Raw genomic sequence first — 111,156 nt, 5'->3', positions numbered from 1 at the left:
TCTCGATTAACCGTTACTCCGGATCGGGACCAATTCCGTCTCCATTACCAATATTGACCGGGATTAATTGTTGTAGAAACAAATTCCATCTCCGTCTCGATTAATCGTTAATCCTTCTCGCTTTATCGTTAACCGTTACTCCGGATCGGGACCAATTCCGTCTCCATTACTGATATTGACCGGGATTAATTGTTGTAGAAACAAATTCCATCTCCGTCTCGATTAATCGTTAATCCGTCTCGCTTTATCGTTAACCGTTACTCCGGATCGGGACCAATTCCGTCTCCATTACTGATATTGACCGGGATTAATTGTTGTAGAAACAAATTCCATCTCCGTCTCGATTAATCGTTAATCCATCTCGCTTTATCGTTAATCGTGGTTAATCATTGTACAGACGGTCTGGTGGTGATTGATTACATCATGTTGTAAATCCGCACGGATGTGTTTTAATAATCACTAGACTCTTTCCTGTGACCAAGCCAACCCGGACTTGTTTTTGGATTTCTTCCCAAAGGCCTATTTGATTGATTATATCCAAGACATGTCTTCTTTATTTTCCAAGATATGGGACTTGGGTTGAAATTCACTCTGCATGACTACCACAATATCTTCTTTGTTGAATTGGACATTCACTCTACATGACCATAGCAATATCTTCTTTGTCTTTAAGATGTGGGATTTGGGTTGACATTCATTCTACATGACTACAACAATATCTTTTTTATCTTCAAGATGCGAGACTTGGGTTTGCATTCATTTTACATGACCACTGCAAAGTTTATCGATGCCCTGAAGATCTTTTAAAAAGAGCTCCATTTGGAGGCTTTGAGAGCATCACAGTTCAGGCTGAAATTATGTCATACTGGTATTCCACACTTACTCTTCACAAGACGCCATAACAAGCTTATGTTCCTGCCTAGAGATCCTTCGTCGTGATATTTGGAGTTTCTTCAGGTATAGTATGACTTGAATACAGTGTAAATTATTATCTGCAGCCTTCCTTTCCTCAATCCTTTTTTCCCCTTCTCATTTTACTTCTGTACATTGGGTTCGAATGTAGGCCCATAAATGGTATGGCCTGCTATTTTAGTATTCCAACAAATTTAGTAAGATAAACTCTTACTAAATTCTGCACAAGATGTAAATTCTTATTGCTATGCTCATGAAAGCTCGTGGTTGTCCTACTATCACTTTTAACTTATGCTTGTTGACGACCTCCGTTTATCAAGTTTTCATGTATGTACTATTCTAAAGGACCCCTAGACCAAATGCACATTCCATATTAGGAATACTTCTGTGTTATGCGCATGTGTGATGAATTAATCCACTCGTAACATTTCTGTGTATAAATTAATTGTTGTTTCCTAAATCCTTTCTTGACCACCTTTTGGCAGGTTGGAGAATGAGCATGTAAACAATGTTGGCAAATATCGTGCATTTAAGTTGGTTCCACTCCCCTTCTATTACTATGATGATGAAAAGGATGATTAGGTAATTGTGTTTCTGAATCCATAACCAGGTGGAGAATTGGCTCTGATTTATTTTCCCTCTGCAAGTATTGTCATCAAGTGTCATTAATGCACCAAGCAATAACTCTTGAAAGGTTGCAACTAAGGAAGACAATGATAGAAATGATTGCAAAGAGACTAAGACTGAAATATGTTATGCAGAAAATTCAGTCCCGCTACTGGAGCCATCTAATGAAATCACGTTATAAGGTTAAAAAAAGATTTTGAGTGTCATGCCGAGATTCTTGGAATGCACATTGTATTCATCCATGTCAATTGTAGCAGACGACATGATGTGCAAGTCAACAGAATGTCATTACAGTCTGAAAGATATATATGATCTGTTGGTGAAACACTGAAACCTGTATGTTTACATGTCTTTTTAAGGCACCGTATTATTGAATGTTTTACCATTTTTTCATAATTGTCAATAGCACTTCAAAATATTAGCTGTTTCTGGTGAAAGTTCTGTTGCAGGAATTGGCTGATGATTTTAATTTTTTATTTTTTGTTAGGGAGGATTTTAATCTAATTTGGAAGTGCTAGTCCAAGGTATTTTCTTTTTTGGATAGTTGGGTCAATTTCATGTTCCTCTCCATAACTATCTTGTATTCCAGCTATGCTTGTGAGATGTTTCTTTAAACTTTTGGTCCCTGTGAAGTGTGAATTATACATATATAAGTTTGTTGGATGTATGAATTAATATGTCAAATATGTCATTTTTTTAATGCATCTCCATACATAAATTATTTCTTAATCAGATATTGATAGAATATATTTTTATATATATTCTATATGATTTTATTCTCATATTTAATTATATTTTGCACTGATTTGGATATTAATTTAATGGATTTTATTGCTTTATTGTAGGGAACAGAGAATTCCAAGTTGAGAAGGATTTGGAGATAAATTAGCTATTTTGGAGCTAATTTCTATTAAAATTCGAATTTATTGGGTTCTACCCAATTTCTACACTGTTTGGCCCATATCTTGAGTTCCGGATGTCGGATTTGGACGATCTTACAGCCCACGCGAAGCCCCTGACATTTCCTTTAATTCAGAAGTGGTCCAAGATGCAAAGTCCAACAGGAAAAGCCCGAAAACTGGACAGAACAGAAAGCTGCGAATTTTAAGACAAAATCCTACTTGGTTTTGGATTTCTATTTTTATATAAGTTTTAAATATTAAAATACTTTATTATTAGAGAGAGGATTAGTTTTTATCATTGTACACTTTTAGATTAGAATTAGGGTTAGAGAGAAGAGAGGGAGGCCATGACTTTTATTGATGTGACACTTTGAAGGTTAAGGGTTCTCTTCTTTATTCTTATTAGTTTTATTATGTCTTTTGATTGTCTTAGTTATTTTACTTGTTTAATTATTATCGAGTAGTGTGTTCTAGGGCTTAAGGGGAAGCCACGTTTGCATTATGATGTTGGCATGATTTTATAGTGATATGATTGATTGGTTAATTCTGATTGATATGTATTAATATTAATTTGTGTAATCGGCCGATATCATGAATTGATTCTATGCGAATAGGAGTATAATCGAGAGATATACTACTAGAGGCACACATACAATTAGCAGAATTGAATTTGAGTGCGAGAGCATCATTGGATTTCTGAAAGCGTTAATACTCGAGAGAGATTAACCTTGCTTTAATTACCTGATTAATCGAATTACTAAAAGTGATTATTTGTGTAAGCATGTTTCGAGAGTGTTGATACTTGAGAGAGATTAACAAACTCTAGTTGCATGACCATTTTAATTGCTTTAGCTTAGAGCCAGTCATTGTGTAAGCATGGTGGACCTGATTGCCCTAGACTTTTAACATATTATTTTAGTGTCTTTTTAGTTAGTGTAATTTAATTGTTTTAGTTAGTTAGTTAAAATATCTTTGATAATCGTTTTGATCCGGAAACAATTGAGTATAACTGAATAGAATTGATAGCATCTGTCTCCTTGAGGATACGACCCGCATTTGCCAATCTGCATTACAACAGACACCGTGCGCTTGCGGTTAGTTATAATTTAACACATCAAGTTTTTGGCGCCGCTGCCGGGGAGACGGCTAGTTTTATTGGTCTTGTTTAGTTATTTAGATTGTTTCCTTTGCCTCTTTGGAACTTTTGTTCCAATTGAGGCGGATTTTACTTTGTTTTCTTGGCTTTGTTGTGTTTGTGCAGGTTCACAATGGAGGGAGCTGATAATTTTGCACTCCTATCTTCCCGAGTTGAGGCATATACTCGTGAAAATGCCTCATTAAAGGCTATTGAGCCTGCTATGCGTCCACTGAGTATCAACGAGATGTCACAAGCTGCCCCGAAGACTTACAACTTCTGTCAAGTTTGTGGTGTTCAGGGTCACTATGGTTACGAATGCAAGTACAATGTCTTTAATTCTCCAAATGCTCAGTTGGGACAAGTGAATGATTGTCAAGAAAGATATGAGTACAATCACTATTCTAATTCTTGTGATCAACAATGGATGGATCAACCAGATTTCTCTTACATGGGCAATGAATTTCAGAGTTTCTCATATCATGATCAACAACAATTTCAGCAACATCGTTATGAAGAACCACCACTACAGCAATATGATCAGTTTGAGCAGGAATATCATCAACCTCAATATGAGCAACCTCAGTTTCAACAGTATCACTATTCTCCACTTCAACAAGAGCTACTGGTTCCTTTAACCAATGTAGATGTGCCATCGTATCAGACGAATGAGGTATGTGATATGTTGATATATATGACCAAGAGTTTTGAGGATGGTATCATGAACTTCCGGAAATGCATTGAAGAGAGTACCATGATGATTAAAGAATTAAAATCTGAACAACTGATGATGGAAGGTCAAATTGCACAATTGTCTAGTTCTTCTTCTACATGGCAAACTGAATCCTCTCTACCTCCATGTCTTCAAGTTAAAGATGACATAAATACTATCATTCTTGCAAGTGATGAAGACTGTGATAGTTTTTCGATCTGTGATAATGATGCGCCTATTGATAAAGAGGAGGATCATTTCATTGCCAATGAAATTAATGATGTTGTTGCTGTTGGAGACCATATGCGTGATGATGGGGTTAGCGAGGAAAGTAATGCAAAATTGGTTCCTGTGTCTCTTCCAACATATGTGCCTGAAATACTATTGCCTACTTGGATGGATGACATGACTAAAGTGGGTCAATGGTTTGATAATGATAAATTTACTTTTACTCCAACCTCTATTCCTATTCTTGAGAACACATGTTTTGAAGTTGACGTGATGATTGTCCAAGATGAGATTCCTCAAAATTTGTCCTATGATCCGTTTCAAAAGGCTCTTACACTTCAATTTTTGGAAGAAGGTGATAGCAAAATTGACTCACTATTCATTGACTTGGGAAGCCAAGAAATTCGACTGACTCCTGTGAAAGTGAGGAGTTCTGAAAAACCACCACCTGAGCCTCCGCCTCGTGTGAATATCAAGGGAGTTCAATCTTTTCATGGATGTGAATTCTATCGTTGTTTTATCACCAAGTCCTCCAGAACAACAAAATTTTTTGATCAATTGTTACTTCTTGATGTGACAATTAAGTTTACTAATAATTGTTTGGAGATATTTTGCAGGATTAAAACAACTACTAGTCCTCTTGAATATATTCAAGGTGGCGAGATTTTGTTCGAGAAGGTCAAGCTAATGACTCTAAAAGAGCGCTTTTTGGGAGTCAATCTGATATTTTTATAAACTTATAAATTATATAATATATTTTTGCATTTTTTTTTTAGGAGTTTAGAAATTTTATTTTCCATTTTTTTTTACTCCCATAAGATGTCTTGATGAAATTTTATGAAGTGTTTCAGGTAATTTTGAAGCTGCAAGAATTTTGGAGCTGCGTGAAATTATTTACTTAAAACACTTTTTTGTGTTTTATGTAAATTTTAGGAGCTGGGTTTCTGAAGAAAAGAAAAAAAAATTATAAAAGGAGTGCAATTCGACTGTTGATCCCAGGAAGTTTTGCACCGCAGCTCTTTCTCAGCTAGCCACGGCTCCAAACCTTCTGGTGGAGGACGTACATATGCGCGCTTCACTTACTAGCAGGTGCTGTTCCAAAGCAAGCCAACAGGCCAAAGCCCACTGCAAGTTCAGGAAGCCCAGTCCATGCTCCATTTCAAGTCCAGCCCATTATCACTCAGGCCCAATTCAAGCCCAACACATGCATGTGCTTCAAGTTTCAACTTTCCTCTTTTCTCACGTACCATTTCAAGCAGGCAATTTTTAGGCCTCCAGCCCATTTTCAAAGTAGCCCAGTCCAAAGCCCAATCAAGCCCAAATTGGGTGCATGCTTGGAAGTTGGACAGACGAGCCAGAATCCAATTGCTGTGTTATTTAAAAACAAAATTAAAAACAAAAAATGAAGCTTCAAGGATTTGATCCTTGCACCTGGGTGAGAGAGATTTTAGAAGCCACACTACAACCACTGTGACAGCCAACTCACTTGTCAAAAGGGTGCATCCACTTCAATAAAAATCTGAGAGCCCAGAGCCTATTCATAATTGCCCGGCATTTTAGGGGAGTTTTCTTTCTAACTAATTATATAATTATATTAATATATTTATATATATTTCTGTGTCATATTTGTTCATTGAGGACAATGAACCACTTTAGTGTGGGGATGGTTTCTCAATGATTAAAAAAATCAAAAAAAAATTATATATTAGAAAAATTCAAAAAAAAAAAAATAGAAAAAAATTGTATATTGCCATGTCTTAAATTTAGGAAATTCATGTTAGTTGCATTTAAATTAGAGCATATAGTTACTTAACTTTGTATGCATTTTTTCTTAGTAGTTTTTTTTTTTAAATTTCATTTAGCTTGCATATTTCATGAAGGTAAATAATACCAAGTTAATTTTCTCGTGATGATTTTATTTGCATAATTCTTGGCTAGTAGTCTTGATCATATGTGATGTCTTGCATGCTTAGAAATTGTTTGTGCGGAAATTTTAAATACATTATAAAATGCTCTAGAGACAAGACTTGGATTAACTTAATTCTTGAGTTTTATCTATGAGTCGAGTGTAGAATTTTGACTATTCCCTTTTAAGCTTAGAGTATGTAAATCTTAAGTTTAAGGCAGCTTTAGGATGTATATGCCTTTCTTAAAAAAATGAAAAAAAAAATAGAATATTACAAATAAAGTATCGAGTACTCCTTTGAGATCAACGGGTGGTAAAATTTGAAAGGGACGATCCAGGTACTTGTGCTGGTATTAAATGCAATTGTACTAGAAATAAAATTTCTTGGTGACCTTTCACAACTCTTGGTTACTGGAGAATTACTTGACTTAAAAAAAAAAAATGAGCTAGCAAAGTCTTATGGTGGTCGTAACTCACTTACCCTGAGAAGCGTCCCGACCTTAGACCGAGCATGAAAAAAAAAAGAAAAAAAATATAGAAAAAAATAAGAGAGGCGTAGAAGTTCTTTTGCGACCCTGAGCTGTAGTTGACTCTAATGTAACGAAGTGTTTAAGCATTATTCTGATAAACGACTCATGGTTAAGACTCTGTTGAAGTTTGTTGGTCTCTGTTTTGTTTCATTAGAGAGCATGTTAAGCACACATGATACACTCCGTACTTGCAGTGGAAGAGTTGTTTGACTAATGTGTGAGATAGATGAATGCCTTGATTGTTGTAAATTCTGAGGATTATATATTGACGAGGTTGATGCTTTCATGATTGTATTATATGCATATTCATTTAGTTTGCATTCATATTAGTTGCATGTTTAAGACTTGGTAGAAAATAATGGATTTTGTGGGTAGATTCACTATAAACCCTCACGAGACAAAACTCGTCCTACTAGGGCTGCCTAGGGGTTTAACGGCTTGTTGCATACGCTCAATGCAATCGTGTCATCTACGAAAATGGTGTTAGTTAGTTAGGACTTAGATTTGATTTCGCTTATTTGCCCGAGGACGTGCAAAAGCTTAGTGTGGGGATGTTTGATAGAATATATTTTTATATATATTCTATATGATTTTATTCTCATATTTAATTATATTTTGCACTGATTTGGATATTAATTTAATGGATTTTATTGCTTTATTGTAGGGAATAGAGAATTCCAAGTTGAGAAGGATTTGGAGATAAATTAGCTATTTTGGAGCTAATTTCTATTAAAATTCGAATTTATTGGGTTCTACCCAATTTCTACACTGTTTGGCCCATATCTTGAGTTCCGGATGTCGGATTTGGACGATCTTACAGCCCACGCGAAGCCCCTGACATTTCCTTTAATTCAGAAGTGGTCCAAGATGCAAAGTCCAACAGGAAAAGCCCGAAAACTGGACAGAACAGAAAGCTGCGAATTTTAAGACAAAATCCTACTTGGTTTTGGATTTCTATTTTTATATAAGTTTTAAATATTAAAATACTTTATTATTAGAGAGAGGATTAGTTTTTATCATTGTACACTTTTAGATTAGAATTAGGGTTAGAGAGAAGAGAGGGAGGCCATGACTTTTATTGATGTGACACTTTGAAGGTTAAGGGTTCTCTTCTTTATTCTTATTAGTTTTATTATGTCTTTTGATTGTCTTAGTTATTTTACTTGTTTAATTATTATCGAGTAGTGTGTTCTAGGGCTTAAGGGGAAGCCACGTTTGCATTATGATGTTGGCATGATTTTATAGTGATATGATTGATTGGTTAATTCTGATTGATATGTATTAATATTAATTTGTGTAATCGGCCGATATCATGAATTGATTCTATGCGAATAGGAGTATAATCGAGAGATATACTACTAGAGGCACACATACAATTAGCAGAATTGAATTTGAGTGCGAGAGCATCATTGGATTTCTGAAAGCGTTAATACTCGAGAGAGATTAACCTTGCTTTAATTACCTGATTAATCGAATTACTAAAAGTGATTATTTGTGTAAGCATGTTTCGAGAGTGTTGATACTTGAGAGAGATTAACAAACTCTAGTTGCATGACCATTTTAATTGCTTTAGCTTAGAGCCAGTCATTGTGTAAGCATGGTGGACCTGATTGCCCTAGACTTTTAACATATTATTTTAGTGTCTTTTTAGTTAGTGTAATTTAATTGTTTTAGTTAGTTAGTTAAAATATCTTTGATAATCGTTTTGATCCGGAAACAATTGAGTATAACTGAATAGAATTGATAGCATCTGTCTCCTTGAGGATACGACCCGCATTTGCCAATCTGCATTACAACAGACACCGTGCGCTTGCGGTTAGTTATAATTTAACACATCAAGTTTCTTCAGATATGACACAGGAACTAATTTATCTTGAAAAAGGAAAATAGTTCAATAATGAAAAGTCATATAGCATGTACGGATATGGTCAAAATTTTTTAGATACGATCGAAATCGAAATTGAATAAACACATAATCATATCGTTGTTGAATCCTTCCTTCTTTTACAGACAACCAAGCGATTTTTTTAAAGAGATATATACATGTTGTATTGTTCTGAGCAATCGAGCATAAATTAATGCGTTGTCATACAAACATTTATCACTCAATCAACACCATGAAAATCTTGCACATCTGTAATCCCATACATGATAAACAATGAAAAAATCTAAACAAAGATCAAACTTTCACAAAAAAAGACCAAACAAACCCAAAAAAATAATAGAAAAGAAGACAAGATGGGGCTTTGAAGAAATCCCCTCAGTGGCTACTTTCCACTGAAAGCCGATGGCTTCTCCTGGATGTACACCCACATAAATAGAACAATTTCTTTACAAGTGTGAGTTTCCAAGGTTTGGCGGTTCTGATGGAAGAACGGCTTTGCATGCTGTAGTTTTACATGGTACATGCCTACCTCCCTTGATTCCCCTTAACTTTCTTCTAATGCATATTTCAGTTTAGGGTTTGTTGTTATTCCAAGCTCCTTCTGTACAAAAAACTGTGCTGCTAATTTATTTTTTCCCAAAAAAAAGTGGAGAAAAATGTTCTCTAACCATGGGTATGTTTTGTTTTCCAGGCACTGGATTCTTGAATATGGTACTAATTTTTCTTAGTTGTCCGTTGATCTTGCAAGCATCAGCTGTTTCAATCCAGTGTAAGTTCTATCTTTATAAAATTGGCTATGTGATAAAATGAATTAGTGATATAATCCCATGAAGTCAAGCCTGATATCAGGGCTACTTAACAATTAACAATGACTGATATACAAAACCAAGGAGTGTTAATTACATTATAGTCTTAATCATGTGAAAGAACGTGTATTCACTCCTGATCACGTGAAAGAGTTATTGCAGATCATCGTAATTATTTTTTTTAGTCAGGATGATCTAGTTCTCCGCACAAACCTTTTTAGAATAAAATTTTAAAATATATATATATATAAATGACATCAAAATATAATATACAGTATATAAAATGAAAGTTGGAAAATGAAAAAAAATACATATATAGGGACCGTTTGGGTTAGCTTAAATGAAGTGACTTCTGACTTATAGTAAAGAAGTGGAGTATAAGTGAGAAGTTAATAAGTTAATAAAATGTTTGGAAAATAAGCAGAAGCTGTGAGAAAGGAGCTAGCATTCCCAACTTCTTAAAAATGCTTCTACTTTTTTACACAAACGGGTCAAGAAAAACAGAAGTCTAGAAGCCAGATTTGATTCTCGGAAACAAACACCACCATAAACTCACTGATAAATTAGAAACGGAGATAGTTATTTGGAATGGAGTGTATATTTTAATTGTGCCAATGAAATTTTATCTTGAACTTTACTTTAACTACCACGGATCTCGTTGAGTGTGATTTATATATATAATAAGTAGTTCAAATTATTATATTATGATTAATTTGTTAATCAAGATCAGATCAGGCTACTTGTTAACAATTAACAATGACCAATATACAAAACCGCGCGAGGGGTGTTTACTCTGAAGTCTTAATCATGTGAAAGAACGTATATCACTCTTGATCACGTGAAAGAGTTGTTTCTATGAAAGAGTTTGAAATCCAGTTAAAAAATATACATACTAATTCAACACTACACTGCTCTATTTATATAAGTTTAAAAAATACTAAATACCATTTTAAGATATATATAGTCAATCAATATGTACCCTGGAAACAAAATGTGGCAAAAATTCAAAAAAATTTATATAATGTGATCAAATTTAGCAACCATTATAGTCTAACCATGAAAAATCGTTAGCAAGGTACTAAAAATAAATCAAACTCCAACCATACTCTAGTAATTTTAGCGAAGCTCCCATGGACGACCACAACTACACATCTATAATACATACCACTATCAACTATCATATTAAACCAATATATTTTATTTATAAATAATAAGAATATGCTATATTTAAAGTAGTTAATACTGTGGAAAAAAATGTAGGTTCAACAAATTTTACTCTTACATGTCCATTTTAGCGATCATTATAGCAATCATGCTTTAATGATTCATCCATAAAATTGATTACAAAATCTTTCAAACATGTGTTAACTTCTGATTGAAATGGGTGTTTAGTTGTGTTATAATATAATGAACTAATGAGGTGATCCCATGAACTCATGGCTGATGTCAGGCTACTTCCTATCCAATTAACAATAAGAATGACTTGTATATATATACAAAACTAGGAGAAAATTTACATATTATTACCTTGGAATATACTCTTCTTCTTGTTGGTCATCAACTCTGTCAAGTTACATAAAACATCTATAGTCTATAGACCACTCTTCGCCTTATCATCATGGTGTCTTGTTTTAGAACTGTTTGTATACTAATACTGGCGCCTCCAATGGGTATAATCGCATGCTCCGCTGCACTTCCAGGTGCCCTGATCGTATACTTGGGTTTACTTGTACTATATATCCTTAAGCGCGTAGTTGAGTATATCAATATAGACTACAATTCGATCAGACGTACCTCTAAGCAGCAGCAGGAGTATGCCTCTGTACTCAATAAATTTGTACGCCCAAGAAATCACATGAATGCTGCATTGCATGATGCTGTTTGTAAGGATAACATTGATGTCCTCAAGCAGATGGAGGCAAGTCTTAGCGTCCGTCGTCAACGGACTCCTACAAAGAACACGGTACTTCATCTTGCATGCCAATATGGGAGTATAAATTGTGTAAAACACCTTCTGAGTGTCCATGGTTCACTAATTGGAAAGGTTAACTTAAGAGGTGATCTCGCGCTTCACCTAGCAGCAAGACAAGGACACTACGACGTGGTTGTAGCACTCATTGATGCAGCCAAGTCTTCCAATCAACAAGAATCTACCAGCAAAGCGTCTATAACTCTGATACAATCTCAGGTTCGAACACAAAATTTGGAGCTTGAAACTCCCTTGCACGATGCAGTACGGAACAATCACAACAGCGTGGTTCAGCTTCTAGTAAATGAAGATCCACATGACTACCATTGTCAGAATAAGCGAAAGGAAACTCCACTCTACCTGGCTTCTACTAGGTGTTATGTTGACATAATTACAACAATTCTTCGCACTTGTGGTTGGTCGGTGATTGACCATGGTCCTGCTGGAAGGACAGCTTTACATGCTGTAGTTTTAGACGATGGCAAACACGGTGCGTGCATACATTTCTACAATCTTTCAATTTCTTCAAAAAAAATTCCAAAGCCTTAATTCTTTCCTCAATCTTATGATTTATCTTGCAGATATTTTACGCAAATCCGAATGTGTGAAACTTCTAACGGATAAACATAAAGGTCTCATAAATAGACGAGATGATAACGGGTGGACAGTATTGCATTATGTGGCATGCAATGATCTTTATACCATAGTCGAAAATCTAGTCGGTGGACACAACTCTGTGGGGTACCTGCGGGATAAGAAGTATAAGAGAACAGCTCTTCATGTCGCAGCACATAAAGGAAACGTCCGTGTGATGGAGAAACTTGTGCAATATTTTCCAGATTGTTGGGATATGGTGGATAAAAATTGTCAAAATATAATGCACATCGCCGTGGAGCAAGACAGGAAAGAGGTGATTAGATATATTCTGTCGCAAGGTTGTAAAGCATATCGTAACCTACTAATGCAGAGGGACAAAGATGGTAATACGCCCCTCCACCTGATTACCAAGTCGGGTTGTTATGTCCAGGAACTGATGGATGAAAGAATGATTGATTGGGAAGTACTGAATGGAGAAAACCACACTCCCCTGGATCACCTAATACAGTGGGGAAAAGAGACTGCTCCTCTCACCGATCAGGTATGTATGTGAGGTAGCTTATATTAGCTTCTGCATTCCACCAGATACTCGTAATGAAAGTTTTTCTTACCTGTTATTCTTCTCCCACCAAATATCTCTCCCCTACTAGAATAGGTTAATGGCTTAATTCTGAATGTGGTGATGATTTGGATAATTGTATATTATACTATGTTTACATTCGTAACAGATCTTAATTTAGATCATTTAAGTATGTCCTTTTTCTCTACTAGTCGATTCATGGAAATCAACCAAAAGCGATTCTCTTTTAATACCTAAACTAACCATAAATGAGTGAGATTAATTATTTTGCAGGCCATGCTTAGAAGAACACTTGTTAACGCCAATGTTAAAAAGCACTGGCAGTTTTTGCAAACACTTGAAGAGGGATATATACAAAATGAGGAGGATACTAAAGAAGTTGAACTGTATAAAAGATGGATCAGCACTCATATGGTAGTGGCTGCCCTCATCACCACTGTAGCCTTGACAGCGGGTTTTGCCATGCCAGGCGGCTTTGATGGGAATCAAGGACAGTCCCAAGGATCCGCGGTCCTTTTAATAAGGAAGAAAAGTTTTGAGGGGTTTATAGTAACAGATACAATAGCTCTGATTTGCTCAATGTCTTCATTATTCCTCTACTTCATGACAACAATGTATGAAGATGTTGGGAGAGTAAGAAAATTGTTCTTCATATCTGTGCTGCTCAACACTGCTTCGATCATCACAATAACAGTGGCTTTCATAACCGGGACATACTCTGTACTGGATCACTCATCAGCCCTTGCGATTAGTATTATTGTTATCGCTTGCTCATTCCTTGGCATTGCCTTTCTGGTATTCGTTAGCATGTCAATTACTGTAACTAAGATTCTTGCCGCAGACATTAGTGTTGGTACGATCATGAACTATCCAATTGTGACTTTATTGGATTTTTATAAAAATGTATCAGAATCTTGAGTTATTCAATTATAATTTTAAATTATGCTACAAAATCTGGTGGTATTTAATCAGGATTTTGAATTATGTTTAAAAATCCGATGGTATTCAATTAGGATTATTTAAAACCCATTAAAATCTGATGGTATTCAAATGCTAATATTTTTTTGAACTTCATAAAATGATGAATTTTGTGAGATTGTTCGGTGTATTTTAAGCTTTTTTAAATCCCACCAAAATTTGTGGAATTTTGAAAGATTATGCTTAAATCCTAAAGATTCTATATCAACTCTCCAACATTTTATCTAGAATCTGCATAAAATCAAAATCAGATATAATCCATTAATATTCATAGATTATATATAATCCATTAAAATCCCAGTTGAATACACCCCTTAATCTGTCTTTCTAAGAAACTTGAGAAGTAGCAGCCTGAAGAAGCAGATTCTGTACTGAGAACCTACTTCTTTACTCAACTCTTATTTACAGGATCTACTTCTATATATATAAATTATCATTGTACGCAAAAAATTTATATTCTTGACATAGTCAATCCTTTCAGCTTCATCAGTGTTGTAATCATCAAGCTTAGTTATGTTTAGTTCTCGAGGGACTTAAATTTTACACTGGAGTTCTGCTATACGAAGTTCAAACATACTGTTACATCACATGCCATCGGCGTAGATTATTTATGTGTCCAGACTCCATCAAAACAAAATCTTTGGATATCATTATACTATAAAGAGATGATGGATAAATACTGCAACATCGATACTGCTAAAAGCAAATTTCCAGGCCTTGCAGATAAAAGCTGTCCTGCTGGAAGGACAGCTTTACATGCTGTAGTTTTAGTCGATGGCAAACACGGTGTGTGCATACATTTCTACAATCTTTCAATTTCTTCCAATTTTTTGTCCAAAGCCTTAATTCTTTGCTCAATCTTATGATTTATCTTGCAGATATTTTACGCAAGTCCGAATGTGTGAAACTTCTCATGGATAAAGATAAATATTTTATATATGGCCAAGATGATAACGGGTGGACAGTATTTCATTATGTGGCGTGCAATAATCTTTATACAATAGTCGAAAATCTAGTAGGTGGAGACACGTCTGCGGGGTACCTGCGGGATAATAAGTATAAGAGAACAGCTCTTCATGTAGCAGCATATAAAGGAAACGTCCGTGTGATGGAGAAACTTTTGCAATATTATCCATCTTGTTGGGATATGGTGGATAAAAATGGTCAAAATATAATGCACATCGCGGTGGAGCAAAACAGGAAAGAGGGGTGATTAGATATATTTTGTCGCAAGGTTGTAAAGCATATCGTAACCTACTAATGCAGAGGGACAAAGATGGAAATACGCCGCTCCACCTGATCACCAAGTTGGGTTGTTATGTCCAGGAACTGATGGATGAAAGAACGATTGATTGGGAAGTACTGAATGGTGAAAATGGCACTCCCCTGGATCACCTAATGCATTGGGGAAAAGAGACTGCTCCTCTAACAGATCAGGTATGTATGCGAGGTAGCTTATATTACCTTCTGCATTCCACCAGATACTCTGTAATGAAAGCTTGAGGATCAAATTTAAAGTAATTAGCACTTTACACACCTTGTTTTTAGGCGCTTTTTTTTTATTTAGTTCCAAATTATGTGTATTATCATTTTACCCCTCTAGATTTTAAACTCGTTTTCTTTTGCACCCTTTTGACCGAATTCCGTTCAAATTGACTATTACCGTTAGTATGAGTTGGAGTAAAGTAACCGTAAATGAGTGAGATTATTTTGCAGGCCATGCTTAGAAGAACACTTGTTGACGCCAATGTTAAAAAGCACTGGCACTTCTTGCAAGCACTTGAAGAGGGATATATACAAAATGAGGAGGATACTAAAGAAGTCGAACTGTATAAAAGATGGATCAGCATTCATATGGTAGTGGCTGCACTCATCACCACTGTAGCCTTGACAGCCGGTTTTGCCATGCCAGGCGGCTTTGATGGGAATCAAGGGAAGGCCCAAGGATCCGCGGTCCTTTTAAGAAAGACAAGTTTCGAGGGGTTTATAGTAACAGATACAATAGCTCTGATATGTTCAATGTCTTCATTATTCCTCTACTTCATGACAACAATGTATGAAGATGTTGGGAGAGTAAGAAAATTGTTCTTCATATCTGTGCTGCTCAACACTGCTTCGATCATCACAATAACAGTGGCTTTCATAACCGGGACATACTCTGTACTGGATCACTCATCAGCCCTTGCGATTAGTATTATTGTTATCTCTTGCTCATTCCTAGGCATTGCCTTTCTGGTATTCGTTAGCATGTTAATTACTGTAATTAGGATTCTTGCCGCAGACATTAGTGTTTTTGCGGTCTTGAAGTATCTAAAGTAATCTGTCTTTCTAGGAAACTTGAGAAGTAGCAGCATGAAGCAGATTCTGTACTGAGAACCTACTTCTTTACTCAACTCTAATTTATTCTCATTGTATCTAAAACTTTTAAATTCTTGATATAATCAATTCTTTCAGCTTCATCAGTGTTGTAATCATCGAGCTTAGTTAGATCTCCGGGGACTTAAATTTTACACTGAAGTTCTGCTATTTAGGAAGTTCAAACATACTGTTACATCTCATGTCATCGACATAGGTTATTTATGTGTCCAGACTCTATCAAAACAAAATCTCTGGATATCATTTTACTATAAAGAGGTCTTGGACAAAAACTGCAACAGCCATACTGCTAAAAGCAAACAGCATGCCACCCAACACACCTTAACTCGGTTCATATTGCGCTACGCAGTTTGTTCTGGGCCGTTGTGTGCGGCCGCGCAACGCCCCTCACCAATGTTCTAAAAGTTCTCGACTGATCGGGATTAATTGCTATACAGACAGTGCGGCCACGCAACGCTCCTAACCAGTGTTCTAAAAGAACCCGCAATGCCCCTCATCAGTGTTCTAAAAGAACCTAATTGATGGGGATTAATCGGCGGATTCGATGCGGCGGTGATTGATCGGGATTAATCGTATCATTATATAGATGGGGCCGACGCACAACGCCCCTCTCCAGTGTTCTAAAAGAACCCAGATGGTGCAGCGCACAATGCCCCTCACCGGTGTTCTAAAAGAATCGGGATTAATCGCCCCTCTCCAGTGTTCTAAAAGAACCCAGATGGTGCGCCGCACAACGCCCCTCACTGGTGTTATAAAAAAATCGGGATTAATCGCTCACCAAAGTTCTAAAAAGAACCCGGCCGCGCAACGCCCCTCACAAGTTCAAAGGTGGCCGTGCAACGCTCCTCACCAAGTGTTCTAAAAGAATCAGGGTTAATCGCTCACCAGAGCGTGCGGCCCCGCAACACCGACCAAACAATGCCGCCCGCCGGCGGTGATTGATCGGGATTAATATTTGTACAGACGGATTCGATACGGCGGTGATTGATCGGGTTTAATCATTGTATGAAGGCTATTTAATCGCCGCAACACCGACCAGACAATGCGGCCCGCCGGCGGTGATTGACCGGGATTAATCATCGTATGGAGGCTAGTTAATCTTTGTATAGACAGATTCGATGCGGCGGTGATTGATCGGGATTAATCATTGTATAAGTTTATATTCAAGACATATTTTCTTTATTTTTAAGATGTGGGACTTGGGTTGATATTTACTCAAACGACCACCGCAATATCTTCTTTGTTGAGTTGACATTAAGATGTGGTATTTGGGTTAACATTCACTCTACATGACCACCGAAAAGTTTATTGAGGTCCTGAAGATCTCTTACGGAGCTCCTTCATTTGGAGGCTTTGAGAGCATCACAGATCACTGAGATCAGCCTGCAATTATGTCATACTGGTATTCCACACTTACTCTTCAGAAGATATTGATCATTATATTAGTCTCGTTTGCAACTGTTGTACATAGTTAAAAAAATCGGTACATAGATCAAGCACAAATGATCCAATTAAAACTGTACTATATGTGTGTTTGATCTTAACAGGGGTGAGGTCAGAAAGGGCGAAACTCGGTATAAAGGACAATGTGGTTCGTTTTAGTTTTAAGATTAAAGATTTTGGGACTCAGAAGGCTGATATTCTTCTGCCATCGGAGGCTATTAAGGTATTTTTGTAGGGACTGCGCAACATCCACTAACTTCACATTAGTAGTACTTGAACTCTATTTGGCTATCAGACTCCCCTTTGACTCAGACTCCACCTTGCCCAAATTGGAAGGTCCACCTGGACCATCCTTAAGCCCATCTACCTCTTCCTAGGCCCAAACTAGAAGGTTCACCTGCCTCATCCTTACGCTTATCCTGGGCTTTTGGTCGAGCCTGCACGGAGCCATAGCCGAGCCCGCACTAATTTGTTTTTAGACGCCTCCCAGACCTCCCACAACCAATGTGGGACAACTCCTAACAATTTTAGCCCCATATAAAACAAGTATCAGCTATCTGCAGTTGAGATATGCTCTGGTTCTTGCTTCATTCGACCATATTAGTTGCCTTGTTTAAGGGTTTAAGGATCTTATTAGTGAGTGGTGCTCTACTGATGATTTTCAATCTCATTTTCAGTTTTGAAGTAAACATATCTGCAGTATATGTGTATCTTTTATATTACACATATTTTATGTGGTTACTTGAGTAAATTTCGATGTTTCTGATGAAATTATTGATTATTGAAGGTCCGACTTGTCTGACATCTGATACCATGCAAAAAAAAAAGCAAAGAATCTAGAAAATTATGCTGCCCTTTTACAACAAAAACATATCGTGAAATTTAACAGGAATCATCCTTGCTTGTCTTCGTCTTCGTCATAGTGGAAAGGTAATGGTACTGATTTAAAATTAGCCCGGTATTTTCCAACATTATTCAGGTGTTCGTTCTCCAACCTAGAGAAATGAAAAAGAAAGAACAGTCATTGTCTGAATATATGTGCTCGCCTATTCATGTGATTCTACATCAGTTAGTACTAACTGTACCTGAAAAAGTTCCAGATGCCTCGACGAATAATCTCTAGGCTGGCCACAATAGTAATCAGAGTTCCTTTGTGTAGGAAAGAGACTCTGAAGTCCAGAACTGTTTGAAGCCACGCGAGCCTCAGCAACACATTCAGAACCTAAAGATAAAATGGAACTCTGTTAATTTGAAACGACGAGAACAAATTATTCTGCATAATCTTGATTAACAGAGATCTAACCATGGCTCCAAAATATACACTGTGGTGAGGTATTAGGAGTTTGTCTCTTAACCAACGGTTCTTAGAATTTCTTTGCAGAAGCCCCCAATCTAGAACAAGGTCCCAGTAAGTCCCAGAAGCCGCGGCCACCCCTGAAGCAACCCAGGCTATTTTGTACCACTCATCACTATGGCTGCGGCTGTAGGCTGTCCTGGTTGTCACAGCCACAATTGTTGCAAAATACTTTAATCCGTTTAGTCCTTGCATACCGTCTTTTTCTTCAACTAGTCGCCTTAAACACTTCAAGATACAAAAGATGGCCTTAGATAATCATTATGCTCGCCGTGAATTAACACTAACATTAAAAGTTCAGTCGGTCGATCGAATTTAGGGTGAGTCGGTTGGTATTCGATCCACGAACCTCCTTAACTTATAACATGTTATAATATATTTATTATTATCAAAATATTAAAAATTAGTTTTGTATGACGGATCGGTATTTGTGTTTACGTGTCTCTTTAAATTATAATATATTTTATAATATAGTATTAACTATTAATAACGAAATGTTATAAAGTTGTTTGGTTTATATGCGAGTTTATAGGTCTCCTTAAATTATAACATTTAAATTACAACATGTAAAAAAACATATTCTCACATTCTCATTAAAATATATATGTTTGACCTAATTTTTAATTAGTCATTTGACGGACTTAAATATTAAGAATTTATTCGGTATTTAAATAAAAAATTTATTTAACCACATTATTCTATCATAATATTATTTTTACAATAAAATTAGTTAAATTAAAATATATATGATAAAATAATAAATACTATAACCGCAAATGCACGGATTATAAACTAGTATTATACAATAACTTAATATTATAAATAATATGTTAAAGGGTTCGAAACAATCCCAAGATGTGCTTCAGAGGAGAGGAATGGCCCTGTATCTTACAGAATGGGAAAGAATATTAGGGAAAAAGGTTCCAAATATCACTCTAAAAGATTAGCTAGGTCATGTTTTTAATTTGATCCAAAATACCAGATCCTATTAGCCTATTGAGCTGAAAAGCCTGAAATCTAAGGTCTTTTGAGCTTGAAAGTGTGAGTTGCCAAGGTTTGGCGGTTCTGATGAAAGAATGGCTTTGCATGCTGTGGTTTTACAGGTATGTGCCTACCTCCCTCAATTTCCCTCACTACAGGAAAAAGCCTCCGGTCGAAAATAGCCGCTTTTCTGGTAGTGCCTTAAATTTCTTCTTCTTCTTCTTCTTTTTGGAAACTCCACTTAACTTTCTTCTAATGCATGTACTAATTTAGGGTGGTTGTTATTCCAAGCTTCTTCTGTAAAAAAAATTGTGCTGCTAATTATTTTTTTTAAAGTGATGGAGAAAAAGTGTTGTCTAACCATGGGTGTGTTTTGTTTTTCAGGCACTGGATTCTTGAATATGGTACTAATTTTTCTTAGTTGTCCGTTGATCTTGGAAGCATCAGCTGTTTCAATCCGGTGTAAGTTCTAATCTTATAAAGTTGGCTTACCTTATAAAATTGGCTATGTAATAAAATGAATCAGTGAAGTCAAGCCTGATGCCAAGGCTACTTGTAACAATTAACAATGACTAATATACAAAACCAAGGAGTGTTTACTCTAAAGTCTTCTTAATCACGTGAAAGAGTTGTTGCAGATTAATATCGTAATTATCTTTTTCAACTTGGTTGGCCTATAATACAAGTTCTCCCTAGAATCCCGTCGGTATGTGAGAGTTTTCACAGTTTTCTTGACAGCATAGCTTATATAAATTATTAGTCTGTCATTAAATTAATGGTCAAGATTAGACCTACTTGTTAACAATTAACAATGACTAATACACTTCTAAAAAAAATCAATGACTAATACACAAAACCAAGGGGCGTTTACTCGAAAGTCTTGATAATGTAAAAGAACCTGTATTTATTTTTGAATCTTGATCATGTGAAAGAGTTATTGCAGATCATCGCAATTACTCCATCTTTTTCAACTTGCTTTCACTGTGATAAAATTAGGATCTCGTTAGGGGTTGTTTCGTTGGCTAGCTAGTAGTACTATTTGGTTGGAACAAAATTTACTCTTACATGCCTAATTTAGCCAATTATTATAGAAAACCCTGTTTCTAATAAGGAAAAATGATTCATTAATAAAATTTGGTTACAAAATCTTTCAAACGTGTGTTAAGTTTTGATTGAAATGAGTTCTTAGTTGTGTAACAATATAATGAACTAATGATGTGATCCCATGAACTCATGCCTGATGTCAGGCTACTTCCTATCCAATTAACAATAAGAATGACTTGTATATATATATATATAACTAGGAGAAAATTTTACATATTATCTTCTTGGAATATACTCTTCTTCTTGTTGGTCATCGATCGACTCTGTCAAGTTACATAAAACATCTATGGAAGACATCTTGTGGTCTTGTTTTAGAAGTTGTTGTATAGGACTACTGTTGGGTCCATTGGCTTTAGTCGTATCCTTAGCTGCACTTGTAGGCACCCCTGTCGTATACTTGGGCGTAGTTGTAGTAAAAATCCTTAATGGCTTAGTTGAGTATATCAGTTTAGACTACAATTCCATCAGACGTACCTCTAAGCAGCCGGAGGATGTCTCTGTACTCGATGCATTTGCACTCCCACGAGATCTCATGAGTGATGCATTGTATGATGCTGTTACTAAGGATAACATTGATGTCCTCAAGCAGATGGAGGGAACTTTTTACGTCAGTCGTCAACGGGTCAGGCGTCAGCGGACTCCTACAAAGAACACGGTACTTCATCTTGCATGCCAATACGGGAGTATAAATTGTGTAAAACACCTTCTGACTGTCCATGGTTCACTAATCGGAAAGGTTAACTTAAGAGGTGATCTCGCGCTTCACCTGGCAGCAAGACAAGGACACTACGACGTGGTTGTAGCACTCATTGATGCAGCTAAGTCTTCCAGTCAAGAACCTGAATCTGCCTGCAAAAAGTCTATAACTCTGATAGAATCTCAGGTTCGAACACAAAATTTAGAGCTTGAAACTCCCTTGCACGATGCGGTACGGTACAATCACAACAACGTGGTTCAGCTTCTAGTAAATGAAGATCCAAATGACTGCTATTGTCAGAATAAGCGCAAGGAAACTCCACTCTACCTGGCTTCTACTAGGTGTTATGTTGACATAATTACAACAATTCTTGACACTTGTGGTTGGTCGGAGATTGACCATGGTCCTGCTGGAAGGACAGCTTTACATGCTGTAGTTTTAGACGATGGCAAACACGGTACGTGCATACATTTCTACAATCTTTCAATTTCTTCCAATTTTTTTCCAGAGCCTTAATTCTTTGCTCAATCTTATGATTTATCTTGCAGATATTTTACGAAAATCAGAATGTGTGAAACTTCTGATGGATAAACATAGAGATCTTATACATAGACGAGATGATAATGGGTGGACAGTATTTCATTATGTGGCATGCAATGATCTTTATACAATAGTCGAAAATCTAGTAGGTAAAGACAAGTCTGTGGGGTACCTGCGGGATAATAAGTATAAGAGAACAGCTCTTCATGTAGCAGCATATAAAGGAAACGTCCGTGTGATGGAGAAACTTTTGCAATATTATCCATCTTGTTGGGATATGGTGGATAAAAATGGTCAAAATATAATGCACATCGCGGTGGAGCAAAACAGGAAAGAGGTGATTAGATATATTTTGTCACAAGGTTGTAAAGCATATCGTAACCTACTAATGCAGAGGGACAAAGATGGAAATACGCCGCTCCACCTGATCACCAAGTTGGGTTGTTATGTCCAGGAACTGATGGATGAAAGAACGATTGATTGGGAAGTACTGAATGGTGAAAATGGCACTCCCCTGGATCACCTAATGCATTGGGGAAAAGAGACTGCTCCTCTAACAGATCAGGTATGTATGCGAGGTAGCTTATATTACCTTCTGCATTCCACCAGATACTCTGTAATGAAAGCTTGAGGATCAAATTTAAAGTAATTAGCACTTTACACACCTTATTTTTAGGCGCTTTTTTGATTTAGTTCCAAATTATGTGTATTTTCATTTTACCCCTCTAGATTTTAGACTCGTTTTATTTTGCACCCTTTTGACCGAATTCCGTTCAAATTGACTATTACCATTAGCATGAGTTGGAGTAAAGTAACCATAAATGAGTGAGATTATTTTGCAGGCCATGCTTAGAAGAACACTTGTTGACGCCAATGTTAAAAAGCACTGGCACTTTTTGCAAGCACTTGAAGAGGGATATATACAAAATGAGGAGGATACTAAAGAAGTCGAATTGTATAAAAGATGGATCAGCACGCATATGGTAGTGGCTGCACTTATCACCACTGTAGCCTTGACAGCGGGTTTTGCAATGCCAGGCGGCTTTGATGGGAATCAAGGGAAGGCCCATGGATCCGCGGTCCTTTTAAGAAAGACAAGTTTCGAGGGGTTTATAGTAACAGATACAATAGCTCTGATATGTTCAATGTCTTCATTATTCCTCTACTTCATGACAACAATGTATGAAGATGTTGGGAGAGTAAGAAAATTGTTCTTCATATCTGTGCTGCTCAACACTGCTTCGATCATCGCAATAACGGTGGCTTTCATAACCGGGACATACTCTGTACTGGATCACTCATCAGCCCTTGCGATTAGTATTATTGTTATCTCTTGCTCATTCCTAGGCATTGCCTTTCTGGTATTCGTTAGCATGTTAATTACTGTAATTAGGATTCTTGCCGCAGACATTAGTGTTTTTGCGGTCTTGAAGTATCTAAAGTAATCTGTCTTTCTAAGAAACTTGAGAAGTAGCAGCATGAAGCAGATTTTGTACTGAGAACCTACTTCTTTACTCAATTCTTACAGTTAAACCTTTTTAAAGTAATAACGTTGTGACCAACGAAAAAAATTACATTATTGAGACTAAAAATACACTATTTACATTATGTTGGGACTAGAAAAATTATTACTTTAGTGAGGATATTACTTTATCGATTATTACTTAATCGAGGTTCAACTGTATTTATTACCATTGTATCCAAAACTTTTAAATTTTTGATATGTCAATCCTTTCAGCTTCGTCAGTGTTGTAATCATCAAGTTTAGTTATGTTTAGATCTCTGGGGACTTCAATTTTACGCTGGAGTTCTGCTATATACGAAGTTCAAACATACTGTTACATCTCATGTCACCGACATAGATTATTTATGTGTCCAGACTCCATCAGAACAGAATCTCTGGATATTATGGACAAATACTGCCAAACAGCCATACTGCTAAAAGCAAATTTCCAGGCTGTTGCCTGTGGCCACCCAACACACCTTAACTCCGTATCATATTGTGCTACACAGTCTGCTCTGGGCCATTGTGTGCGGCCGTGCAATGTCCCTCACCAGTGTTCTAAAAGTTCCTGATTGATCAGGTTTAATCGTTGTATAGACGGTGCGTCCGCGCAATGCCCCTCATCAGTTTTCTAAAATTCCCCAATTGATCGCAAAACGCCCCTCACCAGTGTCCTAAAAGAACCCGATTGATCGGGATTAATCATTGTAGACGGAATCCATCTAATCGGGATTAATTGGTGTACAGACGGATTCGAGATAGAATCTGTCCCAATCGGGAAACGCCAATCACCACTCACCAGCGTTCTAAGAGAACCTGATTGATTAGGATCAATCGCTGTACAGACGGATTCGAGACAGAATCCGTCTGATCGGGATTAATTGTTGTACAGACGCCCGAGGAAACCTTTGCACGCCTCCGTTACCTTTTGTACCGACGGTGCGGCGGTGATTAATCGGGGTTAATTGTTAATCAGGTCCGTCTAGATTTCGTTAATCAAGATTACTTATTGTACAGTCAGTCCGATTATGATTTATCGGGATTAATTGTTAATCAGGTCAAAACCTTCGTGAATCAGGGTTAATCGATGTACAGATGGTGCATCGGTGATTGATGGGGATTAATTGTTAATCAGGTCAAAAACCCTTACATCATATTCTCTGGCTCGCGGTCAAAACCGCACGGATTTGTTTTAACAATCACCGCTCTTTCCCGTGACCAAACTCGCCCTTTACATCATATACTTTATGTCGCCCCGGATTTGATAATCATTTGACTCTTTCCCATGACCAAGCCCATCCCGGATTTGTTTTAATAATCACTAGACTCTTTCCCGTGGCCAAGCCCGCCCTGGATTAGACTCTTTCAACGTGACCAAGCCCGCCCCGGGGTTTGTTTTAATAATCACTAGACTCTTTCTTGTGATCAAGCCCGCACGAACAGCCTGCACGGAGTTGTTTTAAGACTTGTGTTCTTTATTTTTATTTTTTAAGATGTTGGACTTGGGTTGACATTTACTCCACTTGACCATCACAATATCTTCTTTGTTGAGTTGCCGTTTACTCTACATGAGCACAACAATATCTTCTTTGTCTTTAAGACATGGAATTCGGGTTGACATTTACTTTACAAGACCACCGCATTATCTTCTTTATCTTCAAGATGTGGGACTTGGGTTGACATTCACTCTACATGACCATTGCAAAGTTTATTGATGCCCAAAGAGCTCCTTCATCTGGAGGCTTTGAGAACATCACAGATCAGCCTGCAATAATGTCATACTGGTATTCCACACTTGCTCTTCAGAAGATATTGATCATTATATTAGTCTCATTTGCAACTGTTATATATAGTTAAAAAAATTGGTAAATAGATCAAGCACAAATAGTCCAATTAAAATTGTACTATGTATGTTTGCTCTTAACAGGGGTGAGGTCAGAAAGGTGAAACTCGTATAAAGGACAATCTGGTTCGTTTTAGTTTTGAGATGAAAGATTTTGGGACTCGAAGGCTGATATTCTTTTGCCATCGGAGGCTATTAAGGCATTTTTGTTAGGATTGCGCAACATACATTAACTTCACATTAGTAATACTAGAACTATGTTTCGCTATAAGACTCCCCCTGCCCCAAATTGGAAGGTCCACCTGGCTCATCCTTAAGCCCATCTTGGGATGGCCCATCTGCCTCTTCCTAGGTCCAAACTGGAAGGAAGATTCACCTGTCTCATCCTTATGCCTATCCTAGGCTTTTGGCCGAGCCTGCATGGAGCCGTGGCCCCATATAAAACAAGTGTCAGCCATCTGCTGTTGATATTAGTTGCCTTGTATAAGGATCTCGTTAGTGAGTGGTGCTCTATTGATGATCTTGTTAGTGTGTTTCTCTTATATTACACAGATTTCATGTGGCTACTCAAGTAAATTTCGATGTTTCTCGTGAAATGATTGATTATTGTAGGTCCAACTTTTCTGACATCTGATACCATGAAAAAAAGCAAAGAATCTAGAAACTTATGCTGCCCTTTTACAACACAAACATAACGCGAAATTTAACAGGAATCATCCTTGCTTGTCTTCGTCTTCGTCATAGTGGAAAGGTAATGGTACTGATTTAAAAGCCCGGTATTTTCCCACATTATTCAGGTGCTCATTCTCCAACCTAGAGATATGAAAAAGAAAGATCAGTCATTGTCTGAATATATGTGCTCGCCTATTCGTGTGATTCTATATCAGTTAGTACTAACTGTACCTGAAAAAGTTCCAGATGCCTCGACGAATAATCTCTAGGCTGGCCACAATAGTAATCAGAGTTTCTTTGTGTAGGAAAGAGACTCTGAAGTCCAGAACTGTTTGAAGCCACGCGAGCCTCAGCAACACATTCAGAACCTAAAGATAAAATAGAACTCTGTTAATTTGAAACGACGAGAACAAATTATTCTGCATAATCTTGAATCGACAGAGATCTATCTAACCATGGCTCCAAAATATACACTGTGGCGAGGTATTAGGAGTTTGTCTCTCAACCAACGGTTCTTAGAATTTCTTTGCAGAAGCCCCCAGTCCAGAACAAGGTCCCAGTAAGTCCCAGAGGCCGCGGCCACCCCTGAAGCAACCCAGGCTATTTTATACCACTCATCACTATGGCTGCGGCTGTAGGCTGTCCTGGTTGTCACAGCCACAATTGTTGCAAAATATTTCAATCCGTTTAGTCCTTGCATACCATCTTTTTCTTCAACTAGTCGCCTTAAACACTTCAAGATACAAAAAATGGCCTTAGATAATCATTATGCTCACCGTGAATTGATTAGTAACCATGATCCCTACCTGGAGAAGCCGCGACCAATATGGAATGATAGCCACAATGTAATGGAAAATGTTGTATATTTCACTTGAACTGCAACTGCTATCTCTGTGCGCGTAGTCACCTGAGCCATAGTAACAGATATAGAACTCGAGACTCCTGAGAGCTTGAACTTGGCTAGTAAGTTGGTCTGCCAAGAAAAAATCCGCAAGTGCAACCTTCAAGTAGAAAAAAAACAATTATACAATATGTATGTGTTTTTCACCCTTTGCTTAATTTGATGATTTTGTACCTTGTAAAGAGGGGCGCAGATGCAATGGAACACACAGGTTAGTATAAAGAAGCGGCTGGAACGATAAATGATGTTAAAGGGGCAGATTATGACAAAAAATGCAATCTGCAGAGGAGGATGTTGAACAGAGTTGTTAGTTACATAGACTTGGTAGCATAACAAGATGATAAGGGCTTTCATCAAATCTTACTAGGACTACTCCTAGAGGAAGAAGCTCGGTGAATCTTTTGTAATCGCCTGTTTTAGGGTCCATCTCCATGTCAAGATTTGCAAGAATGCTTGCTAATGCTAACACTGCAAAACCAAATGCAACTAAAAGAACCTCTCTGTAACCTAATGCAGACCCTTCCTTGAATCCAAATATGAAAGGATAATTGACCCGATAACGTCTCCAGAAGTATACATTTGCAGCATACATAAGCATGTGTAGAACGATGAAGGCAAAAAGGCTGCAAACAATTCATAGGCTACATATCAGATAAGAACCGGAAAAAAAGATCAGATCAGTATAGGGAAATTGGGCTGTAAATGACCTGTACAGAGGAAACATGGTTACCATATACTTTCTCTGGCCTTCCTTGTTCATGATATGGCGCGCATGAATAAGCAAAACGAGAGCAAAAATAAGTGTTATTGTGCACCCGGCAAAGAAGCCTAAAGAGAAAGTTACTCTATGTCTTTCCCTTTTAGCCTTTGGTCTTAGAATGCTAAGTCCTTTCTTTCTATTTGAATTCGAAAAATGCTTGATGAATGTTGCTTCAACCCTGTCCATCACCTTAGTTACCTGTAAATTTTGCATAGATAGATCAATTAAGATCGACTTTAGTTTTAGTTGTAAGCATCATACTGGTATGCTAATCTGAAGAGGAATGTCCTAAATACATTCATGGTCTGTCGGGAACCTGGATTTCATTTGAAATTCTGAATTTGAACAAATAACATGTTTGGGAATATGGATTTAGATTTCATTTGAAATCCAGGACATTCAAATATTAGTATAAACCTGGCAATTTGAAAAGAAAACTCAAATCCTGTTATTTAAAATTCATCATTTGAAATGAAATGCACATTCCCAAACGCCCTCTGAAGGTACTTTACCTCCTCGGAGCTTCCTAGATAAGAGCTCTCGACCATTTTCATGTAGGACTTTGAAGCATATCTGGAAGTGATCTGCATAATTGATCAGGAAACATAAATTGTAAGAAAAAAGAAACTCCAAAAACTTCAACCTCGAAATTATCAGTGCCAAATGTCGGCCTAATTATTACCTTATCGTACTTCTTCATGATTTTTGAGAATGCCATAATGTTCAAGAAGCTGTTACAATCATCATCCAGAACTATAAAATCTCCGAGGAAATAAGAACAACATTGAAAGAATTATGTACAGAGAGCAGCAGAACTGATAGTTCTGATCTATACCTGTAACTTTTAAGAAGTCGAAGCTTGTGGTCAAATTCAACAAATGCGCTTTTTAGTTGATCTTCAACTTTGCTAAGGTTTTCCTTGCTAAATTTCAACTCTGTCTGATTAGGAACATTGAGAATGCCTCTAATGGATGAACGGGGCGTCTCAAGTGTATTATTTATCGTCACACGGTTAAGTATTTCCAATGGAGCAGGTCTTTTCGTCCTCATATTACTCATTGGCTTGAGTTCTTGACCAGTACCTCTGTTTTCATTGAAAACTTCTTTCTGATCATCATAATCTTTCGAGTTCATTGCCTTGAGTCCTTGAACAAATTTGTTTCCTTGCTTTCCTTTCTCTTGATCGGCTGATGGTTCATCTGACTGTGCCTCGAGTGATCTGTCCTCTTCTATCATATCCATCACAGTCACTCTCCCTACACATTAAACACAAGTACTTATTATACTAGGGAAACTTGCAAAAATACCCATGTTTTCAAGCTTATTTTCAAATATACGGTCAAAATTGCATATGAGGTTGCAACGCTGGTTGAAAGCAGTTGATTTTCAGGTTACAACGTATTTTTGAAAACAAAACCTTGCAACTTAGGTATTTTTGAAAGAAGCCCTATCATATATATGGATGTTTATACTTTTACAAAGTATCTCTCTCGCTCTCTTCACAGGACGTCGAGGGTTCAAACCTTGTCAAAGGCAGGACGGTTCTTTAGTGTGTCTGTGTGTGTGTGATTATCAAAAACCAAATGTATAAAAAGGCTTACTGCTGGCTTTCATTCCAGGAGTAGAAGCTGCTAATGAAGCCGTTGAGGCAGCAACATCCGAAGCAAGACGAGTCATCTCTCTGGCACTATCCGGCCATTCATAGTGTGGATCATCCACTTTTATCCGAAAAGCTATCAGGGCATCCATTTGTTTGTTCAGCACTGCAGCCTCCTTCATCACCTCATCAACTTTACCTCTATAAAACTTAATTACCTTATTGAACTCATCATCAAGTCTTCTGAAGTACACAAGCTCATACTCACCACCTTCATCTCCTGTCATTAGAAACATGGTTTCTAATCCGAATTCCCCATCTGATTTCTTGACCGAATTCACTAGGATCGGTTGGCTCTCGATGTCATTAGTATTGGAGCTGATTCCAGGAGAAGTGATTCTTTGAGTTAGGCCACTGAAAGCTCGGTACAGAGTGAGCCTTCTTGTTAGTCCTTGTGCATTGGTGGTTGATTGTGGTGGTTTTGTTTTGAATTTGAAAAGATGGATTTCTTTTAGAAGGGTTTTGAGGTATGCATAGTCCATGTATGCTCCTTGCCATTCTGGCACCATTTGGGATATGAATTCTTTGCCAAACTTCATGTTGGCACTTGTGTAGAGATTCAAGAAATGCAAATTGAAAGGGCAATGTTGCTCAAATAGAGAGGAGCTTCATGTAATGCATGGAAAGATCATGCATAATATAGGAGAGAGGGAGAGAGAGAGGGGGGGGGAGAGGGAGGGAGGGAGGGAGGGAGGGAGGGAGAGAGAGAGAGAGAGAGAGAGAGAGAGAGAGAGAGAGAGAGAGAGAGAGAGAGAGAGAGAGAGAGAGAGAGAGAGAGAGAGAGAGAGAGAGAGAGAGAGAGAGAGAGAGAGAGAGAGAGAGAGAGAGAGAGAGAGAGAGAGAGAGAGAGAGAGAGAGAGAGAGAGAGAGATTGCAGGTTGTGGTAGTGATGTGATCAAAACCATGCATATATATAGTGACAGAAATAATCAAGTGTCATTTGCATGAAAAATTTATTCAGTCTAAATGTTACATCAAGCTGACAACCATTTCCACAGATGAACAGACAACAGAAGTATAATAATGTAAGAACGGCCGTTTTATCCTCTGAAACTTGACTATGCAAAGACTCAAATTATAATAATATTCAGTGTAATGCTAGCAAGTGCTGATTTTGGACTGCATAATTTCATATTTCTGTCTGTTCTATTGTCTAAAGTTGAATCACTCCCAAGTCTTGAAAGAAACGGTACAATCAATATTTGTCAGTCAATAGATAATTGAAAAAGAATATTAAAGATGTTTGAGTACCCTATTCGGATTTATTATCTAATATAGATATAGGTGTATTCGATTGGGATTTTAATAGATTGTTTTTAGTCTATAGATTTTAATGGATTATGAGATTTTGATTTTGTGCGGATTCTTGATAAAATGTCGCAGAGTTGATAGGATTTAGGTACAATGCTTCAAAATCCCATTGATTTTGGTGGGATTTCAAAAAACTTAAAATACACTGAAGAATGCCACAAAATCTATCATTTTATGAAATGAAAAAAAATCCATCAGCATTTGAATACCACCAGATTTTAATGGATTTTAAACAATCCCAATTGAATACCATCGGATTTTAAAGCATAATTTAAAATCTCAATTGAATACCATCAGATTTTGTAACATAATTTGAAATCCCAATTGAATATCTCAAGATTTTAATGGATTTCAAACAATCTCAATCGAATACCCCCGGATTTCATAAATACAAAAAAATGCTTTAAAATCCCAATCCAATACACCCTTCTAAATTTCTCCATGGTTCTGTCGTACATGATAAAAGTATGCTATTTCCATACATTTGAATTTTAAACAGAACCGTAACTTAAAAATTATGAAACATTATATATATCAAAAGAGTAGATAGTGTATGACGAATGAAATGGATCATTGTAATCGTCCATTGTCATTTGGATTCTTGGAAGTGGAATATTACTAGCTAGGGTTTGTTTAAAATATAAGAATTACCTACTCTATATATGTTTTAAAGAAAAAAATATATACCTGCTCTATTAGTGCTAGTTTGTTTATATGTAATGACAAATACAAACTTTTGGACGTGTATTATTTTTTGTTGGTTGACCATTCTTCATGCTCATGAATTATAAAATTAACTTTTTTTTTTTCAAAAATTGGTCGTTTACATATTTTAAATTCCCGGTTGCAGATATTTAACAGGTCTGAAAATAGAAATATAATTCAGGAAATTAAATTTGTTAAATTTCAAAAAAAAAGATTATTAAAAATGTAGAATGAGTGATGAATCTGTATTCTTTATTAATGATGTCATTTGTTAAATAATAATAGATTCTTTGTAGTCGTAACTCTATCATTACTAAAATTTATAATTTATAATTAAATCAGATTCATATTTGTGAATAACCAGTAACTGATATTTTTACTGTATATAAGGATAAGATATCAAATATCATTATAATATGATTAATTCTTACAAAATCGAATTATTGTGGGTTGTTTAATTGATTCATTCGCCCGTTAACAACTGGGCTCTAAGCCGATCCCAAAACTTTTATGGGCTTGCAAATGCTCTCCATCTAATTAGTCCATCAACCAAAATTTTGGATAATCTAGATTCTAGAATCAAACCGTCCTCCTCAACAACGTATACATAGTTTGATATATTTAAATAGGCAAGTGCTCAAATGAGAATCCCAACTAATGTGAGATATGAGATCTAATCTCAGCCCTCCAATTTATATAAAAGCTTTTAATTCAAGCCCCTTATTTCTTCTCATGTCTTCATCCCTGTCGGCTGCTCCATTTCATTTTTTCATCTCTCTTCAATCCACCAGCTCCCACACCATCCACCACTGCCTTCTCTCTCCCTCTTTCTCCCCACGGCTGTTGCGGCGTCGCCGCCACCTGGTCTGCAGCCGTCTCCCCAGATCTCCGCGGATGGGCGTCGTCACTTCGCTCTCCCTCGTGAGCACATCGCCGACCCAACTGCGACTCCATTCTTTCGCCGGAAACACGGCTGGCTCCATCGACGCATGCTTACACGACGCTTTTTGATCCGTCAGTGAGAGTCCTTTACGATCTGCCAGGCGTCGGCAAAGATGAGAGGCGATTTGAATACGCGGCGGCGTCGGCGAGTTATCGGAAAAGATATTGTAGGTCGGGGCGATGCGAAACAGATATGTTCTGTTATGTGACAGAAATCAATTAAATCAAGGTGTTTTTTGATTTTCTGATGGTGATTTTGTTTTGTAGTTGGTGGTTTTTCAGATATTGGGATGGTGGTGGTTGTTGGTAGATGGTGGTGGTGTGGTGATTTTTATTTTTACGGTGGTGCTTTTTAGTTTTACAGTGGTGATTTTTGTTTTCTGGTGCTGATTTTGCTTTGTAGTTGGTGATTTTTCATATTTGGGTGTCTGTAGATGGTGGTGGTGATCTGTAAATGGCGGTGATGTGGTGATTTTTTCATTTTCCGACAGTGGATTTCATTTTTCCAGCGGTGATTTTTAGTTTTCCAATGGTGATTTTTAGTTTGACGGTGGTGATTTTCTATTTGACGATGGTGATTTTCCGGTCGTGGCCAGAGGTGGCGGCGGCCGGAAATAGTGGTCGGTGGTGATTGGAGGTGGCAGGTGGTGGAATTAGAATGAAAATTGTGATAAAATATTTAAATATTAAAAATTAATGGGGTGTGAGAGATTGATATAAGATATAAAACATGTGGCTGAGATTAGATCTCATATCTCACAATGACATTGGTTCTCACTGGAGCATGACTCTATTTAAATATAAACAATAATTATGATGTTTATCTAATATATTAAAATGGTTTGATATTTTGAAAATTTCTCAATAAACCTCCGATTAATATTTAAAAAATATTTTACCGACTTATCAATTATACTTAATTAAAAATTCTTATTTTATCAAAAAAAATTCTCGATTTAATGAATAAATCAACTGATTAATTTTGATTCCCAATTTTTACGAATGACACTGATCCAAGCCACCCTATCCAAAATCCATAGCTATATAAACACACACACAGCTCACACATTTCATTACCACTTCACTTTAGTTGCACTTCTGCAACTAACCAAACCATACCATGTCAACTCTCTTCTATCTCAACCCATCATCCTCAATCCTAAACCACCCCCACTCTCACTTCAAGACACCCCCCAAAAGACCATCTTCTTACATCACCTCCGGGGGCCCACCTCAGCCTACCCCACCTCAACAACTCCAGACATTCTGGCAGTGGCTGTCTGAAGAAAAAGTGGTGACCCACAAGTCCCCAGCTAAGCCTGGAGTTGTGTCTGAAGGGCTAGGCCTGGTTGCTCAGAGAGATATCAGTAGAAATGAAGTTGTTTTGGAGGTACCCAAGAAGCTGTGGATTAATCCAGAGAGTGTGGCAGCTTCTGAGATTGGGAGTGTGTGTAGTGGATTGAAGCCTTGGGTTTGTGTGGCTTTGTTTTTGATCAGAGAGAAGATGAGAGGGGGGGAGTCTTGGTGGTGGAGATATATTGATGTGCTGCCAGAGTGTACTGATTCTACTATCTTTTGGTGGGTTAGTTGGCTTCTGGTTGATTTTTTGTTTCTTGGTATTGGGTTTTGGAGGGTTTTGGTGTGTGGTGTGTGTGATTTTCGGGTTTCAGGTCGTGTTCGTAAACGTGTCAATTTTGTGAATGTTTTAATAAAAATTGATGTACAAGGTCATCGGAATAAAATTTTAGGAATATATTATTGTCAATATAGTAATGTTGTGTTATTGATGTAGGAATATAAACGTGTCAATTTTGTGTAGTTATAATAAAATTTTATAAAAATTGATGTGTAAGGTCATCGGAATTAAATTTTAGGAAATGTATTGGTTTGGATCATATTGTGGTTAATATAGTATAGTTGTATTATTGTCTTTTTGTTGTGTGGTCTGTGCGAGTTTCGGGTTTTTGATTTCTGGTTGTGTTTATAAATGTGTCAATTTTGTGTCATTCTAATAAATTTGAAAATTGATGTATAAGGTCATTGGAATAAAATTTTAGGAGATGTATTGGATTGGATCATATAGTAATTAATATGGTATTGTTCTGTCATTTGGTGAGTGTGTGAGAGTTCTGAATTTTCGTTTTGTTCATAAATATGTCATTTAGTTTCATTCTTGCTAAAATTTGATAGAAATGAATGTACGAGATATAGGGAATAAAAATTTTAGTGAAGTATTAATTTGTATAATTGTATCATATTTGGGTTAGTTGAGGATTTTGTTTTGGTAAAGTAGAGTTGGATGTAGTGATATTGTTATTGTTTCTTTCGCACCTCCTTTTGGAGGGTTTTTTTGCGCAGTGTGTGAGAGTTTCGGCTCGTCGTGTTTGTAAACGTGTCAATTTTGTGTCGTTCTGATGGAATTTGATAAAAATTGAATGTATAAGGTTACTTGAATAAAATTTTGAAAAATGTATTGTTTGGGATCATACAGGGGGGTAATAGAGTAATGTTGTGTTATTTTTGGATTTTAATTGCTAAATTATAGTTGGGTTTTGAGTTGTGGCATTGCTACTCCTAATTGGTATTGTTTGGCACCTTCTTTTGCAGGTCAGAAGAGGAACTATATGAAATTCAAGGTCAGTTGATTTATACTTTCTTGTTAAATCTTTATTTTTCAGTTTCCATGAACAATGAGTGATTTCTTTAATTAAGCTGAGCTAGCATTGATCATTGCTATTAGTCTTGGTTATCTATTTAAGAGTAGCATGATTATGAAGCTGAATATCGAAACAGGTTACACCATTTCTGGTAAGTGTATTCATTGTGTGGAATTTTTGGTATCGAGATGGGATCATTTGGTATGTCACTAGCGGTTTGTGAACTCAATAGTTACTGCTTTTAAGGACCTCCACGTCTATAGTTCGTTGAAATGAGCTTATTGTTGAACGCTACTGGTTGCATTTATGTATACAAATTCTTCAAATAAGTTTATGTTTGCAGATTCTGATTTAATCAAAAAAAAAAAAAAAAATCTTGATACTCTTGGTTCTCAGCTGATATTACTTGCGTTAAGCTTTGTTAATTGCCTGATTCCATGTCTTGCATGGATGTAGCAGTTTAACCGAATAAATGACTGTTTAGGAACCCAACTATTGAGCACAACAGTAGGTTGCAAAGATTATGTGCAAAGTGAGTTCTTGCGAGTTGAAGAAGAAATCATACTTCCAAATCAGAAGCTTTTTCCATCTACTATAACAGTGGAGGACTTCTTGTGGGCATTTGGGATACTCAGGTCAAGGGCTTTTTCTCGTCTTCGTGGTCAAAATCTTGTTCTTATCCCCCTGGCAGACTTGGTAAGTCTTCTTCTCCTTATCCAAGTTTGGCTGCAGCAGCTGCTCAAAGTGAAATTCTCTTACTTAGCCTAGTTCCTGGCCTTGTCATTCTATATTATGTGGCGTATACTGGATTAATAAAGGGATTAATTACATGTTGATCATGTCAAAATGAAACTACAGTGTCGCAGTCATGTATGTTGCCTGGATTTGAAAACATGTGAAAGGTGTGGGGTACATTTGCATAGAGTATATCCTTGGCCTCGTCCCGTCTTAGTAGTTAAGATGATCGCCTGGCAAGCTACTGATAAAAAGTTGTACATAGTGCACATGGCTCCGGCATCAAGATACGGTGAATGGTCTTAGACTTGTAGAGGAACTACAATGCTAATATAATTTTAATGTTTAATCTCATGCAATTTTTCTAATGTTACTAGTAACTACTATCATGCAGCAGATAGAATGTCTACATCATAATTGTTTTGTTTCTCTTGTCAGATGTCATCTGCTTTTGTTGAAAATTAAGTTCTGCTGACTAATGTATGTTACAACATACAGATCAATCACAGTTCTAGCATAAAAACAGAAGATTATGCATATGAGATCAAGGGAGCTGGTCTTTTCTCGAGGGATCTTATATTTTCTTTGCGTAGCCCAGTAGCAGTCAAGGCTGGTGAGCAGGTAATATTCATTAGTATACCGTGTCTCCTTATTTGCCAGAAACCATCAACTTGTATTGAATGAGTCATGACTTAGACAGGTTCTGATCCAGTATGATTTAAACAAAAGTAATGCCGAGTTAGCTCTGGATTATGGATTCATAGAATCGGGATCAGACCGAGTTACATACACATTAAACCTAGACATAGCTGAATCAGATGAAAACTTTGGGGACAAGCTAGATATTGCTGAGACAAATGGGATGAATACAACTGCTTACTTTGATATCACACTGGACCAGCCTCTTCCAAAGGAAATGCTCCCGTATCTGAGGCTCGTAGCTCTTGGGGGAACCGATGCTTTTCTTCTAGAATCTATTTTCAGAAATGCAGTTTGGGACCATCTCCAGTTACCTGTTAGCCGTGCCAATGAAGAGGTTATATGCCAAGTTGTACGAAATGCCTGCAAATCTGCCCTTGCTGGTTACAACACCACACTCGAAGAGGTATCTCATTCCATATATGCATCACTGAGGCATGTCATTGCTTCTTGTCCCACATATATTCCTGCTTATATAGATCACGAGAAACACTGTTCTTACAGGATGAGAAGCTGAAGACAGATGGAAATCTCAGTCCACGTCTTCAAATAGCAGTTGGGATAAGAGCAGGGGAGAAGAAGGTATTGCACCACATTGATTCGATATTCAAGGAAAGGGAACAGGAGTTGGATGAGCTTGAATATTACCAAGAAAGGAGACTCAGGGATCTTGGATTGGTTGGAGAACAAGGCGACATCATTTTCTGGGAGCCCAAATAAACTTTGCCAATGATCATCAAAAGCTTCTGCGCACATTCTTGAGCTAAGATGTTCTTCACAGGGCATGGTTAAATGGCAGAACACTGTTATAGTGACACCTTATATGGAGTTCTCTGAGCAAGTGATAAATGAGAACAAACTAGCACCATTCCCCTTGTTCAGCAAGGTCAATATGATGGTTTCATTGCTGTTGTACCAATTTTTGCTGTTGCACCTGTCCCTCTGCCTTCTCCCTAGCTGAGCTAGTTCTTCTGTTACGTCGATTCAACGATTCCTCCATCATAGGTCATAGCTGGAACTGATTTTCCTATATTACTCAACAAGGTTTCAAGATTTAGGTTATATATACCCTGTAAACTCCTGTAAAGAGAAACATTGATGTTGCTATATATGAATAGAAGCTCTTTAGGTGAAATCTTTCTTGTATTAACTTATTAGACAGCAATCTTGCTTCCATCAGATGTAAAACCCGTTTGGCTGAGTTTAAAATTATGATTCATGACTTAACATGATAAGGTAGGAGCTTAAAGTCTCTGAGAAAAGTAACTGAAATTAACTTCTGACATTCAGTCTTTTTTTTTTTGACAGACTTCTGACATTTAGTCTGTTTCTGCTTATCTATGATTTTATGTCAGTTTCAGGCTTATTACACAAATATACATTTTTCAGCTTAAAGTCAGAAACAGCTTCAAGTCATCAGTTTAAAACCCACACAAAAAGGCTCGTAATCTCTCTGGGTAAAAGTATTATTGATATTGCATTCTTTAGATAACTGTAAAACTGTATGACACTGAGAAAACAAAAAAGGAAAGCAAACAACATATAAACAAAAAGAATGAACAAAACGGTATATAGATGCCCAGGAGGACAGTATTCTTCTAGCTGTTTTCAGCGAAGCTTGTCAGGTGCAAAAGTTGTCTATTCGGACTCCATTCTTAATTCTTCAGGCCCCTTTGGTTCCCGATGCTTCAAAGCTCTTTACCCGTGTGATTAGGCTAGGAAAAGATTCTCTAAGCAAAAAAAACCGTGGCATCTTACCTATAGTAAATATGCATGGTCCAGATATATAAACCGATGACCATGTCAGTAAGCTTTATCAACTTGATCGATCTGCCTCATTGTAAAACTTCAGTCCTATTTCCAGCAACTAATAAATCATCACAACTTGGTCTGTCACAGAAACACTCGTAGGGGTTTGCATAAAAATAATCTTCTTCTTTGGGCTTGTCTATGTCAACTTTACGAAAAGCGGGCTGTCCCATTCTTTTTTCATGTGTAGATCTCAGGGAAAAAGAAAATTGGTCCCATGAAAGCGATCCATTGTGATGTAAGTCAATCAATTCCACAAGTTTTCTGCGATCTAGTTGGACTGTCTTTCGGAAACCAAGATACCTGCATTAAAATCTTGTGAGAACTTGTTTCGAGATGCAGTGATCTACTGTGACTTTCATTACTCTTTGAAGAAAACAAAAAATATAGATACAAAGCTTTAGAGTATGCACCTGCGGTGACCTTCCACTAGCTTTGCCATGTTGCCATCATAAGTTGGAATAAAAACACTACTGGCAACTGAAACTATGAAGTCCAGCGCAGCCATTTGTGATGAATGATTTTGAAATTGCCGCAGATCATCAGGATCCAGCAGCTTTTCTTTCTTTACCTGATGTCAAATGTTAAAGAGTTTAATTCTGCAATCCCTCAAGATATCATATGAAACTAGGTTAGAACCAAGGAGCAAGCACATATGGAATTTTATAATCGACTCCACACTGAACAAACCAGGCCTATGTATCTACATTAGTTATTAGTAGACTCCCTAAAAAATCCCTTGATTGACCTTCCTTAGGGAAGGGGCAGCTATGCATATGATTTAGTTGAAGAATTTGTTGAGTTATTTACTAGTCAAAGCTCATCAGAGATGATGCATGACACATGCTAAGAAAACCATGTTGTAGCATTACCTCACCAAGAATTGAGGATGTTGACAAGGGAGCCAAAGTGTTGTATTAGTGGTAAGCATAATAACATTACTGATAACTGATATTATTATTGAACCCGATGTCTATTAAACCTAGGGATGGGCACGGGGCACTTCGGGGGCGGGGAGTGCTATCCCCGACCCCGATCCCCGAATTCAATACCCCTACCCGACCCCGCCCCGAACTCCGAACGGGGATTATTTTCCGCCCCGATCCCCGCCCCGAACGGGGAACGGGGATCCCCGCGGGGTTTCGGAGAATTTTATTTTTTAATAGAAACATAATAATTTTATAATATATAATATACTTTTTAATTTAAAAACAAACTACAAACTCCTAATATAATAATAAAATAATATTATCTTATATTTTCAACCTCAAATCATATTAAAATTGATTTATAATATAAATAAACAACAATTTAAAATTATAAAATATATTATATTACAATATATTTATAATCAATCAATAAAAATAAAGATTATTTTTTACTTTTAATTATATCATAAAGTTTATCTATTTTTAATAATATATTTAGTATAATATATATAAATATATTATTATATATATATATATATATATATATATATATATATAATCGGGGTCGGGGATCGCGGCGGGGAGACACCGATCCCTGAATTTTTTATAAACCTTTCCCCGATCCCCGCCCCGCCCCCGAAAAATTCTCCGAATCCCCGACCCGAACGGGGCGGGGATCGGGTCGGGAACTCGGGATCGAGCGGGGCGGGGTAAATGCCCATCCCTAATTAAACCCCGAGTAACACAGCGTCTTAGCCTTTAGGAATGCATGTTAAGGACTTCAGTACATTCTTGCCACAACACTAAGCAGTCTATAACATCAAGTGAACCATGCATCTGATTTTTTTCATATTTTAAATAAGGGGAGCTTCAAAACTTCAAGTTTACCTATATATAAGGACCACACAAATTTAAGGTAATAAACTCACAATACGTGGGAATGAAGCTCGTAATGCTGCAAGTCTCCTTTCACTGCCATAAATCTCCCCAGATGCAATATATATTTGAATGTCCTTGTCAAAATCTAATGCACGCAGCACCAGATCTGTCTCCTCCGGTGTAAGAGGACAGAGACCTTGCATTCTCCTCTCTTCAGAAACAATATCTTTCTCCCTCCACCAAGGAAATGCATACCTGAACAAACCACCAATCAAGAAAAAGATACAATGTCACTGAAATCACCATCATAGCTTCTGCAAATATTATTAAAACTCGGACTTTGAAGTTTAATCAAGATAAGGCTTTACGACATAGTGGACATTAATCTTTACATGTGAACATCTAAAACATCAAAATTTTAAAACTACACTTTCAACAATAAACCTTTATCAATCAAACAATCTGAACCCAATATATTTCTATTGGAATGCCTTACATTAAATATTTAGTGACGGCTACAGGTTGAATCGGGCAACTAAGTCAGATTTTTAAAAATCTAGAGTTTAGATGTTAAATTGCTGTAGACCTGTGATTCTGCATTCATTATGCATTTGAATGTCAGGATCTATATTGTGAATTAGCCAAGAAAGAATTATGAACTCCTTACAAGTTTAAAACAAGCTAAATTATAATTTTTAGGTTTTAAGCTGAGTAAATTATTCCTTGGAATGAAAATACTAAACTCATTTTCATTTGGTCTTGGAAGGGGGGGAGGGGTATAGGTGGAAATGGAATAAAATTAGTTGGTAAACATTCATAACTTTCATTCTTTCAAATTTAAGCTAGGCTTAAATACCACAAATTTGTGGATGAATGCTTCATTCTCCTACTCATTTCTTCACAAACCTTATCATAAAAAATTTGTGCGCTCTCAGCTTTTCACTCATCCCTCATTCCCTACTGCGTCATTTCCTTCACCTTTATTATCATTTACAGTTTATTGACCCAGCCATCCCCATTCCACTCTCTCCAATCATATGGAGCATTAGAGATACCTAACTACTGTATCTATGAATAAATCGAAACTGACCCGCATATACTTGATGCACTTCTCTACAGGACAAGGTTCGACAATATATGTGGTCGTTCAGACGCCATTTCATGTTTACAAGTTGGATTTGTTACAACTTACAAGATGCATGGGCATATATTAGGAAATAATCTATCAAGTGGTGGATAATCTTATATATCTGGCAAGGGTTTCAAAAGAACAACAGAATAATCATATTCTAAGCTAGTAGAGATTAAAATGAACATAACTGAGGTGCTTTGAAGTGGGATGGCTCACCTTAGCTGTTTAAGCTCTTCAGCTTCCTGCTCTGTACAGCCATGCGTACAACCAGAGAAAGCCAGCATATCCATCTCATATCTTAGATGCAATGCTATAAATGGCCCTCTGTCTTTAAGAATATGAACTAACTTCTGTCCTAAAGCCTCAATTTGCGGAGTGAATCTCAGTGCCTGGAAATTGACACGGCACCTGAGTTTCTGAAGATCAAGGGGGATCATATTGTTCGCCAAACGTGTATCCGTCCGGTTAAAATGTATCACCTTGTGTTTACCAAAAAGGGGCAGGATCTGCTCAGGAATAGAATCGTAGAATATAATCAATAATATAACCAGGGCAAGGCAGAGGACTAAAGTGAGAGAAGAGAAAAGGGGACACTGGCCTTATTTTACATAACTTGGCAATTTAATTTACAACAGGTCAATTAATATCTAATAAATCATATAGTGAAAGGTGAAAATTTTTATGCAAGAATGAACATGGAATGAGGAAAATTCAACAATCTATAGATGTGAAACTAAATATTTGATATAATTTTCAGGCTGTAGAAAAAAACAGATAAAAGGTGAGGCATACAGACCTGTTCCATGTAGTATTTTTCACTCGACCAGCTAACAGGAGGCATTTCCAGTGGCTGATAACCATATTTTCTTGTAAACCTTTTCGGTAACCTTTTAATGATTCTTATTTCATCTCTCAATGAATCAATGAAGTGCCTCACATCAAATATGTCCTCAAAATCACTGCAAGTTATATTTATATCATCAAATTATAAATATGAGGAATTCACAACTTTCTACTAATAAACAAGTACCTCGGATCAGCCCAGAAAGATGTCTTATCAAGTTCTGGAACAACCAACGTAAGGTTTAACATTCGAGCAACTGTCACCATGTCACATATCTGAAATTTCCCGATTTGCACATGAATAAAATGCTGTCAAGATAATATAATAGCACAAAAAAGAGAGAATAATAATACGAACCGCAGCACGCATCTGATTTAAACCGCCATTGCATGAAACTTTGAGAAAACCATTACTAGTGTAGTTCCCTGAAGAGCAGTTGTTGAGGAAATATTATATGCTTTCCATGAAACATACAGAAGAGAATCTCTTTTTTAATTATTGAGTTTAAAGAACCGTGTAAGCTCTGATTACATCTTAAGTAATCAAAAAGCTGATACATTTATCTTCTGTCTGATGAGGAAGAACTACCATATGCACACCCACATACCAGCATTTATGAAAGCTCATTAAAAAGTAGTCTATATTGAGGATTTAACCACGAGGTCTATTTCAACTACTAAATTATTATTAACTATTTCCATACATGAACCAGAAGGAACATCCCCATCCTATAACATATACAATGTACTAGTTACAAATATTACTAAATGACGGTATACCAAGTTCCAAGCTATACGTTTCATTAGGATGCTGCTAACATGTCCGCGGACCTTAACATTGCAACAGCAAAAAATGACCTGTATAATCAGCATAATCCTTTCATTTAATCAAACTACTGAGCACTTAAGCAGGACTAGTAAATACATCATATCCACTTACCATCACATTTCTAACAACAATACACAAATTTCAAGAACAACCCTAACAGAACTACAAAGGTACATACTTGCAGGTGGAAGCGGAGGCAACAACTGAACCGCCTTCTTCTCTTTAAATACTTTGGAAGACCCATCTGAATGATTCAACAACCCAGACAACAAATGTGGATGCCAAAGCTCCCCAACAGTCACAATCTGAACCAAACAGGTCCAAATCACAATACTTGAACAAATCCTAATAAACCAAACTTGTAATCTGGTCTTAGGAATCACTTGCCCAGGTAACTTATCACACCTTAATTGTACACTCTCTGATCTAACCTCCATTTCAATCCTCATTTCAAAATCACCATATCTAATAAAACCAAATCTAACCCATTACCATCTACACAAATCATAGCCAACCCAAATCAAGAAAATACAAAACCCTAGATTTAAATCAAAATCAAAATCAAACCCACTATATACAACACACACAAAATCAAGAAAAGGGTATCCTCAAGATCAATGCAATGTTTATCAAAGGCCTTGATTCACAGTCCCTCAAAACCACAAAGAAACACTTAAAAGATTCAACCTTTAAGCAAAAGAACAAGAAATGGGCGATAAAATTAAAGATTTTCAGTGTAAAAAGAGGTGGAAAAGGCACAAAATTAAAATTTTCACGAGTGAGAATAATATTTTATATAATTAAACAAGCTTCAACCACCAAGACAAAAAAACCCAACAAGGGTCAAGCCAAGATTTTATTATGGGTGAATAAAATAATGGGTTTTAATATTAAAGTGTAAATAATGTGAATCTGGAAAAATTAGATATAATTGTGTGTAAGAGTTAGAAGAGTTTATGATTTGTTTTGTTGGTAAAAAAAAGAGGTAATGCTATGTATTCAAAAAAAAATCAAAATTCTTAAAAAAAAGAAGAGAAAAACTGAAAAAAGGCCGTACTCAACTGTTTGTTTGTTTGATGTGGTAGTAAACTACCGCAAAAAGGCTCCGATTATGATGGAACTTGTTAGTGTTCTTTGTGAGTAATTAATTACTCCCTGTGTCTTTATTCTTTTCCTATTTGTAATGTCGGGACTGTTCATAACATGATACAAATGATTAATTTATATTAAAATCTGTAAGACTAAATATAATCGTGAGTTATCTTGTTGGATTCGTATTCACAAGTACGTTAATACGATGAAATTTTTATATTTAATATCAATACGAAACCAAAAATATTAACGATCAAAAGTATGTATGGGCAAACGTGTCAATGACAAACATGAAAAGTATTAAGAGACGGATGGAGTAATTAATAACTATATCAAATATTCTTGAAACTAACTAGCACGGAATTTAGTCAAACCAAAGCGTGATTCAGATAGCTCTGCTTTAAGATGTTTTTAAGCTCATTAGGGTTTTATCTAATCTCACGAGAGTCGGTCGTCCCATCTTCCTCTAATCCTAGCCTCTATTTCCACCTCCATCTCTTCTGCCATCTTTATCTCCACCTCCATTTTTATCCTCTTTCTTGCCATCACAATTCTCTCTCCCATGTTAATCTCAATTTCTAGCCTCCGCTTCTCCATCCACAAAACACATATTCTTCTGTTTTTAATTTACAATCAATAAACGTCATCTTTTGGTTTGTATAAAATCGAGTTTTGCAAAAAACTCGAAAAACCTATTTGGATTTTTTCGTTTACTTCTGTTTGAGTTTTGTTTGTGTGTGAGTGTCTCGCTTTATGCGATGTGTTTTGTTTTGTGCGATGTGTTGGTTGTGTTGAAAATGAATTTTATGGTGTACTGGGAGATCTGAAAATCTCGCATCAACAACACTTTCGGCAGGTCTATAGTTGGTGTCCGGCAGGTGGATGGCTGGGATACTTTTGGAACCGTAGTAAATATCACATGTACTTGCTTTTCACAAAAAATATTTGTTCATGACATGAGGTCTCTAAACTCAGTTTTTGCAACTGAGTTCTTTGAATTTTAGGTTGGATTATTTAGAAAATCATCTTCGGTTAAGTAATCCGAAAACAAAGCGGCTATCTTTAGCTCGTTTATTTGTTTTTCAACCTGGTTGCATGATCAGTTAGGGGTTTGTCCCGATTGAGTTTCTTTCAATTTATTAATGAAATCCGCTCAAAATTTGGGCAAAAAAAAAACTAGCACGGAATTAAAAAAGGTGTTCCGTTTTCTCTAAACTCTTTATGTTCTCTAATTTGATTCGGTCTATATGGAATTAGCTCAGTTGCAATAAAAAAATATAACTTAATTAGTCTCCTCTAATATCTTTATTATATATTATGAATGGAGAGAACTTTCCACTGTCATTAGGATAAAGATGACAATATAAATTATAATATTCTTATCATTTAAAATTTTGAAATCATAAATATAAAGTAAATAGTCACACAAATATAAAATGAGTAACAATGTAAATAGTGTGAATGGTCACACAAATATATTTTAAGTTGCATTTATATTTTCACAACTTAAACATCAAGGAAAATTTTGTATAAATATCTATAAACCTTTTTATAAAAATATGATTAAAAATATATATTAAGTTGCAACAACGATCGAAAATAATTGATTCTTGTGTACATTGTATATTTGAAGAGAAAAAAAAATTACAACTTCAGATATTTTTGACGATAAATTCAACTTTAAAAAACATATGCTGTCATTTGATTTAGTAAAACTTGACAAGTTATTGATTTTTTATAATAAATTATTATTTATTGAAGTTTAATAATTTTAACTAATTTGATGATATTATTTATTAATTGATAAATTAATGTTTATTTAGTGACAATATTCAATTATTTATAATAATTTATTTAATTTGACCCTACTTGTATTAAGATATATAATAAACTATGCTTCAAGTGTAAAATATATATAATAAATTATGTTTCAAATAAAAGACATAAATAGATTATTTTTCATCTCTATTATAAGATCGTATTTATATGAAAAAAATATAGTTTCCTTATGATCTGATTTTTTTTTCCTTTAAATTTAGAAAAATTAGAGTCCCCTAAGTTATATTGCAATCACATTTTATTTATTCTATAAATTATGATATCAATAATTTCTTCCATAAAAGTAAATTAGAATAATAATTGAATATATAAATTTAGAATATTATAATATTTCATATTTGAGATATATCAGATAATTCTTTAAAACACATGCCCGAGAATTTATTTTATTTTCTTGAAAAACAAATGTTAGCAATTAATTTTTCTAAAGAGCAAAAAGAAAAGAAAAAAAAGCTATGAATTCAGATATTCCTTGCTGACCCTGCACCCTTTGACAAAAAAATTGTACAACCATCTTCTTCCTATCTCAAATTCTTTATTTCCCTATATCCCCTCTGCCTGTCTTCCCAAAACACACACACACAGATTCAGCCAGATTCAGGCACCATGGTACTCAAATTCTTGATATTTCTTGCTATAACTCAAGGGCTTTTAACAACAGAGTCAGTTAGATTTGAACTTGAATCAGGCCATGCCAAATGCATTGCAGAGGAGATCAAAACTAATGCCATGACTGTGGGAAAGTACTCAATTGTTAATCCCACTGAACCCCTTAACTCTTATTCTGAAGAAGCACATCAGCCTTTGCCTGATTCTCACAAACTTACTGTCAAGGTAATGTGTGTGTGCATTGTGTTTTCTGAAATCTTGAATTGGGTATTGTTTTTTGTCTGCAAGATTGAATTTTTATTGGTTTTTTTTTTTTGTTTTAGATGAATTAAGGACTTGGGTTGCTGTAGAATTGGCATGTATTTGCAAGATTGGATTTTTAGTTGATTATCTGTTTTGTGGATGAATCAAAAACTTGTGTTTCTTGAAATCTTGCATTGGTTATTGTTATTTTTGTGCAAGATTGAATTTTTATTTGATTATTTGTTTTTGTAGATGAATTTAGGACTTGGGTTGCTGTAGAATTGGCATATATTTGCAAGGTTGGATTTTTAATTGATCATGTGTTTAATAGATGAATCAAGAACTTGTTTTATTTTTTGAAATTGGGGAAGTTGGTTTGATAGAAAGAATGAAAATCAAACTTTGTTGTGATTTATCTGAAAGATTGGATTTTGAGTTTTACAGGTAATAAGGAAGTTGTGTTGATATGATTTTGGGTTCAGTGATTTGTAATATATATGCAAGATTAAAAGTTACGGGGTTTATATGGTTAAATAGTTACAGTGAAAGAACACGTGTAGTCTTTATGATGTTTTGGTTTAAATTTTAATTTTTGCTTTTCAGCTAATTGAACGTCAGTTAAAGATATGGTTTTGTAGAGCTTCTATATGACTATGGTATGGGATGTTTAGTCTGTGTTATTGAGTGCAGGTAACAGCTACTTCTGGAAATAGCTATCACTATGCAGAGAATGTGCAGTCTGGTCAGTTTAGTTTTCAGGCAGTAGAAGCTGGGGACTACATGGCTTGTTTCTGGGCGCTTGATCATAAACCACCAACAACGATGACGGTTGATTTTGATTGGAAGTCAGGTGTGGCTGCAAAGGATTGGTCTAATGTTGCCAAGAAAGGCTCTATAGATGTAAGCATTTTCTAAAAGTTTGTCAAATTTCATTTTCCATGACTCTGAAGTTGTGGTTACATAGAAAATAGACAGCGGAGAATGGAATATTTTTGTATTGCTAATCAATACATGGAAAAAAAGTTTTAAGTAGGAAGAGAAATAACTAATAAGTCTTTGGGAATTGGGGGCAAGTAGGCAGAGTTCGAATTCTATAAATTAAGGCATAAACTGATTGTAGCCGTTGATTAACAAGCCTTAAATTTGGAACACTATTAATTTAGTTAATGTGTCTAGGGCTACAAGTGATGTTATAATTCCAGATCAAGCGTCACAAAACAAACTTGATTTTGTATTATAGGTATACTTTACTTTTCAAATATAAGCTTAACGAGAGCAGTATAGTACAAGTATACTACTCAAAATCTTACTTTTACCAATTATTTTACAAGGGAATGCAATATTACAGTGTTAGGTATTCTACTTGGCATTCTTGGGACCTAACTTGAAGAATACAAATTCGATACCTAACAAAAGACCTTATATTATAATGAGGTGATTGATTCATAAGTCTAACTGTTCGGTGTGTGATTCTATCTTCTGATGTAGTCTAATGTTGAATCTGTGCGTATTGCTTTTGATCTTTTGATTACGATATTTTCTTCATTGTCTTGACTCTTGTGTACTTGGCAAAACTGTCTACTATTTGTATAAAAAGATAAGTATGATAAGGATATTTTAGTAAATAATTTGCTCTCACATTTATTATCAGGCCATGGAAATAGAGGTGAAGAAATTGTACGAAACCGTTACGTCCATTCATGAGGAGATGTCTTATCTTCGTGAAAGGTAATTGATTTATATCCTGCTTAAAATGTTTTTACTACATAACTATATATTCAGGCCAACCTTACAGTATTTGTATCGTTGGCAATATTGTTGTCAGTAATTAAGGTTCAGCACTATATTATAATCTTTGGCTTGTCTCCCTCTCTCTTACATCATTCTGCGCCTCTTGTGAACGGTGAAACCAGAAAAATCTAGTCACTTGGTCTCACTTTCTCTTGGTTCGTCATCTTCCGTCTTCTCTCACATAATTCCACTTTCCACCTCTCTCATGAGTCAGCTTTACCATCTCTTCCTTTGTGTTTCTTCCATTTTGCTTCTCTTTGTCTCGATTTCTATCTTTGTTTTTCTATGCGAAACTGATTGATTCAGAAGTTTTTGAGTAGTTCAACTTGGTTGACTGATGTCTCTTGAGCTATTTATAATGCTTTTTGACCATGTCAAGTACTATCATACTATTACTTATATGAAATAACAATTTTGTTTACAACTTGCAGCAAGTATATATCATAGACCTGTGTTTTGCCACAAAGTTGTGTTTAATTAGGTTTTTGCCAGCAGCGACCAGTTCCACACTATCAACGTGTTTGCATCTTTTACAACATTGGTTCTGACACAATGTATAACTTTTGATATGTTATTATTGCAGGGAAGAAGAGATGCAAGATCTTAATAACGCCACAAACTCCAAAATGGGATGGCTCAGCTTGTTGTCCCTTTTGATTTGTTTATCAGTTTCGGGTTTGCAATTGTGGCATTTGAAGTCATTTTTCGAGAAGAAGAAGCTTATTTAACTAGATTTAGTAATGCCTTATAACGGACACGGGTTAGAGATTTTTCAAACAAAAGTTGGTAGTTTAAACTCTTATAGAATGAGAACTTTTTTTGCGGATTTATTGGTTTATTAAATCGTTGTGAACTTCTCTAAGCTGGTTGATGTATCGAACTATGCTTACATAAACCATAAGAAGTAAATCTTCGGTGGCAAAAGCACAAGTCGGCACCTTCTCTGGGGGTTTAAAACTAAGGATTTTGTTGATCATAGATCTTCATATTAAGTCGTGCTCTAAATTTTTATGATTTCTTTAAAAATTCCTGATTAATTTTAAAAAAATATTTTATCGATTATACTCTGATTTGACTAAAATCTCTGATAAATCTTATTTCCGGAAGTCAATCGATTAATTCTGATTCTCAACATTTCGGAAGTTAATCGATTAGTTCTGATTTCATATTTTTTCTAATTGATTTTTTAAATCGCATCTTAAATTCATTCTTATGTTTAATACTAAAACATATACTAGTATGCATAAATTACCAACTGTAAACAAACATATGAAAAACAAGATAAATTTGGCCTGTCTAGTGCAATAGGTAACTTCGCAACTCTTTTTAAAGCAGGTATACTAAGTCATCAAGTTTGAAACAATGGGGTTGTATTGTTTACAACTTTACATGATTGCTTCTTGGAGAAAAAATAAATGAATCGAACTAAATATGAAGGAATCTGATGTATACTCTATAAAAACCGTTCTAATGTTAAAAAGAAAATAGTTCATCCCAGATAAATTAGGGAAGAATTCCGTTTTTGTATGAACTGCTTTGTTAAGCTCCTGTATTTTGATTCTGGCAATGCTCGATATGTCAAGAAGAGAAGATATTCCAGTGATGCTCTGCCGGTAAAGTTTCCTTTATCTTTTCAAGCCTTTTGAGGACTTCCAGGAACGATGGTCTCTTGTTCGTATCTGCTGCCCAACATTGTTCTGTCAAGCTGAAAATGGAGAATAAAAATACATATTAGCACAAGGAGTTATTCTGCAAAGCAAGAAGATGTACAAACCCGGTGATTATAAAGATTGGCTAAATTTGATGTATGCGCGTAGTATTTGATAGTGCATAAACTGTATAGATGGTTGAACACTTAAACTTACGCTCTTAATTCTTGAGTATAGCCTTTGGCCCTAAACATAGGCCTGTGCCCCTCAGACACATATTTGGCCGCTTCATAAGGTTCATGGTGTGACAATGGTGCATCACCCTCAAGCATCTGCAAAAACACATGATCAGCTAGTAAGCTTTGATAAATTTCTTTGCGAACTTATCCAGAACATCAAGACAGAATATTACCTCGTAGAGTATCATTGCAAAGGAGAAAACATCAACCTTCTTATCATATTTACGATGCTTGAAGACTTCAGGAGCCATGTACCTGTCTTTTGTTTCATTACAGAAGAAATTCCACATAAAAGAAGAAAAGAGTGAGTAAAGACTAAAGAGTGTATTGTACATGGTCTAAACTGTAAAACTTTTATGTTACAAACACTTACAACTTCCAGTCTCTCCAGTCATTTGGTATACATCGTGAGAATTTTTCACCTTGATAAGCTTGCTTAGTCCAAAGTCTCCGACTTTTAGATGGTCAGCACTAGAGTTGACGAGAAGAACATTTCTGTAAAATGCACCCATCAGCAGTCAGTATTGATCATATAAATCCTGCTACCAATATCAATATGTATATGTCTATACTCGTGTGTGTGTGCGCGCGCGCGCGCGCATGATTACATTTCTGTGAATGTAATTACATATGCAGTTGCTATGTAAACAACAGACCAACAGACATATAAAACATCTACCATAAGCAACAAACCTGGGTTTTAAATCTCTGTGTATTATGACATTGGGCTCATTGTGAAGATACGCCATGCCCCTGCCAATTTCAAATGTATAAATATTAGTGCAAATTTATATCCGATTTTCAGAAGAAAATATAGAAACATCTATTAACATATCTTTAAATTCTATTGCACGAATATTTATGTACAACTGGAAAGTGCACCAGGAAAAAAATGAAAGCACATGCTATATGATTAGTCCATATTTTTGCATATTTAAGTACCTATTTTTTGTTTATTTTCGTAGTATTAATCGCTTATTTATTTTATTTCAGGAAATTGTAGATAAATAAAGAAAGAAGAGAAAATGCAAGAAAAAGAAGAAAAGGGAAAAGAAAAGAAGAAAAAAAAGGGTTGGCAAGTAAAGGACACATGGATGGCCACAATTCTCCCAACACTCAAGGCACATGGATGGTCAAGATGGAGCCACCCTACCCCTAAACCCTAATTCTTTAGTTATAAATACCCCTCTTCTTTTACTTGTAATCACCAACCTAGCACCTAGAAAACCTAGCCACCTACTCTCCTTTTCTACCTAGTCATTTCTATAGTTAGTATCTTAGATAGATTTACATTTTGCTAGCCCCAATTTCCTTTCCAAGCTTGTATACACTTTTTAATTTCTATGCAAATCTCTTTTTGTTTAATCTTGTGTTGTCTTTCTAATTTATGTTCTCCAAATTGAATGATTCTTCTAAGTACCACCACATGCTTTTTAAGCTTTTTTTTTTGGGAAATGAAGAATCATTAAACTTGTGATTAGTATAGATCTCTTATTATAGATTTGATTTAGTAAGAAACTAAGTCCTAGCACAAAATTAATTTGTGTTAGGGTTTAGATTTAAAACCCTAAATTTTCTTGTCTTAGTTTATTGCTTAAATTGCTAAGTAGTAATTACAAGAATATTATATAAAATTAGTTTTAAAACCCTCGGTTAGCCCCCCATTTATTTACTCTGTTTTCTTTATTAAATCGGTATGCTCTGTTTTCACTTTTGAATACAAAACCCCTTTTTCCCCTGTTTCCTTTTTAGTTAAAACAACTCCATCTCCCCTGTCTATTGTGTTTACGCGCTGAGTCGCCATAACCGAGTTGAGCTGTTGATTTTCGACACTGCTAGTCGAATCTTTTGCTGGGTTTATGTTGAATGATGAGTTCTGTTTTGTTTACTACAGAGTTTGTTTTTTTTAGTGTGCTACTAGTTCGAGTCTTGCTTTTCTGTAGTTTCGTTTTTGCCGATTTGTTTTGGTTGTTATGAGTTCTGAATCGTGAGTTGTTTGAGTCGATGGTAACGGAGTACTGGGTCTGTTTTCTTAAACTGAGTCGTAGTAGTAGTAGTTTTCGAGTCGGTTTGCTGAGTCTAAATCAAGTTTCCCGAGTCTGTTTTTACTCTGTTTAGTTGAGTCGCTGCACTGAGTTCAGTTGAGTCCAGTAAATCGAGTCATAGCTTTTGCTGGGTTTGGTTGGCTGTGCTGAGTTCCGAGTCGTTTCTCCGAGTTTCTTCGTTTTTGTTGCTTCATTTGTTTAGCTTCGTTTTTGTTGCTTCATTTGTTTTCTGGGTTTGATTTCTGTTGGTCGAAGTTTAGCAGTACTGAGTTCGCAGCTGGTGTCTTTTGTTTGAATTCGTTTATACTGAGTCAAGTCAATTGGGTCGGTTTGTGTCGAGCTGTAGTTTCCTGTGGCTGAGTTTATGATTCTGAGTCGCTAGCTGAGTTTCTTGTTTTGCTGAGTTGCGTTACCGAGTTTTGAGTTTTAGTCTGAGTTTGCATTACTGTTATTAGAATCTGCTGTTTTTCTGCCGAGTGAGCTCTGTTTTATAACCGAGTCTGCCATGGCTTAGTTGTCTGTACGAGTAGCACATAAAGTTCCGAGTTGGTTTTGATTTTTCTGATGCTGTTTAATGTTCTGAGTTTGCAGCCTCTGTTTCTGAGCTGTTGAGGTTGTTTTAGATTTCAATTGCTCTGTGTTCGAATTTTTAAATCTGTTAATCGAGTTTTGTAATCATTGAGTTGGTTTGGTTTTGATTAAGCTGCATTTAGTAAGTTTAGATTATTTGAGTTGGTTTGATTGATCAGTAGATGTGGTTAAAAAAAAAAAATTGTTTGGCAATCTCTTGTTTCCGAGCTGTGTCATCACTCGATTAATTGATTTTGATATTAAATTGTTGTGGTTAACTTTGGTTAATTAAGAATAATTGGATTAGATTCTCAATTAAAGTTTATAATAATCATAATTAGTTTTGAAAAATATATCATCTCCATCATTAATTGTTCTAAACCGCCTAGGTTAATAATAAAGATTTGCGAAAAATAATTTTAATCTCTGTGGATCGAATCTTAAATATTAAAACGGTGATCGTGCGCTTGCGATTTAAAAGTATTATTTCTAGCACATCAAGTTTTTGGCGCCGCTGCCGGGGATTAAAATTAATTTTTCGCACCTTTATTTTTAATCTTTCGGATTAGTTTGTTTCTCACTATTTTTGTTTTTATTTCGAGGAGGATTATTCGGGAATTATGGAGTAAAATCGACAAATTTTGCCCGGATTTGGAAGCTTGCTTTGGTATCCCGTATCTCTCCACTCTTATTTTTTTCGTTTTTATTTAGAAAATCACAAACAAATTTGAAAATTGAAAATCACAAAAAAATTAAAAATTTAAAATCCAAAAATATTAGTTAGAATTACATATGTGTTGCATCATGCATTTTTACACCTAGGGCACATCATTTAGATTTTAATTTTTGTTTTTAAATTTTCGTACCTTTAATTGTGGTGATCGCTGGAGGACCCTAAGGTGCGTTAATTTCTTTCTTTCTCTAGATTAGGACACGTAGTTTAAGCATCCATAGTTGTTTATCGCTTTAATTATCTCGTTGTGTGGAGCATCATTTTAAATAAATCTTAAGGGCAAAACCCACTCATAAGATAAGGGGGGAGATTTCATCACTCTTTCCTTGGCCCACAACGACTTAATTCTTCATTTTGCATTCCCTAGCCTTTTAATAAAATTGAATTAGACGTTAGCCCCTAGGATTTCGCGCTCAACTAGGAAGGTACCTAAAAGACGAGGTAATCTTTTATTATTCCGACTCTTCGGTGTCTAGGCAAGCGAAAGCTTACCTGGCCGATTAAGGTTTGGTGTCTAAGCGCGGAGATTGGCCTCTTGGCAATGCCTGCTCCAAACTGGCCAGACCGGTCCGAATAATTTTGGATTTATCGAGTTTTTGGTGGTCCTTAACGTTAGGAGCAAGGTCTAGTTCATTTTTATTAGGGAACCCTAGAATTAAGTTTTTATTTCACTTTTACACCCTTTCTTTTGTTTGATTTAATTTCTCGCACTTATTTGCTACGTGTTTACTATCTAGTTTATGCGAACTACTTGGGTTAGGAGCGAATCGTCTAGATTAGTTAGACCGATCATCGAAATTCCTTCTTCATCCTCTTCGGACTCCGAACCCATAGAAGCTAGCGAACCGATAGTAAACATGGCATTGTCTCTTAAAGACCGATGTTACCCGTCCCGTTCTGCTCAACCATCATGTATCACCCTTCCTCCCGTTAATGGGAATAATTTCGAGATTAAGGCACATCACATTAGTATGTTGCCTAAATTTTTAGGGAGTGAAGGTGAGGATCCCTATCTTTTCATTCAAGAATTTGAGGAGGTTTGCGGTTTGCAAAAACTCCAACAATTGAGCGAAGATTCCATTCGGCTTAGACTAATCAACTTTGCTTTAAAAGAAAATGCTAAAAAATGGTTGTATAGTCTACCCGTCAATTCTATTTCCACTTGGGAAGGGTTTGTGGTAATGTTTCTTAAAAAGTATTTTCCAAACCATAAAACGACTCGAATTACAAATGAGATAAATCAATTCCATCAAAGGGAAAATGAGTCATTTTGGAAATTCTTTGATCGTTTCAAAAATCTTTTATCACAATGCCCCCACCATGGAATAGAGAAATGGAGACTTTGTAAGATTGTGTACGAGGCCTTAGATAGTCAAACAACCGCTTTATTAGAGTCTATGTGCCAAGGCAAATTCATGGAGAAAGATGAGGATCAAGGGTGGGAATTTTTCGAGGACTTAGCCGAAAAAACAATGTTATGGGAGTCTACTAGGGAACCTAAAAAGTCGATCGAGGCGTCTAGCTCTAGGGGTTTGCACTCGATAGGAAACAATGTGGCAACCGATGCCAAATTAGCAACCCTTACTAAGAGACTCGAGGTTTTAGAGTCTCATAGTGGCCCCTCATCTATGCCTATGTTCCCGAACTATAATGTTTCCCATCCCGAGATTCAACAATCTCATGATTTTGAGCAAGTGAACGCGATGTTTCAACCTAAGCCTAGAAATGACCCGTTTGCACCAACGTACAACCCCGGGTGGAAGAATCACCCGAATTTCTCGTGGAACCAAGGGCAAAATTTTCAAACTCCACAACCTAATTTCCCTAGGCCCAATCCCAATTCTTTTCCGAATTATCAAAACCCGAGTCAAGCTCCGTTAAATCCTCCCGGGTTTAATGATTCGGACAAGAGACTCAATTCCTTAGAAAAGAGCATAGAGGCCTTAGTGAAATCGCAAACTAACTTGACCCAATCCCAACAAACTTTCATGCAAACTTTAACCCAAGATAGGCAACTTTTGCATTCCAATGTGCAAGCCGTCTCTAAGTTAGAGTCCCAATTGAGTCAATTAGCGAGCACGTTGTGTGAACGAGAAAAGAACAAATTCCCTAGTCAACCGGAGCCGAACCCAAAATTTCCACTTAATCAAAGACCCCCGGATAATGTGCATTCGGTCATTTCTCTTAGGTCGGGTAAACAAGTAGAGACCCACGTTGGTGAGAACCTTGGTAAGAAAGGGGATTCGACTTCTAATCCAAGTCCACCCTTCACTACCATTAATCATGACCAACCCGAGAGTTCAAAAGCCCGTGAGGAGTCGAGTGACCCAAACCCGGAACCCGAGTTGCAAAGTGAAGTAGTCTATAAACCAAGAGTCCCTTACCCTCAAAGACTTATTTCACCAAAGCAATCGGCTCAAATGGAGAAGATTTTGGAAGTGTTTAAGCAAGTCAAGGTCAACATACCCCTTTTAGATGCAATTCAACAAATTCCTTCATATGCTAAGTGTCTTAAGGAGTTATGTACCCATAAGAGAACCAACCATGTTCCTAAGAAAGCTTTCCTTACGTCTCACATTAGTTCGATTCTCTCAAACCAAATTCCCGTGAAATACAAGGACCCCGGTTGTCCTACAATTTCATGTGTCATAGGAGAAACTTTTGTGGATAAGGCGTTACTTGATTTAGGGGCTAGTGTTAATCTCCTTCCATATTCTGTCTACCAAGCTTTAGGTTTAGGGGAGCTCCGACAAACCAATGTCACACTTCAATTAGCCGATCGATCCGTGAAAATTCCTAAGGGAATGATCGAGGACGTGCTAATTAAAGTAGGTGATTTTGTTTTTCCGGTAGATTTCGTCGTCCTAGAGACCGAACCGGTTAGGAACCCGAAGAATCAAATTCCCATCATCCTAGGACGACCCTTTTTAGCTACATCCAACGCTTTGATTAATTGTAGGAATGGCTTAATGAAGCTAACATTTGGTAACATGACAATCGACCTCAACATTTTTCATGTGGGGAAACAATCCGATGATTTCTATGATCAACCTATGGACGTTAATCTAATTGATGAAATAGTTGATCAAGATCTCATGAATCCCAAAGATGCCCTTGAATTTTGCTTAAAACATTTTGGAGAGGATTGGGATGTTTCCAACTACACACATGAGGTCAACCAAATGTTAGAATCCACCATTCCGACAAAGAATCAAGAGCGTGATGTTGAACCCGAGCATTTGCCTTTACCTAAGAAAACCGTTGAGTCACAACCGCCGGAAGTAGAACTCAAACCTCTTCCCGACACTCTTAAGTATGCTTTTCTAGGCCCTAACGAGTCTTATCCCGTTATCATTGCTTCTAATTTGACTACGTCACAAGAGGAAGAACTTTTAGGAATCCTTAGAAAGCATAAGGGAGCCATAGGGTGGAGCATTTCGGACATTAAAGGAATTAGCCCGGCGATTGTCCAACATAGGATTCATTTGGTAGAAGATGCAAAGCCCGTGAGAGAACCTCAAAGGAGGCTGAATCCTCCCATGATGGAGGTAGTTAAGAAAGAAATTCTTAAGTGCTTAGACAATGGGATCATTTATCCCATTTCCGATAGTAAGTGGGTGAGTCCCGTCCATGTAGTGCCTAAAAAGTCGGGCATTACTTTGGTGACCAATGAGAACAATGAGCAAGTTCCAACCCGTGTCCAATCCGGTTGGAGAATGTGTATAGACTTTAGGAAGCTCAATGCCGTCACTAGGAAAGATCATTTTCCTTTGCCTTTCATCGATCAAATGCTAGAGAGGTTAGCGGGTCACGCGTTTTATTGCTTCTTAGACGGTTACTCGGGATATTTTCAAATCCCAATCGCACCCGAGGACCAAGAAAAGACCACCTTCACTTGCCCTTTTGGAACCTTCGCTTATAGACGTCTAGCCTTCGGCCTAACCACGGGCCCGTCCACGTTCCAAAGGTGCATGACTAGCATCTTCTCGGAAATGATAGGTGACTTTCTAGAAGTCTTCATAGATGACTTTTCCATCTTTGGTCCATCTTTTCACCAATGCCTTAACAATCTAGACTTAGTTTTGCAAAGATGTGAGGAAACGGATCTAGTGTTAAATTGGGAGAAATGTCATTTCATGGTTAAGGAGGGAATCGTTTTAGGACACAAAATTTCTGAAAAAGGGATCGAAGTAGACAAGGCTAAGGTCGACCTAATTGCTAATCTCCCTCCTCCCAAGTCCGTTAAGGAAATTCGTTCTTTCCTTGGACATGCGGGATTTTATCGTAGATTCATTCAAGATTTTAGCAAAAAGGCCCGACCTTTGACCAACCTTCTAGCTAAGGATGTCAAATTCGAGTTCACAAGTGAGTGTGTTCATGCCTTCGAAGACCTTAAGAGAGAATTGACTTCGGCCCCGATCATGAAGTCTCCCGATTGGAGTCAACCTTTTGAGCTTATGTGTGACGCATCCGATTATGCCATAGGAGCGGTTTTAGGACAACGAATAGATAAGAGGCCTCATGTCATTTACTACGCTAGTAAGACCTTAAATGATGCCCAACTCAATTACTCTACCACCGAGAAGGAGCTTCTAGCCGTAGTCTTTGCCTTAGAAAAGTTTCGTTCTTATCTTATCGGGTCCAAAATCATTGTTTACACCGACCATGCCGCTCTTAAGTACCTTTTCTCTAAGAAAGACTCTAAAGCCCGATTAATTAGATGGATATTGTTGCTCCAAGAGTTTGACTTAGAGATTAGGGATAAGAAAGGTTGTGAGAATGTCGTCGCCGATCATCTCTCTCGATTAGTGGTTGAATCCACTAATGACTTGCCCTTAAGCGAGTCATTTCCCGATGAACACCTTCTCTCGATGTCCACTCTCCCTTGGTTCGCCGACATAGTCAATTACTTAGCAACCGGTGACATTCCCTCGAATTGGTCCAAGAATGATAAAGCCAAGTTCTTTTCTCAAGTGAAACATTTCTTTTGGGACGACCCTTATCTCTTTAAACATTGTCCCGATCAAATCATTAGGAGGTGTGTCCCAAATAGTGAGTTTCATAGCATCCTCTCGTTTTGTCACGATCAAGCATGTGGAGGTCATTTTAGTGCGAAGAAGACCGCCGCTAAAATCCTCCAATGCGGTTTTTATTGGCCTAGTTTGTTTAAGGATGCTGCCGAGTATTGTTCCGCATGTAGTAGGTGTCAACATCTAGGAAGAATCACTAGGAGGAACATGATGCCTATGAGCCCAATCCTTGTTATAGAGCTCTTTGATGTGTGGGGCATAGATTTCATGGGCCCATTTCCTAGTTCGTTTGGCCACCTTTACATCCTTCTCGCGGTTGATTACGTTTCCAAGTGGGTAGAAGCCATCCCGACCCGGTCCAATGACAACAAAGTTGTCCTTCGATTCCTTAAAGAGAATATCTTTTCTCGATTTGGAACGCCTAGGGCTATCATTAGTGACCAAGGGACTCATTTTAAAAACCGTCAATTCGAGTCACTTCTTAAGAAGTACTCCATCACTCATAGGCTTGCTACCCCTTATCATCCTCAAACTAGTGGCCAAGTAGAGGTGTCGAACCGGCAAATTAAGCAAATCTTAGAAAAGACGGTCAACTCAAATAGGAAAGATTGGTCCACCAAGTTGATAGACGCCTTATGGGCCTATCGGACCGCCTTTAAGACCGTCTTAGGAATGTCTCCCTATAGACTCGTGTATGGTAAAGCTTGCCATTTGCCGGTTGAGTTAGAGCATAGGGCCATGTGGGCCATTAGAGAATTGAACTTCGACTTACCCACCGCCGGTAGTCATCGGAAGTTGCAATTGACCGAGTTGGACGAACTTAGAAATGATGCCTATGAAAACGCTAAAATTTACAAAGAGAGAACTAAGGCCTTCCATGATAAGACCATTTTGAGAAAATCCTTTTCTCCCGGCCAAAAAGTTCTTCTCTACAATTCTAGGCTTCATTTGTTTCCCGGTAAGTTGCGTTCTAGATGGGACGGTCCTTACATTGTTCAAGTTGTGTTTCCTCACGGTGCTATTGAAATTCAGGATCCTAAAAATGGTAATGTTTTTAAAGTTAATGGTCAACGTCTTAAACCATTTTTAGAATTGCCTGTTGATTCGGAGGAAGAGGTCATCCACCTCATCGACCCTTGATCATGTAAGTTGCTTCAGTAGTTAATAAAAATCCCTTCATCTCCTATTCAGGTATTTTTCCTCTTTATTCTCTCATTTTAATTCTCTCTTTTGCATACATTGAGGACAATGCATGATTTAGGTATGGGGAGGGCTTTAGTGTAATTCTAAAAAATGAAAATCCCTAAAAATTGAAAAATTAGAAAAATCCAAAAATAGAGATACTTTTAGCTAAGTTGTCTTTCCCTCACTCGAACTTTAGGAGTAGTTGGTGTGTAGCATATTTTCGAAAAGTATATATATGTAGTGTCTTTTAGATAATTTGAACGTAGTTGAGTAAGGTTGTCTTTTTGAAGCTTGTATCGACCGATTTGTACTCTAAATTCCAAGATGGCACACACTTTTGCACGAGACCTTTGATGGAGAGATTGTCTAGTGATATTATTCGATACCTGAGAGAGAACCCACATGTTGAAACAATGTCGAATCGAACCTTTGCGAATAAAAAAAATAGAAAAAAAGAAAAAAAAAGAGATAGAAAAAAAAAAGAGAGAAGGAATAACTACTTCAATACCCATTGTTCTTTATAGATAAAATCTTTAGATAAATGGGCAAAAGTAGATTGGCTAGTCTCGTTTTGTGGCCTTTGTTATTCGAGCAATTAAGTCCGTCGGGGGATTTCAAAACCTAGTGCCCTAAGACCGTTTGGTTTGGGAGTCACTGACCCAAAGCTCGCTACATGGGTAACATTGTTTGCCTAAGAAAACGGACAAAATAAAGTCAATGCAAAAAAAAAAAGAAAAGAAAAAAAAAAAAAGAAGAAAAAAAAAAAGGGAATAAGAGTTTGTGAAGTTTGGCTAGATATTTGTTTCGATAGAGATTGGGTCAGTTCAAAATTGGTTGAAAAAGAGAAAGTGTTCTTAGACAATTAGGATCCATCAAAGGCCTTAAATTACTTACACTCCTTGGATTTCTAGTAAATCTTCGTGTCGATGCAAGTGGATTAGAGACAACTGTATCTTGATTATTAGTAGATGAGTCTTTAAGTCGTATTTTTCCTTAAAAACGCTTTTTGTCAACACCAACGAAATTAGAGTAGAGTCGAGTAGACACTTGCTAGAATGTCTCGAAGATTTTATGGGTATATCTTCTGTAAACCCTTAGGAGACAAAACTCCTCTTGTAGAGATCGTCTACGAGTTTAACGGGTTGGTGAACCTAAAATCACCCGTCACGCCTACGAAAAGGAGCCTAGGAATCGCATCTAGTTTTCTTAGTTTATTTTCTTTTCTTTTGATTTTTACTCGAGGACGAGCAAAAGATAGGTATGGGGAAGTTTGATTAGTCCATATTTTTGCATATTTAAGTACCTATTTTTTGTTTATTTTCGTAGTATTAATCGCTTATTTATTTTATTTCAGGAAATTGTAGTTAAATAAAGAAAGAAGAGAAAATGCAAGAAAAAGAAGAAAAGGGAAAAGAAAAGAAGAAAAAAAAGGGTTGGCAAGTAAAGGACACATGGATGGCCACAATTCTCCCAACACTCAAGGCACATGGATGGTCAAGATGGAGCCACCCTACCCCTAAACCCTAATTCTTTAGTTATAAATACCCCTCTTCTTTTACTTGTAATCACCAACCTAGCACCTAGAAAACCTAGCCACCTACTCTCCTTTTCTACCTAGTCATTTCTATAGTTAGTATCTTAGATAGATTTACATTTTGCTAGCCCCAATTTCCTTTCCAAGCTTGTATACACTTTTTAATTTCTATGCAAATCTCTTTTTGTTTAATCTTGTGTTGTCTTTCTAATTTATGTTCTCCAAATTGAATGATTCTTCTAAGTACCACCACATGCTTTTTAAGCTTTTTTTTTTGGGAAATGAAGAATCATTAAACTTGTGATTAGTATAGATCTCTTATTATAGATTTGATTTAGTAAGAAACTAAGTCCTAGCACAAAATTAATTTGTGTTAGGGTTTAGATTTAAAACCCTAAATTTTCTTGTCTTAGTTTATTGCTTAAATTGCTAAGTAGTAATTACAAGAATATTATATAAAATTAGTTTTAAAACCCTCGGTTAGCCCCCCATTTATTTACTCTGTTTTCTTTATTAAATCGGTATGCTCTGTTTTCACTTTTGAATACAAAACCCCTTTTTCCCCTGTTTCCTTTTTAGTTAAAACAACTCCATCTCCCCTGTCTATTGTGTTTACGCGCTGAGTCGCCATAACCGAGTTGAGCTGTTGATTTTCGACACTGCTAGTCGAATCTTTTGCTGGGTTTATGTTGAATGATGAGTTCTGTTTTGTTTACTACAGAGTTTGTTTTTTTTAGTGTGCTACTAGTTCGAGTCTTGCTTTTCTGTAGTTTCGTTTTTGCCGATTTGTTTTGGTTGTTATGAGTTCTGAATCGTGAGTTGTTTGAGTCGATGGTAACGGAGTACTGGGTCTGTTTTCTTAAACTGAGTCGTAGTAGTAGTAGTTTTCGAGTCGGTTTGCTGAGTCTAAATCAAGTTTCCCGAGTCTGTTTTTACTCTGTTTAGTTGAGTCGCTGCACTGAGTTCAGTTGAGTCCAGTAAATCGAGTCATAGCTTTTGCTGGGTTTGGTTGGCTGTGCTGAGTTCCGAGTCGTTTCTCCGAGTTTCTTCGTTTTTGTTGCTTCATTTGTTTAGCTTCGTTTTTGTTGCTTCATTTGTTTTCTGGGTTTGATTTCTGTTGGTCGAAGTTTAGCAGTACTGAGTTCGCAGCTGGTGTCTTTTGTTTGAATTCGTTTATACTGAGTCAAGTCAATTGGGTCGGTTTGTGTCGAGCTGTAGTTTCCTGTGGCTGAGTTTATGATTCTGAGTCGCTAGCTGAGTTTCTTGTTTTGCTGAGTTGCGTTACCGAGTTTTGAGTTTTAGTCTGAGTTTGCATTACTGTTATTAGAATCTGCTGTTTTTCTGCCGAGTGAGCTCTGTTTTATAACCGAGTCTGCCATGGCTTAGTTGTCTGTACGAGTAGCACATAAAGTTCCGAGTTGGTTTTGATTTTTCTGATGCTGTTTAATGTTCTGAGTTTGCAGCCTCTGTTTCTGAGCTGTTGAGGTTGTTTTAGATTTCAATTGCTCTGTGTTCGAATTTTTAAATCTGTTAATCTTGAATTGGGTATTGTTTTTTGTCTGCAAGATTGAATTTTTATTGGTTTTTTTTTTTTGTTTTAGATGAATTAAGGACTTGGGTTGCTGTAGAATTGGCATGTATTTGCAAGATTGGATTTTTAGTTGATTATCTGTTTTGTGGATGAATCAAAAACTTGTGTTTCTTGAAATCTTGCATTGGTTATTGTTATTTTTGTGCAAGATTGAATTTTTATTTGATTATTTGTTTTTGTAGATGAATTTAGGACTTGGGTTGCTGTAGAATTGGCATATATTTGCAAGGTTGGATTTTTAATTGATCATGTGTTTAATAGATGAATCAAGAACTTGTTTTATTTTTTGAAATTGGGGAAGTTGGTTTGATAGAAAGAATGAAAATCAAACTTTGTTGTGATTTATCTGAAAGATTGGATTTTGAGTTTTACAGGTAATAAGGAAGTTGTGTTGATATGATTTTGGGTTCAGTGATTTGTAATATATATGCAAGATTAAAAGTTACGGGGTTTATATGGTTAAATAGTTACAGTGAAAGAACACGTGTAGTCTTTATGATGTTTTGGTTTAAATTTTAATTTTTGCTTTTCAGCTAATTGAACGTCAGTTAAAGATATGGTTTTGTAGAGCTTCTATATGACTATGGTATGGGATGTTTAGTCTGTGTTATTGAGTGCAGGTAACAGCTACTTCTGGAAATAGCTATCACTATGCAGAGAATGTGCAGTCTGGTCAGTTTAGTTTTCAGGCAGTAGAAGCTGGGGACTACATGGCTTGTTTCTGGGCGCTTGATCATAAACCACCAACAACGATGACGGTTGATTTTGATTGGAAGTCAGGTGTGGCTGCAAAGGATTGGTCTAATGTTGCCAAGAAAGGCTCTATAGATGTAAGCATTTTCTAAAAGTTTGTCAAATTTCATTTTCCATGACTCTGAAGTTGTGGTTACATAGAAAATAGACAGCGGAGAATGGAATATTTTTGTATTGCTAATCAATACATGGAAAAAAAGTTTTAAGTAGGAAGAGAAATAACTAATAAGTCTTTGGGAATTGGGGGCAAGTAGGCAGAGTTCGAATTCTATAAATTAAGGCATAAACTGATTGTAGCCGTTGATTAACAAGCCTTAAATTTGGAACACTATTAATTTAGTTAATGTGTCTAGGGCTACAAGTGATGTTATAATTCCAGATCAAGCGTCACAAAACAAACTTGATTTTGTATTATAGGTATACTTTACTTTTCAAATATAAGCTTAACGAGAGCAGTATAGTACAAGTATACTACTCAAAATCTTACTTTTACCAATTATTTTACAAGGGAATGCAATATTACAGTGTTAGGTATTCTACTTGGCATTCTTGGGACCTAACTTGAAGAATACAAATTCGATACCTAACAAAAGACCTTATATTATAATGAGGTGATTGATTCATAAGTCTAACTGTTCGGTGTGTGATTCTATCTTCTGATGTAGTCTAATGTTGAATCTGTGCGTATTGCTTTTGATCTTTTGATTACGATATTTTCTTCATTGTCTTGACTCTTGTGTACTTGGCAAAACTGTCTACTATTTGTATAAAAAGATAAGTATGATAAGGATATTTTAGTAAATAATTTGCTCTCACATTTATTATCAGGCCATGGAAATAGAGGTGAAGAAATTGTACGAAACCGTTACGTCCATTCATGAGGAGATGTCTTATCTTCGTGAAAGGTAATTGATTTATATCCTGCTTAAAATGTTTTTACTACATAACTATATATTCAGGCCAACCTTACAGTATTTGTATCGTTGGCAATATTGTTGTCAGTAATTAAGGTTCAGCACTATATTATAATCTTTGGCTTGTCTCCCTCTCTCTTACATCATTCTGCGCCTCTTGTGAACGGTGAAACCAGAAAAATCTAGTCACTTGGTCTCACTTTCTCTTGGTTCGTCATCTTCCGTCTTCTCTCACATAATTCCACTTTCCACCTCTCTCATGAGTCAGCTTTACCATCTCTTCCTTTGTGTTTCTTCCATTTTGCTTCTCTTTGTCTCGATTTCTATCTTTGTTTTTCTATGCGAAACTGATTGATTCAGAAGTTTTTGAGTAGTTCAACTTGGTTGACTGATGTCTCTTGAGCTATTTATAATGCTTTTTGACCATGTCAAGTACTATCATACTATTACTTATATGAAATAACAATTTTGTTTACAACTTGCAGCAAGTATATATCATAGACCTGTGTTTTGCCACAAAGTTGTGTTTAATTAGGTTTTTGCCAGCAGCGACCAGTTCCACACTATCAACGTGTTTGCATCTTTTACAACATTGGTTCTGACACAATGTATAACTTTTGATATGTTATTATTGCAGGGAAGAAGAGATGCAAGATCTTAATAACGCCACAAACTCCAAAATGGGATGGCTCAGCTTGTTGTCCCTTTTGATTTGTTTATCAGTTTCGGGTTTGCAATTGTGGCATTTGAAGTCATTTTTCGAGAAGAAGAAGCTTATTTAACTAGATTTAGTAATGCCTTATAACGGACACGGGTTAGAGATTTTTCAAACAAAAGTTGGTAGTTTAAACTCTTATAGAATGAGAACTTTTTTTGCGGATTTATTGGTTTATTAAATCGTTGTGAACTTCTCTAAGCTGGTTGATGTATCGAACTATGCTTACATAAACCATAAGAAGTAAATCTTCGGTGGCAAAAGCACAAGTCGGCACCTTCTCTGGGGGTTTAAAACTAAGGATTTTGTTGATCATAGATCTTCATATTAAGTCGTGCTCTAAATTTTTATGATTTCTTTAAAAATTCCTGATTAATTTTAAAAAAATATTTTATCGATTATACTCTGATTTGACTAAAATCTCTGATAAATCTTATTTCCGGAAGTCAATCGATTAATTCTGATTCTCAACATTTCGGAAGTTAATCGATTAGTTCTGATTTCATATTTTTTCTAATTGATTTTTTAAATCGCATCTTAAATTCATTCTTATGTTTAATACTAAAACATATACTAGTATGCATAAATTACCAACTGTAAACAAACATATGAAAAACAAGATAAATTTGGCCTGTCTAGTGCAATAGGTAACTTCGCAACTCTTTTTAAAGCAGGTATACTAAGTCATCAAGTTTGAAACAATGGGGTTGTATTGTTTACAACTTTACATGATTGCTTCTTGGAGAAAAAATAAATGAATCGAACTAAATATGAAGGAATCTGATGTATACTCTATAAAAACCGTTCTAATGTTAAAAAGAAAATAGTTCATCCCAGATAAATTAGGGAAGAATTCCGTTTTTGTATGAACTGCTTTGTTAAGCTCCTGTATTTTGATTCTGGCAATGCTCGATATGTCAAGAAGAGAAGATATTCCAGTGATGCTCTGCCGGTAAAGTTTCCTTTATCTTTTCAAGCCTTTTGAGGACTTCCAGGAACGATGGTCTCTTGTTCGTATCTGCTGCCCAACATTGTTCTGTCAAGCTGAAAATGGAGAATAAAAATACATATTAGCACAAGGAGTTATTCTGCAAAGCAAGAAGATGTACAAACCCGGTGATTATAAAGATTGGCTAAATTTGATGTATGCGCGTAGTATTTGATAGTGCATAAACTGTATAGATGGTTGAACACTTAAACTTACGCTCTTAATTCTTGAGTATAGCCTTTGGCCCTAAACATAGGCCTGTGCCCCTCAGACACATATTTGGCCGCTTCATAAGGTTCATGGTGTGACAATGGTGCATCACCCTCAAGCATCTGCAAAAACACATGATCAGCTAGTAAGCTTTGATAAATTTCTTTGCGAACTTATCCAGAACATCAAGACAGAATATTACCTCGTAGAGTATCATTGCAAAGGAGAAAACATCAACCTTCTTATCATATTTACGATGCTTGAAGACTTCAGGAGCCATGTACCTGTCTTTTGTTTCATTACAGAAGAAATTCCACATAAAAGAAGAAAAGAGTGAGTAAAGACTAAAGAGTGTATTGTACATGGTCTAAACTGTAAAACTTTTATGTTACAAACACTTACAACTTCCAGTCTCTCCAGTCATTTGGTATACATCGTGAGAATTTTTCACCTTGATAAGCTTGCTTAGTCCAAAGTCTCCGACTTTTAGATGGTCAGCACTAGAGTTGACGAGAAGAACATTTCTGTAAAATGCACCCATCAGCAGTCAGTATTGATCATATAAATCCTGCTACCAATATCAATATGTATATGTCTATACTCGTGTGTGTGTGCGCGCGCGCGCGCGCATGATTACATTTCTGTGAATGTAATTACATATGCAGTTGCTATGTAAACAACAGACCAACAGACATATAAAACATCTACCATAAGCAACAAACCTGGGTTTTAAATCTCTGTGTATTATGACATTGGGCTCATTGTGAAGATACGCCATGCCCCTGCCAATTTCAAATGTATAAATATTAGTGCAAATTTATATCCGATTTTCAGAAGAAAATATAGAAACATCTATTAACATATCTTTAAATTCTATTGCACGAATATTTATGTACAACTGGAAAGTGCACCAGGAAAAAAATGAAAGCACATGCTATATGATTAGTCCATATTTTTGCATATTTAAGTACCTATTTTTTGTTTATTTTCGTAGTATTAATCGCTTATTTATTTTATTTCAGGAAATTGTAGATAAATAAAGAAAGAAGAGAAAATGCAAGAAAAAGAAGAAAAGGGAAAAGAAAAGAAGAAAAAAAAGGGTTGGCAAGTAAAGGACACATGGATGGCCACAATTCTCCCAACACTCAAGGCACATGGATGGTCAAGATGGAGCCACCCTACCCCTAAACCCTAATTCTTTAGTTATAAATACCCCTCTTCTTTTACTTGTAATCACCAACCTAGCACCTAGAAAACCTAGCCACCTACTCTCCTTTTCTACCTAGTCATTTCTATAGTTAGTATCTTAGATAGATTTACATTTTGCTAGCCCCAATTTCCTTTCCAAGCTTGTATACACTTTTTAATTTCTATGCAAATCTCTTTTTGTTTAATCTTGTGTTGTCTTTCTAATTTATGTTCTCCAAATTGAATGATTCTTCTAAGTACCACCACATGCTTTTTAAGCTTTTTTTTTTGGGAAATGAAGAATCATTAAACTTGTGATTAGTATAGATCTCTTATTATAGATTTGATTTAGTAAGAAACTAAGTCCTAGCACAAAATTAATTTGTGTTAGGGTTTAGATTTAAAACCCTAAATTTTCTTGTCTTAGTTTATTGCTTAAATTGCTAAGTAGTAATTACAAGAATATTATATAAAATTAGTTTTAAAACCCTCGGTTAGCCCCCCATTTATTTACTCTGTTTTCTTTATTAAATCGGTATGCTCTGTTTTCACTTTTGAATACAAAACCCCTTTTTCCCCTGTTTCCTTTTTAGTTAAAACAACTCCATCTCCCCTGTCTATTGTGTTTACGCGCTGAGTCGCCATAACCGAGTTGAGCTGTTGATTTTCGACACTGCTAGTCGAATCTTTTGCTGGGTTTATGTTGAATGATGAGTTCTGTTTTGTTTACTACAGAGTTTGTTTTTTTTAGTGTGCTACTAGTTCGAGTCTTGCTTTTCTGTAGTTTCGTTTTTGCCGATTTGTTTTGGTTGTTATGAGTTCTGAATCGTGAGTTGTTTGAGTCGATGGTAACGGAGTACTGGGTCTGTTTTCTTAAACTGAGTCGTAGTAGTAGTAGTTTTCGAGTCGGTTTGCTGAGTCTAAATCAAGTTTCCCGAGTCTGTTTTTACTCTGTTTAGTTGAGTCGCTGCACTGAGTTCAGTTGAGTCCAGTAAATCGAGTCATAGCTTTTGCTGGGTTTGGTTGGCTGTGCTGAGTTCCGAGTCGTTTCTCCGAGTTTCTTCGTTTTTGTTGCTTCATTTGTTTAGCTTCGTTTTTGTTGCTTCATTTGTTTTCTGGGTTTGATTTCTGTTGGTCGAAGTTTAGCAGTACTGAGTTCGCAGCTGGTGTCTTTTGTTTGAATTCGTTTATACTGAGTCAAGTCAATTGGGTCGGTTTGTGTCGAGCTGTAGTTTCCTGTGGCTGAGTTTATGATTCTGAGTCGCTAGCTGAGTTTCTTGTTTTGCTGAGTTGCGTTACCGAGTTTTGAGTTTTAGTCTGAGTTTGCATTACTGTTATTAGAATCTGCTGTTTTTCTGCCGAGTGAGCTCTGTTTTATAACCGAGTCTGCCATGGCTTAGTTGTCTGTACGAGTAGCACATAAAGTTCCGAGTTGGTTTTGATTTTTCTGATGCTGTTTAATGTTCTGAGTTTGCAGCCTCTGTTTCTGAGCTGTTGAGGTTGTTTTAGATTTCAATTGCTCTGTGTTCGAATTTTTAAATCTGTTAATCGAGTTTTGTAATCATTGAGTTGGTTTGGTTTTGATTAAGCTGCATTTAGTAAGTTTAGATTATTTGAGTTGGTTTGATTGATCAGTAGATGTGGTTAAAAAAAAAAAATTGTTTGGCAATCTCTTGTTTCCGAGCTGTGTCATCACTCGATTAATTGATTTTGATATTAAATTGTTGTGGTTAACTTTGGTTAATTAAGAATAATTGGATTAGATTCTCAATTAAAGTTTATAATAATCATAATTAGTTTTGAAAAATATATCATCTCCATCATTAATTGTTCTAAACCGCCTAGGTTAATAATAAAGATTTGCGAAAAATAATTTTAATCTCTGTGGATCGAATCTTAAATATTAAAACGGTGATCGTGCGCTTGCGATTTAAAAGTATTATTTCTAGCACATCACTATACATAACTTGAGGTGATGTCAGATGGAACAAACTATTTTTTTAACCAGTTATTAGATATTCAGCTTTATTCTAAAGGTCAATAAGGAAATACAGTTGGTATCAAGGGATTAAAATGAGTTAAATACCACCACAGATTAGATATGGTCAGATCTAGGGGTGTACACGGGTTGGCGAAACTGACCAACCCGATCCAAACCGATCATATTTCGGCCGCTCCAATTCGAAATTTTTTAACCCGATTAGTAATTGGATTGAAATAGTATTAACCCGATTTAATTGGGTTGGACATGGGTTTCGGGTTTTATAAACCGATCCAACCCAACCCGATTGAAAAATATGGGAACATATTGAATTTATCCATCTCATCACATATTAGCCTAATCCAATTAGTTTTATTGTATTTGTGTGCTCTAAATTTAATATATTAATTTTTGTTTGCTATTTAAATATATATATGAGAATAAATTTATGAGTGAGAATATGAGATTAAATTTATGAATATATTTGTTTAATATTTGTTACTACATATTTTTTTAACTAAATTCAATTTTATGTCCGATCCAAACCGAAGTACTACAAATTGGTTTGGGTGACAAATTTATACGGTTCGGGTTGGGTTGAAATTTTGAAAACCCGATTTAATTGGGTTGGGTCAATAAATTCCGCTAACCCGCCCAACCCGAACCGCGTACACCCCTAGTCAGATCTAATCAATCTTTATTTAAAGAATACAACCAAATTCGAGTATATCCCAAGTAAAATTATAACTTCTCATGAATATCTATTATTGGAGACAAATTAATCACGAGTTTTCCATATTTAGTGTGAATAGAACAAAAACTATCAAATACAAGTTTAATGTGTTCTAGTTTAAAATCATAAATTGCATTATAAAAAATAAATATTACACATTCAGAGTTTATAAAATTATCAGTATATAATACAATATATATTATTAACTGTAATTAACAAAATTTATTTTTAATAATTGTATTTAACATTTTTTAAGAAAATTACTAAACTCAAATTGAATGTGTATGAATGTACATGAGTACTCTTAAAATATCCGAACTATTAATGACAGATATGAGCCATTATAGCGCAATTAGATTTGTCTTGTTTTCACTTGCATTGCAAGTAACATCCAGAGTGTGAAATGGCATCTCAGATTCGATATTATTTATTAGCGAACCGGAATGCTTGACAAAAAGTCAAATCGAATCCCAAATCAAGCCTTAACTACTCTAGTTCAATTTTAGCCCTAGTTATACTTCTTTTTTTTTTTTTTAGAGTTCAGCCCTAGTTATACTACTAGTACTGATGGTTGGTATAAACCTGCAACAGTTTCAAGGAGGAAATTGTTAATATAGAGCGACGATATTGCAGAGGGGACAGTGTGTAGTAGCCATTTTCATATTATATATGTTCATATTTTAATCATTTCGAGTTTTGGAGTTGACCAAGTTGGCTGCTGACTTGAGCAGTGCAGCATATAATACTTTTTTACTAGACTGATATGATGCTGTACTAAAATAATACATAGACCATCTCATTCTTCATATGGGGAGGTAGACAAATCAAATAATTCATTTCTTTTTTGGTTTAGAAGATTTTGTAGTCCATTATTCTAGGGCGGATAGTATACACTATTTCACTGAATACCAAGCTAAAATCCTACTCATCAGGACCTGCCAGAGGATAGAAGCCTGGGGTGAGTGCTTGTGCTACCACTACAATTTCTTTATGTAACTTTTTTCCATGATATGATTTAAGTACGAAACGAGGAATATGTTCATGCACCATATAAAGCCCCTAAAGAAAGGATATAGTAGAAACGCAAAAGTTTGGAGTACCTGGCAATGTCTAACGCAAAGCTGACAGCTCTTGCTGGACTAAGTGCACCCTTCCCCTTTAGATACTGATGAAGATCACCCTATAATCATATATAAGAGCAAAATTTTAGAATGGCCTACTGAATATAACTTGGTTCGTAGAGGGAAAAAGGCATCTTGTAAGATATTTACTCTCCAATTTGAGTGTGGGTGGCACAGTTTATGACATGCCTATTGCCTTGTACAAATTTTGATACAAACTATAATGGTTTTAATGAAAAAAATGTAACATGACATATGATACAAAATTGTTTAAGATTTTTGTTGCATGTTCGGATTGTCTTAATCAACTGTGAAACAACTTAAACTATAGTAAGTAATACATGCATCAATGCATATGCCTCGACTTACCCCTCGTAGATATTCAGTAATTAACATCAACGGCTTCCGATCAGTAACAGCTCCAAGAAATTGCACTATATTAGGGTGGCGAAGCTTAACTAGCAAATTCACCTCGTGCCTGAAATCCTGACTGCATCATTCAAAAAATATGAACACAAATGCAAGAAAAGATATGAATCCGAATGCAAATACTTAAAAGGACTAATCATGTACTGGTGGCAAAACTTCATAAAAGTTTGTGAATATTATTCAGACATTCTTTAGCAATAAACAGAGTCACTCAGCAACAAACAGCAAGTGAATTTTAATTTCACATCCTATAGCTCAAAGTACTGAAACATTGTATTACCGCGATACATCTGTTCTCTTATATTCGAATAGAACAATAAGAATTAATTATAAAACATATAGTTGATTTTCATAGATGCAGACATTTATATTATACCAAAATGCAAGTAGTTTTGTATAGTCATTACCTTCCTACAAATAAATTATATTGAAGATTTTCGGCAAAGAAGTGGAGCACTTTATCCACTTCAAACGGAAACTTATTATTCCACTTTTTATTATAATACTTTCTCGGCCTTAAAAGATGCCTATTGTATTTTTTAATACAAAGCTATAGCGTCATATACATTTGAGCTGAAGGAATGTATTCTATAATTCTATATTTTATAATTAAGACGTAAAAAGATGATAAAAGGAAGTGCGCTTACATCACTAATCTGTCGTCTGAAAGACTTGGAAGGATGCGCTTGACAGCTACAGGTGTTCCACGCCAACCTGCTTTTACAATCTCGCCAAAAGAACCCTAACACAAGTTGAAAAGTAAAAAATGCATTTAGAGAGCTCTGCTCCGTATTACTTGAAATGGAAGTTAGTATTTATTAAAAATTATTCTTTGCATTCATCCATTGCTCAGGGTAAGATAATTTATATTCTATACACAATAACTTCCGTCAAATGTTTCAAGTACTCACATATGAAATCATGGTATACATCTAGAGATGAAATATATAGAAAATTCCAGGATTTACACTTGACATAATAGTATAAGTCCTACACTGTAATAGATACATTATGGTGGAGGCAGACTGGTGGCTGAATGTATAGCCTTTGTAAACTAATAAAGTATGGACATCAGGCCTGAATTCTTTAAAATCAAAGAGTACACAGTCATTTATTATAACCCTTATGAAACATTGATAATCATATATGACAGATGGATTGCACTGTGAACAATATGGACCTCGACATCAATCCACTAGTGACTAGTTAAAGTGAAAGCTAGTGCTAAACTAGGTTGCCAGCACTACAAGTCTACAACAAGCTACTCATACATACTAGTATGCTTTACTCCTAAATTTTATATTCCCCATACATGCGTATAACAATTTTCCTTCAGTTTATTTTACCAGTTTTTGTTGAGAGCCAATACTTGTAACCATAAATAACAATTAAAAATCAACTACAGCGATTGTGGAAATGCTAGAATGCAAATATATAAAATACTCCATACTTATAAAAGGATACATCGTCATCAATAGATACCTTTCCGATGATAGATGAATGCGAGAAATCCAACTCGGTAGGGTCGATCTCCCAATCACATTTTTTAGGTAAAGGAGGCGGAACAGGCTTTGGCTCGAAATGGCTTCCACTTTGACCCTGCAAACATTCCCGCATAACCATCAACATTTAGTTCACATAGCACAATGAATACAAGTAACAAACATATGCGTCATAATAAAACATTGCAGCACTCAACATACAATTCGACACCTGCGGAGCAAAAATCATTCCGTAAATGTATTCAACCGCATTAAATTTAACGAAAATGTATTCAACTACATTAAATACAACGAACTCATCCATCCAAAATTAAAGTCCGACAACAGGACAACTTACATACGATAGGCCACCACGCGACTTCAATAACTCAATCATGCTATGTTTTTTAGCTCCTTCTGCATCAGCGAGAGGCTGTAATCAACCGCATCAAGTTCAGTCAATCCGCGTAAACCAACTATAAAGTAACCAAACCAAACAAGAACGTATAATGCACGAACAACTTCATAGTTAACACACACTATTACTACACTCCCTTCGTTCCTACCACTTAAATAATTACCAAGTGCAACTAAAGTATATCGAATAAGTATCAAAATTCAAAATGCCACCAAACAAGAATCACATACATGTTAAAAGTCGAAACAATGCTAATAAAATAATAATATATAGAAACTATGCAATTTATTTAAGTAATATACGTGTTAAAAGTCAAAATAAAGTCAATTACGAGTCAAATACGTGGCAAAGGATACCCTAACATCAAATAAATTCAAATACGTGTCAAAAGTCAAAACGAAGTCGTAATATACGTGTCAAAAGTCAAAACGACGTTTACCGTGTTCTTCCAGCGATCGAACGAGTTCACATCAGCTCCGAAATCAATCAAACACTTGGCGACATCAATCAAGCCATGAAGCGAAGCAACGTGAAGCGGCGTTCGACTATCGTAATCTCTCGCATTCACAAGTGCTCCATCTTCTTCCAGAAGCTTCCGCACCGCTACTACGTCGTTTTGATGCGCGTGCCACAGGATCATCGACGTTCTGCTCACTTTCGCCTTGCTCTGCTTCTTCGTCTCCGGCGCCACCGCGGCGAAGTCTCCGGCGGAGTGGCCGGAGCTGCCTTCACTTGTACTCATTCACGGAAACTGATTCTGAAGTAACGGAATGAATGACTCTGAACGATTAATTAGAGCACAATTGATTTCGAGTTGTTCAAAAACGCTTTATAAGCGTTATATATAAATTGTTAATAATTTGTTATAAATGTGAAGATTATGATATAGTAACAAATACCGATATGAATGGAGATGTAAAATTTATATTTACTTCTATATGTTATTAGGAATTTGGATGTAATATAATTTGATAAAAGATTTCGGATAATTGAGTTTCGGACGAGTTTTGAACGAATACTATGTATTCGTGAAAATTTAAATGAAATATGATCAAACGAAATGTAGAATAAGTTTCGGACGAGTTTTGTATGAATATTGTTTTTGAATATGAAAATTTTACAGAAAGGATTCGAAGAGAAGTTTGAATTAGATGAGTTTTGTATGAATATTGTTTCTGAATATGAAAATTTTACGAAAAGAAATGGAGGAAGGAGTTTGAATTGGATGGTAAAGAGGAATTTATGAGGTGTTTAGAAGTTATTGAAAGATGGAATTGATTTCAGATAAAATATGAGATAAATTTTGGACGAGATTTGAAATACTGCTTATGAATATGAAAATTATATCGAAATTTTACGGAGAGGGTTGAAAGAGGAGTTTGGAATTGGATTGGGGAGTGAGGGGAATGTGTTATAAATAATATATTTATGTGGATGTCCTTTGGCTTTTCACTAGCCAAACCTTTGGCTTTTCACTAACTAGACCTTTGGTTTACTTATAACTGATTTTGTAATCTTATATAAAGGACATGTGTGTAACACATATGATATATACAATCACATCTTCTCCTTTCTCTCTTGTCTATCTCTCTCAACAATCTCTTTACATATATTATTACATAACACGTTATCAGCACGATTCGCTATTCTGTTTTGTTTCTATGTTGTAAGATTCGCTATTCGTGTACTCATATTCAAAAGGATCATGATTTGAAAATTTGAGATGGGATAATCGACGAGCACTTATTTTGGTGCAAAGAGCGAGTTATACTTTCGGATGGTAAAGGTTTTTATCATTGATTTGGGTAAAGAATTTTCTTGAAGCAAGGGATCTTGAACTTACAAGAATGTAAGATTTTAAGGTACGCCTCCTTTCACTATTCTTTACATTTTATGATATTATACTAAATAAACGTCTATATTTGAGTTATATGTTAATCTTGCATTTCTCAAAAAAAAAAAAAAATCACACTAAATTTGTTGTTTGTCAGAATTAATAGATTTAAGATATTTGTCCATTAATTTTCTACAACTTTAATTGGTTAAGATTTACGATATTATATATGTAAGTTTGTGAATTCATCTACATTTACATATGCATGGTATGACTTTGGTTGTAGGTATTGTAAATTGTTTTCTATCTAGTTTGAGTAACATATATTTGCTTAATCTTAATATGTTTGTGTCTCTCTCTGTATATTTGTTATTATTGATTGGTTTGATATTGGCATAGTAAATTGTTTACTTGGATATGATTAATATCTTCCATGTTATATTATATTTTTAGTGATCATGCTTATGTTTACTTTTGTTTAACTTTTGTGGATGATATTGGTATATGTTTTAGTCCATCGGAATTTATTGAGCTTATACTCGTTGTAAAGGTTTTTTGATCATCTACAATTTTTCTTTTTCGCGTATTTCTAAAATCTGCCTATAAGTATGCCAAAATCTGCATTTTGTGTAATCTGATTATATGATGCAAGTTGATTTGCTGTCACTTCTAAAATTCATAGTAAATTGAATATTGGTCCAAATATTGAACGATACCATTCTGGAAACCTCTTTTCGATATCTACGTTTTGTCTTTACATTCCATTATCATATTCTGTGATTTCGATGTCTTAAATATCAAAATACTATCATAATCAGGAGCTGATTCTGCATTTGCAGTCCACAAATATTTGTTTTCTGAATTCATTACTTGTTCGTTTTTAACGAGCCTTACCATTCTGGAAAGGTCTCGGAATATCCTACGTTTTTCGTGTTTTATACATTTCCAGATAAAATGATCTTCATAGAGTAAATTGATATTCTTTGAAACTGGTCAGTTTTGACTTTATCATAATTCTATGACTTTATCATAGAGCAAATTGATACTCTTTGATTTCTGATATTGGATTAATATGTTTTGAGATTATTTTTGATAATGTATCAAGTATGATAGTAGGTTGTCCTAATTATTAAAAGTCATATATGCATCTCTCTAATCCAAAAGTTGATTTCCTTAAAGTCATTATCTACTTCAAATTGAGATTTGAATTGATACTAAGCTTAATTATCATAATAAGCAGATTGTGCATACTAATTAGTGGCATAGCTAATATTTTTATGAAGAATGCAAAAATTCTCTATCATTCTTATTTATGTGAATCATTTGTGACTTTATATCTAGTCGTTGTCTATATATCCTCGATTAATATATATTAAAAAGGTCCTTGCATGTCTCTATATTTAATCATTGAATTTATGTGATCACTTAAAGTTTTGAGAAAGTGAAAAACAACATGTTTTGTGATTTAGATGAGATGGTTTGGTGACCACACACACTACGTCACTTATATCAAGTTGTCCTCCTCACATATTAACATATATTACATATTCATGCTTCAAATACATGTTATTTCGAAATCTTTATATGATATCTTGGTAAATGATAAAATCATTATGTGCCTTTGTGATTTTTAAACTTGAGATTTTTAAAGGTGATTTTTATCCCACTTGAGCTAAATGATGTTGGTATTATCTACAACACTTATTTGACGTTGTTTTTAATAGATTGAGTATATGATTGCAAGAAGTTGCACGAAATAACAACCATAAGTTGTCTCTATATAATAAAATTAGTTTATTTTTTATCACACATTTTTTATATGTTTAATTTCTGAAGATGAAAGATGTCAACATAGTATATATAATATGTTTAAACACTTGATTACATTCCATAAGAATGATATAGTGGTATAATATTCAATTTATGAGTTTATCTTAAATGATATAATACCCCTGAAGGATGGTTCTATATAAAGAATAGTATAATATTTGGATATAATAGAATAAATATTATATTGTATCCCGTAGATACAATATTATGAAATTGATGAAATATTTGGGTTGTTAAGTTCATGAGTTGATATCGTGACTAAATGTGGTTTACTAAATTTGAATTATTGATGAAAGGATTATGAATTGCAACAAATGATACCGTACCATAATGTGACAGTATTAGAAAATCAGAGGATATCAACCATGATGGTAGCAATGGTCATGACATTACAAATACTTTAAATCATATTCTTATTATGTGTATAAGAAATATTTCTCTCGATTGATATAAAGATGACTAGTATCAATACTTCGTATCTAAAATGAGTCATCCAAAGGGGAGGATTATATAGGATGTCTCATTATAATTTTTCTAAATATAAGACTCGGGAAGAGAAAGTATAAAGCTCCGGAAGAGCATATATAAGGCTCCTGAAGAGCATGCACAAGGCTCTCGAAGGGCATATATATTTATCTACTCTCTGAAGTAAATTTTACCCCAGAAGAGCATGTATAGAATTGATGCAATTATACTCTCCCAAGAAAATTGAAGAATGAAATTTGATATGATTATCGCATTGAGATATCAAGTGCCTTTAAATATTGAGTCTAATTCATTGCACTAAAAGTAATTTGGAGAAAGATTCTCCACTAATTTATAATAAGCATAACTGAAATTGATTTTGAAGTAAACCAGAAGTTTACTTATAAGGTTATAGTTTGGCCTGACTAGCTAAGCCATCTTAATGATAAAGATGCGAATAGTAATTAATATTTTATATGGACCTGTAGATTTTGAAGTAAACCAGAAGTTTTTTCTTCTCAGTGATACATGTATTATTTAAGGCAAAATTGATCACCAGCAAAGATATAGTTGTGATTTTTCATCTTTGAGAATGAATAGATGAAATTATGACATGAGTTATAAATATCCCATTATTGAATAGTGAGACATGTGAAAAATATACGAAGTTATTATCAACTTGCATCCTGAAGTATGCAAGCTTTGTTATTTGGAATATATGCTTATAATGCTGGTGAATCTCATAACGAGTATTATCTCGTCCATAATAATTGTTGAGTATTTTGTATCACATATTTATCGATTCGCATCATATAAACAATTGTTATTAATCTCCCCCCATCATAAATAAATTATTTGATCATCATAGATTTTCCACCACGTTAGTAAGATCGATTCATATATTACATATGAGTGCATTTGGAATCATCAATATGTATTTGTTATGACTTGATGAGTTGTTTTCTCAAAATCAGGGGGAGAAAATAAATAGCCGGTGAAAATAGAAGTATAAGAATGAATTATCATTGCCTCATCTTGATCCTCAAAATAAAGAATATGAACCAGAAGTTCATAAGATAATTCATTTTGATGACCAAAAATAGTGACTATGACACAAACACCGGCTACATATGCTCCTATGATATTAATGTCGCAGAAGGACAACCTCAAGATATTGTTATGTCTAAAGAACGCCTGAAGCGTGATAGGCAAGTTGGTTCCATATATATATTTTATACCAAAAAAGGTGAAAAGGAGCAATAATTGATGATGGCTGGATTGAGAAATCAATAATTTTTGAAGGATCTCCGGAAGAGATTATAGATATGACATCGAAGGATCTCCGGAAGAGATTATGGACATGACAAATTAGAGAAAATAAAAGTAATGAAAATTATTGAGATCTCGATATACTATGTCTTGTCCAGAATAAAGTGGAACCATAAATCGAATCGACGTCGATGATATTTATAGAACTTGAGGTTATTGATAACAATGAGGATCATGAAGCAGAATATGTTAGAAAATATTGATATAATTGGCCAAAGAATAAAGGATATAACTGAGGCAATTATAAAGAAAAATTATTTGGACCAGTAGTCCTCTCACACCCAAAATTGTGAAAATAGTGCGCCGTACGAATCATTATCTCTTAAAAATAGAGAAATATTTGAAACTGCAGTTAACACACCTAAAGGTGTCAAGTCAGTGGGATATGAAAGTTTTTTGTGAAAACAAAATGAAGTTTCAAAAAATAAATAAATTATTATGTGAAACTCAGATATTTGTATGATGACCTTGCATTGGTCATGAAGAGTAATAGTATTTGTGGTGGAAATGATTATTTGATTGCGAAATAGTCCCGCAATATGTGAAGGTTCGATTTAAGTTTTATACGACCCACTTGACAATAATCATCCTAGAAGGAACTTAACTGCCAGAAGCAGTATAACAAACTCTCGAGAACTACACCCTCTCAAATGGAACAGGGATTCGGACCAGAAGTCCAACACAAAATTATTTTGACAAATACATGTTATCATTATATATCAAATTATAGGTGACAACTCATAAAGTCTCTGGCCAGAGCAGATGGAAACTAGAATGTGTTTCTAGTTAACATTGAATTGAGTTGCACCTGATTAAAATACTATATGTTATATTATGTGATAAAATGTTTCTTGGTGTATATATTGGAAGAAGAATTTCTCTTTGGATGAATGATATATTGTCATATGTGAATCCCACAAGGATTATAAATACACGATAGTACACTAACTTTTGTGAACACTTGAAAGAAATTCTCGGTAATGAAGTACCGTATCTAAGTAAACTACAACATGTTTTATCATACACGTTTTGACATAATTATAAATTTATTAAAAGTTGGTTTTCCGCTTTTGATTAGTATTCATTGCTAAGTAATTGCTCGCTCTAAAGGCGTGTGAATCTTGAGAGTTTATTCAATCTCCACTAATCAATCTCATAAGGTTTTTAAGTTAATTTTGCAGGAGCAAAGTCCTCATTTCAATTAATATTAACGGTGGATCAAAATTGATTAAATTATATTGGAGTTTGGTATAAAATGAGTTTTTGCAGGAACTTCTTCCACAATATTTTGACTTCGGCAATCTAAGATGGCTAAAGCTGGAGAAACAGTGTAGCATGACAAGGATGAGAACTCCACCGACTATATATATATGAAAGCTCCACTGACTGCTTATGATAGCTACAACCCAATGAAGGCACTTTTAACATATATTTGAGAAGTTCTGGAACAGAGGAGCTCTTCAACTTAGAGATATTATTTAATATAATCATGAGGGGGAGCAAATGCACACTGCACTCTTTTTTCCTTATCCATGGTTTTTCCCACTGGGTTTTCCTGGAAAGGTTTTTAACGAGGCAGCATCACGTGCACATTATGAAATAGATATTTTTGTTCCTTCGCTTGGTTTTTATCCCACAGGGTTTTTCCAAGAAGGCTATAACGAGACATTATTTCGTTTAACGGACATCCAAGGGGGAGTGTTATAAATAATATATTTATGTGGATGTCCTTTGGCTTTTCACTAGCCAAACCTTTGGCTTTTCACTAACTAGACCTTTGGTTTACTTATAACTGATTTTGTAATCTTATATAAAGGACATGTGTGTAACACATATGATATATACAATCACATCTTCTCCTTTCTCTCTTGTCTATCTCTCTCAACAATCTCTTTACATATATTATTACATAACAGAATGTGATTTATAGAGGGTTTAGAAGTTATTGAAGGGGCAATTGGATTGGAATGAGTTGTGTTTGAGTAAGGGTGTAAGTAAAGTGTGAGGCGTGTTTTGGGGGTTTAAGAAAGGTTTTAGCATTGAAGTGGAAAGTGGACAGGAAGGATTCAGGTAGGAACGGTCAAGGGTCAACGCGTTTGTGTGTATATGTCGGTTGATGTATAAGTCGGAGAGAAAAGATTTCAGATTCAGATTATTATTACACGTCGGATTCGAGAAAGTTGATATATTATCCGTTTTATAAATCTTGTCAAAGTTATCTTCTCCACTTGATGGATCTGTCCACTGTAAAAAAAATATAATATTAATTCAAAATTACGTTCTGTTCGGGTCATTTTGACATGTATTTTAAATTTTTTGTGGATTATAATTTTATAGCTTAAAAGGAATTATTTTTAATAAAAATTTTGATGTTAAATATTTATTTAGTAGAAGGAAAAAGTTTAAAATAATTTATAAAGATACATTTTATAAAAACCTTAAACTAAGATAATAAAAAAATGTTAGATATCTCAATATTATTCTCAGTTATTTCTTTGTCACGTCACTTGAAAAAGAAAATTGGGACAAATTTGGAATATGAAACATTGCAAAAATTTATAATTTGACTTTATCTTCTTGTATATTCTTCTATATAAAAGTACTATATTTTTAAGAAAAGTATATGTCTGCAATTTCTTTGCAAGTCGCATAATAATGGAATAACTAATGGATTTATATATAAAAAATATGTTTTAATGGGACTTGTTCTGTTCTCTCTCTACGACTCTATCCCTTGTATTTCAATTTAATAGATAAACTACAAAAGACGTCGTTGCTTACTGATTTTAATAGAACAAGATATCTATACTGCCACTTTCAACTATTCAAGTGAATAAAGACTTTGTAGTTCTTACTTAACTTAATAAAGCTCCAACTAAGTACATAATAATATAGCATAGAATTATAAAAAACATAGGTTCACTAAGCTGGAATTTTTGTAGAATGGCTGAGGAAGGTGTCAAGTGAAGTACAAACATTACACCAAATTAAGGAAGAAAAACGGAGTAAAAAATTAACCCATTATTTTGGCAGACCTGGTAAAGAGGCTGTCGACAACCTTGCCAATATTTGAAATGGTCTCCAATGTTGCGGGGTAGATTGCATCTGATTTAGGATCATCGAATATCACAAGACATCCAGCGCCCTGATCTAAAGTCCCAGCAAACTTCTTGTCCAAGATCATCTGCGACAGTTTCTTCTCTACATGGTCTTCCGGTAATTCAATAAGTTCCGCAATGTGAGTGATCTCGACTCTTGAGAATGGCTCGATCAACCTGCAGAGGTTCTGCTCCAGCAGCGTATCGTAGAGGGAAGATAAGTGCCTGTGCACAATTGGGTCTTCCTCTAATTGTGCCTTGAAGTCGCGAAGAGCGGATTCAAAGAGTTTTAAGGAGCGCTTTGAATGAGCATCGGCAACAGCTTTCATTGCATCAAGTTCTGGCCCCTGATAGTGCAATCCAACTTTCTGTGATGATATTATTCCTGCTACATCATCAGCCTGATTCACCATAATTTTGCACAACAGCATATACTTGAGACTATAAACTGCTTGTGGATCTTCAAGAGCATTGAAAGCTTCAAAAGCTTCAAAGAAATAGCTGTAACCAGTTTTGTAGTCCTTCTCTTCTGCATGAAGAATCCCGCTCTGCAAATCAATAGTGCCCTGTTGAGCTGGAGGCACATAAATGGCATTTGCAGCTGTTCTTGCTGCTGTAAGAGCAGCTTTGGCTTTAGGAAGGTTTCTGAGAGAGAAATGAAGCTTGCTCTCCAACAAATCAATCTCCACGAGTAAAAGCTTGTCATCCAACCTTCTCACCTCCTTAATTAGGCCTGAAAGGAGGCTTAACGCCTCTGCATACTCCTTGTTCTCCATTAAAAGAGCTGCAAGCCTTGCTTCAATCCGCTGACGGAGGAAAGTACGCTTCTCAGCACGGGTCCACTCCACAATCTCTTTACAAAGGGAAACCTGGAGATCAGAAGTCCCTGGTATCTTAGCAACTGAATCAACAATTCCACGCACAATCTTGGCAGTCTTTGCTTTCGGGATCTTAGCAAAGAAGGACCTCAATTGGGTCAAAAGGTTACGGAGTTCCTCCGCCCTAGATTGCTCTCTAAGAAAATCCGAGAGGCTGGAAACTGCCTGCTCTTTGATTCTTAAAGCTTCAGATGTGGATGAAGGATCCTCAAGAATACGATAAAGAATAGAGATAGACTCCTGAGCATCTTTCGCTTCTGTAGCCTGAATCAGCGATTCAGTAGTTGCGGGGAGATATGAGGAAGTCATGACCCTGCTGTTAAGAATCAAGCTTGTCAAGTATATAAAATCAGGTGATCGGATACTATACTCAGAAGTTCCTACAGATCGGTTCAAATAGAGTGCCACAATTTTATCCTAGAAAAAACAACGATATTAAACTACAACCGATGAAATAATAAGCACTTTTGGCCGATGTAAAACCGCTTGCATCACAGAATTCCATTTCGAGGATCACAACTCACAACAGTATTATCCAAATCCACACTAAAATTTTTACACACCTAATGCATCCATCAACACTAATATACACAAATACGAAAATCAGGAACTGCTAATAGCACACAACTTTTCCTACAATTTTCCCAACAAAAGGCAACAATTGTAAATTACCACAAAAAAAACTAATAAGTATTCAGTTATCACAAAACCACATTATTATACCAAAGCTCCACGCCAAACATTAAATTCGCAACCGCAATTACAAAAATACCATCAAAATCCTAAATGAACGAAAAATATACTGTCCTGCTAATAACACAATATTCCTAGCATTGTAGTCCAGCGGATACTCATTGTCTCCTCTTAACGAAACCTCGAGTGTTCGACTAATGTTCGCGTGAGTATTTAAATTTCCGTAACAGACTCTTTTCTCAAATTAACCAAACATACACATAACCAAGCTCAATTCAAGTTCAAACACACAAATGATATCAAAATCAAGAAACATACACAATTACACATATACGCGCATTATAAATGAAATTGAAGCGTTAAAATCTAGGAATTGACTGAAGGGATTACCTTGTTTTGAGATTTGATCGCTGAAATGTGTTGTCTTTCTCTGCAAGCTTTTGATATTCTATTTTAATTGAACTTTTAAACCCTAACCCGGAAATTAATAATCCCAATTTTAAGGCCCGGTTATTTGATATGGACCCGGACCAAGTTGGGTCAGTCGGCCCACTGAAAAGTTATGTGATTTTGGGTTGATATGAATTATGACAAATATGAATATATGAACATTTTGAAGATCGACCTTTTTAACTATTCATCAAACCAAGACAATGCATCTTAACAAAATCCACATCATTTTTTGTTTAAATAACATCGGAAATCGGAACAAATTGATTGATATATCAAGCCGCTATTTTCTTATTGGAAATTTCTTGATAAATCGCATTTTTCTAATTATAATAGGTAAAATACATGTTAATGATTATCAGAGATTTTTAAAATATATGATGTTCGATTTAATTCGTGTTATTTAAATATTTATACGACGACCTCCTTTAATTCTTCAAAATATATATCCGATCTAATTTAATTGATTAATTATTTAAATATAATTCAGAAATAACTTGGTATTTACAGTATTTTCTTTAAAATTATATAATAATATTATTTAAATGATTTAATACTTGGATATGACTTTAATCAACTGCAATAAACAAATGACTGAAAAGAATTAATTGACAAATGATTTGTCATGCAAGCCGACAAGCTTTTTACTATCGAACTTGACATCTTGGACATAAATATTGTCGATTATACAGTGAGCAAGCTCTGCATTGAAAACTCCAAACACAAATTACATAACTTTTATCTAAATTCAAGCTACAATGCAGATCCTTACAAAAGAAAAAGAAGCTACAATGCAGATAATATAGTATAAATAATTAATATATTAAAAAACTATAAATATAATCTCGCAAGAAAACAACTATCTTGTCAATTTTCCAAGTATAGCTATCACATATCATCAGTCATATCGGCCATTTGGCCTTTGTGTACACCTACATGAACAAGAGTCACGGTATCTTTGCATTCAGGAAAAAAAAAAAGTCACAATATATTTAGTTTCAAAATATTGAAAATAGAACTAATTGATAAAAACATTTTATAATAATTAATTAGTCTACTATTATTAATTTAATTAATTTCGGTACATTTAAATCAATATTTTAATCCGATTTATGCTTAATCAATACAAAATATGTACATCTACCTATTATTCTAGTTAACAGAGAGTTTGAGAATAACACAAGAAATCAGTCTTTCAAAAATTCTTGATTTATCGAAAAATTCAAATAAATTTCCGTTTAATTTTTAAAAATATTTTATCGATTTTTCAATTACATTCTGATTTGATTAAAATTCTCAATTTATCAAAAAATTTCTCATAACTTCTGAATCGATATATCAACGAATTAGTTATGGTTCCCGATTCTTACAACGATGCAGGAACTACGTTAAAACAATCCTCTTGAACTAATTTAAATAATTCCTGATATATGTGTGACTGTGCAGCTGGTTAATGTAAGAGTGGGAATTATTATGAAGACAAAACAAGAAAAGTACTGTGAAATCTCATTGACTTGTATGATTTCTAAACTGTTGAGCTGAATAAATTACTATTGGTTTCTCCAGTTCTATGTATTTTGCTCCAATAGAAAATGGAGAGGAAGCTGGTTAAGGGCCACACACAATTATGAAAGTGAGAAGTTTCATGGCAAACATCTGGGAACACACCACTGACAGTCCTTATATTTTTTTATATACCCTCCATGTTCTCTTTGTTTTTCACCTATAATTTTTTGCCAAATTTATGAAATAGTTTGATACTAGTCAAAATCGAAATAAAATTGCAATCGATTAATTTGATTTGGTTTGATTTTGACTGATAAACAAAATGAAATTAAGTGAATATGTTGTCATTGAGATTCATGTTATTGATCAGGACATTTGCAGATTGAATAAAATTAGTGCATCAAGCGGAAAATCCTGGATCATGTTGCAGGAATAGGACATGATATGATCAAGAAACACTACCGATATCATTATCTGCAGAGATCATCGACCGGATTTAAGACAGGCGGAATCCGAGTGGTTAACCAGTTTGAAGTTCGGACTTCATGAACGGAATCCGAGTGGTTAACCAGTTTGAAGTTCGGACTTCATGCACTTCATGGTTCTAAAAATTCCTGATTCGTCTTATTAATTCTCGATTAATCCCTCCAAGATGCCTCCTCGATTTAATTTTTAAATCTGATTAATTATTATAAATTTTGTTAAATGATATGTTTTATATTAAACTGACAAATTAAATATTATTATAATATTATAAAATATTTGATTTTCAGTCCGATTAACCTTTCTGATTATAAATTAACATCATTATATCCGATTTTGTTGCTTATATTCAGCAACCCTACCTCTAAGAATGGTCAAACCCACGTGGATTTGTTTCTAGACTCCTTCAAAAGACCCCATTGTTCTGCTGCTGCTTATATCCGGGACAAATCTGCCCACTCAACATCATATAATTCCGATTTTTGACAAATAAATTTATATCCGTCTGGTTTAAACTTATAAGTAGCTTAAAAGTCGAAACACAAACCGTAGCTTTCGAAAACGGAATCTTGCATGGTATAAAATACACATGTTTGACACAGGAACCATGACCGAGGAGAGAGATTCCCCATGCCTTAGCAGGCACTTAGCTGTAAGGAGAGTACCAGTATTTATACTGAATAGTAAATTTGCCTGTTCTGAGAATGAAATATGGCCTTGAAACCAATATGGGGCTGGTTTTATATGCAAAAATATGCAAGCATTATGAATAATGCATTTGGCACAAGGCCCTGTGAGTGATAATTCTGAGTGGTCCTTGCTCTTTCAGACCATGATCCAGCCGTGTGTGCTCGAACTTGAATCAAGACCATGCTCATTTTATTTTAGTGATGTGTAACCGTGTTCGAATTCAGGGAAAGGACTTCGTAAAACAAACCTATCGACTTTTTTAGTCCCGACTATTTCGAAATAAGTTGTAAATAAGTTGTAGTTATTAGTCTTGAATCTTTAATGTTTTTTTATGCAGGTTATATGTATGCATGGTTCTAAACATAACTCAAACTACCTTCTAATTTTATGTCAGTTTGCTTATTTCTGATTTTAAATATCTTTAATGATTTTTTTTTATGCTGGTCACATGTATGCATGATTCTAAAAATTAACTCAAACTACCTTCTAATTTAATGTCAGTTTGTTTATTTCTGATTTTAAGTTAGTTTCTATTTTATTATAGAAACATGCGTTTTTCAGTATATACTCAGAAATAATTTTCAACCCCTGACTTTGAGCTGGGACAAACAGGCTATAAATCTGATTTCCGCTTTTTCCGATTTTTTAGACCATAGTAAACACTGCACAGGTTTTGCATAATTAAAAAGTGATGGAAGAAATAGTTAAATAGGATCCATGCAAAGCTTCTTCTTCTGTTGAGATCCATAACTTGTCAAAAGACCATTATGGTGTGAGGAACATGACCAGAGAGTGCAGCAGTACACACAAAGACATATACACTAATATACACATAAATTATGGTGAATACTATGCATCACATGTTCACTTGGTTGCAACTTTAAAATTAGGCAGGCATGGATTTTTCCTTACAATGGGTCTTTTTTTAAATATGGTCACATTTTTTTGTTAGAACTTCATTTTCAATCATATCGATCTAGGAAAGGAAAGAAAAAGAAGATGGGTATAATTACAAGTCCTTGACTAATTGGAATTGTGGGGTTAAAAACTCTCAAATTTATGATGATTATAGAGCATATGACTACCTAAATGACTAGTTTTAGGGCTTTATGGGTCCTAATGACTTTGGTCATACTGATTATCAATTCTGATTGATTAACTTATTTTGATAAATAATTTTTCTGAACCCATCATAAATCTCGAGCTTAGAATAATAGACGTGTTTTTTTTTTTATAAAAAGTGAAGTAGAAGTCAGAATTAACTAAGACTTAGAAGTAATTTAAAATATTTGGGAAAGAAGCAATAATCATGAAACAACTGCGTATAACTTTTTACCACAAATGATATGAACAAAGTGCTTCTAACTTATTAAGTCAGAAATCGGGCCAGACACCCCTAATGTTACGTATCTCAAGTCCTGTGTCAAATTTTTTTGTTTGATGATGTGGTTAGCGGATGACTAATTTTAATCATGTGATCTATGTGCATACATGATCTCAATTACATCGGTATACTCATAATTACCTAGCATCTTCCAAAATTTAACTCAAACCGAGTCGTATAATATTTTCTTCAAACCAATATAAAGGAGGCACATTGCAAATTTATAATCAAAAGATTCCAAATGTTTGAGTGTATTTATACTCACTTGGTTGTGACCAATCTCAATCTCATTAATTTCCAAATGTTTACACAAGTGAATGATGAACAAAAAAGAGACCTTAAAGCCAAAATGGAAATGAAATGGTCCAACCCTTTTATGATTTCAATCCCCTTGCCCCTTACAATCATATTGTCCCATCAAGCTATCAACACATTCTTACAAAGTTTTAGATAGGTAGTAATTCTTTTTTTTTTTTTTTGTAAGGTCTACATTCGTAGATGAATTGTATCGAAATACAATAAACCGCATCTGGGATTTCTTTCTTTCAAGAAAGTTTATCATCTAACCGAAAGTCATGCAAGCATAACTCCGGACGCTTAGACAATAAAGCTTAAATGAATTAGAAAAGAAAAACCCACAAGTCCCATAACAGCTCGCTTCCAAAGTATCCTGAAAAAAACAAATCAAACAAAACATAAATCAATACACAAGAAAATCACGGGCATATATATAAACAAAAGATTATATATAACAAAAATAGATAGAAAATAAAATACTATAAAAATATTAGTTAATTTCTAACCAAAGGATAATCCTTTGGTTAGACACATGAAAATTAAAAATTTAAGTGAAGAATAAAACAAAGTTTAAAACGTAATTAAATATATTAAATATAATGATCTACAAAATGGTAAACAAAGCCATAAAAATGGCATCCATAAGTGGAACAAAAAGCCATCAACGGCACAAAGAAGCCATTAAAGGCACGATAAAGTCATTCTTAATGACTCTCATAAATGGTACTGAATATTCATAAAAAGTATTTATCCAATCACAATTATAATTTAAAATGTAGCTATTCAAATTAATGCTAATAGAGACAAATAATAAATAGTCAACAAAACGGATCCCGTAATTAAAGCCAATCCAATTTAAAAATAGAATTATAGTCTAAAAATCATATTCATAATAATTATGAATTCAAAAACGTAACGGATTCAGCCGCCGGTACAACCACCGCTACACCACCAGCACCACCACCGACCAAGATGTTACATAGTTCTAACATATTGTGATTTATAAGAAATCGAAAACATAAATCACATCTAAATGATAAATCAAAAACCTAATTCACACAAATTCACACAAACAGTAAAAAATCAATTAAAAAGAAATAAGATTTCAATTTTCTTACAAACAATACAAACAACAATAATCTGAATCAGTTAAAAAGAAAAGAAACAGAAATATATGATAAAAGAAAAAAGGGTTGCATCATCAGAATACAGACAAGAGATTACATACCAAATGAAGTTGGTTTCACACAGAACAGACACAATAACACAAGTTGTAGCATAATAAGAACAAAGAATCTGTGTGTGAGTGTGTGAATCAGTAGAGAGATTTAGTATTAGTACGTATCTGCCAACATGAGAGGGGGAGGTTCGAAGAGGAAGTGAAAGACCACGAGTTTTGTCGGTAGTGTGCCTGAAATCAATCTCGGAGAGTCCGGGAGCGGCGATAACTTGAACGGGATCGCCCGAGCATGGATGAGATGATGGGATGGATTTGAACATTTGCACCATGTTTGTTTAAAAATGCTCTAATCCGTTTCCTAGATATAATTAGGGTTATATGTATAAATATACTTAAAATTTGGAATTTTGAATAAAATTGTAATTGGCTTCTGTTGAAGATTGGTATGGAAGTCTTGAGTTTGGGTGTGGCAGGAGGGAGGGCGGAGCATCGTCCGGCGGCTAACGCCGGCGAACGCCGCGAGCGGAGTGGTGCAAGGCGGTGGTGGGCTTGAACAGTAGAGAGAGAGGGGCTGTTCTGGTAGAGGCCGTCGGAGCGGTGTCGGTTGGCCGGCGGCAGTAGTGCGGCTCATCTTCTTGGCTGCCCAACTGATCTCGTGTTTAGTTTGTCACATATTCCTAGATAGGTAGTAATTCTAAAAGATATAAAAAATCCCATCTTTTTTTTAGGTGCATGAATATGACCCCTACATGCTTCTTATCCTCCCAATTTACTATTCAAGCATGTTGACAAAAGATGAGGCAAAAGGGAGGCTAAAAGCCCAAAAGTAGATTATTTGTATGTGTAGATGAAGGGGAAAGGTTTAACTTAGACACAAAGAAGATTAGATGCTTATGTTTTGTTTGTGAAGATGATTGTGATGATCTTGAGGAATCTTTTGAGTAGTGTATGCCAAGATCTTGAGTTTGGCATTGGGGATTGAGCTTAAAGAAAGTGGACTGAGACTGATAGTGTGTGAATTATAATTCCTTTTGATTACTAAAAGTCTATTATACTTGGGAGTCAGAAAGAAAGCTAATGCTCTCTGATAGTCTGTAATGTGCATTTTGCAGGTTCACACTTCACTATAATAGATTGCATATAATTTTGTCCATTTCACTCATCTTTTGACCCTGCCACTCCGGCTCGGCTCCATGACATACGTATGTTATTCCCGGCTCGAGTCTGCTGTAATAGACTTATTTTATAAAATTACTTAATTTAATAATAAAAACTTTATTTTATAAGATTACTTCAATTTTTCGTGACTCGTATATTTAACTAATTTTTTTTATAAAATTGCTTCAATTTATCGTGACTCGTATATTTTAACAGACTTCTGTCGCACGTATGAATTTTATACAAAAATTAGTTTTAAATATATATAATTAAAAACAAAGAGCACGGTTGGATAGCTCAGTGGTGAAGAGCTTATCCTCTGTCGTCCCAAGTCCTGGGAAGCTCCTCTGCCGTCCTAAGTCCTGGGTTCGACCCTGGCTCACCCCGAGAGTTTTATAGAACAGATACTCATTTGTAAAGTTATAAGTCATATTTGTAAAAAAAAAAAAAGTGTGAAAAACTAAGAAGCAAGGGAGCAAGACTTTGAATTAAAACAACAATTTATCCATGGACATAAAAATAAATTCCAAAGAATACAATGACACTTAAAGGCAACAAATAAGTATGCCACTTAAATGCAACAAACAAGTAATCCAAGATTAATTTCATCTTTAAACTAAACCAAATTTGGTGCAGTCCAAATATTCTATAAGAATTGACTATCCTCCTAATGATTTTTCCTAGGCAAAACTTAATCTAATCTACAAGCTGTTAAATGACAGATTTTCAACTCACTAATCCCTCATTAAACTTGATTAAGTGGCCCATCACCTCGTTAATTTCTTTCTTCCTCCCTTGTCATTTAGTGATTAATCTAATTTGCCGCAATGCTATAAATCTTAGAAGTTGATGATAACATTGCCGTTTTGCACAATGTGTGAGTTTCTTGTTTGTCGTTTGGTATAAGTATTGTAGTTCTTTGTAAGCTTCGTTTAATGGTCAATTTTTAAGATTAGTGAATTTAATAAAGTCCAATCACTATCGGATTAGTACTAATATTTTATTGATTGTAAAGGTAATTTGATTAGCTTCTTATTTGACTTGAGCATTAGTCTCACTAATCAGAGGAGGAAAAGCCTAAAGATGGATTCTGTGAGTAGTAAAGTAGCAAAAGGTATTTACATCAATGCTTACGCTATATATACGTATTTATATCATAATAATATGGTTTATTATTCGTTTACAAAGCTCTGAGCTCCATTCCGTGTTTGCATTAACGGAAATTTTCAATAAATCAGAAAACTTTAGTTAAATCAGAGTTTAATCGATAAATCGATAAAATATATTTAAAATTAATAAAAAAATTTAAATAAGTCGGAGATTATTCCAACACTGAGTTGCCAAAAGTTGTGCAACTCATCCCTATCTAATACTCGCTCCGTCCCTATGTTTCTACACGTTTTTCACGGTTCGGCATATACTTTAATGTTCATATAAAATATAATTTTATAATTTATTTTTTTTAATTTTATTCAAAAAATAAATCTTAAAATTAAATTATAAAACTATTACAAAAACATTAACATGTCATGTTTCCATCTTTTATTATTTAATATATATAATTCAGGAAAACGGAGAAGCTGGTTATTTAAAAGAGAACTTCAAGGCCTCAAGCTCATGTGTAAATTACTTGGTCCTTGGTCACCTTATGATTCAAATTCCATTTGTCTCCATAGTCAAAATAACAAAGAGGGCATTCAACAAATGAATGCATTCTATGTGTACATTATTCACTCAACTCAAGCTGCAAGAATCCACTATTGCATAACAATACATTAAAAAGTCCAGCTTTTCTTACCCTTTTGTCCAAGCTTTCCACCAGGCAAACTCTCCTTTAAACAAACAGCTTCTTCAAAACCTCCCTCTACAGAACTCTCCAGCCCCACCATCTCTCTCTCTCTCTCCCTCTCTCCTCACTCTCTCTCATATCTCTCTCTCCACTAACTACAGTTGCTTCTGATATATAAGCACACAATACACACACACATCTTCACCTGCTCACTATTTTCTCTCATGCAAACAAACCCTTTTCACCATTTGCTTTGTTTGTCTCCCAATTAAGTCATGGAAGAATCAGAAGACTCAAAAACAACCAAGAAATGCAAACCTCAAACAAGAAGCTTTAGAGCCAAAAATTGCAACCCTCACAACTATCAGTACCACTATCATCACCAGTTATATCATCATCACCACTCAAATACCACAAGGTTTAATGGGTTTTACTACCAAAATCAGTACCAAAACTACCCTGCTCTTCTTCCCCTACCTCAAACTATACCTTTTCAAATAGCCCCTCCACCACTTTTGTCACACTATCAACACTTCTCAACAAAACCCCATTTGCAAAAACCTTTGTTTTCTAATGCTACCCCTCCTTTGGCCACTTCTTCTGAGAACAAGGCTTCTGTTTTGGCTCTTACAAATGGTAAAGTTTGGATTTTCAAGCCCTTTTGTTCATAAAGTTTGAAGCTTTAATTGTTTTGAATCTTTAAGCTTTTGTATTGATGCATGCTTAGTCTGCTAGTTTAGGTTTAATCAAGAATGTGACACCTTTCTTACAATATAAAGATCTTATCTTGATAGTAATATGTGTGTTACATGGTGGAAAATTTCATAGGAAACTATAGAGAAATAGTAACCTTTCAAATGTAAGTATGCTTTGAATTGTCAATGACATTGGTGTTTTTTAATTTTTAGTGTTTCTAGTATTAGAAAATTGTTAGTGTACTATTTCATGTATTCAAGTGTTTGTTCTATTACATATAGAAAGAACTTGTTTCTGTTGATTCCTACCAAATTACTTATTTAAGATACTCAAGTTTTGGTGATACTAGTATCATTTCTGTTACAGGGTTTTCGACTTTTCGGGCATTATGTAGTGTGATCTTTGATGAATCACTGGTGTTTTATTTTTGATATATTTGATTTTATGTGAGGAGAGTGAGGAATCAAAGCCATGACTAATGAGTCCTCTGCGATGTATATGTTTTGATTACTGTAATTGAATTATAGTTTTTGTTTTTTGTTAATCAGCTCCTGCGGCGCTTGACCAACAATCTTTATTACCCCCAAGGAGAAAGAAAGATGGGAGGAGAGTTGCAATTGTTTTACCACAAACTTTAGTGGTGGCAAGGAGACCAGATTGCGGTGGTGTAGAAGGGCCAGTAATATCTCTTCTGGCCAACCATTTTCTAGTCAAATTTGACCCTTTACAGCGTATTTTTCAGTATGATGTTGAAATCTCTCCAAGTCCCTCAAAGGATGTTGCTCGATTGCTTAAACAAAAACTCGTGGAGGACAACTTAAATTTGCTCTCAGGTGCTCGTCCAGCTTATGATGGACGAAAAAATCTATATAGCCCACTGGAATTCCAAGCTAACAAGCTTGAATTCTACATAGGCCTCCCTATCACAACTGGCAAGCTGGGTGGAGAGAATGGCGACATAAAACAAAAGAACAAGCTTTTTAGGATTAACATTAAGCTTGTATCAAACCTTGACGGAAAAGCTTTGACTAAGTACTTGAGTAAGGAAGGAGATGACTGGGTCCCTATTCCCCAGGATTATCTGCATGCCTTAGATGTCGTGTTGCGCGAAAGTTCAACAGAGAAATGTATACCCGTGGGGCGATCACTTTACTCGAATTCAATGGGAGGAACTACAGATTTGGGTGGAGGAGCTATTGGATTAAGAGGGTTCTTTCAAAGTCTCAGACCAACCCAACAAGGACTGGCTCTCAATTTGGATTTTTCTGTGACTGCATTCCATGAGAGTATTGGTGTGATCCCTTACTTGCAAAAGCGTCTGGAGTCTCTATCTGATCTTTCTCAAAGAAAGACAAGAGGTTTGACAGAAGAAGAGAAGAAGGATGTGGAGAAAGATTTAAGAAACATAAGAATCTTTGTTTGCCACCGTGAAACTGTCCAGAGATATCGAGTATTTGGCTTAACCAAAGATACTACAGAGAACCTCTGGTTTCCAGATAGGGATGGGAAAATTCTGAGGGTAGTAAACTACTTCAAAGATCAGTACAATTATGATATACAATTCAGAAACCTGCCTTGCCTGCAAATTAGTAGGAGCAAACCATGTTATCTACCAATGGAACTGTGTATGGTTTGTGAAGGACAGAAGTTTCTGGGGAAGCTCTCTGATGATCAAACGGCAAAGTTACTTAAGATGAGTTGCCAAAGACCAAAAGAAAGAAAGGCAATTATAGACGAAGTAATGACAGGACCAGTTGGGCCAACAAGGTACATGACAAATTCTATTTTATTGTCGGTAACGACCTTGTTATGCTCTGAAATATCATTTATTGTTCTTGGACTTGATTTTTGTTTTATTGACAGTGGCAATCAGGCAAAAGAATTTGATCTTCAAGTTTCTACAGAAATGACACGCTTGAGTGGAAGAATTTTGCAGCCTCCTAAACTCAAACTTGGTGATGGAGGCCATGTCAGAGATTTAACTCCTACTCGTCGTGATCGCCATTGGAACCTAATGGATAGCCATGTCTTCGAAGGCACTCGAATTGGGAGGTGGGCATTGATAAGTTTTGGTGGAACCGCTGATCAGAAGGCCAACATTCCAAAATTTATAAATCAGCTAACTCAAAGGTGTGAGCAATTGGGGATTTTTCTCAACAAGAACACAGTTATTAGCCCCCAGTTTGAACCAATGCACGTGCTCAACAATGTTAATATTTTGGAATCAAAACTTAAGTCAATCCACAGAGCTGCATCCAACAGTCTCCAGCTACTTATTTGTGTAATGGAGAAGAAGCACAGAGGATATGGAGATTTAAAGCGTATTGCTGAGACAAGTGTCGGGGTTGTCAGTCAATGCTGCTTGTACTCAAATCTTGCTAAGTTAAGTTCACAGTTTCTTGCAAATCTGGCCCTCAAGATCAATGCCAAAGTTGGGGGATGCACTGTTGCTTTGTTCAATTCACTACCATCTCAAATTCCCCAGCTTTTTAGCCTTGATGAACCGGTGATCTTTATGGGTGCTGATGTAACGCATCCTCACCCGCTAGACGACTCCAGCCCCTCAATTGCAGCTGTGGTGGGTAGTGTCAACTGGCCAGCAGCAAACAAGTATGTCTCAAGAATGAGGTCTCAAACTCATCGTCAGGAGATCATCCATGATCTTGCTGCAATGGTGGGGGAGATACTAGATGATTTCCGCTGCAGACTATCTGAACTACCAAAAAGAATAATTTTTTTCCGAGATGGAGTAAGTGAAACCCAATTCTACAAAGTGCTCGAAGAAGAGTTACAAGCAATCAAACTGGCTTGTTCAAGATTTCCAAATTATAAACCTCCCATTACCTTCGCCGTAGTCCAAAAAAGGCATCATACAAGGTTGTTTCCAAACGATACCATTCCTTCCACCCGAAATCAGTCCATTGATGAAAATGTTCCTCCAGGTACCGTAGTAGACACTGTTATCACTCACCCTAAGGAATTCGATTTCTATCTTTGTAGTCATTGGGGCGTCAAGGGAACGAGCCGACCAACGCATTATCATGTCTTGTGGGACGAAAATCGTTTCACTTCTGATGAATTCCAGAAGTTGGTTTACAATCTTTGCTACACATTTGTGAGGTGTACTAAACCAGTATCCTTGGTTCCACCAGCTTACTACGCCCACCTCGCGGCATACAGAGGCAGATTATACCTTGAACGTTTCGACTCAACTATTTCTAACAGACACAGCACCACCATATCCCGAGCTGCCCCGCCAAAGGCAGCCCCTCTTCCTAATCTTAGTGAAAATGTTAAGAATCTCATGTTTTACTGCTGATATGTATAATTCTAGCAGTTGCATGTACATAATTCTCAATGCCAGTTGTGCATATTCTAGTTTAACATTGATCTAGGCTTCAGTATGTTCAATAAGCCATTTCAGGGGCTCAATCTATGCAGTTTCACTAGTATGATATTTCATGATCACAAGTTATATTACAGTATTGAAGAATGTTTGTGATGTTCTTGATATTTTTTGAAATTTTCAGTTTCCCATTGAATTCAAGTACATGTGTTACCTCCCTTGATGCGTTCATCACTGGCTCCATTTATCAGAGGTCGAGAGTTCAAACTTTGTTAAAGACGGTTTGTGAGGGTGTTAGATGATATCTCTCATGTTCTTCATTTATTCGAGGTCTAGAGTTCGAACTTGGTTAAAGACGGGATTGTAAGTGTGTTAGATGATATCTCTCACATTTTGCTTGTCTCCATTCATCGAAGGTCGGGAGTTCGAACTTTGTTAAAGACGATATTGTGAGAGGTTGAGAGTTCGAACTTTGTTAGTTAAAGACGGGATTGTGAGTGTGTTAGATGGTATCTCTCGCATTCTGCTTGTCGGGAGTTTGAATGTATTTAATTGTATAAAAAAATGCAGAGATCATTGATGGGGTTGTTATGTAATTATGTTAGTTACAAGCTTTGTCAACTTCATGTTTGTTGAACAGGCTATATTATTGTAATGTCAATTCCATCATGTATATATATACAAAAGGCTACATAAGATGTAGGCTGCAACTTTGGCCAAAAAAGAAGAGATGCTATAGGCTTGTACTATAGATAGAGTATTTATTGCATTGTACAAAAAAGATTTGTTTACAGTTGCAAGGGATTAAAGGAAAAGTGTAGATCAAGAGACAAAATAGTGTATGGTATTGTTAGTGTCTCACTGTCTGGTAAAGCATGAATGGTCAATTCTTGCAGCATAAAAGATACCAGAAGTCTAGAATGCTGGGGTATATGACCATAGGGTCGGTCCTATACGTATATTAGTAGCATATGTTCAATCAAAAAAAAAGTCGGACAGTTTAATTCTTCAGCGAAAAATTAACTCATTTTATGATTTTTCACATCCAGCGTTTTTTTTCCGCCGAATGTATCCTACTATCATTCAAATGTTCTCGTTTAGAGGAAAAAAAGGTATTAGGCGGCTTAATCTTAAGTTTTTATCTATATACAGAGAGGTGCTACTGCTACACCATTATATCATTCAGCAGAAAATTACCTCACGATCAATTTATCATTCCAACGCTTTTTTCTGCTGGATGTATGCTACTATGATTCGTATGTTCCAGACAAGTCGTCTTGTCTTTGTATTAAAGTGTGTACAGTATAATAAAACTACCAGTCTACTACATTGTATGGAGTGAGCCTGAGGGTGCAATAATACAGCAGGTCAGCAGCTAGCACTTAAAATTTTGCCATGCATGCAACGTAAGAGTCAGAGAGCGTGAAGAAATGCAGAGCCTTTAGCAGAAGAAAAGGAAAGATATTAGATACAGTCCTAGAGATGCATGCATAAATGTTGCTATCAGCTCCTTGTACTAAATCATCTTAATTATCCACTGGACCTACATTACAATTTAGTGGTACACTCCTATGAATTATGATCCACTGGTTGCATCACTGCCCTTGTACTCTAATATTATAAATATGGAAATACGAGCCGTAAACGTATGTTGCAGCATATATACCGAGCTTAGATGAGTAACACGGTATTATAACGTATGCTGTAAAATACGTCTGTTGTGGAACTGAGACGGATATGATTTTAATGATATTGGAGTATGTCCCAGTGCAAATTGTACTGAGGGAGGGAAAGGGAGAAAAGAGAACAAAAGAAAGGCAAGAATTGAAGTAAAGGGGCACTGAGATATCTCACTTTCGACTTCCCCTTTTGTCTCTTCACACATCCCTCTCCATCCATACTCTCTGCTCAATAAATGAACCTCTCTCTCTCTCTCTCTCTCTCTCCAGTCTCTCTCCCTCTCTCTGTGTCCTCTTTATCTGAAAATGCACAGAAGATGAAATGGATGACAGGCTTTAATTTTATGGAGTATTCAGCAATGTTGTGTGCAAAAGAAATTAGTACAACACCTGCTGCAGTTTAGTACAACACGGGAAGGAAGGGGACACAAAGAGTGGCAGCAAATAGGTTATGAGATAAACAACCCCCAGGCCCCTACCCAGGGGCGGACCGTGGGCTGGGCTCGGGTTGGCTCCAGCCCGGGTCAAATTCCACCAGCCCACTTAACATTTATATGTATCCATTAGTCCAGCCCGGGTAAAAAATAAACTCAGCCCTATTATATTTTTTAATACACAGTCCGGTCTTTTTCTAATTTATCTGGGCTAACTCAGCCCTATTATATTTTTTAATACACAGCCCGGTCTTTTTCTAATTTATCTGCACAGCCCATTTACCTGAAAGCCCGCTATTCTAATTAAGAAAAATTCAAAGCTTTTTATCAAATAAACGTACTCCCTTCCCCTGTTGGCTGTTAGACTTGCGTCGGCGTGTCCACTCCCTGCTGCTCCGCCTCTCCGGTCCAGTAGAGCTTTCTCTCTTTTTATTAAAGTATTAACTTGTATAAAATATAATATATACACAAATAATATTAGATAAGATTTAAAATTTTCAAAAGTAATATATTAACAATTAGATTTATTTTGAAAAATATATTTTTCTAAATATATCTAATATAATATTATTGTTTTAATATATTAATCTTGATATATTAAAAATAATATATTAGTAAAAATATATTGTTAACATTATTTCTTGTACTGCATTGTTAACATTGTTTTAAAAGATCTCATAAATATTTTTTTTTTAAAATCAATTGAATAATATATATATATATAATTCTAATTAATTATAATATTTTATTATTTAAAAATATATTACTTATTCTAATTCTACTTATTGAAAAATATGCATGGTAAATTAATTCTGGTATGTTATACCTAGCAGTAGTCTTTAAACTTAAAACTATCAGTGCTTCGAGAAACAATTTACCTGTCTAGCGCTTAAAATAGTATAGTTGGACGAGAGGCACACAACGCTTAAAAAACGCTGGACGTACAATTTTTTTTTTTAATTTTGATCGTCGCTGAACTCATCCAACGGCTCGCAGTGTGTATATACTGGGGACCTGGACCCATCTTTCAAATATGCTAGTTTGATTAGTTGTCGTTTTATTAAATGTGCGGAAAAAAAAAAATTCCAGCCCAGGTGGATTCAGAATCCTGGGTCCGCCCCTGCCCCTACCTCTAAGCACCACGGAAGTTGTCAATATCCGACACGACCCGAACCTGCAATTTTATTTATTGAGACAAAACTCGAAAGTGGCCCGACATTCATCTGGTTAACCTGAAATTGATTCGAAACCAGAATTTTATTCTTAAATGTATGGAATTTCAATTTTATTCTTTGACCCAAAATCGACCCATTTGTCGGTATGAAGACCACATGTAATCCGAAATTGAGACCACACCCATCCCTGGTCCAAACCTCAGGCATTTCCACTTTTTGTCCTCAATTCTTGGCTTTAAAAATACTCAACAACTCTTCCATCTGCTTATATTTTCACAAAATTATAAACAAAATAATCCAAAAATTGTGCACGGGTCTCTGATATTGATCATGTGAGTGGGGAACTAGAAAAGTTTGCTCAAAATTACTATAAGATTCACGAGGTCCATTCTTGCTTTTCTTTTCTTTTTCTAACTAATAAAAGACAATTCTAATTTTAACTTGTAGCTCCTATCATTTTATTCAATCAAAAGTCATTGAGAGAATCTATGATAGAGGGAAAGGGAGCAATAATAAAGTGCAGGGTGACAAAATATACGGTGGAGTTGCATTTTTACATATTTACTTGAGAACATCAGCCCGGAAAACTTTTTTTCCCGTTCCGAGTTCGAGCTACTGTTGTAAAATTGAGTTGACTAGGACAAATATAGTGTCTTCACTTTATATTTGAATATAGGGTTTGGAATTTTACATGTTTGCAAGATTTTGATTGGCGTTGTGGTTGTATATAGAGGGGATCTATCATTATTAAGATATGGGAACCAATAGAAATGAGTCAAACTTATAAAATTCTGCGTGTAGCATGTGCCCACAGTAGTATTACATCTAGCAAACACTTAGTGTCGGATTTATAGAGGGTCTAGTCGAGACTGAAACTCCCACCGGAACTTTAAAAAAATGCGAGAAAAGCCTCATATGTTACAAAAATTTTGAAAAATTATCCAAAATATCATTTATTAACGCTAGATTATCTAGCATTATGATTTTGGAGATACACACTATATCACGTTGCTTTTAAGTCTTAGAATGATTATAAAACGCTAGATGATCTGATATTTTGGAGTTGAAACGTGATATGAAAATAGCATATGGTCTTACAAAACGCTAGACCATCTAGTATTTTGAAGCAAAATAGGGCTAACGCTTATGGTAATTTATGTCATTTTCTCTGAAAGTGATATTTGGGGTCTTTTTTCTAAAAAAAAGTGATGATGAAGGTCGACACTCAAAAATCCTTTAGTGTTCGATACAAATATTCCGTATTAAAGCAAAAACATCATAAGAATATATTATCTCATATATTTCGAACATAATTAGCCTTCACACAATATCATTTTTTCTGACTCCGCTACTGACGTAACACGATCCGGTTCGAGATTTTTTCACTAACGACTCCGAATAACCACCGATCTCCACGCACATTCCGCAAAATACAAAGAAAAAATACGGAACAAATTTAGTGAATCCCAAAAGTGAAGCGATTGAGATGTCCATCAAGCAACACAAGACAACAGAAAACAAGACAAAATGGGAAAGAGAGAGCATGTAGCCTTTGTTTTTATTAACGTTTGCATATGCTAGTGAGCTGTCCAGCTCCTCCAAAATCCAAGTGAAGAGGCAGCTTTAATTCAAGTGTCGTGTATTCTTCGACTGAGAGTTGCACAGTTTTGTCATCTTATCCCATCACCTCACCTCACCTCTCTCAGATTTTCAGATTTTTGGGTCACAAATAATTCCCTCTGGTACCAATCTCAATCTCGCTTCATTATTATATGTTGTAGTAGCCACACTATGCTTTGCTTCGTGTGAGTTCAACTCCCTACCTCTATTATGAATTATCGATACGAGAAAGATATTCGGCAGACTACCAATTTGTTTTGGAGTATTGTTAAAAATTGTTGTGTTTTTAAAAAAAATAATATTAAAAAAATGTTGTTGGAGAAATATTAATTTAGTAATTTTTGTTGATATTTGTATATTTTGAATCATAAAATCAAAAACAAAATATTTTTGGTGAAATTTGATAGTAAAATATATGACAGGTTTCCGTAAAAAATTGAAAAAGATTTTTTTCTCCGACTTTTGAACCAACTTAAAAAAATTGCTACTCGGAAAAATTGCTTTTTTACCGCTGCTTTTTCCAAAAACTATAATGACTGTCTGCAACAATAATACGATACAGAACTTAAGTCTTGTCCGGGATTTTAAGATACTCCCCATGCCTCAATATATAAGTCCTTTTTCACTTTTGATTAGTCGAATTGAGTATGCTTTTGGCTGAAATTTATAGATATTATATAATTGAAAAAAAAATAAAAGAATATCATCAATAGGTAAATCAAGTCTATTTTGATATGTAATTTTTATGTTGTGAAACAACAAATATATATATTTTTAATAGTTAGTCAAAAATTAATCAATTTGACTCTTGGAAAAGCAAAATGGACTTATAAATTAAGACGGAGGGAGTATATAACTAAATTAATCACACGAGAATAAAAAAGATAGAGATACTCTTTTTCTTAAAATACAATTTTCAAATAACTATGATGCTGCCATAAAGCTAATTGTCGAAATTAATTAGAATCACAATCGCAGAATATGGTCCGATCCGAAGCCCGATACATTGATCTTGTGCAGTTATTACAACTAGGCTTTTGTTTGGTATAGCCCAACCCAACTAAAGTCCACCAGCAAAAAGGTAGTTTATCGGCGTTTGAACAATAGTGAAAATATTTTTAAATTCAATGTTATCATCCATAGTAATTTACTAATTTATAGTACAATAATATATATTCGAAAGTTTTCCCGGCTTGTTAACCCAAATAAAAGTTTAAGTACAAGTTCACTTGCAAGAAGGTCATTTTATCGGAAAACTATGCACATTGAGTCTCTGGCAAGGGCGGATCTAGAAATGAAATTTTAGGGGGGCACCAAGCAAATTTTTGAAAAACGCCTATATATTTTTTAAATTTTGGAAGGACACTTCTATAATTTTGTAAAATTTAGAAAAAAAAACATACGATAGAGCTAGTGCAGTTATTGTATGACGTTTAGCCAATGCTAGATACAAAGCCGGTAATAAATTGATAAGAACATCATGAGCTGTCCCGTAATAAAACCTGTTGATTTACCAGTTGACGGAGAAAAGTTTTCTTATATTCTCCCATAATGTAATCATTTTTAAAAAAGTTCAGTTTTTGAATTAAGTTATCAGGTTTGATCAATATAGTGATGGTAACCATAAACAAAATAATGTTTGCTCCCGACAAAGTCTATGGCCTTTGTCATTAAGTTCCGACAGCTGAAGATGGCTAATGAAATTTTCGGATTTTGTCATGGTGAAGAAATGAAGACATGAAAAGAAATATAAGATTTTCTGGAACAAAGAGACTCTAGTTTTGAATGAACCTGCCATGTTCAGAGCTTTCTGCTGCTACCGTAGCCAGATGAACCTGGTGCCTTGACTCTAGCAATCCTCTCGTCCTGAATGGAGTCAAAGAGAATGTTGCTCCAGTTTGTCGGCCTTTGTGCAGTCCTGGAAGGAACACGGTCACTGTCTTCTCCCCCGGATGCATCGTATCCATCACTAGCTGAAGCTGATCGCGATAGGGGGAATTCTTGCTGAGCTAGAGCTGTAGATGATGGTCCTGTTAGTCTCCTTGCCTCGTCAAGTCCTGAAGATGAAATTCCAAATGGATGAAGATCTGGCGAATCTAAACTGCTCTCAGGGGAAGAAGCAACAACTCCAGAGGCATTTGACATTGCTAGGCCTGTTCTGAAAGAACTCAGTGCTTCATGCTGAAGAGGAGCCAAACTTGTGGATGTCTCAGTAATGTTGCTTTCAGCAGTATCGGTTGAGAGTTTGGGCAAGGTTTCTATGGGAAACTCTGCAGGGAGTCGGACTCGGGTACTACCTCGTTTCCTGTTGTAATCCTGTCTTCCATACATGTGGCGGTCGCTGCTACCAAAGCTGTTATCCCTGTCGAGCCTGAAAGGGGCGTCTCTTCTAGTGACAGGCTGGAGGATTTTAGATTTTCTTCTTGCCTCTGCAGCAGCCCTTGAAACATCTTCTGCATTCAAGCGAGCTAATGCCCATGGGCTTATCTTTACAGGCGCAGTACTCCTTTTCTTCATCTCTTCTCCGGTTGTCTTCTTTCCTAAGGAACTTACAGATCTCGTGTCGGAAGGAACTACATCAAACTATAAAAAGAAAAACAGGGAATCATAATTACTAAACACAAACCTCCACAGTGTAAGTTCAATGATGTGAATGCATGATCATGTTCATCACTTCTTAATCAAAATCGTCCTTATGATGGCAGTTAAATAATTCTCTAATCTTATGCAGTAATAAAACATCCGAGGCAGGCTGATGCTTCTCATCATCTTGACAGGTCACAGAAGAATTTATAGGAAAATCGGGGAATACCAGCTTGACTATAGTAATCTCATAGTAAAAGGTGAAGAAGAAATAACTGCTCTATTCTATAGTACAACTAGCTTGCAAAATTCTCTATATTGTTGGACTTGGCAGGAGGGTTTGATTCTTTTTTTCCTGAATAGGAGGGTCTTAAGCTCTTAGCTATTTATGCTAAATACATTTCAATCGACTTGGTCTTACCAACGACTGTAGGGTCCGAGATCTCGTTAAGGTTTGCTAAAGCTGGACAAACAAAGGTTTTGCTGTGATTCAGAATATGCGGAACAACAAGTTAGAAAAACAAAAAGTTCAACATAAGAGTAACTTGGGATTAATTGCTACCATGCAGAGTTTGTGCCCAAAGTTATAGGGTGGACTGAAGAGAATAACTTTCCGACAGACCTGCGGAAATGGCCGTGGATGACAAAGCTACAAGTATTTTAGGTTAGAAGGAATGTTGGCAAAATTGAAGGGTTTGCAGCAAGCATTAGACATCCTTTTGAAATCTTCATTATCCACAATTTACTATATATTGACAAGATTTCTTTTACAAGAGGAAGGCATGTCAACAGTTGGTTCTCGGGTAGATAGGTTATGATCTCATACCTGATCTTCGACAAATAGTGGTGGTGGTGTACACCAGGCTCCCCGTTGAAAGGATCTAAAGGAACTCGCACTGCTTAATCCTGTGAGGGAGCTGGCTTGTGACATCTGAGGACTTTGTTGACCTCCAACTCCTTGTTCTTGCTCTCTCAAAGCTATAATGTAATCATATGTGCTAATACCCTGTTAGCCAAGAATCAGACAGCAAGTCATTATATGTGGTTACAAAGCTTTCTTAGCCTGTAAGAAATCTAGTGGTTTAAGTATAATTTTGAAGTTTTCATTATCCCTTTAACATACAACATTAATAACTGTTTATTAATTGCGATGAATGTCAGCCAAAAATGTGTTCATAAGACTGACAAAGGCCGGGGGATCTGGTATAAGATAACATAGATTAAAGTTAGACTATTTAACAACCCAAACAACACTTACCTTCTTTATGAGAAGAATGTGAAAGAAAAACAGCTGCACAACCGGCAGAGTAGCAACCATTGCCAAAATGGTGCATATTGCCTATCATTTAGAAAATTTAGTTAATAAAAGTAGGTATAAAAGTAATCTCACATAAATTGAGCCAAAAGAATCTTTTAATGTGCATATCTCTGGACTACAATCGAACTCTATAAAGAGAAAAAGAACAAAAAAAATAATCTAAGAGAAGAAAATGTAAATGATTCTCACCACCACAATAACATAAGGCGCAATAGAGAAACTGCTTCCTAGATTGGTGGCGATATCTACAGAGAATTTCTTGTGCTCAAGGAAGCAGCGAATTAGTACCAGAATTCCAGTTGACCACTGAAGTATAAGCTGCAATCTCAAGTTCAAGGTGCACAACATTTACATCACTGTCACTAATTTAAAATGAATGATGCTTCATAAAGCTTAATATTAGTCTATTAGCTTATGGAAGGATTATATTGTTTCGCAGTGTATTCATTTATAGTCTGTAAGTAATGCTTAAAGTTCAGGAACCCACAAATAATACGGAGTAGCTAATAATTTTGAATCTTATTAGGGAAATTAGTAATAGTTTTATAAAGAGAAGGTTTCGCAGTTGCAGACTTTGGGGAAAAGTGGCCACAGAAGTATGTCAAAGAATAATTTGGAGCATAGGGTATATTGAAGAAGCATGTTGAAGCAATGGAAGTGTAACTAATTTCTGCTCTTATTTTGAATACTTAAAAATGCGCTGAACATTGTTCATCTGCATTTAAAATTGTCAGTTGATACTCGCAAGTATACTTAACATTGTTCTGCGTAAAAGTATGTGCTGGTTTGTTGGCATATAAGCAACATGAAGTTTTTGATGCAAAATTCCAGAATCATTTAGCAAATGTATGTAGCTGACTACTGTTAGTGCTCTAACAGATTTGGCATTTGGACAGTAGTCCTTACCAGCAGAAGAGCAGAGACCATGAGTGAGAAAAACTTGCGATAGTTTCTTTTTCCTATACAGTTGTTGAGCCACTGTCAAAAATCCAGAATTTAAAGTTAAATAGATGTCTCAACAAATTAAAAGAAAATTCTTTATTAAAAATACTCAGTTACCCTGCAGTGGTGATCAAATCGGTCCACACATTTGTCGCAAACTCTACAATGTTTGCTGTACTTGAAAACCTGCAAGCAGTTGATCATATGAGAGTATGATGTGAGTGGCAGGAATGGAAGTTTGAGGCTACCCAAGAGAATCCAAATCATTCTTGTTCAAAGTAATTTTTGTTACACGAATGAATTTGCAAGAAGAAATAGTTTCTCTTTTTAGACTTGATTGTACAACTTCTCGGATTTTGCAAACCGTGTCCTTTTTTTTATTCTCACAAATTCTCAAGCTAACATTATATTTTCTTTTCTTATTTTATATATTTTGCATTTCAAAGCTTCTTTAAATGCCTCTATGGAAAAAAGAGTTCAGCAGTCTAGTATCTATTATTGCTTCAAATCCATAAAACATCTTAAAAAACAGACTTAAAGAATGTGACATCATACAAACCTCTACTTCACACAGACTGCAATAGAACATGCCATCTTCACTAGCCTGTTGTCCAGAAGATTCATCATGTGAATTTGAGCAGTTGCACACATAGGCACAAGGAGTCAACAAAGCCAACAGAACTTTGAAACAGAATGATTGTTGAGACGCGGTACCAATTTCTTCGATCTCAGTTGCACGGTCTTCTGTTGCTGTATCCATGTCTTTCATGTCTTTGTTCAAGGGTTTTACTCCAACCGTTGCAGCATTTGCATCATGTATTGAGGAAGTTGAATCGCCACCAAGTTTAGATTCGTGGAGCCGATCATGCTTTTTGTGCTCTGGAATGTTGATATACTTTTTGGACTTAAAAACTCCTGGATCAGCAGGATCAGCTGCTGCACACCATATATAGAGTCCAAAGGCGCATATAATCTGGAATAGGAGTAATGTCACATCACTTATAACATTGAAACAATATTACATAGAACATAGTTGGCGGGGTTGTAAGTGAGACTGCACAAACTTACGCGGGCTACCTGGGGTCATGAACAAAGGCATACGTTTAAAATGCAAATTACAAGCATATATAACTGGTCCCTCGGGTTCTAACTCTTTGTTTGTTAACCAAGTTAATACTATTTTGTGGGCATTTATTGATAAATTTCATTTTCTTTTATACATCTTATAGACAAAGGCTCGTTCCTACCTTCCACACATAATATTCACAAACCTTATCATTCAAATTTTGCCTTTTTTCATTCTTTTTCCTCTTCCACCGTTAGTTTTCTTCACAATTGTTGATTTTAATCCTGCATAAAGTTATTCTTCCAACTTCCAACCTAATGGGAAGCAAGTGATATACTACATAATAACTTATCATTTTCCGGGTAGGACGGGAGGAGATAAATGTTTCAACTCATTCGCGCTACAAATCATTCCCACATTCTATTACTTCATAGATTGGGAAGACATTTTGACACTTTCTTGGAATGGTAGTATTAGTGCCTACCACGATACTATCAAAAGCTAAATTATAAACAGGCCAATTTAACTAACCTAACAAGTACACATTAATCATGTTCTACTTAGTAGAAACACATAAATACAGAATTAAAGAACAGCTTTATGAGTACCAACACAAAAGCATGGATCCAGATCTTCTACCATCAAAAGAAAACAAATGTACTAGCAGCATATAGTACAAAAGTAAAAAGAGATGAAGAACACAAAAGGCTTACCAAAGGAGTGTAGATCCCTATCACAATATACTGATACAATTGCTTCCCAACAAAAGGGGCAAAGAACACATAGAAAGCAAATCCCAATGCCAAGAATACAGCAACAGCAACAACCTGCACATACACACACAGTAACAACTCAAAATGCAACACTGTAAAAATGGATATAAAACAGTAAAAAATCAAGAATGCTGAGCTATATACACATACAAGTACACAAAAAAGGTACCTGGAGGGGATGGTAAGGAAGCTGCCATCCATGTTTCCTCATTCTCACTGTGTTAAATTCTTGCAAGCCCAGAAGAAAAATATATATATATATATAGTGATAAAGTTGCTAACTTGCAAGCTTATTTTACTGATTTGACTTGTTTTCTTTCACTTACCCTCATTTCCAAGAGTAAATGCAAAGAATTAGTTCACTGTACAACCAAGACAATAAATGAGCATGACCCAGATGAAAATATCATCACAATGTGGCCTTTTAAGTCTTAATCCACAAGGTCTTAGTGAAGAAATGACTGGTCTTTAACAAGAATATAAGATCTTTAACTGGGAATAATGAGGTACTGTTTTGACTGGTGCTATCTAAACAAGATTTTTCTCTTTTCAATCATATAATTACTTGCATTTCAGCTTTTACTTTTTCCTTGTTTCAAGAATCACCTTTTTGCCATGGACAAATCATGTGTCACAGGTCAGGGGCAACAACCAGTTTGCTTTTTCTTTATTACTCCCTCCGTCCCTATTTATTTGTCCATTTTGGAAGTAAAAATTTGTCCCTATTTATCTGTCCATTTATACTTTCAAAACTAATTTATTGATAGTTTTTCAAATATATCTCCATAATTTCAATTTTCAAGGCTTGACTTATTTAAAACTTGGTTGAATTCATGTTTTCAAGACATAAAGTAGGGATATTCCACCATTTTCAAGACATTAATTAGAGGTATTTAATGAAAAAGTTTATACAATCAAGTATTCCTTGGTATGTGTTTTTTTTTCCAAAATGGACAGATAAAAAGGGACGGAGGGAGTAGTTTCCAACAACCAAAATCTCATTAAATTCTTGTTTTTCTTAAAACTTGTAACACTCCAATTTGTTAGTAAAAGTTAAAATTTTCTTAACACTTTATCCCCATTTCGCGGATTTGATACAATCCTTTTTGAGCGGTTTTATATTTATTTTTGTCGGTTAGTCATAAAAAAACGTTCGAAAGATTTTTGTTATAAATACAGAAAGGACCAAAAAAAATCATTAAAACCCCACTATTTAAATGTACAGTTGTGATATTGTTGCTTTTGATCATTACTAAATGGCATGGCTTTGAGGTGATGAATGAATTGGCCCTAAAAGAATGAAATTTAGAGAGAATCTTGTCCATTCATTGAGTTCTTGCCAATATTTACCAACTTGGTATTTGATGGCTGGCTATTTGGGTATGAAATTTGGAACTTGTGATTTTAGCCATGTGTCTATGCACTATGCATTTTGTTTTCTTGCCCACAAATAAAATTGTACAGACAAGACAGGCCTACAACTATGTGTCTGAATATAGTATAAGGTCAAACAATAGTTTGGATTTTATGTTTTAATTTGATATAAGATTTAATATTTTTTATTGAAAGTAAATATTGATTTTGTACACATAAACATGCATATGATAAAGTTGGTACTCATTTTGGTTCATTATGTAAATAACATATTTTCAACTTTTTTTTAATAATATTGATTGTGTAATTAAAATAAATATTTGAAAATCTCAAAAATAGAGAAAATTAAAATCGATTTTTATCATATGATTATGTGAGCCAAATAACAAAATATTGATGTCCAAGACAATCTCTACCCTCTTATATTGTCATTTTTCAATTTTGAATAATTTCAACTTCAATTTTAACATAATGATCAAATTAACTTAATGATGATAAATTTAAATCAGATTTGTAATAAATAATTTATTCGACTTTTGAACAAATTCGGTCACCTACTTGATATTTAATCTCGTTCCGTGGTCTGGAAATTATTCTTCCACCCATTCGAGACTAAATGGTTGCAGGGTAGTAAAATATGAACATTTGGCTACAATGGCCTGGGTTGTAGGACAAGGGAGAGAGGTATGTTTTGTAGTGTATGGAGTAACGTGGTGTTTTACAGCGTAGACTGTGCATGAGAGCCACTTTATTGGGCCTTGTCCCGCAAAGCCTGCCCACTTTTGGCACCTTATTGTCAGTCTTCTTGAGCTTAACGATAATCGTGGAAAGTCAAACAGTGTTTCAGTCCTTGTATTCTTAATTTTACTAATTTTATTAACCTTTAACCCGTGCGAAGCACGGACGGGTATATAGTTTGTAATTTATTATTTATAA

The 111,156-nt window shown here is 35.5% G+C and overlaps 13 protein-coding genes and 1 long non-coding RNA gene across 16 annotated transcripts; 7 read left to right on the top strand and 7 right to left on the bottom strand.

Annotated features, from left to right (window-relative positions):
* The first annotated feature begins 11,049 nt into the window (after positions 1–11,049).
* On the top strand, positions 11,050–13,729 carry LOC108201705 (ankyrin repeat-containing protein ITN1-like). Its single transcript, XM_064084203.1, has 3 exons — positions 11,050–12,102; positions 12,194–12,750; positions 13,063–13,729. Exons 1-3 carry the CDS (start codon positions 11,262–11,264, stop codon positions 13,705–13,707), a joined length of 2,043 nt encoding a protein of 680 aa, XP_063940273.1. The 5' UTR covers positions 11,050–11,261; the 3' UTR covers positions 13,708–13,729.
* A 998-nt stretch (positions 13,730–14,727) lies between these two features.
* Positions 14,728–16,160, top strand: LOC135149313 (protein ACCELERATED CELL DEATH 6-like). Its single transcript, XM_064084778.1, has 2 exons — positions 14,728–15,204; positions 15,484–16,160. Exons 1-2 carry the CDS (start codon positions 15,028–15,030, stop codon positions 16,084–16,086), a joined length of 780 nt encoding a protein of 259 aa, XP_063940848.1. The 5' UTR covers positions 14,728–15,027; the 3' UTR covers positions 16,087–16,160.
* A 5,057-nt stretch (positions 16,161–21,217) lies between these two features.
* LOC108202371 (ankyrin repeat-containing protein ITN1-like) lies at positions 21,218–23,781 on the top strand. The gene is made up of 3 exons (XM_017370751.2): positions 21,218–22,179; positions 22,271–22,827; positions 23,105–23,781. The coding sequence occupies exons 1-3, from the start codon at positions 21,312–21,314 to the stop codon at positions 23,705–23,707; spliced, it is 2,028 nt and encodes a 675-aa protein (XP_017226240.2). The 5' UTR covers positions 21,218–21,311; the 3' UTR covers positions 23,708–23,781.
* Positions 23,782–26,185: 2,404 nt separating this feature from the next.
* On the bottom strand, positions 26,186–30,261 carry LOC108201703 (phosphate transporter PHO1 homolog 3). Its single transcript, XM_017369990.2, has 11 exons — positions 29,544–30,261; positions 28,778–29,198; positions 28,625–28,673; positions 28,455–28,526; positions 27,890–28,140; positions 27,547–27,805; positions 27,357–27,461; positions 27,088–27,282; positions 26,736–27,014; positions 26,513–26,649; positions 26,186–26,422 (listed from the first exon to the last, which is right to left on the bottom strand). Exons 1-11 carry the CDS (start codon positions 30,136–30,138, stop codon positions 26,323–26,325), a joined length of 2,463 nt encoding a protein of 820 aa, XP_017225479.1. The 5' UTR covers positions 30,139–30,261; the 3' UTR covers positions 26,186–26,322.
* A 3,364-nt stretch (positions 30,262–33,625) lies between these two features.
* LOC108202653 (ribulose-1,5 bisphosphate carboxylase/oxygenase large subunit N-methyltransferase, chloroplastic) lies at positions 33,626–37,897 on the top strand. Its single transcript, XM_017371148.2, has 6 exons — positions 33,626–34,135; positions 35,165–35,193; positions 35,699–35,910; positions 36,448–36,570; positions 36,650–37,054; positions 37,153–37,897. Exons 1-6 carry the CDS (start codon positions 33,678–33,680, stop codon positions 37,366–37,368), a joined length of 1,443 nt encoding a protein of 480 aa, XP_017226637.1. The 5' UTR covers positions 33,626–33,677; the 3' UTR covers positions 37,369–37,897.
* Positions 37,898–38,100: 203 nt separating this feature from the next.
* Positions 38,101–43,968, bottom strand: LOC108202652 (rhamnogalacturonan I rhamnosyltransferase 1). Its single transcript, XM_017371147.2, has 8 exons — positions 43,248–43,968; positions 42,599–42,666; positions 42,428–42,516; positions 42,194–42,356; positions 41,614–41,903; positions 40,316–40,520; positions 38,871–39,028; positions 38,101–38,760 (listed from the first exon to the last, which is right to left on the bottom strand). Exons 1-8 carry the CDS (start codon positions 43,516–43,518, stop codon positions 38,484–38,486), a joined length of 1,521 nt encoding a protein of 506 aa, XP_017226636.1. The 5' UTR covers positions 43,519–43,968; the 3' UTR covers positions 38,101–38,483.
* A 2,519-nt stretch (positions 43,969–46,487) lies between these two features.
* LOC108200335 (transmembrane emp24 domain-containing protein p24delta9) lies at positions 46,488–49,505 on the top strand. The gene is made up of 4 exons (XM_017368447.2): positions 46,488–46,834; positions 47,543–47,752; positions 48,504–48,580; positions 49,227–49,505. The coding sequence occupies exons 1-4, from the start codon at positions 46,607–46,609 to the stop codon at positions 49,369–49,371; spliced, it is 660 nt and encodes a 219-aa protein (XP_017223936.1). The 5' UTR covers positions 46,488–46,606; the 3' UTR covers positions 49,372–49,505.
* A 413-nt stretch (positions 49,506–49,918) lies between these two features.
* On the bottom strand, positions 49,919–51,395 carry LOC135149280 (serine/threonine-protein kinase VIK-like). The gene is made up of 5 exons (XM_064084515.1): positions 51,225–51,395; positions 50,905–51,026; positions 50,705–50,790; positions 50,509–50,624; positions 49,919–50,348 (listed from the first exon to the last, which is right to left on the bottom strand). The coding sequence occupies exons 1-5, from the start codon at positions 51,278–51,280 to the stop codon at positions 50,222–50,224; spliced, it is 507 nt and encodes a 168-aa protein (XP_063940585.1). The 5' UTR covers positions 51,281–51,395; the 3' UTR covers positions 49,919–50,221.
* Positions 51,396–62,152: 10,757 nt separating this feature from the next.
* LOC135149281 (transmembrane emp24 domain-containing protein p24delta7-like) lies at positions 62,153–65,802 on the top strand. Of its 2 annotated transcripts, XM_064084516.1 has the most exons (4): positions 62,160–63,448; positions 63,840–64,049; positions 64,801–64,877; positions 65,524–65,802. In XM_064084516.1, the coding sequence occupies exons 2-4, from the start codon at positions 63,930–63,932 to the stop codon at positions 65,666–65,668; spliced, it is 342 nt and encodes a 113-aa protein (XP_063940586.1). In that variant the 5' UTR covers positions 62,160–63,448; positions 63,840–63,929; the 3' UTR covers positions 65,669–65,802. The 2 variants fall into 2 exon arrangements, with proteins under 2 accessions (XP_063940587.1, XP_063940586.1); XM_064084517.1 differs by having other exon boundaries at positions 62,153–64,049.
* Positions 65,803–66,215: 413 nt separating this feature from the next.
* LOC108202734 (serine/threonine-protein kinase VIK) lies at positions 66,216–75,176 on the bottom strand. Its single transcript, XM_017371260.2, has 11 exons — positions 74,590–75,176; positions 74,091–74,165; positions 73,734–73,850; positions 72,899–72,993; positions 72,192–72,312; positions 71,802–71,881; positions 67,522–67,581; positions 67,202–67,323; positions 67,002–67,087; positions 66,806–66,921; positions 66,216–66,645 (listed from the first exon to the last, which is right to left on the bottom strand). Exons 1-11 carry the CDS (start codon positions 74,890–74,892, stop codon positions 66,519–66,521), a joined length of 1,302 nt encoding a protein of 433 aa, XP_017226749.1. The 5' UTR covers positions 74,893–75,176; the 3' UTR covers positions 66,216–66,518.
* A 7,262-nt stretch (positions 75,177–82,438) lies between these two features.
* LOC108200237 (26S proteasome non-ATPase regulatory subunit 11 homolog) lies at positions 82,439–84,796 on the bottom strand. Of its 2 annotated transcripts, none has more exons than XM_017368320.2 (2): positions 84,668–84,796; positions 82,439–83,897 (listed from the first exon to the last, which is right to left on the bottom strand). In XM_017368320.2, exon 2 carries the CDS (start codon positions 83,891–83,893, stop codon positions 82,622–82,624), a length of 1,272 nt encoding a protein of 423 aa, XP_017223809.1. In that variant the 5' UTR covers positions 83,894–83,897; positions 84,668–84,796; the 3' UTR covers positions 82,439–82,621. The 2 variants fall into 2 exon arrangements, with proteins under 2 accessions (XP_017223809.1, XP_017223810.1); XM_017368321.2 differs by having other exon boundaries at positions 82,439–83,900; positions 84,668–84,790.
* Positions 84,797–89,010: 4,214 nt separating this feature from the next.
* Positions 89,011–91,377, bottom strand: LOC135149160 (uncharacterized). Its single transcript, XR_010287325.1, has 2 exons — positions 90,429–91,377; positions 89,011–89,460 (listed from the first exon to the last, which is right to left on the bottom strand). It is a non-coding gene; the product is annotated as an uncharacterized LOC135149160 (long non-coding RNA).
* Positions 91,378–93,346: 1,969 nt separating this feature from the next.
* LOC108200587 (protein argonaute 7) lies at positions 93,347–97,367 on the top strand. The gene is made up of 3 exons (XM_017368796.2): positions 93,347–93,850; positions 94,459–95,677; positions 95,774–97,367. Exons 1-3 carry the CDS (start codon positions 93,490–93,492, stop codon positions 97,227–97,229), a joined length of 3,036 nt encoding a protein of 1,011 aa, XP_017224285.1. The 5' UTR covers positions 93,347–93,489; the 3' UTR covers positions 97,230–97,367.
* A 6,395-nt stretch (positions 97,368–103,762) lies between these two features.
* On the bottom strand, positions 103,763–109,370 carry LOC108200447 (probable protein S-acyltransferase 22). The gene is made up of 9 exons (XM_017368601.2): positions 109,016–109,370; positions 108,787–108,900; positions 107,567–107,980; positions 107,125–107,193; positions 106,972–107,043; positions 106,255–106,383; positions 106,006–106,086; positions 105,574–105,753; positions 103,763–104,747 (listed from the first exon to the last, which is right to left on the bottom strand). Exons 1-9 carry the CDS (start codon positions 109,055–109,057, stop codon positions 103,965–103,967), a joined length of 1,884 nt encoding a protein of 627 aa, XP_017224090.1. The 5' UTR covers positions 109,058–109,370; the 3' UTR covers positions 103,763–103,964.
* Positions 109,371–111,156: the final 1,786 nt, after the last annotated feature.

The sequence above is a fragment of the Daucus carota genome, chromosome 9 (genome assembly GCF_001625215.2).
Source record: "Daucus carota subsp. sativus chromosome 9, DH1 v3.0, whole genome shotgun sequence".
NCBI lineage: Eukaryota > Viridiplantae > Streptophyta > Magnoliopsida > Apiales > Apiaceae > Daucus > Daucus carota.
The sequence above is the reverse complement of the archived record's forward strand: the minus strand, read 5'-3'. Positions and strand labels throughout refer to the sequence as shown.

Excerpts from the sequence above, each read along its gene's own strand:
- LOC108202652 (XM_017371147.2), bottom strand. The coding sequence starts at position 43,518 with ATGAGGATTGAAATGGAGGTTAGATCAGAGAGTGTACAATTAAGGTGT. Across the intron at positions 39,029-40,315 it reads GAGCTTCATTCCCACGTATT|GTAAAGAAAGAAAAGCTGCT; the intron begins GTGAGTTTATTA and ends ATTTGACATCAG. Across the intron at positions 38,761-38,870 it reads CTAGTGGAAGGTCACCGCAG|GTATCTTGGTTTCCGAAAGA; the intron begins GTGCATACTCTA and ends ATTTTAATGCAG.
- LOC108201705 (XM_064084203.1), top strand. The coding sequence starts at position 11,262 with ATGGTGTCTTGTTTTAGAACTGTTTGTATACTAATACTGGCGCCTCCA. Across the intron at positions 12,103-12,193 it reads TTTAGACGATGGCAAACACG|ATATTTTACGCAAATCCGAA; the intron begins GTGCGTGCATAC and ends TTTATCTTGCAG. Across the intron at positions 12,751-13,062 it reads CTGCTCCTCTCACCGATCAG|GCCATGCTTAGAAGAACACT; the intron begins GTATGTATGTGA and ends ATTATTTTGCAG.
- LOC108202653 (XM_017371148.2), top strand. The coding sequence starts at position 33,678 with ATGTCAACTCTCTTCTATCTCAACCCATCATCCTCAATCCTAAACCAC. Across the intron at positions 34,136-35,164 it reads ACTGATTCTACTATCTTTTG|GTCAGAAGAGGAACTATATG; the intron begins GTGGGTTAGTTG and ends CTTCTTTTGCAG. Across the intron at positions 35,194-35,698 it reads GGAACTATATGAAATTCAAG|GAACCCAACTATTGAGCACA; the intron begins GTCAGTTGATTT and ends ATGACTGTTTAG.
- LOC108201703 (XM_017369990.2), bottom strand. The coding sequence starts at position 30,138 with ATGAAGTTTGGCAAAGAATTCATATCCCAAATGGTGCCAGAATGGCAA. Across the intron at positions 28,674-28,777 it reads CGACTTCTTAAAAGTTACAG|CTTCTTGAACATTATGGCAT; the intron begins GTATAGATCAGA and ends TGATTGTAACAG. Across the intron at positions 28,141-28,454 it reads ATCTAGGAAGCTCCGAGGAG|GTAACTAAGGTGATGGACAG; the intron begins GTAAAGTACCTT and ends CAAAATTTACAG.
- LOC135149313 (XM_064084778.1), top strand. The coding sequence starts at position 15,028 with ATGCAGAGGGACAAAGATGGAAATACGCCGCTCCACCTGATCACCAAG. Across the intron at positions 15,205-15,483 it reads CTGCTCCTCTAACAGATCAG|GCCATGCTTAGAAGAACACT; the intron begins GTATGTATGCGA and ends ATTATTTTGCAG.
- LOC108200587 (XM_017368796.2), top strand. The coding sequence starts at position 93,490 with ATGGAAGAATCAGAAGACTCAAAAACAACCAAGAAATGCAAACCTCAA. Across the intron at positions 93,851-94,458 it reads TGTTTTGGCTCTTACAAATG|CTCCTGCGGCGCTTGACCAA; the intron begins GTAAAGTTTGGA and ends TTTGTTAATCAG. Across the intron at positions 95,678-95,773 it reads GGACCAGTTGGGCCAACAAG|TGGCAATCAGGCAAAAGAAT; the intron begins GTACATGACAAA and ends TTTTATTGACAG.
- LOC135149280 (XM_064084515.1), bottom strand. The coding sequence starts at position 51,280 with ATGGCGTATCTTCACAATGAGCCCAATGTCATAATACACAGAGATTTA. Across the intron at positions 51,027-51,224 it reads CACAGAGATTTAAAACCCAG|AAATGTTCTTCTCGTCAACT; the intron begins GTTTGTTGCTTA and ends TGCATTTTACAG. Across the intron at positions 50,349-50,508 it reads TATACTCAAGAATTAAGAGC|CTTGACAGAACAATGTTGGG; the intron begins GTAAGTTTAAGT and ends CTCCATTTTCAG.
- LOC108202371 (XM_017370751.2), top strand. The coding sequence starts at position 21,312 with ATGGAAGACATCTTGTGGTCTTGTTTTAGAAGTTGTTGTATAGGACTA. Across the intron at positions 22,180-22,270 it reads TTTAGACGATGGCAAACACG|ATATTTTACGAAAATCAGAA; the intron begins GTACGTGCATAC and ends TTTATCTTGCAG. Across the intron at positions 22,828-23,104 it reads CTGCTCCTCTAACAGATCAG|GCCATGCTTAGAAGAACACT; the intron begins GTATGTATGCGA and ends ATTATTTTGCAG.
- LOC108202734 (XM_017371260.2), bottom strand. The coding sequence starts at position 74,892 with ATGAGTACAAGTGAAGGCAGCTCCGGCCACTCCGCCGGAGACTTCGCC. Across the intron at positions 74,166-74,589 it reads TCGATCGCTGGAAGAACACG|CCTCTCGCTGATGCAGAAGG; the intron begins GTAAACGTCGTT and ends GGTTGATTACAG. Across the intron at positions 67,324-67,521 it reads CACAGAGATTTAAAACCCAG|AAATGTTCTTCTCGTCAACT; the intron begins GTTTGTTGCTTA and ends TGCATTTTACAG.
- LOC108200447 (XM_017368601.2), bottom strand. The coding sequence starts at position 109,057 with ATGAGGAAACATGGATGGCAGCTTCCTTACCATCCCCTCCAG. Across the intron at positions 108,901-109,015 it reads TTCCTTACCATCCCCTCCAG|GTTGTTGCTGTTGCTGTATT; the intron begins GTACCTTTTTTG and ends GTGTATGTGCAG. Across the intron at positions 104,748-105,573 it reads CACTATTTGTCGAAGATCAG|TTTGATGTAGTTCCTTCCGA; the intron begins GTATGAGATCAT and ends TTCTTTTTATAG.
- LOC135149281 (XM_064084517.1), top strand. The coding sequence starts at position 63,930 with ATGGCTTGTTTCTGGGCGCTTGATCATAAACCACCAACAACGATGACG. Across the intron at positions 64,050-64,800 it reads CCAAGAAAGGCTCTATAGAT|GCCATGGAAATAGAGGTGAA; the intron begins GTAAGCATTTTC and ends ATTTATTATCAG. Across the intron at positions 64,878-65,523 it reads ATGTCTTATCTTCGTGAAAG|GGAAGAAGAGATGCAAGATC; the intron begins GTAATTGATTTA and ends TTATTATTGCAG.
- LOC108200237 (XM_017368320.2), bottom strand. The coding sequence starts at position 83,893 with ATGACTTCCTCATATCTCCCCGCAACTACTGAATCGCTGATTCAGGCT.
- LOC108200335 (XM_017368447.2), top strand. The coding sequence starts at position 46,607 with ATGGTACTCAAATTCTTGATATTTCTTGCTATAACTCAAGGGCTTTTA. Across the intron at positions 47,753-48,503 it reads CCAAGAAAGGCTCTATAGAT|GCCATGGAAATAGAGGTGAA; the intron begins GTAAGCATTTTC and ends ATTTATTATCAG. Across the intron at positions 48,581-49,226 it reads ATGTCTTATCTTCGTGAAAG|GGAAGAAGAGATGCAAGATC; the intron begins GTAATTGATTTA and ends TTATTATTGCAG.